Genomic DNA, 130,044 nt, shown 5'->3' on the forward strand with positions numbered 1-130,044 from the left:
TGTATATCTTGCAGAGTATAAGAACAGTGAGTTTCCTCCTTTCCCCCCCCCCCCCCTCTTCTGCTAGTTGCTGCCCTTGCAACGCGATTTCATGTTGCATTTTATTATTTTCCGTCTTACGAATGCTTTTTATTATTATTATTATTATTATTATTATTATAAACTTTGAATAAATTAATTTAAATACATATTAATCTTCTCAATGAAATGCAATGCATGAAAGTAGTTAATTTCTCTACTATCGTCTAAATCCAACGAGGTGGCAGTGCCAAGCTTGGAACCTGGGATATTTTGATGTTTCATCGAAAAAAAAATGTGGTGCAAGCTTTGGGTATACTCTTGTAGTGTTTACTTGCTATTCTCTAGTTTTGCACTGCGATAAGTATTTGGAGTTTGAAGCCCATGTAGTTAGAGCAATATTGATTGGCGCAGTAAAATTTTTCACAAATTTATGATCGAAGGTTGCCCATAGTTTTTAGGTTTTTTGACAAACGTCAGTTATATAATAAAGTTAGGTAAATCTTTTTAACAAACCAATTGATGATTCATACACTTATTTATTCATTTTAAAAATAGCTTCACTTTGAAGTAGTATTGTATGGAAAATATGCTTTAAAATGAGTTCATTAAGATGCGGGGATTGTTATTTTATATTTTGAAATATCAAAATTTGATTAATGGAAGTCACCCAAAAATTGCTAACATGATTCGTTTAAGCCTTGCTTTACCTTGAGGGGGTGTTTGTTTCAAGTTTTTGGAGAGGATTACCGGTAATCCTTCTTTGGTAAATGTAATTACCATGTTTGGTAGAAGGAATAAATTACGATTCCCGGATATCCAAGGATTACCGGTAATTTGATTTATAAAGAAAAGTCACTATTCAGATTACCAAAAATAATATGGTAATTCGGAATACCAATCAGAATACCAAGCAAAAGGAAAGCACAACAATAAATTTTGAGACAAAAATACCCCAATACACATAAAAATCTAGACCCAATCTATCAATTACAAAAGTAAAAATAGTTTGGGGTTATTTTTGTAAAATAACCTCATATTTCGTTCTAAATCAAATATGGAATCAGTAATTTTTACCTAATATTCCCGGTAATATTTTGGCGAACCAAACACCTCTTTCGTAAGATTCCAAGTAAACTCAATTTCTACTTAATTCCCATTAATCATGATTCCCGGTCACAAATTTTTTTACCAAACACACCCTGAAGCAATATGGAGCTGCCATTGGAGATTCACATGATTCTGGTCTTTCGAGAAAAGCAAAAGAAGAGGATTTGAAGTGGGTCGTGTTCCTCGCCAAGTTGGGTCAAACTAAAAGTAGGCTGTGGCATGCTATATTGACGAGTGTGTTTGAACCGTAGGAATTCAGCCTAAGTTCCTTTCATGGTGTGAAAAATATGGAGTTCAACATAGTAGATATAGTTGCACATGATTTGTGATTCTCATGGCATTTAGAAAGATGAAAGCAACTTAGGACTGCCTTCATTTTATTTTTTGTTTTTCTAATTTGTACTAAATTAAGTGAATTTATATTAAATGCATTGTTAGTGTAAAATTATTTTACATTACTAGCTTATGACGTGTTAGATACACCATTTGATATCTTATATATTATGAAATTCATTAAATGATATGATACCATAATATTTAATTTTATTACTAATTTGATGCTGACGTGAATTTTTGATGGCATTGTAATACCGTTGGAAAATACTGTATTCTACTAAAAACGGCAAATAGAACAATTTATATGGCCTTTGTCCAAGTAGGTTGCTCTAAGGGATATAACAGTAATTATTGGTGATTCACAGTGAAGAAATTGAATTTTCCTGCCATGTTATGTGTACATAATTTTTTTTTTTTTAAAAAAAATCCTCCATATAACACCAATTAATACTTTTTTAGTGAAATAAAATAAAACTTATGTCTCATCCATCAATCTAATGCCAAGATTAGTTAATTAAAAATTATGCAAATAAGAGTTAAAAATAGAGATGTAAGTTACTCTAGTTAGTTCAACTCATACATATTAGATCATATTAATTTGTAAGGCTTAAATTTGGTTAATTCCTGGAAATTTAAGATATAATTTGAGTTTAAAATAGAATAAATTCTCATATAATTAAGTTTAACAATTTTGCGTTAACTGTACGGATGCAATAGAAAAAGATCTTATTGAGTATCTATATATATATATAAAGGAGAGTTCAATGTTGAAAACTTTGCTGATGTGTAACTCCCTGCTTAGTTCTGAAAATTGTGTTCACATTACATGGCATATAAGATTTTTCCTTCTTTGGTAAATTGGAAAAAGAATTTCTTTTAAAAATTAATTTTTTTAAATCGAAAAATAAATGACCATTTGCGGTGGCAGACAAGGCATTGAATGTCCCACTGGCCATCACATTGAAATTGGTCAGCTGATTTAATTGCTTTTTACATTAGAATTTTGAAATGGAATGACTCAGCTGTTTTAATTGTTCATCTGATCTAAAAATTTCAAATTTTGAAATGTAATGACTCAGCTGTTTTAATTGCTTTTTACATTGAAATTGCTCGTCTGATCTAAAATTCAAATTTTGAAATGGTTTCAAATTTTGAATTTGAAATATGGATGGTGGGAAAAGATTTGGAGAGTTTTGAGTGGAATTCATTTTGTATAAATAGAGAAGTTGTGTTTCTTATTTTTTTTTAACTTGCCTACGATTTCTTTCTTCATTTCTGTTTGTAGGGGTTGTTGTGTTAGTATTATTTTTTGTTTTCTTTGACTTTCTCCGATTCGTTTCATATTTTAATGGAAGGTCCTTCTTCTGCAAACGTGCCAGGATTGAGGAAAGTGTTTGTTGATCTTTGCAATGCTATCTTCTTATAAACAAGACGTAAATAATCTTTACGATTCGTTTTTTTTTTATACTAATTATCTTTTTTTTTTCATTTTGTAGGGCGGAAGTTTTCATCGTATTTCATTCTGTGTGGTTCTTGCCTCCGTTTTTTTCCTTCGTTCGTATGTGTAGCGGATGTTGTATGATTATTATTTTTGTTTACCTTATAAACAAGTTGCTATGAATTTGTGTTCTGTTTTTTGTATACTAATTCTCTTTTTTTCATTTTGTAGGGCGGAAGGTTTCGTCGTATTTCATGTTGTGTGGTTCTTGCCTACATTTTTTTTCTTCGTTCATATGTGTAGCTAATGTTATATTATTATTATTTTTGTTTACTTTATAAACAAGTTGCTATGAATTAGTTTTCATTTTTTGTATACTAATTCTCTTTTTTTCGTTTTTTAGGGCAAAAGGTTTCGTTGTATTTCATGCTATATGGTTCTTGCCTACATTTTTTTTTCTTCGTTCATATGTGTAACTAATGTTATATTATTATTATTTTTGTTTACTTTACAAGGAAGTTGCTATGAATTAGTTTTCATTTTTTGTATACTAATTCCTTTTTTTTTCGTTTTCCAGGGCTGAAGGTTTCATACTACTGTGATTAGTTATTTACGTAGTAAACGCCCTCAATGCTGCGTAGTGCTTTCCTACGTTTTTGCTACCCGATACAAAAATTGAATGGTAATCAATGGAATAAAATGTCAACGGGTGAAGAGTTTAAAATTTATCTGCATCGAGGGTCCTTTAAACAAAAATAATAAAATTTGTTAGAGGTGAAAAATTGGGCTCGGCCTGGAGGGCCGGCCCGCTAATATATTTTTATAATTCAATTGAATTTTGATTTTTCTTCTTTTATAATTAAATTACTAAATCTGATTTCAATTTTTGTAAATACAAATTTTTGAAATTCCAAAGACTAACAACACTAATCCTTGCAAAAAAAATTATTTATATAAAATGCTGACAGTTAGAGGTGAAAAACTGGGCTCAGCCCGGAGGGCCGGCCCGCTAATATATTTTTATAATTCAACTGAAATTTTATCCTTCTTCTTTTATAATTAAATTACTAAATCTGATTTCAATTTTTGTAAATACAAATTTGTCAAATTTCAAAGACTAACGACACTAATCCTTGCAAAAAAAAAAATATTTTATAAAATGCTGACAGTTAGAGGTAGAAAACTGGGCTCGGCCCGGAGGGCTGGCCCGCTAATATATTTTTGTAATTCAACTAAAATTTTATCCTTCTTCTTTTATAACTAAATTACTAAATCTGATTTCAATTTTTGTAAATATAAATTTGTGAAATTTCAAAGACTAACGACACAAATTTTTGCAAAAAAATAATTATTTTTTATTTTTTTATAAATCTGATTGTAGTAAATGAAAATTCATCTCTGAGATAAAATAGAAAAACCTAGACACAACTATAAAAATCTTTTTTTGTGGATAACTATAAAAACCTTTTACATGCTGATAGTTAGAGGTGGAAAACTGGACTCGGCTCGGAGGGCCGACCCACAAACACATTTTTATAATTAAATTAATATTGCATTCTTCTTCTTTTATAATTAAATTCCTAAATCTGATTTTTATTTTTGTAAATACAAATTTGTAAAATTTCAAATACTAACGACACAAATCCTTGCAAATAATAATTAATTATTATTATTTTTAAATGTGATTGCAATAAATGAAAGTCTATATCAAAGATTAGTGTAATTGCTTTTATTTTGTTCATATGCATTTGTTGCAATGTAAGCAAAAAATATGACTTATATATGTTTATTTGATTAAGTTGCATTCAAATCCCGTTCAGACAACATTTTTTTGGTCCTTAAAAAAATTTAATCCAATCTTTTTTTTTTTTTTTGCTGATACTATGACTTTTGAGTGTTAACATATTAATGTTACTTATTTAATGAGTTTTTATCTTCTGTATCGTAGGCATAAGGAACGAAAATCACACAAGAAATGACATATTTAGTAAATGTGGAACTCATCCCTCCAATGATTGCTAAGAAATGACACTGAATGAATAGCGTTTTCATATTATAGGTAAAAGCTGATATTTTAAATCCATATTTGCTAGGTGTTATTGTTACATTGATTTTGTTGATGAATGTTATAGTTAGCAATAATTTGTACGCATTTTTTTTATATCCCTTTCTCATGTTAACATGGTGTATTATAACGTATTATGGTGTATTATGATGTAGTTGTATGCAAAATTAATTATCCCTCTGAATAACAGATTTTTGTTTGTGGTTGATATTTGCAAAACTCTGTGTCAATGCGATAATTTTTTTCACCTGAAATATAGAACAAAATAACAACATAGTTTTTTGTAAATATAAGATTTGCAGTGCAATTAACCAACCACGACGGACGACAAAATTTTTGATCTTTTTTTTCTGTGCATCGCACGGGTAATATACTAGTTTAGTTAGATTTGAAGCTTACACTGTTCACTCAACCTCTCCGATAACTGCTTGATATTTCCTTATGTTACGAAAAATATTTTAATAAGCATTGCCAATTTACCATGATACTTCATTCAACGTTAAAAAATTTTAGTGATGCATTTCTTTTTTTAATTTTGGACCTACATGACTAAAAATTTCTCCATCACAATCAAGCAAGAGCATTTTCCAACCATTCGCAACTGTCGGTTGTTTATCAGCATTTACTGTAGATGACCAAAAATTATTAAAATTCAGATGGCCTTATGAGATATAAAGAACTTTTACATATAAGATTTTAATGTTGATAAAATATCTATATTCGTTCCTAAAATATTTTTTTTGTTGAAAAATTATAAAATTATAATAAAAAAGATAATTATAACTCTGAAATAAATTATAATTATAAAAATACCTTAATTTTCACCTCAAAATAATATTGTTTTGGGCTTAATATAAATAAATTATCTATCATTGATTGTAGAAAAAGAAAAAACGAACCCTACATATAATATGTTAAAAGGTGTTGGCTATATATGTTGATACGCGTTTAACTTCAATATTAGTTTTAATTTTTAAGTTTATGTCTAATAAAAAAAATTAAGAGTGTTTTTGCTTTTTGTTACTCTCTCACAAAAAATTAATATTTTATATAAAGGTTAAAAGTTTTTAAAATTATTTAAATAACTTTATTTAATATTCATCAAAATATATAAAAGTTTATGGGGTCTTTGTTTTTTTTCTCTCCCTTATCTTTACATAGATCTAATATATTTTTTTGTATGTATTTTTATGAACATTAGATAAATTTATTTAAAGTAATTTTAGAAACTTTAAATTCTTTATACAATCACAAAAATACTATCAGAAAAAGAAATCTTGGGATCCTGCTAATGAAAAGAAGAGGCTCAGAGCCAGTCTTAGATGAGAAAAAGTTTGCAAATCGAGAGAACTAAAAGGAAACACATATAATTAGTAAAGAAATGCTGAAAACAAAAGGGGATATTTTCCAAATAGTTGATTAACGAAAGCGTCTACATTTTTTGATAAAAGAAGGACTAATTGAAGGACTAGGAACTGAGTGGGAAGTGTAGCCATTATTATATCTCCAATTCGAGTATCCTTCGGCAGCTTTGGCTTTTGGCACTTCCTTAACTCCAACAAAAGAATCATTCTGGGTAAGATTCGAAGTGTTAAGTTGTGATTGTGGTACCCACGCTTGCATTGGAAACGAACACATGCTAACTTGAAAATCTTGGTCTTGAAACGCTGATTGGTAATCATAATCCTGAAACAACAACAACAAACCAACCAATTCAATTTTGTTACATATCAGATGAAAAATAAGACTTTCTCTGTCTCCCAACTTAGTATGTTCTACCAACAAGTCTAGGTTCAAGTTGTAAGGAGCATGTTTATCTCAATTAAATATTTCGAGTTCGAGTAACAAAAAAAAAAAGGAAAAATGTTTCTGCAGGCAGATAAGTTATCTGTATTTATTCCCAAAACGACGTCGTTTTGATATTGAAATCTTAAAAAATTATAAATATAAAGACTATTATAATCTAAAATAAATTAAAATTATAAAAATACCACAATTTCCGTCCCAAAACGACGTATTAGGCGACTTACTGCCGATAACTTATCTGAACTGCACAAAAAGTGAACTCAAAAGAATGGTCTTAGTAGAATATCCGTACGACAATACTCAAATCGAACTAATAGAGTAAATAATAAAAAAAAGAAAGAAAAGAAAAGTAAGGAGTGCTATGGCCAACCTTGTAGAAACCATTAAGTGCAAATGAAGCATCAAGAAGGTCTTCCATGCAGTAACCGGGAATTGTGTCAATCAAGTATTCAGAAATGCTGTTTGTTGAAACTGAATTACCCGAGTCGCAACCCATGTTGACTTCAACCATGCGAGAAGAACTAATATTTTCATTTGAAAATGAACTTGGTCTGTTTTCTTTTGAACGAGAAGTTGTTACTTCAGAGCCAGTGAATGATAATGATTTTGTGTCTGAAAGCTTTACGGCAGTGAGAAAAAACCTATTGTGCTTCTGGGTATGTTCATTGGCTCCATGGATACGAATGTCACATTCTCTACAAAGTATTGTTCTGTCTTCTTGGCAAAATAGATATGCATGCCTCTCCTGCAACAAAATTACTATTAGTTTTTGTCTCGAGTTCGGACAGTGTTAAAATTTGATAGTTAGTGCTCGAATCAAATCAGACTAATAGAGTAATTGATGAATTAGTGAATAATATAAAAAAAAATACTACTAGTTTTTTTAGTCAATCAATTTAAACTAACAAATGAAAGACCACATTTTTGAATCGTATATATGGTTTGGGAATAGGTAAGGAAAAGAGGAGGAGTGAGTGAGTACATGGCAGATATCACAAAGAGGGGTGTCTTTGGATGTGGGGGGGTGCAGAGAGAAACGTTTGTGTTTGCCTGCGAGCTTGTTGGCATGGTGGATAGTGTGATCACAACCATGGCAGAGAGCTGCTTCATCTGAAGGACAGAACACAGAGGCTTCCTCTTTGTGACACACATCACACTGTATCTTCATCTCTTGCTTTTGCTTTGTTTGTGTCTTGGTAGTTGAATTTGGTTCATGAATGTTGGAGAAGTTGGTTTTGAAGGCAAGGGGAAGAGGACAAAAGAATTATGGGCGTATAAGCATCATGGTCCAGGGAAAACAGCTAAGGTCAGGGGTATTAAAGTGTATTTTATGGATGAATATTGCCATAGCTATCTCTTTTCTCTCTCCACATGTATTTTCTTATTTTATTTTTTTTAAATATTCCGATCGGTTCATTGCTTCGCAACTAATTCGATTTGGGACGGGTCCAGGATTAAGACTTTAAATCTCTCCCAAAGATAATATTAGAGAGATTCAAACACATACTCTCACCCCACCTGCTTAGTTCCCATGCTCCAACTGAGCTACTACCATTTGGTGTATTTTCTTACTTTGAGTGAAGAGGGAGTGAGCAAGTTGGCTTTTTTATTTTTTTGGCTATTATTCTATTTGGATGCGGCATGGCTTGCATTGATCTTCCTCCTTTATTGATTCAAACGCTACAGTTTTTTTTATCTTGGGCTTGAACATTAATAATCACTATAGAGAGAGGGAAGGGAGGGGGAAGAAATGCAATAATTTTTTGAGACCCAAGCTTCCTTCTCATAGCCTCTATACTTATGTCAACAATAACTTCAATGCCTAATTTTCAAAAACTTTTAATGCAAATATCTGTAAGTTCTTTTGAGATTTAGGTATATTTTTATTTTATTTTATTTTAATTATTTTCTCCTTGATCAATTTGTTATCAGTTATAATTATTTTAATTTTTTCTTATTTTTAAAATTTTAAATTAATCTATAAAAAATGTTTAAAATTCATATTGCAAGAGTTAAATAATTATTTTTTTACAATTATAATTGAGAAATTGAATTTCTTCTGCTTAGGTCACTTATATTCTTATAAATATATATACATGAACATGGAAAGAATGAAGTTTTCGAAGATATATTTATATATATATATATGGGTTTCTCGAATGTCCTGTTGCATGACATTTTGTAAAAAAAATTACTATGTATTATGAATAATACATAGTTATAATATTAAAAAAAAATTATACCTTTTATAACTATGTACTACCTATAATACATTAATTATTTTTTTGTTTCAGGAATTCATGCAACATGATTCTTATATATATATATATATATATATATATATGGATTTAATGTTTCTACAGCGAATATAGATAAGTTATTTACATTCGCTCTCAAAACGACGTTATTTTGGTTTATAAAATTAAAAAATTATAATAAAAAAGATTATTATAATCTTAAAATAAATTATAATTACAAAAATACTTTGATTTTCGCCTCAAAACGACGTCGTTTTGGGCTCAATGTAGATAATTAATGTAAATAAGTTATCTACATTGATTCTAGAAAAACTAAACCATATATATATAGGGTTTTATAAGAGTTATGTCGTAGGAAAAATGATTATGTAATGTTATAGAGATTCGTTTTACGTGCCGTAATTTCTTTTTTTTTCTTCAAAAAGTGTGAGCCCCACAAAATGTTGTGTGTGTAGGAAAGTTTGTTGTGTCATGTTAAATAATAAATGTAAACCCCGTATATATATATATATATATATATATATATATATATATATATATATATATATATATAGAGGTAGGATCTTTTGACACCGGTGTCAAATTTTAATTTTGACACCTCATCTCAGAGCTGTTAGATCAAAAAAGATCAATGGTATCACATGTTTGCAAATCAGAGTCATTGATTTTGTTTGATCTAACAGTTCTGAGATGAGGTGTCAAAATTGAAATTTGACACCGGTGTCAAAAGATCTTACCTCATATATATATATATATATATATATATATATATATATATATATATATATATATATATATATAACGGAAACTTTATTTCTTTCTTTTCATGTTCATGCATATTTTTGGAAGAGGGACAAACTGAAGAAACATAAGCCGTCAACCGATTGACCTTAAATTTTATAAAAGAGGAAAATGATGTTTCACATGATTTTTAAGAATAGTTAGTTAAATAGGTATTTTTATTTTTAAAAAAAAATTAAAATTCAAAATACAAAATAAAAATAACTCAGATATATTCTATAAATTTGATTTTAAAAATAAAAAAGTAGTTATAATTTTTTTTTCACGAAACAGATCTTATTAAGCATTTTTTTATTTATATTTTTTTTCTGAAGATAAAAAAAAAAAACCCTTTTTCGCGACAGATTTCAAATAGGACATAATGTCTGAAAGGTGTATTGAAAATGTTCTAACGTAAAGCTCACGTTTTTCTTAATCATATTGTAACATTCTAAACCAGCAATTATGGTTAGGGGTGTTAACGGACCGAGCCGAACTGGATTTTGGTTTTAAAAAGCTAAGTTTATATTTAAATGTGTCAGTCTGACCAAACCATTTATCTGTTATGAATATAATTATCGGCATGTGGTTTGATTTATTTATAAAAAATAAAAGTCTTATTTAGCCTGTTAAAAAAAAATAAGATAACAAATTTTTTTCCAGCACTAGTAATTCCATAAATATTCTTATATTCAATGTATATCCAATCATCATAATATAAAACAAAATTATTCGAAAAGTCTATTTAACCAATAAAATAAGGTGAAATGGATTGAGGAGAAAGTAAAGGTTATTACAAGTAGTATAAAAAATATAAAATAAAAATAAATATACTAGGCTAGCCTTAGAGGCTCTGAGGTCGAACTTTTAAATTGGAGTATGAACCTTTTTATTAAACGAGTTTTTATACAAGTCCAAGCCTAATTTCAATAACCAATTTTAGTCATATAAACTCATGCTTTCACGAATCAAGCCAAAGACCCCTGATTTGTTTAACACCCCTAATTATGGTGATGCACCTTACCTAGGGCTGGCAATATGGGCCAGCCCGCCCCGGCCCGCCCCGGCCCGCCGCTAGCCCGCCCAAAATGGGCTGGCCCGTCCCGGCCCGTTTTGAAAAAATGGGTTGAATTGAGTAACCCGGCCCGTTTTATGAGTGGGCTGGCGGGCTACGGGCCAGCCCGCCTAAAATAAAAAAATAAAAAAATAAAATACAAAAAATTAAATTCTGCATAAAATCACATAAAAAAATCTGCATAAAAGCATAAAAATCTGTATAAAATCCTAATGTGCTTATGAAACCAAGAAGATCAGTGTTTAATAATCTGCATATAAATATGCATCTTTCAATCCAAAAATAATAATAAAAAAATAAAATCATATCAGGATAAAATAGAATAACAAAACAAGTAACAAAGTGTTGTATGAGCAGTCCACAACAATTCAAAAAAGCCACTTGCAAGCAGAGAAATCTAAGATACGGAGCTACATAACAATTGGGTAACCTAAAAAAAAAAAAAATGACTTGGCGGGCTGACCCATATGGGCTGGCGGGTTTGGCGGGGCGGGTTTGGCGGGCTGGTGGGTTGAAAGACTCAACCCAGCCCGCCCCATTTGGCAGGCGGGGCGGGCCAGCCCGGCGGGCTCAGCCCATTTTGCCGGCCTAACCTTACCTCAAAAAGGACCTTTATCAATGTAAAGAAAGCTGCTTTTGTCAAAATATCAGCCCCCACTCTCAAACTCTTCTCATATTTTTCCTTCATAAAATATGTAAAAGCATCAGTCAATTTCCACGAAGTTATATTTGTAACGGTCAAACTCTTTCATTATATAGTTAGTAGTTGTCATGAGTCTAGACTAATTCACTACTGTTATATATGCGGGTAGTGTTTATGAAGCTTCCTTGTTACATTTCTGAGGGAAGACATAAAAGTGAACAATATGATGATGATGCTTGTCCTGAGCAGTGATCATCGACCTTACTTTCTGTTTTAATTTCAACTTTTTCGTCGTGGATTTCATTCTTTATTAAAAACAAATTTCTAAACGTGGTTGGTGCAGACTTTGCTCTTCGCTTTGATCATATAATAATTGACCAAATGAGAACGCACTCAATCAAAATTGGAAAGTGCAAGAACCAAAATGGGAACTGATTAGTCGGCCAAACTAGACGACAAAAAACACTTTTTTCATACTGCATACACGTGATCTAGCTAGTTTGAGAATCTTTCAAACACGATATTGTAAAAGATAAATAGGTTACCAAATTATAATAGTTTAGTTGACATACGAGAGTTAGGGAGATAGAAGTGATAGTATGTATTTAATCTTCTTCAGTATTATCTTTGAAGAGTTTAAAGTCTTAATCATACATCCATCCCGAATTCCGAATTAGTTCATAAAAAACATATGAGATTATAAGAGGTTAAAAAAAAATTATGCAAATTAAGGTAATAGAAGATAATAAAACATTGTACTTTTAATCATGACGAATTTTAGTGAACTTCCTCACATGGATGAGGTTTTGATACAAGTAGTATTTATGGAGTGTGATCGCACTAATAATTTTACAAGCATATAATTAGATCCTGCATTTACTAATTATCGTTAAGCTAAAAATTATAGTTATTAATAGGGCACAACTTTATCTTTTCAGTGTAGCAGAATTCTTAAGCACCAATAACGAAAGCATTGTGTTCATAAGGGTGATAAACGTATGGAAAGAGTCCAAGTAAGCATTTTCTATGTTCAAATAGGAGCAGAACATTTAGTTAGTTTCCAACTGGATGTGAGATGGAAAAGAGAACGGGAGTCAGCACTAAAAAAAAATGAAAATGTTAAATATTTACTTAATATGTAGAACTATATATATCATTAATGACTCGTTTTTTCTACGATTAATGTAGATAATTTATTTATATTGAATCCAAAACGACATCATTTTGAGGCGAAAATTAAGTTATTTTTGTAATTCTAATTTATTTCAGGGTTATAATAATCTTTCTTATTATAATTTTTTAAACTAAAACGACGTCATTTTGCGAGTGAAAATAGATAACTTATTTACATTCATTATAAAATATTAAAGTCGTCATTAATTATATTTTAAGTTGTTTTCAGAAGTAGCTTTACTAAGTGATCTTAGATAAATTAAGTTATTCGGATGAATGAATTTTGGAATTTGTAATGTAAATTTTACAATTCTTATTTCTAATTTTATGGTGGGGCCCAAAATAGAAAAAAGAAAAGTTAAAAAGTCATTATTCTTTAACTCAAAAGTCATTACTTTTTAAGAAAGGGCACATAATAAACTCAAACGTATTACTCAAGAATTTATGAGTTCCTCCATCAGATTCTCTATTGATTCGGCCACGTTTTCACTCTATTCATTCTATTTATAATTTAGAGTAAATATCTTTTGGTTCCTAACAAAAAATATGGTCCTATTTTAATCCCTTACAAAAAATAATTAATCTCGAGGTCCCTAAGAAATTCAAAATGAATCCATTTAGTTGAAATTGTGATCCCTCACAAATTCAAAAAAGACCCACATTATACTCTCAAGAGGATTAAGATGAGTCCACTTTAAATTTCATAGGGACCAGATAACTATTTTTTTTTTGTAAGAAAATAAAGTGGGGATTGTAATTTTTGTTAGGGATCTAAAAGAATATTTACTCTATAATTTAATTCCAAAATTTTGATGTCTTCCTTGAATTTCTAACACAAAAAAGTTTTATACTACTTTTCTCGAATTAGTTTTTGTTAATCTCATTAACCCAATCTATTTGTCCAACGTTTAATATAACATCTCGAATGACGACGAAATTCAACCGGTGGCGTTAAGTCTGGGCCGGAGTTTAAGCTTCGTAAGGATATGAGAGGCAAGATATAGTGACATTAAAAATCACGCACGAATTGCTGCAAATAAGTTAGTTGACTTTAGCAGATTTGAATAATTTAGAGTCAGATTAACTTACAGTTATTGTAGTAGTGGATAATGTAAAAAAAAAAAAAAAGTTGTAGTTCTTTTATAAATATCTTAGGTTTGCAAGATAAAAGATATGGTCAACTCCAATATTAATATATATAGATGGAATAGAATCAGTTTACAATAATGTAAGATATATTTTCAATTTTTGTCCATTGATATCATTCATATGTAAGGATTTCAATTTATTAATGGTGTGAGTCATTGAATATGTGGATAAATAACTAAAAATTAATGTAAAACTTTGTATTTTACATGGATATAATAAGTTGATCTTATAGCTAGACACAAATGTTCCAACCATTACGCAGGAGAGGAGGCCATAGGGACTCAAGAATCATGTGTAGAATGTACATATATAGATGTGAGTTAAGTCTGCAAATTATAAAAGTTGAATAGGTTTTCATAGTCAGAAGCTTTGCTCCGCGAGTTGCATATTTCATGGGTACATGAGATGAGAGTATATGGAATATTTAGGGCTAGTTTGATGGACAAAATAGGATAAGAGTAGGATATGATATGGGGCTGATTAGGGTAGGAGATGATATGAGGCTGATAAGCCTATATCATGTCATGTACTTGATGAGCACCTGATTAGCAATCTTATAAGATTATGTAGAAGGAGAAAAGTGAAAGAAATTAAAAAACAAAATATAATGCAATAAATACAAATACATTGGGTAGCGTGTGGATATATTGGGTAGCGTGAGGATATATTGAGTATCCAATATTGATATCCTATTCTGTTGAATTCTAACCCAGCTCCCCCCATAGGATAAGAAATCATGTATTGAATATGATAAAATGAGATAATAAGATAAGCTAATCATATCCTATTGACCTACCAAACAAGAGATAAGAGTAGAATATGATAAATTATCATATCCTATCTTCTTTATCAGGTGCTCCAAACAGGACGAAGACATGATGGCTCGGCCTCGTAAATGTCATGACCCCACCGCCATCAATGTTTTCTTGTAGCTTCTTTTCGCCAGCCAAGCTACTGAATGTGCTCGATCAACTTGCCTTTTGTCTTTCTATATGTAGAATATTTATGTTTGGAAGAAGAAGAAAAAAAATGCGAAGGTAATTATTATTATTGTCTTAATTTAGGATGCATTTTACATTTCCAACTAGGCATGATATCGATTACTAGTGTTGGCTACAAATGTGAAAGTGAAGGCCACGCAGTGTTAATTATCGCTTTGGGCCTACGTCTAACCAGTTATGTCTGTCGGTTGTAGAAATAATTAGATAGCACAATTAAAAAGTCGAAACTTGTAAAGATATTGAAGAAGCTTACTCACATAAAAAATATAACTAAAGTTGGTGTAAAAAAGAAAATAATGAGCTTATTAATGTTGTTACTGTCTATGTAGGACCTATGGGTGTTCGCGGTATGGATTGGATCGGTTTTAAAAGGAAAAATTATCTGATCCAATCCTTCGGTTTGATCATATAATCATCCATTTGGTTTGGAATTTTTTTCAAATCCGATCCAATCCAATTTTTTTCGGTTTGGATTGGATCGGTTTTCGATTTTTTGGAAATCCTAAAATTTATTTCATGATTATTATACAAATAACATATTTTGTATATATTGGCTTTGTAATTTTTTTTTTGAAATACAAAAGCATTAGTAAACTATAAGATAGTTTATTTTTGGGGGGCAATGAAATACGAAGCTCTACAAAGATAAAATTTTGTTAATAAGATGTGACTAGATTTTTTCTTGGGCTTAGTTGATGGCTTAATAGGTTTTGGGTTTAGAAATTTTTGGCTATGATTGGGGAAAGACCCAAGTAGGTAGAGGGGAATTAATATATTGGATCAATTTGGATTGGAACGGTTTTCATCAACCCATCCAAAAACCGATCCAATCCAATTAAAATTTGCGATTTTTTTTCGGTTTTTAATTTTTCGATTTTCGGTTTATTCGGTTATCGGTTTTTTGGTTCGGTCACCGCGGTTTGGATCGGTTGATGAACACCCCTAGTAGCACTGATATCGACACGAGACACGATACAATACGACACTCTGACATGTTAATTCTAAAAAATGTTAGATTTCGACACGTTTTGATATTAAATAATATTTTTAATTTATGTAGTGAATATTATATTTAATATTCAATAATTTAACAAAAAAATAAATTTAATCTTATAATATTCATAAATTTTGCAAAAACACACAAGATATCCCAAATATTTATATTAAATTCAATACAATGGTAATCGGAATACAACGAATCTAATAGTTGAAACTAAAAACTCAACTTTTGAACTTTTTTTTGAATTTCTATAACATATGTTGGAGTGTCGATCCGAGAGTGTCGAAAAGTGTCAGACAAGACACGTCAGAATTTTTGAAGTGTCAGTACTTCGTAGGTTACTGTTATTAATATTGTTGCGTTGGGTTCCTAATTTTCCTTTCTTGGGCCTAGGCCCAAACATCTATTGCTATCAAAGCTGCTGCTTTTTGGGCCCTCAACTTATTTCTGTACGGTCAATAAAATATCTGTTCTAATATAATAAATTTTAGTTTTTATTTTAAAAATAAAATGATGTTCGCACATATTTTTTTTTTTCAGTAGTTACTTTTCTTTTTAATTTTAACAAATATTTTAAAAGTTGCTAATTTTTATTTTTAATTATTTTATTAAAAAATGTATTTATTTATTTAATTTTTTTTATCAATACTCTAATTTCTTCCATCAATATTATTTATGGTATTTTAAATCCACCCATTAACATAATATTTTAATAATTAAATCAAATTTTTAATATTTTTTCAAACCTGTATCAGTAGGGGTGAAATTGGGCCGGGCCGGCCTACAGGGACCTACGGCTCGGCCTACGCCATGCCAGACTTGACCTAGTATATTTCGTAAAATAGGTCAAGCTTGAGCCTTGAGAAAACTTGTTTAATAAAAACAAGGTCTGGCCTATAAGCCCACAGGCCGGCCTATATTGTACTATTTATTTTAAATAAAACAAAATAGAATAAGTATGCCTTGAAGAAAAAATAAAAGATATAAATTTAATCAATTGCAATTATTTATAACTTAATTATATTCGATTATATTTTAATAAAAATATGACTTTATTTCTTATGTAAGAGGAACCAAGATCTCAACATGTTAGATTGTGTATATGAATATATTAAAAAGTTTTCAGGAGAGGTTATACTTACTTCAAGCATCATGATGTGTTTGTTGGATTCATGTAGTTATTTTAATTTACATAGTATGAATTTGTTTGTTAGATCTGATGAAATATATGTTATTTAGTTTGAACATTTTGCTTTTGAAAGTGAATTAAATGCAGATTGTATGAGTTTTATTGTGATCATGATTATGTTTGGACGTTGAAATTATGATTTTTGGTTTAGCAACAGAATTTGAGTATTTTGTAAAGTTGATTCACGGTTCTGATTGGAAATTAAAAATTAACATGCTAACGGGTTACGCTATGCCATTTGTTTTTTTATAAACAGATGAAGTCAGACTAACAGTTAGACTCGTATGAAGTCAAATTAAAAGTTTTTGGCATATACTTGAGTTTTTTGGGGCAAAGCTTCGCTCAGTCCAGCCCACTTTCACCTTTACCTGTGCGTTATATTTTAATTATTTTCTAACTGCTGAAATAGTTTTCTCATTTTTTTATCATCCGTAAAATAATGTTCTACTAATTAAATTATTTTTTTAAATATTTTTACCTTAAATTATCTGTACGCATATCTAAAATATTATGCATGTTAACACACACAGAAAAAAGGAAGAGACACTTGGACAGGATAGTGATCAGTGAGGCATATGGCTGAGAATTGGATGCGTAAAACTAAAATATTTTTTTATCTATCACTCTGAGAATGAGAATGAGAATGAACGCGTTCTGTGTCTCCGCTTCTGCTCCTACTTATTCTCCATTTCCTAATCAACTTCCACATCCACTGGTTCTTTCTTCTCTTCTTTTGTTATGTATTTATAGTTTAGCCATTATCACGCTCGCTCACTCACTAATCATGTCTTCTCTATTCTGTAATCCAGGGTGCACTGCTGCCAAATTCGAAGTTTCAGATTCTGTGGAAGCACACGCTCACACCGTTTCCTTTGAATTCGAGGAGGTAGTATCCCATTCGTGCTCGCTGTCACTGATTATTATTATTCAAATAACTATCGTGTCATGTTTATGTGAAGGTTTATTTTCGCTTCTATTTTTCTATTCTAATTTTTAATGAACCTATCAAAAATAGTGAATTGGCGTGTTTGGATCTAAAAACAGGAGAACTTTCATATGTGCAGTCAATCAAGAAGCCGAGGAAGCTTTTAAGAAGACTGTTGAAATTGATAGGCTCATAGATATGCTCAGGGAAGCTAATCCTCACCAAGTAATAATTTCTATCATTTTCCAATTTTTTATTTATTTTTATTTTTTAAAAATTTTTGGGGTTCTATTTTACCCTTCCTTTTCATGTTGTCTCTCCTTTTGGCAATTTACTTTGAACTACATTTTGAAGCAGATACGGTTCATGATGTAGGACTCACATTTTTTTGAATTAATTGATTTATTTTGGATTAAGTCTTTCAATAACATTGGTATTGTTTTCCTTTGTAAACCAGCTTCAGAAACTTGTTGTTGAAAACATCCTCGCTTTCAATCCAAGCTTTTGGATACGACTTGCAGCAAGATCTGATACTTGCAAGTCTGAGGATGATAAAGTACACTTTTAAATTTCCGACAATGTTTCTTTGGTCTGTCTATGTATATATAGTTCTTTCATTGCACTATTTGCTTTTGTACTTTGTTAATGTGCAGAAGGATTATGAAGAATTGGCTACAATGGTTATGAGTGTGGTTGATCGCGTGGTTCATAAGACTAATGTACCCCTCCCTCCCTCTTCACGCCACTGACCATTGTTCATGGGTTACTTGATTTTCTTTATTGTTTCTTTTGACAAAAAATCTTCTTCTTATGTACTTGCTTTGCAGGAAAAGATAGAGTCTGCTACAGATGTCCTGAAGGGAGTACTGAAACCTGTGATTGATGATGTAGGAGAGATTCCCTGGCCTCCCAGAGATCCTCAGGTACTCACATTGATGGAAAAGGTGAGTTTTGTTTCTCAAAGATTTTAGCAAGAGTGGCCTGTTTCATTGGAATGGCTTTCTTATACATTTAACCACGTTGTTTTTCTGAACTTCCATATATAGTGAAGAGGGCAATAATATACTAATTGTGCCAACCTGTTAACATTAAGCTAAATTTACATACTATTTGATTTTCAGTCACAAGGATTACCTTTGTGCTAAAACTCAACATTAGATATATGCTTCAGTCTTCAATCACCACGAACTGTAATGTACATATCATCTCCAGAGGGTCTATGATTCACCTTCAGGTTTTGTGAAAAATGAATTATTTAAGATTTAAGAGACCATATAAGTGAATAACTATCGACAATAATAAACAATAAGGTTAATGCAAGCTTGATTGAAGCGAGCATCTACAGTCATTTGTGAAGGAAAAAATAAACTTGTCTGCAGAATCACAGATGTTTATATTTTTTTGGAGTGGTTTTCTTCTCTTCTAAATGAAGAGATTCCATTTTGGTAAGATATTCTTATTGCCATTGGGTTGTTTTGGTTATTCATGTATATTTTCAGCAAGCCTTATCTATCTATTTAAATTTTAAGTCATAATCATTAGGAAATAAGTCAAAGGGAGCAAGAAGGGCAGCTGGATGAAGGGTTCCTTGCCGAAGTTAATGCACAACTACGACAAGTGAGTCTGTTTTTTCGCTTTGGCTGCTTTTTATTTAACCTACAATAGTTTTCAATTGTCAGTAGAAACTATACTGGATTAGTTACTATTCTCGATTCTTAATTACTTAGGATTCCCTTTTCAGTTCCATTACAATAACATAAAGTTGACCAACTTTGAATTTCTATGTTCATTTCTTATGATTAATGGTCTAATATGACTTGACATAATTAATTGAATCATTTTATTAATAAATAAATCCCTATTTCAGTCCTCTAAATAAAGTTGTCATTATTTTGGTCCTCCTAAGAATTTTGCATCAATTTAGTTCCCCAATCATAAAAGACATCAAGTGATTCTGTTTTTCTCCTTTATTTGAAGTACGACAATTTTCAATTGTCAATTGTTAGTAGACAATATATAATTTGGTAACAGAAAACATTGCCCGCTATTTATATTATCCTTGAAATTCATGTTGGTTACCTATATGGCTATATGTCAAAAGGATACCAAGTGTGTGAGGTATAAGAAACTTGGATAATTTATAAGGCTTATTAATTTTGGACATTCAACTACTTCTATTTCAGAACAATTTTTGTCTTGTATGTATTCATTTTTGGTATAGCTGAAATTTCTAATTAAATCCCAGTTCTAGTGGGATATATTTTGGGATATTGCATAAAGGCTGCTATTTTGGTTTGGTTTGTATTTTATATATGATACACTTTTCTCTTTTTCTATTGTAATTACGTTGCATATGACTTATTTAAGACTCAACAGTATCTTGCCTATAATGAGCAGGCAAAGGAAGATGGTGATAAGCCTGGGCTTGAGGCCATGTTGCAAAAGGTTTTGCAGCTCTATGCTTCCAACATTCTCTCAAAACGTAGTTATGCCATGAAAGGTATGTTTGTAGTTAACGTACCTTATACATGAAATTTATGTTTAAATAGACGAGTACCTTATACAGTAGTCGTTGAGAGGGTTCGGTTAGCTGTTTAATTTTATTTAGTTCTTTTTTTCTTTCTTTCGAGTTATGTGTATATTTACTTCATTGAACAGAAGAAAAATAGGGAAATCGGAAATGTGGAAATAAATTTGACAAAATTAAGTTGAATTCAGGGATTTTCATTATACTTGCTATGGTCAAACTATAAAAAAAATTTTCTTTCTAATATCTTTGGTTAAGGTTGACGGCGAGCATTGAAGCAATGGTAAGGTTGCTCCTTTGTGGCCGGATGGTCTTGGGTTCAAGTTTAGGAAACAACCTCTTTGTAAAAATGCAAAGTTAAGGCTACATACAATTGACCTAATCTCTACCGACGTAAAGTTGAGGAACCTTGTGTACCGGATTTTGCTCTTTGCCCTTTGTATCTTTGGTTAAGGTTTACATGTAATTTTATCTCATTTTCTTTCTTTCACTCTTTGTATATGATATTTTTATAGGCAACAAATCTTGTTCCTTTTAGATGTAAATGGCCTTTCTAAAAACTTAGTTTTTGAAAAAACAAATGGTGTCATTTGATTCATGTAGGCAACCCTACCTACTGGGATTTTATTTTATTTTTTGTAGGCACTGAGCTTCTATTTCATACGCTGGTTGGAAATTATAATAACTACACGAGTAGTCTAAATGTCATGATATTTTCATGAAGAAATCAAAGTTCTATTATCAGTGCTCTTAAAATAGTTTATTTTATATAAAATCACAACAACAGACATAAAATTGAACCGTCATGATTGATAACAAATAGTGCCTTTAGTTAGTTGGTTTTAATCACACTATTTTTTTTTTTTGTAATATTAATCACACTATTTAACATTGATTACAGAGCTATGCTTATCAGAAAAATATATGAAATAAAGTTGCTTATGTAAAACATCAATTTATAGTGCTGGTGTATAGAAAACAAAAGAGGGCGAACCTTGGAGCAGCGGTAAAGTTGTTTCTTGTGATCGGAAGGTCATGGGCCTGAGTTTGAGAAATAGTCTCTTTGCAAAAATATTAAGTTATGGCTGCATATAATTGTCCCTCGCAAGTTGGAGAGCCTCGTGCGCCAGAGGTTTGCCCTTTGGTGTATAGAAAACAAAGTCTTAAACATTAAGCTTTTCATCTTATCATTGTCTTCTTGGCTTCTTGCTAGTCAACATATCCTTGTCGGATGGCACAAATATTGAATTTTTGTTTTTAATTTGGAAGATTACTCCATTCTTATTGCAGGAAAGGAAGTTTTGAAGGATGAGCAATTACTTGAAACCGTAATCCAAGGTGCCTTTATCATCCTAATCTTTTATGTCATAGAAAAGCATCTAGTTGTAAATTTGATATAAGAATTATATCACTGGTTCTTGAGAAAGAATTACTTCCGAATTTTCAAATTTGGGTTTAACTTCTCTTGTTTTATTTTCATCCTCTTTATTAATGTAATAGTGGTGCTCTTGTGAAGGGTACCAAGTAGGGGTGAGCAAGGGTGGACATAGGGGAGGGGCAATGAAGAAGAATGAAAAGGAATTTCTGATATTTCATTGAATGTATTTGTAGTAGTCAACTCCTCCCATTAATCTTAATAACACTTGTAACTTTGATGTTTTATTTTTGCCACTCATCATAAAAAATCCTAGGTCCACCATTGGTGGTGAGCAAGGTTCGGTTCGGTTTTCTTGCTGAACCGGTTTAAACCCAACGCAAGGTTTCATTTTTCTAGATATATCTTTTTATGGATTGTTCATTTCAATTGGTTTGATAAATTTGAAAGTTAAAACAAGTTGAATCGGTGTGTAAATAATGAAAAATGTCAGTCATAGTTGTACATATAATTTCTGATTAGATGAACAATAACCTCCTGAAAACTAATAGGACTTCTGATTAGGAGTCACTAGAGACTAGTCTATATGAAAGGGATTTTAGCAAACCAAATCGGTAAAACTACTATTTCCAATATTACAGCTTTTGGTTATGGTCCCTGGGCCCTGGACAAATGTAACACTCTGCTACATACCCTGAAGTTTCAATGCAGGGGCGGTTTATCTTTTTTGTGTTTATCTAATCTAGATTAATAGTGTGCCACCTTTTATCTGCAACTGTCGTCGCATAACTTGCATCAGTGATAAACCCTTTTTGGTCCCTTGCAGCTCCTGAAGAAGAATGGAACAATATTTTGATCAATGGATTGACAATTGGTGCTGGGGATATTTCACCAGAGGAGCTCTATGCTGTCTTGAAGAAACGAATTGAGCGCACTTTGATTAGAACTGTGAGACAAAACCATGCTTTTATTCATTTGGTTATTGTTTTTAATTCTTCTTAACTGATGTTGTTCCTTTGATTTGTCCATGCTCTTTCTCCTCACTAACCGCGGCTGAAAAACAAAGGAGGGAGGTTCTTACCAACAGCGGATTCTGACAGAGTACCTGAAAGGCATCGAAACTAGAGCAGAGGAGATTGTTCAAGTGCTTCAGGGGAAACCCCAATAGCATTTCTTCATACCAGAAGATGGGCTTGGCAGTTGCAATGTCATAAGCCATAGCAATATTCTGCATGATGCTAGAAGTGATTTATTATTTGTAGAGCAGATCAAGCTACTACACAGTGAGATGGAGATATGTAGATGATCATATCTTCGAGCAGGTAGCAATTACCGCACGGATTCGGCGATTGGCCTTCAGAACTGCATCTGGCTACCTTCAGCTAGTTTTGTGCAGCCGGTTTTAGTTTAAGTAATATCTTCTGTAGCCAAAAATTGAATGTGTGTGTGTGTGTATATATATATATATATTGTTTATTGTATATATTGTAATTCCTAGAAAATGGCAATAAACTATTCCTTTTTTTTGTTATTAACATATGAATATGGACCTGCAAATGAATTGCAATTCCTTTGAGTTGGTGACAACAAAGAGTAGCTGATCTATTATTCCACTCGGAAAGGGATCATTTGCAGTTTTGTTTGAACAGTATGAAATTTGAACCAAAACATAACAGAATATTAATGAAAAATATATCTGAAGAACTTTCACGTGAAGTTTTTTTTTTTATAAATAAAATTGCGGAGGATCCAATTCCAGTTCACATATACATTATACAACTCATAGGAAAGTGTTGTAGCTTAAGTATATGGCTGTTAGATCTATAATACCGTGTAAATTTAATATCCGATCACAAGAAATCCTTTTCTTTATTCTTTATTCTTTTTTTCTTTTTTCTTTTTTGGAGATAGCAAGTACTCCAACAGCTAGTAATAAATTTATTTTATGAGAAAGTTTAGCGTTAGCGTAACATCACAATTTCTTCTAATCAATGGAACACCTCTCTAGTTCTGGTTTTTCCCTGCCTGGAATGATTCCACCATATTAACACCTTTCTTGTTTGTACCATGCTTAAAATCTAAGCTAAAATTTAACCACCGTGTTGATGTCCAAGTCCCAATAGGTCATGATGTGACTGAGAACTATCAGTCAAAAAACAATTTAACACGTTAATTACAGCTAAGAATTAAATTACTATTCTGAGTAATTATATATAATATATTTATAAAAAATAATTATTAGGCTCTAATGTAACTGAAAATTTATCTAAATCTACCCATGGGGGTGGTACTAATGTAATTCACAATGCACGGCAGCTAGCAAATAAAAGCATAGCAAACTTTTCATCACTACGCTTCTATTATAGAAATCCCATTCGGTTCTCTCTCTCTCTCTCCCACTCTCTTTCTCCCTCCCCTTATTCTCTGTCTTCCAAAATTAACGTACACTGTAACCATAACCAGATCTCATCTGAAAAGAGAAGTGAATATTCTCGTTCTCTCTATACATACATACATATCAGCACACCGTGAAGTTGATTGTGGATGCGTTAACGAGGTCTTGTTGATTTCATTATTTTAATCAGATCTGAGGTAAATCCTCTCTATTTCCGGTACCACGTAGTGTTCAAAATCGATCGAGCAATGATCCCATGCGATGCGATTCGATTTTCGTTCTAATTAGTCAGAATCTGTTGGAAAATGTCGAACAATGTTGGTTCTTTGATATGCCGAAATTTCTTGTCTCATGATTTCATTTTACTTTCCTTGGTTCAATTCTGATGCATAATAAACGTTTTTTTTTCTGTGTGTGTGTGTGTGTTTTGGCATGGGGATTATAATTTGAGTTTAGTTTCTGATAATTTGATTGGATCGTGCAGAGACAGTGCCTGTGATTGAGTGAAGATGCTGACCAAGTTCGAGACCAAAAGTAATAGAGTAAAGGGACTCAGTTTCCACAGTAAGAGACCCTGGATCCTTGCGAGTCTTCACAGTGGTGTGATCCAGCTATGGGACTACCGGATGGGAACCCTGATTGACAGATTCGACGAGCATGATGGCCCCGTCAGAGGCGTTCATTTCCACAATTCTCAGCCTCTGTTTGTCTCTGGAGGTACCTTATTCACAACCCTCCTTGCTTTTCTGTATCTATCATTTACAATTATCTCTTCAAAATTTCTATTCCATATATCGTTTAATCCTCTGATCTGTTAATTGTGCATCCTTTCTTGTTGTTTATCTTTGATTGATCTCCTTATGTTTAAATGAGGGCACTTATTTATGTACACCACTTCAACGTTTGCACCCATGGCAAAATATGAGTTACATTGTACTCATCTAAACACTACTAGGATCCACTTAAACTTTTTGGGTATACTTAAATTTCTGTGTGTAAAAAGCATTTCTCTATATAGATGTACCGTACGAAACAAATGAAACGGGAATGTTGTAGGTTTAGAAGAATTATGTGTGTGATGCCTCATATTCTCGTGTTCAATGTTGTACCGTACTAAACAATGGAATAATTTGCTGCATTAATATAAAATATTTAATGCTTCTCTTAGATCTGCTAATTTTATTCTCTTCACCTTTGTTCTTTGTTTGTCCCAGTGTGGTGAAAGAAGATTGTGCCATGAGCTGTAAGAATGGTGGATACTCTTTATATAATTATATGATTTCAAGGTTTATTTGTGCTGTATTTTATTGAAAAGGAAAAAATATTTATTTAGTGTAATTGAAATGCTCTGGATCTGGACAGCAGTAACTTAATATCAATCTTTTTTTTTAAAAAAAAAAAAAACAAAGTGGTGCTGCATCGCCTCTAGTTCTAATGATTGTGTTTTAATGTGATTTTACAACAATTGCATTTGTCAGTGGAGGAGATTTTGATGTGTTACGTTCGTTAATAAAATAAATTTTTGTCACATGTGGAAGGGGTGGGGTTTACTTTGTACAATTTACAGCTTATTGATTAATATTTTTTTTTTCTCGGGACAGGGGATGATTACAAGATTAAGGTTTGGAACTATAAGATGCATAGGTGTTTGTTTACTCTTCTAGGACACCTTGATTATATTCGTACAGTGCAATTTCATCATGAGAACCCATGGATTGTGAGTGCCAGTGATGATCAGACCATTCGCATCTGGAACTGGCAGTCACGTACCTGTATATCTGTTTTAACTGGGCACAACCATTATGTTATGTGTGCTTCCTTCCATCCAAAGGAGGACATTGTTGTGTCTGCCTCCCTGGACCAAACTGTTCGTGTTTGGGATATTGGTTCTCTCAAAAGGAAGGCTGGGCCTCCTTCAGATGACATTCTGCGATTGAGTCAGATGAACACAGACCTTTTTGGTGGTGTTGATGCAGTTGTTAAGTACGTGTTGGAAGGTCATGACCGGGGCGTCAACTGGGCTGCCTTTCATCCTACCCTGCCTCTCATTGTCTCAGGAGCTGATGACCGACAAGTAAAACTTTGGAGGATGAATGGTAAATATGAAACCCAGATATTTACTGTATGTTGTCCTGAATAATAACTACCCGGGAATATCCATGGCTTTGCATTTCATTTTCTAAATGTTTATCTGACTGGGCTTTTATATGTAGTCTTGATGCTGTTATGATTATCACGGATATTAACAAAACAGTGTTTGGCTGAGTTTACATGCATTGTTGGCAGCAAAACCTTTCAACGAGACAGTTAATTTTTTTTCAGTATTTAGTTGACCTAAAAGAAGAAGTTTAGTATTTGAAGTGACATTCCCTATGTCCCTAATAAATTTTATTTTCTGTTTTCAGACACTAAGGCATGGGAAGTGGATACTTTGAGAGGGCACACGAACAATGTTTCATGTGTTATGTTCCATGCCAAACAGGACATCATTGTGTCAAATTCTGAGGATAAAAGTATTCGAGTATGGGATGCAACAAAGCGGACTGGAATTCAAACCTTCCGCAGAGAGCATGATCGGTTTTGGATTCTTGCTACCCATCCTGAAATGAATCTGTTAGCAGCTGGTCATGACAGTGGCATGATAGTCTTTAAGCTGGAGAGAGAAAGGCCGGCTTTTGCAGTTAGTGGTGATTCCTTGTTCTACGCAAAAGACCGGTTTTTGCGTTTCTATGAATTTTCAACCCAGAGAGAGACTCAAGTACTTACAATTCGACGACCTGGTTCATTAAGTCTAAATCAAAGTCCAAAGACTCTTTCTTACAGCCCTACTGAAAATGCAATTCTTCTCTGTTCAGATGTGGATGGTGGATCTTATGAGTTGTATTGCATATCCAAGGATAGCACAATTAAGGACAGTTTTGGTAGGGGTGATATGCAAGATCCAAAGAAAGGTCTTGGAGGATCAGCAGTCTTTGTGGCTCGGAATAGATTTGCCGTGCTTGACAAAACCAGCAACCAAGTCTTAGTAAAAAATCTGAAGAATGAGCTTGTTAAAAAGAGTGTGCTCCCGATTGCCACTGATGCTATATTCTATGCAGGAACAGGCAACTTGTTATGTAGGTCAGAGGACAGGGTTTTTATATTTGATCTTCAACAGAGGATTGTTCTTGGTGATCTTCAGACTCCTTTTATCAAGTATGTTGCCTGGTCTAATGACATGGAAAGTGTTGCTTTGCTAAGCAAACATGCGATTGTCATTGCTAGCAAGAAGCTTGTGCACCAATGCACCCTCCATGAGACAATTCGTGTAAAAAGTGGAGCCTGGGATGACAATGGCATTTTTATTTACACGACGTTAAATCATATCAAATACTGCCTCCCCAATGGAGATAGCGGGATAATAAAAACACTGGACGTCCCAATTTATATTACAAAGGTTGTTGGAAACACCATCTTCTGCTTGGGTCGGGATGGGAAAAACAGAGCTATAACTATTGATGCAACAGAATATATCTTTAAGCTTTCCCTGTTGAAGAAAAGATATGACCATGTTATGAAAATGATACGGAACTCACAGCTTTGTGGGCAGGCTATGATTGCTTATCTACAACAGAAAGGATTTCCTGAGGTTGCCCTCCATTTTGTGAAAGATGAGAGAATTCGGTTCAATTTAGCTTTAGAGAGTGGGAACATTCAAATAGCAGTTGCGTCAGCTACTGCAATTGATGAGAAAGATCACTGGTACCGTTTAGGGGTTGAGGCTCTTCGCCAAGGCAATGCTGGTATAGTAGAGTATGCATACCAGAGGACAAAAAATTTTGAGAGATTGTCTTTTCTTTATCTCATTACTGGTAATGTGGAGAAACTTTCAAAGATGCTGAAAATTGCTGAAGTGAAGAATGATGTGATGGGGCAGTTTCACAATGCCTTATATATGGGCGATATCCGAGAGCGTGTTAAGATCTTGGAGAACGTGGGCCATTTGCCTCTTGCGTACATAACTGCTTCAGTCCATGGACTGCATGATGTTGCTGAAAGGCTTGCAGCTGAACTGGGGGATAATGTTCCATCTTTGCCTGAGGGAAAGGTACCATCTCTCTTGATGCCGCCATCACCTGTATTGTGTAGTGGTGATTGGCCCCTTCTTAGGGTAATGCGAGGCATATTTGAAGGTGGGTTTAACAATACAGATCGAGAGGCTGATGATGAAGAGTACGAGGCTGCTGATGCTGATTGGGGTGAGCAGCTTAACATGGTTGATGTGGATGCATTGCAAAATGGAGATGTTGCTGCAATTTTGGATGATGGAGAGGTGGCTGAAGAGGAGGATGATGAAGAGGTTGGATGGGAGCTGGAAGATTTAGAACTACCCCCTGAAGCCGACACTCCAAAAGTTTCTGTCAGTTCACGATCTGCAGTTTTCGTGGCCCCAACACCTGGGATGGCTGTCAGCCAGATATGGATTCAGAGGTCATCTCTTGCAGCTGATCATGCAGCTGCTGGCAATTTTGATACTGCAATGAGATTACTGAACAGGCAACTTGGGATAAAAAACTTTGCCCCCTTGAGATCCATTTTCCTAGATCTTCATACTGGCAGTCATTCCTATCTGCGTGCCTTTTCATCCGCTCCAGTTGTCTCACTTGCTGTTGAAAGAGGTTGGAGTGAATCATCTAGTCCAAATGTGAGAGGCCCACCTGCACTTCCTTTCAAATTGTCTCAACTAGATGAAAAGCTCAAAGCTGGTTATAAGGCAACAACTGGTGGGAAATTTACTGAGGCTCTTCGCACATTTGTCAATATTCTTCATACAATTCCTTTGATTGTGGTTGAGTCAAGGAGGGAAGTGGATGATGTGAAGGAATTGATTATCATAGTCAAGGAGTATGTTTTGGGTCTGCAGATGGAGCTGAAGAGAAGGGAAATTAAGGATGACCCAGCACGCCAGCAGGAGCTTGCAGCATATTTCACCCACTGCAATCTTCAGTCGCCTCACATGAGGCTAGCTTTGCTGAATGCAATGACTGTCTGCTACAAGGCAAAGAACCTTGCCACAGCTGGTAACTTTGCCAGGAGGCTACTTGAGACCAATCCTACCATTGAAAACCAAGCTAAGACAGCAAGGCAAGTGCTGGCCGCTGCAGAAAAGAATATGACTGATGCCACACAGTTGAACTATGATTTCCGAAACCCATTTGTAATTTGTGGAGCAACCTATGTGCCCATTTATCGTGGACAGAAGGATGTCTCTTGCCCATACTGTACTTCCCGTTTTGTGCCAAGCCAAGAGGGGCAGCTATGTGCTGTGTGTGATCTTGCAGTGGTAGGGGCGGATGCTTCTGGGTTGCTCTGTTCTCCTTCCCAGATTCGTTGATGGAACTGCTATAAAATCAGGAGTAGTTAATGAACTTTTATTGCAGGTCAATTTTCAACAGCAGATAAGAGTCCTTCTTTTGATCAATTAGTATATTTTCTGTACGAGCTAGAAATAGTTAAAGAGTTACTGTTTTTGAGTGAGTTTCGTTGTTTTCTTTTTTAATGGTTTCCCTTTTTAATTCTTTTCGCCCCTTTGCTACTTATAAGAGGAAGGGGGGAAGCCTATGAATATTTCGTGCATGTGAAGTTTTCATGTTTCTGTTGAATTGATTTTATTAATTTGAGTTAGAAATCGCTACATTTTGAGGCTTTGAATAAACTATTTATACATCAATTCATGATTACTTCAATTTTTTCAATGACGGCGGCTGTGTATTATAAACTATTATTTCATTATTAACATTTTTTTTCGATGGAGTTATTAATTTTATGTTATTGGAGATAATATTTTCATGTGGGTGATACAAAATATGTGTAGTCCATAATGTAAAAAAAAAAAAAAAAATTAGCATAATTTTTTTTAGATGTATAACATAAAATAATTTTTTTATGCAACATAGATTTATATTTTCGACTTTTTTTTTAATTTCACTAGTGTTCGTATGCTATATGTGTACTGTGCTTAGAGTTGGCAAAACGGACTCGGCTCGACGGATCAACTCGTCCAACCCGTCAAACGGGGCGGGGCGAGCTAAGTTTTTCAACTCATCCCAAAAGCAGGGTGGGTTCATTTTTTGACGAGTTGATGGCGGGCATAGGCGAGCCGAGATGGGTCAGTGTAAAATAAGCTCGGGCTAGCGGGTCAACCCGCCAAACGGAGCGGGGCGGGCAGAGTTTTTCAGCCCACTTTCAAAAACAGGACAGGGCAGGCTGACTCATTTTTTAGCGAGTTGATGACGGAGTGGGCCGTCCACTTTGACACCTCTAACTCTCCATCGAGAAAATAGAAATGTTATTCACACATTTTAAAGTCGCTGGGCCTTTAAAGTGCCAAAGCTATCTTAAAGTGGCTCCATTATTTTCTGAATTCTGATTTGATGAAGTTATTATATTTATAGGAAAAATTACTCTTATGCAACATAAAAATAGTTTTATCTTTTACACACTCATTGAAAATCGTGACACTTTTTTTTTTTCTTTAAATGGCGGACTCATCATATGTATCTCTACAATATGAGAGAAAATCTCTCACGTAACGTAAGATTAAATGAACTCTATATTTATAGTCATTGTAATATATTTTCAAATATTTTTTTATTTTACATATTCTAATGTCCGGAGATTAGAGACGTGACTGCTTTTCATTGATTAGTGTACAACATTAACAATGATGAAAATCTTAAGACATGACGGGCCACTGAATATATACTTATTAGGTTAGTGCTTGGCGCAGTAAAGAGAACCTGAATCACATTGTCACAGTGGTGAATTTATGGAAACACGCTTAATAATATAGTGTTTATCTTTTTAAATGACATAATTTATATCATTTTATTCTCACAAAGAGGCAGGATCATAGTAGTTAAAATCTCAATTTAAATATGCGATTTTATGATTTTACGATTTTTTTTCAATCAAAACGATTTCATCAAAAATTCAAACACTTTTATGATTATTAACGATTTTTGTTACGTTAAGATTTTACGATTTACGATTTTTTATCCTCTTTTCGATTTTAGGTAAAATCCTGATTTTAACTACCATGGTGGGAGTCACACTTTTACTTTTTTTTGTCTCTCTCTCCTTCTTTATCTATCTCTTTCTCTCTCTTAAAATGACATAACTTTACATCTTTTAAAATGATACACACTTTTCCATAACATATAGGGAAAAGTTCACCAATATTTATGTGATTTATTTCAGAATCACTTATATTCTTATGATTTTTTTTATCACATATGTTCCTGTGATTTGCAAAAGGTATGTTTTTTTATCACATATATGTTCATGTGGTTTTTTATTTTTTACAAAGCACAGGGGCATATGTGATAAAAAAGACTACAAGAGCAGAGGTGATTCTGAAGCAAATCATGAGGGTATTGATGGACTTTTCCCTAAAATATAATATTGTTTTATCACAAGGGTTCGTTTTAAAAAAAATTATTTTAGAAAAATATGTGTTATATTTACTGAAATGACGTTATTTTAGAATTTAATTTATTCTAAGGTTATAATAGTTTTTATCATTCTGATTTTGTTTCGGTGAATATTAGATAAAAAAATTTAAAGTAATTTTAAAAAAATTATTCCCTTATTACAATTAATTCCACTATTATACGTTATAAACATCATACGCCCCCTGTTTTGATGACCATTTTCTTTTCAGATAGAGTTCTTCATCTTCTTCAATCTGTGTTTCAGTTCAACTTTCTGCTGCGAAAATCGACCGTGCACTCTCACTAGTAAAAAAGTCAATTTTTTCGACAGAAAAATCCTGTTGAAAATGGTATAAATTCCGTCGAAAATTCATTTTTGACGGAATTCAAGTCGTCGAATTTTCCTTGGTTGATAACCAATTTTTTGACGGAATTAAAGATTCCGTTAAAAAATTTTGACGGAATTTATTTCCGTGAAAAATTTTCGACAAAAATTAATGGAATTCCGTCGAAAATTGATGTGATGGTTTTCGACGGAAAATGGATCTCGTTGAAAATTTTTAACGGAAAATCAATGAAATTTCGTCAAAAACTGATGTAAAAATTTTTGACGGAAAACAAATTTCGTCAAAAATTTGCAACGGAAAATCAATGGAATTCCGTGGAAAATTTTTAGGATGATTTTCGACGGAAAATAGATTCCGTCGAAAAGTTTCAACGAAAAATCAATGAATTTCCGTCGAAAAACAAATTTCGTCAAAAAAATTTAGAATTTTTTTTAAAAAATTTAGAATTTTTTTTAAAAAATTTAGAATTTTTTTTAAAAAATTCTCTCTACAAAATTAATATCAATTTTCTATTATGCACTTGAAAAAAAATATAATCAAATTAAACAACATATCAAAATAAATCTCCTTAATCATCACATTAAATGAACAAAAGTTCATATCATGATATTATGCTACGTATTAAAAAAAGACTTATACAATTAGCGAGTGGTGTACAATAAGTATACATTGTAACCTTAAAAAATTAATAAATAAAAATTAACAAATCAATACTCAATGCAAAACTGACTTCAGAATTCTTGGACATGTGTAATATGAATTAAAATTGGCACTGATTTATTTGTGGTGCAGTCTTCCAATTGCTCATCCAAAGAAACCAAAATTGAATTATGTATCAGCCTCCTTGACAATAAGCACATTCTCCAATCTTATCCCAAAATTTCCATCCCCGTAGTTCCGAAAAATTCCGTCGATAAAAAAGACTTTTCTAGTGGTGTCTAGCCTTAATGATTTTTTTTTATACATTGAAGTAAAGACATAAAGCAAAAAAAAAAAATGAAAACATAGAACCTTAATGATAATTTAATATAAGAGAAATGATCCCTGCTCATGAATTTTTTTGTTTCTACATATTCTTATGAGTATCATCACCATTGATGTTGATGAATGAGAGAAAGAAATAAAATAAAAATGGATGGTGATAATTTGGGAACATGGACCAAAATGCTACTGTTTACCAACTTTTTTATCCAAATGTCACGCGAACAATGTTATTTTTCAATATGCCACGCGGGCAAGTTCGCTACAGTGCCCAGCGAACTAGGTGACAATTAATATCTTTTTGCTATGATAAAAGCAAACACATGGCAGTGTCATAGAAGTTCGTTAGAAGTGATAGCGAACTAAGTAAAAATAGTCTGACACACATAAGTTCGCTACACTAAGTAGCGAACTATGTGTGTTCTAATAATAAATGAAAGTAAGTTTCCTCGGTTTGGTTATTTATAAGGCCTAATCGCTTTCCAACATCATCTTTTTCTCGCTTTCCAAAGCAAAGGTAAATGACTAACTAAGCAAAGCACTAGCAACGGTCAACCTTAGTCAGCTTTTTATGGGCACATAGTTCGCTACTTAGTGTAGCGAACTTATGTGTATCTGACATATATTTCAACAGTTATTTTTACTTAGTTTGCTATTATCCTAGCGAACTTCTATGATACTGCCACGTGTTTTGTTTTTGTCAGAACCGAGCGGTATTAATTGTCACCTAGTTCGCTACACGCAGTAGCGAACTAGATGGCAACAAGAAACACACCACATCAACAAGGGTCCACTTTGAATTTCTTAGGAACCTCGAGACTATTTTTTTTTTGTAAGGGACTAAAGTGAGGACCGTATTTTTTGTTATGGACCTAAAAGGGTATTTTCTCTTAAAAGATAAAAGTCACCTAACTATATCAGACATAAGTCCAAAAACACAAAAAGAGTTTAACAACTTATATAGTCAAGTTCCACAATATTAAAAAAAAATAAAGTGTAACATCTCTTAAATGGAAATACAGAGGCCTTGCATGAGGATTTTTTTTTTTTTGGGTTTTATAAAAGTTATGTTATAGGAAAAGTGATTGTTTAATGTTATAGAGATTCGTTTTGTGTGCTGTAATTATTATTTTTTTATTCAAAAAGTGTGGCCCCACAAAATGTTGTGTGTGTATGAAACTTTCTTGTGTCATGTTAAATGATAAATGCATACCCTTTTTTTTTTCAAATAGCTAGAAGAAGATATTGTGCATTTGATTTGAGAGAAATGGAAATAGGATTTTTTATTTTATTTCATTTTTAAAAAAACCAGTTCATGGGTTAAAAGTTGATCTGGTTCGATTTTTTGTTTTAAGTAAAAACGTAAAAACTTATATTTCTACCTTTTTTATATTTTTACACTTAGTTTTTATCAGTTTTTACTGATAAGAGCTTTTACTTGCGTTTTAACACGTATCATCTTAGTAAAAACGTAATTTTTACATTTTTATACTAGTTTTTAACAACAATGATCCTGGATGTGTTTGGTGTTGCATTTTTTCCAGTTAAAATAAAAATAAAAACGAAAAAAATGCTTCCTCACTACGTTTCGTTTTGTTTTTTTCTTTTCTTTGTTGCCCTTTAAATTCTTTTTACTATTTTGCTTTATCATTATATAATGTATGTTGCTTTTATGTTTGATTTTTTTTTTTAATTTCCTTTCATACTTATCTGTAATGGTAAAATATGAGAGAAAACAACTTATGTTTCCTTTTTCTCCTTCTCGAATTTTTAAATAAAAAAAATTAAGTGTGAAAATAATATTTATGAAACTATAGAAAGAAGGAAGGAAAAAACAAGCCAATAATAAATAAAAAAACGAAGGAAACAATGGCCAATAAAACTAAGGCAAGTTCATAAATATTTCCGCTGGAAATTTTTAATAAAAAATATATTATGTTAAGGAAAAAAAAATTACACATACATACATACATATTATCTCACACCTCCATAATTTTCATCATATAATTTATAATTAAATTTATCTTTGTTTTACACTTATAATTCAATTTTATCATTAAACTTTGTTGTGAAATACATATATATTTGGGAAATTCTTTTCAGCAGTTGAAGGAGGGAAGCTATATTGAGATGAAGCACATCACTTAATATAAAAAAAAAATTGGTGCAAAGTCCCATGGATACGTAAGAATGAGGAATAATGTTGTTGTATCATAAGAAAAATAAATTCCTATATATTAATGGGAATAATATTTTTTATAGAAATTAAATTTTATCTCTTATATATACATAAAATTATGTGATATTATATGAAGAGAAGAGTGAAAAAAATATTAACTTTACATATTTTTATATAAATAAAATAAAATTATCTCTTATATTATAAGAAATATTAATTCCTATATTTATATGTACATCAATGAGAAAATACGATTGCGGGGGAAGCAATTTCCTTAAACCGTTAATAAAGAAATAAAAATGTGTCAAAACGTAAATAAAGAAACAAAAATGTGCCTAAAGAGATGTTTAATGCATACTTGTAGTAATTTCAGACTTTACCACATATTTATTTTAAAAAATAATAAAAATCTGGGGTATGCGTAAGCAGCAAGTATCCACCCGTACGGACATAATGATTTACACGTGTAAGTTGCGTATTGGATTAAGCACGTAAGCAAAAATGTTATCGTTTTGTCTCGTAGCGACACGTGTCGTGCATCGCAAGCAACGCATTTTATAAAGACATACACCCCGAAGCACGCACCAAAGCCAGTAACAGAAACAAAACAAAGCAAAACAAATCCAAAGAGGTAAAAAAAAAAAGAGAAGAAAAAGAGAAGTTAGTTTGTTAGGGTAACAATGGAAAACCAATCCACAACCCCATCGATGCAGTTCCTCCTCCTCGAACAAGTTCAATTCTTGAAGGTCAAGGACGATTCTCTGTTGCAATGGGAACTCGTCAACGTGTTTGACACTGAAGAAGAAGAAGAAGATGATGATGATGGGGTTAGCAATGGCATTGTGGATGGTTTCGGTTCTTGGGATTCTTCGAATTCTTGGTCCGTTTCTTCTCCCAACGATACCCCAATTGAAGAAATTCGCCATTTCCTTCTTCATCCTGATGCGGATGTGGAAGACCACCGTGATGACGTTGGTGATCGTATTCTTGTTGATGGTGACGCAGATGGGTATCGTAAGGGACAAGTTGACGATGATGATGATGATGACGATGACGATGACGATGATTTGGATGATGAGCTCGTTCCTTGGAATGTCAACAACAAGTTGGGGAGACAGAGAATGAGGAAATTGGGGAAAAGGGCATTTTCGAAGATGCACAATTCCAAGAGATCTCCTCATCTGTTTGTGAGTCCTGGGTGTGTACGTGGCAAGCATGGTCTGGGCCTTAAGCACAATTATTAATTCTTAATTGGCAAGGTAAAAATCACTAATTGGAGGGTCTTCAAGAAAGGGTCTTGAATTGGGTTAGTTTAGTTGCTTTAACTATTAGATTTGGTTGAACTTGAATGTAATTTGTATTTGAATATGTCGTAGCTGGATCGTTGGGATATGTAAAATCGTGACTTTCTTTTATGTGGATACCGTGTACTGAATGTATATATCTGAAGGGGGGGGAAAAAAAAAAACTTCCTTTGTTGGGAGAATGATTTTAGTTGTCTGCTTTTGTATATATGTTAGTTAGGCCAATTTTATGCTTTCGGTGGATAATTTACTATGTTCTGATGATAGCAAATGGTTCAGATTTGATTGTGGGAAGATAGAAAATTCGGATTTTCCTTGATTTGGATTGGGATCAAAGATTAAGGAGGTTGAATTGAAATCCAATTCTGCAGGCAATAACACCTTGTTTTGCTGTTCTTGTGTTCCCAACTGTGTGGGAAAAATGGAGGGGAGTGAAAATGAAGCGAGACTATTGTTTGAGTGTCATCATCATTGGTGAAAAATCGCATTTAACCTCTCTTTTTTCTGGGAGTGGAAAAATTTGTGAGGGGAAAGTTATCCAGTCTTTACGTATTTTTGTTGTAGCAAGCAAAGTTTGGAATGGTTTTCATTGGAAAATTGTCGCATCCTCAATTTTTACCTATTCAAACAAAACAACCATACTTTAAATTGAAACGGATAAAGAAGTTGGATTTGAGACAAAAGATAACTTTGTGAAGAATAGTTGTAATCAAATGCTCTGTTTAGTCTAGAAGGAAATATTTGAAAGGAAGGGTTGAAAGGAAGGGTTTGAAGTTTACTTGTTGAGATTGAGATGGATTTTCATGGAGATAATATGTTGTCAATAATGAAGAATTTGTTTGGTAAAAATCTGGGAAGAAAGAAGGGTTTGAAGTTTACATGTTGAGATTGAGATGGAATTTCATGGATAGAATAGGCCCGTCAAAAGTCAATATTTGTTGGCGTTGATTATTATAATTGCTGGTAAAGGGTGAGCTAAACTGTCAGCAGCTCAAACCTTTTTCAAATTCTTTTCTTCTCCCACAAAGTTTTTCTAAGACACTCCATTTACCTCGATGGTTTAACTGACCCTCAGTTTTTCCAACAATTTACATATATACGGAATTGTATATGATAATAGCCGAAGACGACGTACTCAATGAAATGCTTAATATACATGTCAATTATGTTTTTAAGAAAAATAGATATAAATAATTGCCGAACTTTAATTAATTTAACAATCACCCAAAAAATGGGTCCCAAAAACAATTGAAAGAAGCAACTTTAACCACGAGTGTGGAGATCTTTCGTGTTCTAAATTAATTTAAGTAAGAAAGTTCAGCATGCATAATATTTATATCTTTTAGTCTTTACCATATGTTTTGTCCAAGTCCTGACTCCATATAATTAACAAGTTTCAGTCAAAAAGAGGGGTAATGGAAGCAGTATGTCTCGCCCTAGCAATACAGAACGCGAAAAGAAAAATAGGCTAAAAGTATTTCAGAGTTTGCCAAAGTTAAAAAGTTTGAATTTTTAGGTGACGCCACACGATTTTGACTAAAATAATTTGTGAAGAATTTGAAAGGGATAATAATTGAAGGTCTAGTACATATTGAGGGGCTGGCGATATATGAACCAATTTCCTTTTCTTTCCAGCACCTACTAGAGTTTTGTTTTCTTATATAACTAGCACTTTAATTACAAAATTGATTCATAATCATAATTTCTTATAATCAAGTTCAGGAGTGACGCCTAATAATTAGGTTTACTTAAAATTAGGGCTTTTGTCTCTACAACATGACTTCCTTTCACTTGTAAAGTAAACGTAGGTCAAAGTCTAAACCATCAAATTGTTATCAAGTTCCTGATGCAAAGGACGAATCTAACAAAACCAAGTTGCAAACTAATTTTGTCACACTTACAATTGATAAAGAGATGCAAAATTGACACAATTAAACCTAAATTGTTGAGAAGCTCATATATAAATTACATGATTTAATTTGTTCAAAACCACCCTATAAAATCAATCATTTTGATGTGAATATATGATATCCTTATTACTTTTTTTTTTTCCCAGTAAAATTTTACTATTGGTTCATATACAATTGTGGGTTTTACTTCTATCTAGAATTGATTTGATTCTCTGCTATTATATATGACAGCTTTGCCATGGCGTAAATTTATTTTTTTGAACTTGTGTGAAGTACTTATATATATATATATATAGGAAATTATTACTTTGTTCGATACCCATCACTGAGAGTACTAATCTTGAAGCAGATCGTAGGGAAAGGCCAAAAGGTAGTAGAGTGTGATTTTTCAGTTAAAAGGAGATGTCAAGAACGCAAGGCAAAGAAGTAGTAAAGGATTCAAAGTGTGAAGACTGTGGGAATCAAGCAAAGAAGGATTGTGCATACTCAAGGTGCAGAACTTGCTGCAAGAACAAAGGGTTTCAGTGCAAAACCCATATTAGAAGCACATGGATTCCTGTCGATAGAAGGCGCCAGAGATTGGAGCAGCCATCTCCTACCACTAATCCACACCAAAGCCACAAGCACAACCCATATTCAAGTACTGTACATTAATTTCTCCATTAGAACCAAAGTAAAGATCCATATATATATAATAGAGCCCTAACAGTTTCCTTTTCCTCAATTTTGCTGTTATTATTCTATGTCTGGAAATCATCATCATATATACTCATAAAAACAGATACTTATTAAGCCTATTTTCATCTTCCAGCTCAAACTTCAATCTGGTTTCAATATTACTTCTCCTTTTTTTCCTTTGTTCTTTTTCCATCCCCCTCATTTTTCGTTATCTAACTAATATAGTGTCTAACTGTCTATATCAGGTTTAGAGGAGTTCAAATTTCCAGCTGCTATGAATTCCATGACTGTATTCAACTGTGTTCAGGTGCGGTCTATGGATGATAGTGTTAATGAAATGGCCTATCAAACATCTGTGAATATTGGAGGGCATGTATTTAGTGGTGTTCTTTATGATCAAGGCCCTGAACAAAGCTTCAATGATGCTAGGGGAGACAGCACCATACACCAGCACAATCTCAATCTTACCAGTGCTGCAATCCACACACGTGATGGTGCAACTATGGCTCCACTATCAGCCACTCCTGCTCATGAGCTTTATTTTCCTCAACCGCATCCGTTTCCCTTATCTTCCTTCAGGCCTGGTATGCCATATTTTTCACACCCAAAACCTTAATTTCTTTCTTTCTTTTCTTTTTTCTTTTGAGATTTCCCTACTGGTTTATCGATTAATTGACTAATTAAATCGAGTCGGACAAAACCACATGAGTGACAGAACTCTTCCTGCCAGGTTTTTCACACCCAAAGCCTTAATTTCTTTCTGGATCATGAAAAACATGACAAGGCATTTAGATGTGATCATGGAACATTAAATGATGATATATAAGGGAGACTATCTCAGTAATCAATGTAGACTGACTAATATTTTACATTTGTTTTGGTTGAAATAACAATGACTCAATTATAAATATTATACATTTGTTACTTACACTTTGATATTTTATTTAGCATGTTGCAATAAGCCCCTACATATAGGTTTGGCAGTTTTGTCTTCTTGTTTTGTCGTGATTCGCTTTTTAGGTCTTTGTTAATCATAATGTTCTTACTTCGAGTCCCTAATTTTGTCGCCATTCTACTATTCCTTGCCAGCCTGAAGCAAAGTTGGAACAAATTACAAGTTTTCAATGCCATCAATATTTAATATTACATAAATACAATTTGTATAGTGCCATCTTTAGGCCGCATCAAACCCAAAGTTTCTAGATAGGAACAAGAACACATGATAATATAACTAATGAGTATAATCGACTTTGGCAAGCCAAGGATTTTTCGAAGTGGTAGACGCTTTTGTTTGTTTCAATGGCATGAAACTGAACACAAAACCAGACGTCCATTCTTTTTTTCTTTTGCCTCTCCAAAACGACAATATTAAGTGTACCTAATTAAGTTGCAACATGAGTATGCATTTTTGCATTTGTTTTTTTCTTGCCTTGCTCGAAATGAATTTTGAGATCAATTATATGTATGACTTTTCGAATGGTATATATATGTGTGAAACCTCTTATATATATATTTTGTAGAAACGCACTTACATATAGATCACGGACAAAAAATTATATATATAGACGTACATAATTACATTTATACTAAGGAAGCTTACGGACTTGGGAAGAATCACTCTCCGTAACCCTAAATAATTTAACTTGTTACATTTTTATTATCAATGTTGTACGTATATAGCTAGAAGAGGTTATGAAAGGTCAGGCATCTTGTAGAACTCAGTTTCAAGTTAGCTTTTGCAGTAAAGTACTAGTTAAACCGAGTGCGCTTAAACTTTTTATGAAAAAGAGGAAGTCACACTAGCTATATGAGAAAACTGTGAGCTACGCAACATAAGGAATATATCCTCTCGAATTGCATCCTCTCGTGTTTAAAAAAAAACATGACATGGTGATGTGAGACAATCATAATCATACAAAGGTGAATCAACGATTATGATTTAATAATTATCTATTTTAATATATTTTTCTCTCTCCTCTCTTATCACCATTGATCCACTTTTAATTGTATGGTTATGATTAACCACATGACCATGTCATGTCTTTTTAAACATGCGAGGATCCACACTCATATCCTTTATATAACTTGAAATATATATAGAGCCACATACCAAACTAGGTCTAATAATACGTGTATTCTCCATAATCACACTACTACAAACGGCTTATAGATGATTTGCTCATTCTAGTCATGATATTAAAATCCTATTTTCTGATCATGGATAAACAAATTTCACATGGAGGACGTTGTTTAGCATTTAATGTGGGAAAGAAATATAGAACGGGAAAATCACCTTTAAATTAAAGTAGGTAAGCAATTAATTCTAAAACTTATTTTGGCAAAGCTTCTAAATTAAGAAAACATATGGGATTATGTACGACCTTCAAACAATTAATCCCCTCTTTTTTTTTGTGCACAGTAAACTGTGAAGTACAATTGTATTTTTCTATTATAATAGCCTTTGAAATCAATTAAGATAAATATAAAACCATTAATTTAACTATTGGGTTGAATTGGTCGGTTGCTTTAGCCACTCTATAATATATAATGGTCTTGTCGTGCTCCCCCGTTTATAGTTGTTCTTGTTTTGATTTAAAATCACTTCTTTCACATTTCACTAATATTTAGATGTCAGTTCCAACTTCCAAACATGATCATAATTTGTCCGTAGCTGGATGTCATGAGAATGCACACACATCAACATATTGCTCATATGATTCTTGTCTATAATATATTATGTTAAAAGCAGCATAGCAAGTATATTTTGATGCTTTACTTAATGTAATTAACTGGCCATTAGATGCTGATCTAATCATCACTAATATTATATTATGTAAAATGTCATTATCATCAGAAAGAAGCTTAAAGCCTAAAACCAAAGTGTTTTAAAAATGATGAATATTACTTTGTGCTTGTTAAAGGAATCATGTGTTCTTGAAAAGATTTTTGAAAATGCACCACATTAGAAAATTAAAGTAACCAAGTTTCATTGAGCTCTTATTGAAATCTTATTCTTAATTATCATCGGGTTCCAAACCGTTTTTGTCCACGTTATATTTTAGCTTAAATTAATTATCTAGTACAATAAATCAATAAATTTTATTCTTGTTTTGCCTCTTCTTCCCTTCGAAATCTTTAGGCTTAAAATTCCATTCAGCGTTACCATTATTGGTTAATAAATAACAAGTTTTTTTTTATAAGTGTCATTTTAACCAAAACCTTAAGAGTAAGGTGAGATTTATATCTTTCTAACACAACCCCTTATGCAAGAGTTTTTTGAACTTGAAGCGTGTGTATGATACAAGTCCATTTTTTTAGTTTACCTTGTGTTTTTCTCAATTCCACATGAAAGTGAGGTTGTAAGGATCGAAATCATGACCTACTAATCACTCTAACTCTAATACCATGACATAAGCGCCAATTTTTTTAATACTATGATAAATGTCATTTCGATACAAAATCTTAAGGCGCTAGGTGATACTTTATTAATTCTTTTGTATCTCTCTAACATTTTATTTTTTTTTAAAAAGGGAAGATAAAGTTATTTCTAGTAACCAAAAAATTACGTCGTTTCGGGAATTGGGATAACTAATGAAGGATATTTAAATAAAATTGTGTGTTTCTTAATTTGTTATATGAATTTTACCAAATTATCATTCATTTATTCCCTCAACCCTCAAAACATCATAACTTTTGGGTTACTGGAGGTAACTTTATCTCCTGTTGCAGCAGGAGAAAAGATAAACCCTTAAAAAATCCAAAATTTATTTTCGTAGTTGTTTTACATTTTGGTTAAGCATTCTTGGTAGTTCCTTTCCTTTTTTTCTGTTTTCTTTTGTCCTTGATCCCATATATGCCAAGACTACAATATAAGGGATGTAAATGGGTCGAGAGGCTTGTTAAAAGCCTACAACTTGGCTTGACCTATTTTAAAAATAATATAGGCTTAAATTCATTAAAGTGCCTCTTTAAAAATCAAGTCATAAGCCTATTTTAACAGGCCTAACCTTTAATCTTTCGGACTCAGTTCGTATTTTTTAATAAATAATATCTTATTTTTTTATAAAATAATATCTTATTATTTTTTGATAAACTGATATATTGTTATTTTTTATAAATTAATATATTGTTATTTTTCAATAAAATAATATTGGTTATTTTTCAATAAAATAATTTCTTCTTATTTTTCAATAAAATAATTTCTTATTATTTTTTAATAAAATAATATCTTCTAATTTTTTTATTTATAATTTTTCACAATCTTTCTTATTCTTACTTGCCAAATACATTTTTTTCTTAACTTTATTTTCTATAGTGGCGGACTCAAAACTTTTATTTATGTCTGCACACTTAGTGGCAAGAATTTACGGGCTGTGCTCCCAATTTTTTTTTTTTAAAAAAAAAATCTTTAAATGCATTAAAAAAAAGAATATAAACAATAAAAGAAATAAAAATTTCAACTTAAGATAAAATAATAGTAATCAAGAGTTATATAAAGTTATAAGTTCAAACCTTAACGTCATATTGATCAAAAAAATAATACAAGTTATAATAAGTGAAAATATCATTTGTTTTATATGAGTTTCTTAATTTAATAATATATATCTATTTTTAAAGTGAAGAAATGGATTATATCACCTTTAAGGGTGCATTTGATTTGCTCTTATTGTCATTGTTAAATAATAATATTTTTATTAGTAATTATAATAATGTTACATTATTTTATTATGTTTCTTATATTTAAAAATTTGCAAAAAAATATTGTAGTTAATATAATATTTGTTTTCGTTATTTCCTTTGTAAATTATTAAAACAAGAAACAAAATAAAAAAAATAATGTAACATTTTATAATTATTAATAAAACATATCATTTTAATAATGACATAAGAACAAATCAAATGAATTACCCTAACTATTTATACGTAGGACTAGTTATCTATGTATATATATGACATGGTAGGTTCAGAAACACTTACTGTCGTTGATTATACATAATATACTCCGATCCATTCCCAAAATCCCACTTGTTGTCACCAAGTAACCAACTAGTGGAAACACAAAAAATAAAAAAAAATAGAAAAAAATAAAAAAAAATTCCCCGAAAATTTTGTTTCAGCACTTGCCTACACTTGCACAAGTGTGGGTTCACCACCACCGCTTTTCTCTCGTCCGCCAAATTTTGTTGCTCTTTTTTGCTCCCTTCTCAACTTTTAATTCTTTCAAAATCATCGCTCACCATCAACTCTTAAGACTTTTGCAGCTGATAGTAAGTTTTCATTTTTTGTACTTTTTACTCGTTTTGTGTCCCATTGATAAAATTGTCTGTTTCCAAAATTTCCATTAAAAAATATATATTATTTAACTTATGAGTGTTGTATATATCTACATATCTTGTTCTTATTTGTTGGACATGTATTTATGTATGTGATTTATTTTTTTATTTTTTTATTTATTTATTTGTTTGGGAAATTCTCATATAAGTTAGTTGGTATCTTTGTATAAGTTGGGTGTTTTAAAAAATACAATACTTGGTAGTTTTGAAGATCAGCCTAAGCTTTGTATTTTTTAAAAACAAGGCAAACCAAATTTATAATTTATCTTGTATCAAGTTAATAAGTCAAGTCAAATTTAAAATATTTTATATAAACCTAACTCCTTTAAGTTAAAGTTTGACTTAACCTAAGTCATATACATCCCAACGAGGTTAATTGATTCATTTATAAGCAATTTTCATACTTATCAAGTGAGGGATGAAATCGATATTTTTGTTACTTAAATGATTGAGCTAAAAATAAAAGATTTCAGTGTATATGTAATATTTTTTTCTTTTCAATTATGCACGGATAGGAATTGTAATATGATAAAACCTTGCCTTCTCAGATTTGAAGTTCTATCTTCCTTATCAATCATCATACATATCAAACATGGTGCCTCCAATCCAAAAAGTCTAGCTCCATCCATGACCCTATCAAAAGCAATCACCTAAAATTGACATGTCACCATAAATTTTACATTAAAGCCCAATGGGCCAATACAATATTTTTTGTTGCCTTTTATATTTTTTTCAAATGCATCAATTCTCACTTGCCCACGTTATTTATCAAGTGGGCCTTTCAAAGCCCATATGTAAGCCCATAAATATCTGGCGGGAAAATCATGACTCTCTTCGCGCCATTTGTTGAAGGTGGGTATTGTGTATTCATCGCTACTCACTAATCAACTACACACTCTTCTCTTGCTGATTTTCTCTCGGTGTGTGTGTTCACTTCTCTCTAATTAGGCACTAAGCCATGGCTTCCGATTCTTCTCCAACTAATTTCAACAACGGTTCGTATCTCTCTCCTTCTACCTTCTTCTTGTGATTTCCATTTTCAGTTTTCTTAGTGATTTCGAATTTGTATAAATCCCTTTTCAGGACCTTCATCCCCTGACGATTCCCTTTCGAGCCCCATCGGAAACACGTTCTCCTCTCCCGGCGGGAGACGCCGCCGCCGATCTTCCACCCCGTCCGCATTCGGAACGCCGACGAATCGATCTCGATTCGCCCCCGCCGATGCCACCCCAACTCCGTCACGCTCCAGGCAAAGAGGCAGCGGCGGCGGAGGAGGAGGAGGGCGCGTTCCTGCCACGCCCACCTCCACCACCGACGACGTGCCTGTGTCGTCCGATGGCGGCGACAGCTACGACATGTACGACGCCAGGCCTACCTTCGTGTGGGGTACGAATATTAGCGTAGAAGATGTGAATGACGCGATTCAGAGGTTTCTGAGGGACTTCAGAGAACCTTCTTCGACGCAGGGTGATGTTGACGGTTTGCATTTGCATACCGAAGGGAAGTATGAGAAATTAATCAAAGATGTGATTGAAATTGAAAGAGATTATCTCGACGTCGATGCACGTGACGTGTTTGATCATGACCCTGATTTGTACACCAAGATGGTTAGGTATCCCATCGAGGTGCTTGCAATTTTTGACTTGGTTTTGATGAATATGGTTGGCCGAATGAAACCCATGTTCGAGAAGCACATTCAAACTCGGATTTTCAATCTCAAAACCTCAACTTCAATGAGAAATTTGAACCCGTCTGGTGAGTTTATAGTATCTTCCCCATTATCATTCAAAATTCTCTGCTTTATTGTAAGCATTCGGACTTATATAGTTGTATAGTTAGTTATGTGAGGTCGCTTTTTTGTTTTTCAGATGTTGAGAGGATGGTTTCATTGAAGGGAATGATCATACGATGTAGCTCTATCATACCGGAAATTAGGGAAGCTATATTTAGGTGTCTTGTGTGTGGATACTGCTCTGACCCAGTTACTGTGGAGAGAGGTAATTCCATGGGACATTTCTGCTCATTCATATAGTGACTTATCAATGTCATTTTTACATCTGTAGTGTTTAGCTGACTATTGTGATTTTTAGGACGAATTACCGAACCTACTATATGCTTGAGGGAAGAGTGTAAGTCCAGGAACTCCATGACACTGGTTCACAACCGATGCAGGTAATGCACACCTATGGTTTATTTGTGAATGTAAGCACCTGATTTTAAATATTTGATGTTGTGGCATGATCTTGAGGGAGCTACATTTTGAAGCAAGCTTCCTTTGATTTCTTTTTTTTTCCCTTCTTTTATTGACATACTATATATGAACAGTATTCCGTTCGTTTTGGTTTTTGCTTTGAGCAGTCAGTGGTAGAACTAAAAATTTTCTGCCAAGGTAGAAGATAGATAAATAATTGGCAACGGGAGTTAAGCTTCTGAACCGTTTGACATTCTCCTATAAAGTCACCAACTGCTACCTCAAAATGCCTTGCGAAACTAAGAGCTAATTAGAATCCTTACACTGCCTTTGAAATTATTCTTGAAAAATTAACAGTGACTCTTTCTATGTTAACAAGTAACATTAACCTGCTGTCAATTTAGATTAAACTTAACCTTCTGTTAAGCTCAGCGTGGTAAGTCAATTCAAGCTCAGCCTAAAATCAGGTAACATTTGACAAAGGTTAATTGAGTTCAATCTAGAAGGTTAGGAACTCTGCTTCTTTTGTGAAGAGGTTAAGAGTGGTTTAAAAATTCATATAATTGAAGTATACTGGATAGACTTTAGTGACACATAATAAATGGGATGATGGCTATAGGTAGTAGCGTCTGCTTTAAATAATTTTTCTTGATTATGTGACTATTCTGCTTTTCAGTTGAAAACTTGAATTTCAGATCCAGTAACCATGAAACTGTGATTAACTTATATTTGTTCTAAAACCAGGTTTAATGATAAGCAAATTGTGAGGCTCCAGGAGACCCCGGACGAGATACCTGAAGGTGGAACACCTCACACAGTTAGCTTGCTGTTGCATGACAAGCTCGTAGATACTGGAAAGCCTGGTGACAGAGTTGAGGTGAGGCCATACTATGACATACTTTGACAAATAAATGCCCATATGCTTGTTTAATCATTCCATCAACTGTTTTCTTGTTCATTAGGTGACTGGTATTTATAGGGCTATGAGTGTCAGGGTTGGACCAACTCAGAGAACTGTTAAGTCATTGTTCAAGGTATTCATTATGTTCGTAACTCAATTAAATTTAGAGCTCCAATATCACATTTTTTATCTAATCTAATTGATGTTTTTTTTTTGACCCTTCATGTTGTAGACATATATTGATTGTCTTCACATAAAAAAGGCTGATAAGTCCAGGATGCTGGTAGAGGACGCTATGGAGGTTGATAATGGCAACCGCAAAAACGAAGAAGTTTTCTTTGATGAAGAAAAAGTACCTTTTGTATCTATTTTCTATGAAATCCACTGCTTGCTTTTTCCACTTGCTAATTGCATGCTTGTCTGAGTTGCAGGTGGCTCAACTGAAGGAGCTCTCAAAGCAGCCAGATATATATGAAAAACTGACAAAGTCATTGGCGCCAAACATCTGGGAGCTTGACGATGTGAAGAGAGGTCTTCTTTGTCAGGTTACGTATCTTTCTTGCTCTGCATTCATTGATTGTTTGACCGATCTTCTGAGGATGCTAATCTGCATTTTGTTGCAGCTTTTTGGTGGCAATGCTTTGAAGTTGGCATCAGGTGCTAGCTTCCGAGGTGATATAAATATTCTTCTTGTTGGTGACCCTGGGACGAGCAAGTCCCAGCTACTTCAATACATACACAAACTATCTCCACGTGGCATTTACACAAGTGGAAGGGGGAGTTCTGCCGTCGGATTGACTGCTTACGTTACCAAGGATCCTGAAACAGGCGAAACTGTAGGAACCATGAGTACATAATTTTTTATTGTCTTCCGTACAAGAAACAAAGTGGAACCTAATTACTTCTGCTCAATCTTCAGGTTCTAGAGAGTGGTGCCCTAGTTTTGAGTGACCGAGGTATCTGCTGCATAGATGAATTCGACAAAATGTCTGACAATGCAAGGAGCATGTTACATGAGGTTGATTACGTTCTTTTTCTATATATATTTTCTCAGGAAGTGTTTCTGCAGTCATATCTGTATGGTTTGAAATGTATACTACGACAAATCCTGCAAGACAAAGCCTTTTAAGTTCTTTTTGAATAACTAATGCACTTGTCTCGGTTTATTCTAGGTGATGGAACAACAAACCGTTTCAATTGCTAAGGCAGGTATTATTGCTTCCCTCAATGCTAGGACTTCAGTGTTGGCTTGTGCAAATCCAAGTGGGTCACGATATAATCCTCGCTTGTCTGTCATTGACAACATACACCTTCCTCCCACTCTTCTGTCCAGGTTAGACATTGGACATAAGCTGTGATAACTAGATTATGTGTCTGGCAGTATATGTATACAACTTCCGATCCCCAGGCAGCTTAATAGCTATTTTGTACCTTGACCTTGCCTCGTTAATTTTTGTGATTCTTTGTCAAGCAAGAGAGATATTAATCATGTCATTGAGTCGGTTGTCTCTTTATCAAACCAGTGCGAGTAGGGGTTAAAATAAAGCTTGTTAATGCCTTGACAAAAATAAATTGAAGCTGCCGAACAATTTTGCTGTCGTTACTAATGAATCCAGTTGATCTTTGTTCTTGCAGGTTCGATTTAATTTACTTAATTCTTGACAAAGCTGATGAACAGACTGACAGACGACTTGCCAAACATATTGTTTCCCTACACTTTGAGAATCCCGAGGTCTAGTATAATCTTATCATCTCATTCAAGGTTAAGATCCAAACTTCGTTGCTTTTACTTACTCACTTGCAATGTTTTGTCTCTGCAATTACAGAACATGGAGCAGGACGTGCTGGATATTTCTATACTAACTGATTATGTGAGCTATGCCCGAAAGCACATAAACCCACAGCTGTCTGACGAAGCTGCTGAAGAATTGATTAGAGGTTACGTGAAAATAAGGGAAAAGGGAAATTTTCCTGGGAGTAGCAAGAAGGTGATACCTTTCGCCTCTTCAAAATGATTGCATTCTCTGTATGTTTGCTTTGTTGGATGCAAATAAAACGTTACTGTTTCTTAGTATATTGTTCGATTGCTCAGCAATCTGTTTAGATCACGAATTCACCATGTGTGCTGCAATGAGTTGAGTAATTTCCACACAACTAAGAATGATGTGCATGATAGGTCAGCATTATTGTTTATATTTCTCATTGATGTCTGCGAAATGAGTGAATTCCTAATACTGGAATTACAATGATATTAAATTTTTTATGCATGTTTCTTTGCTGTGTTTGCTAATCTTGCTAATCAATTAAGCAGGTGATAACAGCAACACCGAGGCAGATTGAGAGTCTGATACGCCTTAGTGAAGCATTGGCACGGATTCGCTTCTCAGAATGGGTTAGTTAAGCTTGCTTAGTTTCCTTGTGATGTGAAGATATGGAATAGCATGCTGAATTATCAAATAACCTGATGCACACAGGTTGAATTGAGTGACGTAACGGAGGCATTTCGGCTGCTGGAAGTTGCGATGCAACAGTCTGCGACGGATCCCTATACAGGTAGCTTTCCAAACAAGCCTGATTTTCTCTTATCCTCCACCCAGAGAAACTAGATCAAAATGAGTTTACTTTTGGTTTCCTTTTCCCTCACAGGAGCTATTGACTTGGATCTTATTACTACTGGGGTTTCGGCAAGTGAAAGGATGAGACGTGAAAGTCTGTTAAAAGCAACCCGCATCATAATCATGGAGAAGATGCCAATTGGGGGACCATCCATGCGGTTATTGGAGGTATGCTAGCTTGCTCTATGTGAAAGTATACGACATACAGATTATGTCAAGTTTGAGATGACGTTCTAATATATTTAAAATGATCATGTAGTTATTGGAAGAATTGAAGAAACAAAACACTGGCGGTGAAGTTCATCTCACTGATGTAAGTGTGCCCTTCCCTTACAAAATAAACTTTTTAACCTGTGTTTATGTGTGCGCCCCATCTCTAAGGATGAGTGAACTAATGGGCTAACTCATGTTAATACAGCTAAGGACTGCAATTGATACTCTCGTCAGCGAAGGATTTGTTACCATGCATGGTGACAGCGTAAAAAGATCATGATTATATGAGGCAGGGTCATCAGTGGTCAATGTGGACTATGATATTTAAGGTGGCTACTAGTTCCCTGTATTAATTGTGTAACATTTTTAGCTAATAGTTCTGGACCCGACGCTAAATGTTTCATAGGTGCCCTGTAAATGCATTTATTGGTGGCTATCTCATTTCTTTTCCTTTCCTTTATTTTTAAGTAGATACTAGTTAGCCCTTCCATGTTGAAATTGAACATACGGCTTTCTTAACGTAACTGAATTGCAGCGTGTTGTCTCCTAATATTATATGAACATTAAATTTGATGGCTCTGGTTCTAAGAATATAAAATAGCAGAATAGTATCATATTTTCAGTATAAAGAAATGCAGATAGCTGCATATATTTTATGTTATGCATAAAGAATTTGGCGGTCTTTTCACCCATAAAAAGGAAAATATTACTAATATAATGCGAGAAGTCGCGCCACATATGGGTACGAGTTAAGATTTAAGTGTCATAAATTTGTTAGGCATGACGTACTTTCCCCACATGCGCGTTTTATCCGGTGTCAGATACCTTACCAATTGAGGGTCTGCGTCAACCATAATAACACACAATAATAACAATAATAACACAGACCTTATTCCAATTAGAATTACCCTTTAAAGAAGTCACATCGCACTGGCCTGTAACCCATTACTGGTATCGCATTCTTTTTACTCTGTTTCCGGCTCTGTCCCTCTTTGCCTAATTGCTCTGCACTAAAGCAGCGGCACAGTTTAAAAAAAAAAAAAAAAAAACCCTAAATAGCGAACAGGTAATAGATTAGACCCCCAATTTTATATATATAGATATATATATATATAGATTAGACCCCCAATTTTATATATATAGATATATATATATATATATATATATATATATATATATATATATAACTTGTATTTGTTAATGAAAGTTATGTGTAACAAAAAGCAAATGATTGTTATCATAAAATGGCATTGTGATTAATAAAACTTGAGCTGGCTATTTCTATTTCTTTTTTTCAAATCACGTTCATTGATTATACGGGAAAAAAAAATGATTGATATGTTACAAATGCCTTCTAGGGGAGTAAGTGAGAATGATAACAAAATTAGTTTTCTATCCGGTTCATCAATTATTTTTACCAAATTAAAAAGGACAACACAACTTTTGTTCAATAATTTATGTAACCTCGGTGAAAAGCTATTAACTTTTGTTCAATAATTTATGTGACCACGGTGAAAAGCTATGACTTCAGATGAAACGAGAAGTTTCTGAGTTCGGATCTGACAGGATTAAATTCATTTAATAACAGAAATATGTTTTGCAGAAAGATCTTGGTGTAATCATTAAATCCAATTACGTTCTAGCCATATGCCACGCTTACCATTTGAGTGTTTTAGCTTTCCCATGCTTGTAATACTTTGAATACCGCAATAAAGAAAAGACCAAGAGAAATGAAATGAACTTGAGTGACTGTTTTTTCAAGATATTCTGGCCAGATTATGGGGCTAGTTTGAGCGTGTTGTTCTGTAGCCTTAAATGTTTACCTGGAAGAGAAATTCTAACAAGATTGTTAACCAGATGTTAAGTGATGACGAGGGCTTTTTGACCATTATAGTTTTTTTTTAATAATTAATTACCAAATTAATCTTATTTATAAATTATTTCAAAAATTTAACCTCTTCAGAAAACATAACACCAATCTGCTCCTGTTTGACCGTTGACCATGAAGCCTACCCGGGTACACCCCTACCTACCCAGGTATATTTTGAAATTTTTTACCTACCCGGGTACACTCCTCCCTACCCGGGTATATTTCTTGAATCTGAAATTTTTTTGAATTATGTACCCGGGTAGATAGGGGTGTACCCGGGTAAATAATCATAACATGTTGAGTGGTAAAGTACAACACAGATGCTTTATTGCATTCAGTTTCCGGGTTAATTTCTTTTTGCAATTTCGTGAATCTTCTGCGGTTCACTTGACGAAACGGCGTCCTTGAAACTGGGTTTCTCTTTCTCTTACGTGTTTCGTGTTCCAGAAAGCCATGAGAGAGAGTGAGAGAAGGAAAGAGAGAAAAGAGGTTACTGAAATCTGAATTGTATATTGCAAAAATGAATATAGGATGATTAACTGATAGCTAAATTATCTTTTGCAGAAAGATCTTGGTGTGTAATCATTAAATCCAATAACGTTCTTTAACAAATACAAGGAAAATTTTAAATTAGTCCATTATGAATGATTAAATTTAAACATTTTATTTATATAATAAATACAAAAAAAATTATGCATATAAATATGCACTCGTAAGTCATAAGTTATTAAGTCATAACTTTCATGTCCTTATCAAAAACCTCAATGGGTATAATAATTAATGGATTGGTGTAAAAGATAACTTGAAAATTTTAATATCAGTATGTCTTATTGAATGAAATTAATTGAGAAAGGAAGAATAACCCGATTAATATTAATGGAATTGGATCATGTTTTAAAAAAATAATATGATATTGTTATATGAGACAATTATAACCATCATTAATCCACCTTTGAATGTTTATAATTATCCATGTTATGTCTTTTTTAAGATGAGAAGATCAACTTGCAATATTAATACAATAGTCTTTACTAACATATTAAGTAGAAATTAATGGATAAATTATATATATATAAGGATAAATTAGCAACTGTAATCCTTAAAATTATTCATGACTTACATTTCAATTTTTAAATTTAATTATTGTACAAATTAACCTTTATAAAACTCGTATCAAGTTAATCTATTGCAGACACAAAAGTGAAGGTAATTTAAGTTTTACAAATTCACACTAACGCGAACATATATTTATAATAACTAAATTGCTAATTTACTTTATTTTTCTAATTTTTTTTAAAATTAACTCGGTTAAATTTTCGTTCATATCCTATTTTCTTAAAGGGAAAAATTAATGCTGTCTAAAAGTATCAACCAACACCACGGACACAAAAAGCAGAATGTGAAAAGTAGCCCCGACTCTGATGGATGATTTCCCAAACCTTGTATCAACAAAACAATAGCCGCAATACTTAGGCTGCGTGATGACCTTGAAGGCGACAAGGTAGAAAAAAAATCACCTGTTTAACTTCATGCCACTTTAAATCACTTGTAGTTTTTCACCTTTTGTTCTCTGCTTTAATACAATTTTTCCTCAATTTGGTCAATAGCTCTTTGACCTGCATAAATCATTACAGATATTTTTTTGTAGTGGATGTTTCTGCCAGCTAAAATGAGAGTAAGTGTACCTGTAATGTGAAAGCAGTGGCTATTATTGCCAAAGCAAGAGAACATGTCTCTGGTAGGTTGAAGTTGAGGTCCATTTAGATATCCAGAATCCAAGCAACAATCACACATAGGGGAATCTACATTGTAATAAAAAATATATATAATAACTGCAGGCCAATATTTTTTCCTTGCTCGCAGACAAAAGGTACTGTACCATGGTAGAAAGAAAACAATATATCAACTACAGAACTATCTTTCTCTCCAATTCGTAGAACAAGTTTGCTAGGTACAGACGGCTAAAATTTCCAAATTATACTGCAGAAAAGAAAAACTACAAAACCATGGAATCTCAAATTTAAATTAACAATTCGCTATTGAGCATCTTAGAAAATTTCGGACGAGGTCAAACATGGAAACAGGTAGTACAAAGAGAATCAATTGGGAACGTTGGATAAACATCACAAATTCGAGATAACTTTACAATCTTATCAAGGTAATGTTATAAGAGCTACCAAACCAAATACAACTCCTAACAGCAAATTAAGGGACTCACAATCTTATCGAGATAGCTCTATATGTTTGTTTGCATTCTTCTCGCTAAGTTCAATCGTTCAACTCAATCAACTATCTCTTTAATTAAAGCAACTCTCCCACCACCTCCATCTTCAAACTCTTATCTTTTTATTCTTTTCAACCTACAAAACCAAAAAAATCATATCAAAACACCAAGTAACCAGAGAAATGATTCAATATATTTTGAAACCTGCGATTGCCCAAGATTCACACCGATTGTAATTCCGATAGCTTGCAAAGACGATGGTGGAGGGAGAGGTTGCAGTTCAAAGACGAATGTTAGGGGCATCTCCTTGGCACGGAAGACGAATAAAAGCATCAATCTCGGCAATGACGACGTCGCCAGAAAATCGTCAGAGTGAAATCTCGCGGGGAACGACGAGCGAGGTGTGAATTTTTTTGGCAAGGTTTAAAACACGAAAAATAAAGATGAAAATTCTTTAAAAAAATTAATATAAAGAAAATTTGCGGTGGTGCAAAAATGCAAAATGAATAGGAAACAAAATTAGCTTTTCCAGTAAATGTTACATAAAATAGTTTTATGTAGCGTATTAGCCCGCCATTAAATTACTTGAGTTGAGAGAACAAAATTTAAACTAGATGGTGCTCGATATTATCTTAGAATTTAGGTGGTCTTTGGTTGCAGGATTTTTGTAAGATGCACGGGGAAGTGAGGGTGGATATTCAATTTTACGATGTTTGGTAGCACTTAAAAAAAAAATGGGAAAATTGTATTGATGGGGAAATTTTTTGTGTGTAATCTTAAATCAAATTCTCAAAGAAAAATCTCATCCAGCGGGTGATATTGTGATTTTGCAGGATAAATAAAAAAGTTGATGCTAAAATTGTGTCAATATTTCCGGTAAAAATTTGATCTACCAAACAATTTTTTTTAACTTTTCTATCAAACTCATTTTTCTACCACTTCCCTAATAATTACATTTCCTCAGTATTCAAAAAAAATTCCCCCCAACCAAACGCCCCCTTAAAGTATTAATTCTAAACTCACCTTGAAATCGGACTAATGTGAATGAATGAACCGATTAAAATACTTTTTTTAAAAAAATAATATTGAAATAATAATTTTAATTTCTTTTTATCCTTTATCTCTATTTCTTTGCTATAATCTGCAAGGTATTTCTTATTCAACCCCTCGTTGAAATAACAGAAATTTTGTTTGGGACAGGATTTGAACCTCTGATCAAATTTAATATCATAACAAATATAATATCATAAGAAAGAAACCACAATTTAATATAATAAAACACTTGCTAGATTTAATATAATAAACGTTTCTTAAATTTATTGCTACAAAACGCTTGCCAACTTTAATATGCTTAAAGTTCTAGCCAAATTTAATGTTAAGAAAACGGTTGCCAAATTTGATCTCAGGAAATGTATTAGGTGCACAAAATTTAATAACATTTAAATATTAACAATTATTTCATTATAATATTTTATATTAATGTTATATTGAAAAGAAAAAAAAAAGTTAAGGTCCGTTTGGAGGGAATTTTTTTTCTCCAAAAGCTGCTTTTTTTCTTAAAAAAAACACTTCTCAGTTTTAGTTCATTTGGATATCTGCTTTTAAAAAAAGCAGAAGTCACAAAAAAAGCCAAAAACCTACTTTTTCCAGAAGCTAAAAATTTTAACTTCTGAAAAAATCAGAAGTCAAAAGTCAAATATTTTTTTCAAAAATTAAATATTTTTATTCCGTTTGTTTTCACTTTTGAAAAAGTAATTTTTATCTCTTCCTTATTTTAGAAGTCATTTTTACAAAAGTTTAAGTTATTTATATTTTTATAACAATATTTAGTTTTTGAAAAAAATATTTGGCTTTTGACTTCTGCTTTTTTTAGAAGTTAAAATTTTTAGCTTCTGAAAAAAGTAGATTTTTAGTTTTTTTTGTGACTTCTGCTTTTTTTAAAAGCAAATATCCAAATGAACTAAAACTGATAAGTGCTTTTTTTCAAGAAAAAAATTAGCTTTAGGAGAGAAAAAAGCCCATCCAAATAGGCCCTAAATCTATCATGTTGCAAGCAAGGAAGCACAGACACTTGTAAAAACGGGAAGAGTCGGATCTGACACGGCGACTCGCTCCGACACGGTGTCGGACACGCGGTTGACTTTTTCTGACACGTTAACCATTCCGACACGCGAATTTGACCGTGTCCGACACGGTCAAATGGCATTTTCGTAATTTTTTTTAAAATTTTTTTTTTTAAGTTAAAATATATTAATAAAGCTTCCACCTGATCATATCAATTTTATCTTTTGTCTTTTTTCCCCTTAAGTAGATAAGAGATCATCTCAGCATCATTGTTGTCAATTCCTATCACGTTCTTGTTGTATCTTCTTCTCTCTGATCTCTCTCTAATATGATTTGATCTCTCTATCTGATATTATATATCTCTCATCTCAGTTCTTATTTTTTTTATTAAAGCTTCCATCTTTATAACGTGTTGATGGGTATTATTAATTTAGTTTCATTTTTTGTTAGATTATTAAATATTAAATGAAATATACACTATATAAATTAAAAATATTATTTAATATTAAAATGTGTCCCAACGTGTCGAAATTCATAATTTTTTAAAATTGACGTGTCGGAGTATCGTGTCGTGTCATATCTCGTGTCGCGTGTCGTATCGGTGCTACATAAGTTGCAAGGTAAGAGATAGGTAATGCTATAGAAACATGCTGGTGAGGCCCACCATATATAAAATAAAATAATAAAAAAAGATGCACATTGTTCGGAGGGTTAGCAGGAAAAAGAAAAAGTTTTCGTCGACTAACATGGTTCTTATATTTTTATAAATTGAAATGGTAAAAAGAAAAGGTAATAAAAGTAGATTGTGGACCCCAAGATATAGTATGTTGAATTTATGGATTTTATAAAAGTTAAGTTGTAGAAAAAGTAACTGTGTTATTCATTTTTCGTGTTGTAGTTTTTTTTTTTTGCTTAATGCGGGCCACACAAAATATTGCGCGTGTAGAAAATTTTATGTTGTCATGTTGCATGATGAATGCAAATCCCTGAATTTATTTACAAGAATGAATCTTTTCATGTTCAAATTTTACATGATTTGATTATATTAAATTTTTGTTTCATATCTTTCTTTATTAATGATAATTGAACTTCATTTATTTAATGCATTTGAAAGGAGAGATAGACACAAAAGTTTTATTCAAATTTTAATATGAAAAGATCCACTTTATATATATGGGTTCGCTTTTTCTACAGTTACTGTAGTTAAGTTATCTGCAGTAAGCCTAATACGACGTCGTTTTGGAGCGAAAATCATGGTGTTTTTATAATTTTAATTTATTTTAAGGTTATTTTTAGTTTTTATAATTATAATTATTTATTCTTCAATCCCAAAACGACGTCGTTTTGGGAATAAATGCAGATAACTTATCTGCAGTAACTGCAAAAATATTATTCTATATATATGTGTGTGTGTGTGGAAAAAAGATTTCTCCAACCACTTGAGACAAACTTATCTCAAGTCACACCCTTATAATTCTGTTCAATGAATAACACATAGTTATAATATTAAAGTTATTTTTTTCTCTCTCCACGTCCCCTGACAATCTCTGAAAGGTATAGAAAGATAAAAAAAATCACTTTAATATTATAATTATAAGGGGTGGCTAAAGATAAGCTTATCTCAAGTGACTAGAGAAATGCTAACCGTTGGATGAACGGAAATCAAGGGCTGGGATGAGGAGTAAGACTTTTAAATCTTACTCTGGAGTCAAATGATCCCTCCCCTATATATATATATATATATATATATATATATATATATATATATATATATATATATATATGGGCTTTTCGTTTCTCAAGCTGCTTGAGATAATCTTATCTCCGACTACTAAATCATAATCGTTCAAAGATGTTTTTTTATACCAGCGTAAGACTAACAAGCCTTACACCACATCTCAATTGTTGATGGATGAAAATCATCGGTTGGTATTTGTAGTGTAATTAATGATTAATTAATATTAATTAATTCGTATGACTTTCTAAATTATAATCATTGGATGCACGAAAATCAACGGTTGAGATGTAGTGTAAGACTTATTAATTTACACCGGTGTAAAATAATCATGATCCATATATATATGGGGCAGGATATTTTTACACTGGTGTAAGAGTTAGAAGTCTTACACTCAATCTTGACCATTGATCCACTTGTATCCAATGGCTCACATTATTAAAAAAGTTGAGCCCTTAGATATAAATGGGATCAGTGGACAAGATTAAGAGTGTAACTTACACTGGTGTAAAATGATCCTAACCTTATATATATATATATATATATATATATATAAGTTCATTTTTTCTGCAGAGCACACACATAAGTTATCTGCATTGAGACTAAAACGATATCATATTGGAGCGAAAATCAAGGTGTTTTTATTTTAAGGTTATAATAGTCTTTATCATTATAATTTCTTAATATTTCAACCCAAGACGACGTCATTTTGAGAGTGAATGAAGATAATTTATCTGCATTCAGTGTAGAAATATTAAAGAGCGCGCACACACTCACATATATATGTGTGTGAGTTTAGCATTTATCCACTGTATGGAGATAAGTTATATAAAATGAACTCAAAACGAAGTCATTTTGAGGTTGAGAAAAATGTATTTTTATAATTTCAATTTATTTATGGGTTATATTAATCTTTATTATTATAATTTCTTAATCTTACAACCTAAAACGACGTCATTTTGGGTTCACTGGATATAACTTTATCTATAGAGACGGTAGAAATGTTTTTCCATATGTATATATATGTGTGTGTGCAGTGACGGACCTAAAATTTTTTATTTATGTCCACACTCTTAGTCCGCACATTTAGTGCTTTAAAAAAAATTAAACAAAAAATTAAATGTATTAAAAAATAAAAGAATATAAACAAGAAGGGATTTATATCCCTCATGTTACATGAACCAATCTTTTTTGTCATATTAAGAAAAAGACAATACTAATTTATTGAATAATGTGCCCTCTCACTTTCTTTAATATTATATAACTTATCTTTTTTCTTAACATGACAAAAATGTCGTTCATATAACATGAAGGATGTAATCCCCCAAACAAGAAAAGAAAGAAAATTTTAACTTAACAAAAAAAGTAATCAATTTAATGATATAAAAACACAAAAACATAAGCGGTAGATAATAAGTGTTTCTTTCTTAGTACATGTGCTTGCATTCCTGGCAATGCAGCTAGGGGTGTAAATAGGTTAGGCTAGGCTAGACTTTGACTTAAATAGGCTTGTGTAAAAAACATTAAGTATGGCTTGACCTGTTAGTTTGTGTAGACCCTAAATTACAAATCTGGCCTGATCTATATATAAAAAGTAAAAGCTTTTGCCTAGTCCTGTTAGCCTGATTAAGCTTATTAAATATTCAACAATTAAAAGAATAACTAAAATAATATTACTTTATTATTTAAAATTATTAAAATAATATGTTATAGGCCGGCCTGTAAACTTATAGGCTCGACATGTATAAAAATGTCTATGAACTGTTTTCTAGTTCTATTTTACTATTTATAATGGACCAAGTCTGACCTAATATAAGCTAGGCCGTAGGCCCCTGTAGGCCGGCCTAGTCCATTTACACCAGTAATTGCAGCCACTAAAATTGTTCCCTGAGCGACATTCATAATTAATTAAAAAATGTATCTCGAGATTTATGTCTACACTTGCATACATTGGCAACTGAGTAGGTTCGCCAATGTGGGTGTATATAATAATTTATTAAGTTAAAACTTACCTTTTTGTTAGGGTTTTATTACTGTTCTTTCATATAAGATAGTTATCTTATATTGTACAGAAAAAAATGAGTAGGTCCCACCATTTATTCAGCTGCTTAACATTTATTATTTGAACGATATTTTTTGTCATGTTAAGAAAAAAACAAGTTATATAATATTAAAGAAAGTCAGAGGGCACATTATTCAATAAATTAGTCTTGTCATTTTTTTAACATGACAAATTTTTATTTTTATTTTTTTGTAATAACATGACAAAATTTTTGGTTCATGTAACATTAGGGATATAAATCCCTTCTTGTTTATATTCTTTTATTTTTTAATACATTTAAATTTTTAAAGGGGGCAATGCCACTAAATATGCGGACATAAATAAAATTTCTTAGATTTGCCACTGCACACACACACATGTATATATGGAAAAATATTTATTCGGTCTCTAGAGATAAAGTTATATCCAGTGAGCCCAGAATGACGTCGTTTTGGGTTTTAAAATTAATAAACTACAATAATAAAGAATAATATAACTACAAATAAATTGGAATTATAAACATACATTTTTCTCAACCTCAAAATTACGTCACTTTGAGCTCATCGGAGATATCTTGTCTTCATATACTAGAGAAATACTAAACTCACACACATATATGTGTGTGTGCGCGCGCGCTTTAATATTTTTACAATGAATACAGATAAATTATATACATTAACTTCCAAAATGACGTCATCTTGAGTTGAAATATTAAGAAATTACAATGATAAAAGACTATTACAACATTGAAATAAATTATAACTACAGAAACACCTTTATTTTTTCCCAAAATGTTGTCATTTTGGGCTCAATGCAGATAACTTATATGCGTTAACTGCAGAAAAAATAAACTCATATATATATATATAGGCAAAATTATTTCTTCAGTCACTTGACGTCAAAAAATGACAGGTGTATGGTTATGATTCTCCATATTTAATGTTGTTACCTATACATGGTAAATAATTATATATATATATATAGGAAAAATTATTTCTTCAGTCACTTGACGTCAAAAAATGACAGGTGTATGGTTATGATTCTCCACATTTAATGTTGTTACCTATACATGGTAAATAATTCACTGCTAGATGTTATGCAGTTGAATAAATGTTAAACCCCATATATATATATATATGGGTTCATTTAATCTTATGTTGAAGGAGAGATCTTCTCTCATGTTGTGACACATATGTGGTGGGACCCACCATTTAAAGAAAAAAGAAAACAGAATGTCACGATTTTCGATGAGTGTGTAGAAGATAAAACTACTCTTATGCAACATAAGAGTAATTTTTATATATATATATATATATATATATATATATATATATATATATATATATATATATATATAAACATGAAGTATGTAATCCCCAAACAAGAAAAGAAAGAAAACTTCAACTTAACATAAAAAAAGTAGTAATCAATTTAATGATATAAAAACAACAAAATTTAAGTAGTAAATAATATGTGTTTCTTTCTTAATACATGTGCTTGCATTCCTGGCAATGCAGCCACTAAAATTGTTCCCAGAGCGACATTCATAATTAATTAGAAAATGTATCTCCAGATTTGTGTCTACACTTGCGGACATTGCCAACTGAGTACGTTCGCCAATGTGTGTATATAATAATTTATTAAGTTAAAACTTACCTTTTTTTAGGGTTTTATTACTTTTCTTTTACATAAGATAGTTATCTTATGTTGTTGAGAGCATGGTAGTTAAAATCTGGATTTAAATCTTAAAATCCTGATTTTAACGATTTATTTTTTGCTAAAACGATTTAGATTTCACTTAAAATCCTTTCCAATATAAAATCCCGATTTAGACATTTACTTAAGTCCCGATTTTAAGATTTAAATCCCGATTTTAAGATTTAAATCCCGATTTTAACTATTGGAATGATGTTAAGCAAGTTAGAAAAATTGTTGAATATAACATTGCTGATGTTTCATCCGAAGATGAATGGATTGTGGAAAATGAAGGAACTTTATCTCATGATGACAGTTTAGATGAAGACAATTTTGAATGATGTAGTTGAAGATCACGTTGAACAGAATGTCTTCGATGATAATAACTTGAATGATTTATTAGCTTAGACCATTAGAGTGTGACAATTGTATGCAAATGTATAAGGATGGTGGCAAGTAGTCTATTTTTCTTAATTTTTTTTATACATAAGCATATGTATATAAAAATTTAATTTTAGAGCGCATGTAAAATCTACGATTTGTATTACGATTTTACGATTTACGATTTTTTATTCCCTTTCCGATTTTAGGTAAAATCCCGATTTTGACTATCTTGGTTGAGAGAAAATGGGTGGGTCCCCCATTTATTTAGCCACTTAACATTTATTATATGAACGACATTTTTTGTAATGTTAAGAAAAAAACAAGTTATATAATATTAAAGAAAACGAAAGGGCACATTATTTAATAAACTAGTCTTTTCATTTTCTTAACATGACAAAAAAATTGGCTCATGTAACGTGAGGGATATAAATCCCCTCTTGTTTATATTCTTTTATTTTTTTAATACATTTAAAATTCTGTTTAATTTTTTTAATGAGGTGTTGCCCCCAAACTTCGCCATTAAATTTGCGGACATAAACAAAATTTCCTAGATCCACCACTGCACACACACACATATAAATATATGGAAAAATATTTATTCGGTCTCTAGAGATAAAGTTATATCCAGTGAGCCCAAAATGATGTCGTTTTGGGTAGTAAGATGAAGAAATTATAATAATAAAGACAAATATAACCATAAATAAATTGAAATTATAAAAATACATTTTTCTCAACCTCAAAACGATGTCGTTTTGAGCTCATCAGAGATAACTTATCTCTATATACTGGAGAAATGCTAAACTCACATATATATGTGTGTGTGTGTGTGTGCTTTAATATTTCTGCAATGAAGGCAGATAAATTATCTACGTTCACTCTCAAAACGACGTCATCTTGGGTTGAAATATTAAGAAATTATAATGATAAAGATTGTTATAACCTTTGAATAAATTATAACTACAAAAATAACTTGATTTTCGTTTCAAAACGATGTCAATTTAGGCTCAGTGCAGGTAACTTATTTGCGTTCACAGCAGAAAAAATAAACTCACACACACACACACACACACACAAATATATATATATATATAGGCAAAATTATTTCTTCAGTCACTTGACGTCAAAAAATGACAGGTGTATGGTTATGATTTTTCACATTTTGTATGGTTACGACTCCCTACATTTAATGCTGCCACCTATACATGGTAAATAATTCACTGGTGGACGTTAAGCGGCTGAATAAATTTTAAACTCTCTCTCTCTCTCTCTCTCTATATATATATATATATAAACATGAAGGTTATAATCCCCAAACAAGAAGAGAAAGAAAACTTTAACTTAACATAAAAAAATAGTAATCAATTTAATGATATAAAAACACAAAAATATAAGCAGTAAATAATATGTGTTTCTTTCTTAGTACTTGTACTTGCATTCCTGGCATGCAGCCACTAAAATTGTTCCCCGAGGGACATTCCTAATTAATTAAAAAATGTATCTCCAAATTTATGTTTATAGTTGCGGACATTGGCAAGTGAGTAGGTTCGCCAATGTGTGTGTATATAATAATTTATTAAGTTAAAACTTACCTTTTTTTAGGGTTTTGCTACTCTTCTTTCAGATAAGATAGTTATCTTATGTTGTAGAGAGAAAATGTGTAGGGCTCACCATTACAAGAAAAAAAGGTGGGGCGCGAAAATCAAAATGAGAGATCATGAGAGAAGTTATCTTATGTAAAAGGAGAGTAATATTTATTTATCCTTTTTTAATGCATTAATATTTAAATAAGTAAAAAATACATATAATTTATTATATAAGGATCTTAAATGGAGGAAAATAAAAATATATTGATATAATAATATATTCATAAATTATTTATTATAATAATATTTTGTTAATTTTAAATAAAATAATATTTTCATAACATTTATCTATTTAATTTTTGTATGAATTTTTTATAATAATATTTTAATTTGAATTATGTTATTAATTAGGGGTGTTCGCGGTCTGGATTGGATCAGTTTTGGAAGAAAAATCATCTGATCCAATCACTTCGGTTTGTTCATGTAATCATCCATTCGGTTTGGATTTTTTGCAAATCCGATCCGATCCAATTTTTTTCGGTTTGGATTGGATCGGTTTTCGGTTTTTTGAAAATCCTAAAATTTGTTTCATGATTATTGTGCAAATAACATCTTTTTTATATATTGATTTGTAAATTTATTTATTTTTTGAAATACAAAAGCATCGATAGACGATAATGTAGGTTTTTTTTTTGGCAATGAGATATGAAGCATCAATAGACGATAATATAGTTTTTTTTTTGAAATATTATTGATGAGATGTGACTAGGTTTTTTTTCTTGGGTTTAGTTGATAGGTTAATAGGTATTGGGTTTAGAAATTTTTGGGTTATAATTAGGAAAAGGCCCAAGTAAGTAGAAGGGAATTAATATATTGGATCGATTTGGATTGGATCGGTTTTCATCAACCCATCCGAAAACCGACCCAATCCAATTAAAATTTGCGGTTTTTTTTTCGATTTTCCGTTTTTCAATTTTCGGTTTGTTCGGTTTTCGATTTGGTCACCGCGGTTTAGATCGGTTGATGAACACCCTTATTATTAATATTGATACCATGTACTTCTAAATTTTTTTAAATATGTACATAAGATAACAAGGTAAATATAAATCATACCTAATATATGATGAGATAATTTTTATTTAAATTTTTATTTTTTTATTAAAAGTTAACTTATTTTATTAAATGAAATAATATTTTTTAAGAAATAACTAGAAAGTAATTAAATTAATAGTAGATGTTTTTACCAAAAACAAAAAATAAAAAATAAATAGTAGATGTTTCAATTTTTTTAGCCCAAAGTTTAGAAACAACTAGTTGTTTGGAATTACAGATAAATCGAATTGATTTAAAAATAAAATTATATTTGTTTTATTCGGATTGAAATCAGGTTTACATATATAGATAGAGATTGTGAGATCCATATTTTTTTATTATTTTAAAATAAGTGTGAATTATTAAGAAACTTCATAAGACTTAATTAATTATTAATTAAATGGGGGAGAGGATCGAACCTGTGACACGGAGGCTTTGATATCATGTAAAGAATCAATTCAAACTAAAAGCTTAAGCTAACGGGCGAGGTTACATTAATGATTTTATATATCTTTGATAATAACATAATCTAACAATTTTCCTATAACATTATAATTTTTTCACACACACACACACATATATATATATATATATGGGCTTAACATTTCTGCAGCAGCCGTAGATAGTGTTATCTACAGCTGACACAGAAAAGTGGACCCCACGACTTTAAAAAAAAAAAAAAAAACTCAGGATCCGTTACCGTATCCTAGGATCCGGACGCGGATCCTTACTTGCTGTAGGTACAACAGCTGCAGAAATTATTTTGCCTATATATATATATATATATATATAAACTTTAAAAAACATACTCTATTATTAATGCAAATAAATAAGAATGGAATGGACACGAATTTTTTGCACTTACAAGAAACGGCCATTTTCATATATTTAAGTGGAGATATCATTTTCATCTTTATTTTTTAGTGGTTGTGACATCATTTTCGTCTTTAATGATATACAATTTATATGAAAAAATAGAATCCTCGTGTATCAAAGGCGTTCCGAATTATTTGAAAAAAAAATATATTTGTTGGGAGCATAGCAATATGGATAACAATCGAGAAGTAATACTTCAACGGGTGTTATTAAATTTGATCCGGGTATAGATTTAGAGGTGGTAATATTGGTTGAGCTCGGCGAGTAAACCCGCCAACCCGTCAACGCACTAAAACGAGATGGGTTGGGTTGAGGTTTTTAACCCACTAATCCACTTTAACCCGTCCTGCCTAGAAGTGGGTCAAAACGGGTTCAACCCGTCGGGTTATAATTTTTGTTTACAATTAGATAATATTTCATTTGTCATTAAAGTTTTGTGATAACCAATTTTTTTTATCTTAGTACTTTTTAGAAAAAATAAAGAATAATAATTTCATTTATGACAAATGTTATCTATATATGGAGATAAATGAGTTCCTAACGAATGTTTGACAAATATTAGTATACATTTAAGATTCAAATTGAAAAAAGTTAAGAGAAGAGTGAAATAAAATAAAATAATATTAAAAAATTTATAAAATATAATTTATTTTTGAATTTTAATTAATTTTTTTAATTGACGGGTTGGTGGGTTGACCCGTCAACTCACCATAAAACGGGATGAGTTCATTTTCCCAGCCTATATTTAATGGCGGGCCAACCCGCCCGTCCTGTTTTTGGCGGGTCGGGACAGGCCAACCCAAATTGCCACCCCTATTAATAGACCCGGTTGAGATATTGAGTTACTGGTTAGATTGGTGGGTTATTGATCAGACCAGTTGATCTGGATATATATATATAAATATATATAAATACGAACATATAAATTTAATTATATTCTCTACATATATCCAATCACACTTTTACAAGTTCATAAAGTATAAATAAATGAAAATGCATACTATTACTATATCAATTTAAATTATAACTGAGAGCCCCCCTAAGCATACTCTAATTGACATTCAAAATGTTAGATGTTGTGAACTCATATTTTTCAAATTTATTTATATTAAAATGACATATGTTACATTCTCTTAATTTATTGTTCCACAAATTGTTTAAGTATTAGAAAGTGAATTTTGATGTGATGAGTATATTAATAACAAATAAAATTACAAACTTTTTAAAATGAGTTTTACATTTTTTTTGACAATATGAAAAGTTTTGATTTTTGGTAATTTTTTTATTATAAAAAATGCATGACCCTACTAGATCACCGAGTCACTTGGTCATCGGTTTGATCGGTTTTGGCAAGTTTTGATCGGATCTGATAGATGACCGATCTAATTCTTGACTTAAACCGGTCTGATGATCGTTTCTCGACCCAGATCCGTAGATAAGATTTCTTACAACAGACAGTGAAATCCACTCAATTTTTATTTTTAAAAATCAGGATCCATTTACGTATTATGTTTTACATCTCCCTTTATTATACAGGTGAAAATAAGAAGAACATTTGTATTAAAAAATAAAATAAAAAATAAGAAGAACATTTATTATTAGGAATATGATATTATCGTTATGGCTATTTTTACCTTAAAATATAAGGGGTGTTGTTACATTTGGTGCCAGGTAAAAAAAGCTGGAAAAGTGAATATGAAATTAACCTGATTAACAAGGAAAGAAACGTGGTCGTGATTAGAGAAGATATTGTACAAGAGAGAGAAAGGGTGAGAAGAAGGGGAAAGTCTCTCTGAGGTTGTATTTCCCTTGATCCACTGTCTTGTCTCAATCAATCGAATTCGCAGCAGAGAGAGAATGGGAGAGGTAGCGCGTGGAGGTTGTTGCCCTCCGATGGATCTGTTCCGTTCGGAGCCGATGCAACTGGTTCAGCTCATCATCCCTATTGAATCAGCTCATGTCACTGTCTCCTACCTCGGCGACCTTGGCCTCGTTCAGTTCAAAGATGTCTGTACTCTTCAATTCCTCTATTTCCCCCTGCGATAAACCCTTGCTCACTTTCGATTTTTTTCGTAACTAGTTTTAATTAGGTTTTCTCCTTTCGATTCCTCACCTGATGTGTTTTCTCTGCTTATTGATCTAAAGAAGCTCCAATTTTTTTTTTTGTCGTACTTAATTGGCGTTTTTCTGAGTAGATGCCTAAACTTATTATTATGATAATTTTTCATTAGAGTAAATTAGTTAATTGGACATTATCGCGGTGCTTCTCTCATCTTTGGTAATTGAATGGTGAAAGTGTTATTTGATAATATAATTTTGACACTAGAACGCGGCGGCAGCTGGAATGATTTTATTCATCATAATATCGCGAACAGTTTTATTTATTTTAATTCTTGAAATTTTGGTTTGTGTTCGTGTTTAATCGAGTTAAAAAGGACTTTGGAGATTGGATGGAGGAAAATTGATTATCCTAACAACGAATTAAGCAAGCCTGTTTCTTAGTTTCTCTAAATTGAAGCATGATGATGTGCTGCCTTGAGAGGTCTTTCTAAGCATAATGTGTTCTTCCCCATGTTATTTTCAGCTCAATGCAGAGAAGAGCCCTTTTCAACGGACTTATGCATCTCAGGTGCGTTTGTTTTCTGCTATCATAAACCACTGCTTCTGGAATCTGGACATAATGCTGCTGTTGTAGTCAAGTTTTATGTAAAAGTTTTGCATTGGAAATGATTGTTTTGAATGATAATAATTAAGGCCTATCAATTATTGCTGGCCTTGTCTGCACTATATGCCATCTAGCTGCTCCAAAAAATCTTTTGGAAATAAATTAGTAATCAGCTGACTCAAGCCAACCATTTCTGCAGAATTTTTTTAAATTTCTCTTTATCAGCTCTTGCTTTTGGGCATGATTTTTTTATTTGAAAAAGCATACTGTTTGGTCTTTTTGTTGCACAATTTTTATCATATCACTTTGATTACGGGGCAAAGAATTGTACATAGGGATGGCTAAGGTAACAGAGAAGTGAGGGAGGGAAGAGGAGGGGGGGAGAGATCTTACCTGGATGGTGGATTGTGGACAATTTTAAGATTTTTCCTTTGGAGTTATTTTTTCTTGCACAGCTTTTGCTGCTTTTATTGATAGTATGGTTGGAGCATAACTTGTATATTTAAAAGGAGGTTTCTTTTGCATGACAGCTGATTTGGGGTAAGAGTGTGTGGCATCTATTTGGTGTAAAGTACATGGTCTTTTTAAGGAGGTTTCAACAGATATGTTGAGGGGTTGGGCAGCTTTTCTCCCTTGGTGTTTTCTTTCTTCTCTGTTGTTTGGTGTTTTGCTCTCACGTTAAAGATTTGTTTTCTTCAAACTTTTTGTTTTAATGAATTTCTCCTTTTATCAAAAATATTGATATTATGCTGTTGGATTTATTTGGGAATAAATATTGGTCCTTATGAAGATAAAAAGATGCGGAGAGATGGCTCGTAAATTGCGTTTTTTCAAGGAGCAAATGTTGAAGGCAGGTGTTTCACCAAAATATTCCACAACACCGGCTGATGTGAACTTTGATGACCTTGAGGTACGTGAATATGTTTGTGGACAAAGTTGCTTTCCCCCTTTTTTTAATTGATTTTATTAGTTAACATTGGCCTTTCTTGTAATAGGTAAAACTTACAGAAATTGAGTCAGAATTAACTGAGATGAATGCAAACAGTGAAAAGTTGCAACGCGCGTACAATGAACTTGTGGAGTATAAGCTTGTTGTGCAGAAGGTGCAGTCTATTCTCTACTTAAGTCATGAACAATTATGTGTCTTTCATTCAAATATTATGCATAATCAAGAGAGAACAATGATAAGTATGTATTGCTACATGCATTTAGCCTGCTTGTTCTTCTAAGTGACCTGTGATGGTTAATAGCCCTTAGAAGATCTAATAGTTATTGAAAATAACCAAAGAAGGAGTATATTGATGACTTTTCGTTAATTTTTCTGGAAAAATGAAAATGGAAAATGTTTATGGTTGGTTCCAATCCATGTTGAACTAGAATATATGAAAGTTTCACTTTTACCCATTGTGTGTCTGAATTATTTTATTTTGTGTTCAGAAAAACTTATAACCAAAAGGCCCTAGACAGAGTTTTTAGCTGAAAAGCTGTTTTGTGTAAAAATTAAACAATACCAAATATGTGAAGTTGTGTCACGTGTGAACTTCTATTTTCTACCATTTGTAATCCTAAACCAAGCTCAATTTATTTCCGCTTGTTTGGTTTGGCTCTCCTTGACTTAGGATAGTCCAAAATCTTGTTCAATTGATGTATTGAAGATAAATTTTGCATAAGTAATTGCTGCATGGTGGTCTGAAACGTACAACATGCTTGATAAAAAGAAAAATCGAATTGACAATGTGCCAAAAAGGCATGCATTTCTGCTAGTTAAAGAGATACAGATACAGATTTGTAAAATGCTTATAACATAATGCAGTTCTACCTGACTTCTATTTGTGTATATTGATTGGGGCGCTTTCAAATCACTCTTAAATTAGTAAACATTCTTAATACTTTTCTGATTGCTAAAGTTCAATATTCTAAAAATGCTGATGTTCTGATATGAGAGAACTTCTCATTGATCTTGTATTCTTGTTATTTTATAGGATTGAAATTTTAGATGCATAAATCTTAAGATATGACAGCCAATCAATAAATAATTATTCCCCTTTTCAGGCTGGTGATTTTTTTCACTCAGCTCAAAGCCGTGCCATAGAGCAGCAGAGAGAATTGGAATCACGCCATCTTAGTGGTGAATCAATGGAAACACCTTTACTACAGGACCGAGTAGATTTCTTACCTGCTCATATCTAAATATTTCCTCTTATAATGTTGACAATAAGCTTTTTATAAAGAATTGGTTCCTGCTGTTTGTTTTGTTGTAAAGGAATTGCCAGGTGATTCATCGAAGCAAGTTAAGTTGGGGTTTTTAGCAGGTCTTGTTCCCAGGGAAAAGTCCATTTCATTTGAGAGAATTTTATTTCGTGCTACTAGAGGCAATGTGTTTTTGAGGCAGACTGTTATTGAGGATCCCATCACAGACCCTGTTTCTGGAGAAAAGGTGTTTACCTATTGTTTCCCCATCTACATAAAATAAATAATGAGTTGTGCCATTGCAGGCTATTGTTAATGTTCATATATTGTTGCTTTCATTTAAGCTGATAGATAGACCATATTGAAATCATGTCCTGAGGCATGTAAGTCTGGATGCATCCCATGGTTTATTTTCTTGACTTTGTATTCATTACGAGTGACATCATGCGTCATACATAAAATGTGCTGGGTAGAGGGAGTTTGTTGGTCTAACTACTTAGTTTTGTTCCCTGTTGTTTCTTGTCAATGGTATATGATGCGCAGACATCTCACATTGAAGTTGTATTGACAGTGTCCTCTTTTGATAGTGAAGTTTCATTTGAAATATGAATAGGAGATCAAGTTCTTTAATTGTATTGTTTGGATTTTCCAACTGTATTTGACCTTTCTGTTAGTATTATACCTATGTGTTGGGCCTGATCATTGAGTGATAAACTTTAGAATCTCCAATTTTTATACGAAGATTTGCTATATGCTTCTTTGTTGTCAACTGTACCAATGAATCTATGGTTGCTATTGAAAATATAATAGGTGAGTTTCTGTATTTTTGGTTGAAATAAGTTCTTGTCTGTTGCAATATATTCTTCTGCTTTATATTCTATTCTATGGTGACTTATGGATGTTTACCTGCAGACTGAGAAAAATGTGTTTGTGGTCTTCTATGCCGGCGAAAAAGCAAAAGCTAAGATTCTGAAAATATGTGATGCCTTTGGTGCTAATCGTTACCCTTTTGCTGAGGAACTTGGAAAACAAGCTCAAATGATTACAGAGGTTTGTATATTGGTTCTTATTTCTCTTGAGGAAAAGCTTACTGTACCCCACCCCCGAGTTTTTTTGTCAAGCTTCTTCTGTACTGCTTTACAGCTGTACATGTGAATTTTAATTGATTGCCCAGAAACAATTAGATGTTAAGTTCCTAGGTAAAGTATTATCAAACCTGTCTTTGCATTTAACTGCGGGAGCGGGAGACATGATTTAGTAGTATTGACCTTGACACCCGAGTTAGGTGGTCTTCCCTTGCTCAAATTTCATGAAAATGAAGTGGATCACCCTTCATCAAAATGTAAGTTTGTAGTACTGAACACTAACCTTTATTGTGGTCCTAGAGTGGTCAAGAGAGGATTGGCTTAGTTTCTTATTTTTTCTGAGATGTCTTCCGTAACCATTGGGCATTGAGTGAGTGCGTGTACCATAAGCAAAGGTTGTCAAGAATTATTTCTTCAAAGATGTCTTCCAATACCATACTTGCTTACAGTGACTACTGAGTACTTGTAATGTGTTGTTGATTCTGATGTTTATACCGGCTAATTTTTCTATTCACAAGCATAGTCATGTTATTTGATGTGCAGATTAGTCACAGAAGTTTATGATGGACTGGTGGTGAAACTTAGATATTCTTCCTTCATAGTTGCAATGCTTTGACTTTGTGCACTTTAAATGATTCTTACTTGTGATTAGTGAAGGAAATTATTGAAGAATAAAATTAATCAATATAGTTGCTTGCAGATAGCATAATCTTTTTCATTTTATGTGCAACGATGGCATTTATCTTGCTATGTAGTTTTTTTTTTTAGGTATGTTTTATTTCTATGAAGCCTCATCCTCTATCTGTTTGTGCAACTTATTAGGTTAGTTACAATTTTTTGGTTGTATGTCTAAACAACTTTAACACACTCCCCTGCAGGTTTCTGGAAAACTTTCAGAGTTGAAGACCACTATAGATGCTGGACTCATGCACCGTGGTAACCTGCTACATACTATTGGAGCTCAATTTGAGCAATGGAATATTTTGGTATGTCAAAAAATTAAATCTAACCATGTTCTGTATAATGCGTATAACAAACATGAACATATATACCTGACCACCTACTTTCTTTATCATGCTTTTGATTAAGTGTAAATTTTCATTCTCCAATATACAAATTACTTGTAGATTAATATTTTTCTTCCGTTGCATCAATGATTAATTTCTCAACAATATTTCTTTCAACTCATGAAGGTGAGGAAGGAGAAATCTATTTACCATATCCTGAACATGTTAAGCCTTGATGTGACAAAAAAATGTCTTGTGGCTGAGGGGTGGAGTCCTGTTTTTGCAACAAAGCAGGTATTTATTGTTCCTGTGGTCCTTTCTTTTGTAATGGGTTTTCATTTTGTCTAGCCAAAGTTATTGGTTACTATAAAAGTGATTTTATGAAAAGTGTAACCTTGAATTTTCAGATCCAAGATGCATTGCAGCGAGCAACATTTGACGCCAATTCTCAAGTCGGTGCCATTTTCCAAGTTTTGAATACTAGAGAGATGCCACCTACCTATTTTCGCACAAACAAATTCACTTCTCCATTTCAAGAAATTATTGATTCATATGGGTGAGTATCATACTGATTTCTTTTTCCTTCTTTATCCCTTTATTTGTAGTTGTGTGTGTGGAGAGGGGAGGTAATACTTATTGATAATATGTGCAGAATAATCGCAATATACATATTGTTTGTATGATCATGTGTTTGTAATATGTTTGCACTGCAAGTGTAATGTTAAATATACCATTAGAGTTTGGGTATACAAAAGCAATGATGTTTATAGTTTCAGGTCATGATCAACGTATAAGTAGATCAGTTATTTTCGCAATTTGTGAAATTTTTGTTGTTCTCCTACAAGAAGATACTGTGGGACTCTTATACTAGCACTACCGATGTTGGTTATCCTACTTTTTTTTTTTTTTTTTAATATACCATCTCCAATTGGAGATTCATTAGATGTGGTTTTTGGGTCCACTCTCAAATGAGTTCATTTAACTTGAAATGTTAATGGATATTTCATATCTTGAATAAAACCATCAATTTTTCCATCACATTTAGACAAAGTTGAAAGCATATTTCTCCCCACCAAAAAAAAAAAGAAAGCATATTCTTTACTCCAATTTGTATTTGTCCTGCACTATATAGCAACAAAGTACTAGGTTGAGTTCATTATGTCAGAAGCAAATTGAAATAATTAGATTAGCTGCCACATAGTAATATTTCTTATAGACAGGGAGACAGTATGGTATTCACCTGAACCAGATTTGAAACCTTTATGGAAATTCATTGATTTTTTATGTAGAAATGTGAATTGTAAAGTTGATGTCATCTAAACAAATAAAATGAAAAGTTAAATTCAATAGATTTTTTCCCCAGTAAAGTGCTTTAATTTCTAAACATTTTGATCAAAACTTTAGATTTGAATGTAAAAGAGAGACTGCTGCACCTTGGGGTCTACACCTGTTATAATACCGAGCTAGTGGATGGTGCAATCATCTCAATAGTTTTAGAACTTTATTCCTTTTTCGGTCTTGCTTTTATTTTCGCTAGATATCAATCTTATACTTTGAATTTTTATACTAATATTTCAGGGTTGCTAAGTATCAGGAGGCAAATCCTACTTTGTTTACTGTAGTTACCTTTCCATTTCTTTTTGCCGTAATGTTTGGTGATTGGGGGCATGGAATATGTTTACTACTGGCAGCTCTATATTTCATAATCAGGGAGAAGAAACTTTCTAGCCAGGTAAACTTTTAGTTTTCCCTAGAAATTCTTCCTTTTAAAAATTATAAAAGGCAAGATTTTATGTTTTAATGGGAGAAAATAAGTAGACATTCTCCTCGTGCTATGCATGGTGAGTGTATGTGCTGAAACATTACCTTTTTGGTAATTAATGTTAACATCGTGACAAGGTTAAGAATCCTTATGGATAATGAAAACCTTTGGCACTCTGCTTTGTGTTAACATTGTCTTCATTAACTGTTTTTTCTGTAACTACACGAGACTCTTCTATAGTGTATTCAGTAATTTAATAATTTTCAAGGGTTTATAGTACTGCTTGATGACTGAGAGAATGTTTGGGTCATAGTTATCAAATGCGGGTGGCGGCCAACCCCCAAAAACGCTAGCAAAATCCGATACATGAACCTGTTATATATAGATATACTACACATATAAATGCTAAAAATACAGACATTCATCCATAATTAGAAAGTTTGTGGATTTCACCAAACCACAAGAAGAAACAGACTCTTAGTTGGGTCTTGTAGTTGTATAGTCGTTGGCTGCCATGATCGATGAAGAAAGGCTGAATGAGGTTGCTAGAACAGTTCCAAGCTCTGTATCATCGCTGGAGAAATTTTGGCTGGAAGAGCTTGCTGTCTCAATAGTGCAGACAGGACTAATTGAGTGGTTGCTGCCACTTGCCAGAAAACCAAACAGAAAAAACTGAGTGAGTTGCCCGAAAAGAAGTTGATGGGTTTGCTGTTAAAGGGGTGAGGGGGCAGAAGACCAGTCTGAGATAGTGCTCACGATGTGGTGAGGGACAGGAAACGATACCAGTCGAAGAGTCCAGATTGTGTTTTAAATTAAAAATGGTTGAAAAGTCCATTACACCCCTTCAGTGGTTGGGACATCATTTGTACGGGCAAATATGAGATTTTCCCTTCATTTCCCTCCAGTAAATCCTAGCGTTGCATAACAAAAATTATGGTGACCCTCCACTATGCAACCCGGGTGCTATAGCCCCGCAATAGCACGCTGTTAATAACTATTGTTTGGGTGCTTTTTTCTTTCAAAATCATGCATTAAGAGTGCTTAAAATCATTCAAATTAGTGGTTATTTTTAAAGACCATAATATATATATTTTTTGGTCTATTAGTGTTAAGTAGCCCTCTCCCTTCCTAGTGAAGGTGGATTCGACTGCTGGTCCTTGGAGTCATTGCAAAGGACTTTGCCAATTAAGCCAACAAACATCTTTGACCACAATTTCATTTTTTCTATTGACCCGATGATGAAAAATCTTTAAATTTGTTGATTAACAGTGAAAACCTTTCAGATTGACATTGTAATTTGCCATTGATTTCTGCTTGGTGGTGTGTTACTTTCCTTCCTCTTGCATAAACATATTTCAAGTGTATGTGTGTGTGTGTGTTTTATTTTTTATAAAACCAGTATTTAATATTGAATCTTTGGGTAAAAAACAGAAGCTCGATGACATAACGGAGATGACTTTTGGAGGTCGTTATGTTATTATATTGATGGCACTCTTCTCAATCTACACTGGTTTTATCTATAATGAGTTCTTTTCTGTCCCATTTGAAATCTTCGGTCCCTCTGCATATGAATGTCGTGACCTTTCTTGCAGGTATATCAAATCCTTTGATTTATAACATTTAACATTGTGCTTTATGCTTTTAGAGTTACCGTCTTTCATTCTCTTTTATTTACCCTCTTTTTGATGCAGGGATGCTACGACAGTGGGCCTGATAAAAGTGCGTCGCACTTACCCTTTTGGAGTGGATCCTGTATGGCATGGTTCACGAAGTGAATTACCATTCCTTAACTCATTGAAAATGAAAATGTCAATTCTTCTCGGGGTTGCTCAAATGAACCTTGGAATTATAATGAGCTATTGCAATGCCAAATTCTTTAGGAACAACGTAAATGTATGGTAAGTTCAAATGTATTTGAACGGTAACATTTATTATGGGAAAATCCTACTTAAATCTTTTTTTCTGCCTTGAGGGAAGAATTTTTTTTTTTTTGGTTTGTTCGGTTATTCACATCTGCAATCAAATCTCTGATTCTTTTGAATTTTGATCACTAGGAACTTGCTTACTAATTTAAAATTAATGTAATTTTTCATTTCAATATTTCACCTCTTTCAGGTTCCAATTCATTCCCCAGATGATATTTCTCAATAGTCTATTTGGCTACCTGTCCCTTCTTATTATTTGGAAGTGGGTCACTGGTTCTCAAGCTGATTTGTACCATGTAATGATCTACATGTTCCTGAGCCCGACAGATGATTTGGGTGAAAACCAACTCTTTGTTGGTCAGAAAAACCTGCAGGTTGGTTAACTCCCAACACCCCCCCCCCCACCTTTTGGTGTATTTCCATAAGAATAATACTTACGCGCTTTGTTCTGTTCGTACCAGCTTGTGCTTTTGCTTCTAGCTGTTGTCGCTGTGCCGTGGATGCTTTTGCCAAAACCTTTTATTTTGAAGAAGCAACATCAAGATGTATGCTTCCTTTTGTACTTCAAGTTCTCTTTTTGTTCTAATATGGAACTTTTACCTATGTTCTGGTTCTAATAGTTATGTTACTTCAGAGGCATGGAGTTGAATCCTATATACCACTCGAAAGCACAGAGGAGAGCTTGCAAGTGGAGGCAAGTCATGATTCCCATGGTCATGAGGAATTTGATTTCAGTGAAATCTTTGTACATCAACTCATTCACACCATAGAATTTGTACTTGGAGCAGTCTCCAATACAGCTTCTTACCTTCGTCTGTGGGCCCTTAGGTATGTCTTTAAGTGGCGCAAGTGTTCTATTCTAATATAAATGCTTGAGTACAAGAGATACAAGGTTGGAACCTCACATCATTTAGGTTATTAGTTTTGTATTTCTATTTATCTGTAGGTATGTTATATGTATGTATTAATTACAGTTATGCATTTACTGATGTTTTCCCTTTTTTATACCCAGTCTTGCTCATTCAGAGTTATCAAGTGTATTCTACGAGAAGGTTCTGATGATGGCATGGGGGTATGTTAAGTTTATGAATTTCTGTTACATTTTCTTACTTGAGACTCTTGATGTGGATTGTGGAGGGTAAAAGTGGTGAGCGTTCACCAAGTGGAAATTATTCAGCACATTTGTGCTACTGCACGATATCTATAAGTGGAAACTCACTAACTGTTAAAATGCCGTTGTTTGATTTTTGAAATATGTGTTCTTAAAAATGTAGGATTTATGAAAATGGTGTACACTAGGCGTACTGAATTATCTCTCATGAGGCTGTGGTTCTTGTTGCTCTTAGTTCATTCTCTACAATCTATATGTTTCCCTCTCAACTTCAACAATAGTTTATCCGGATAATTAATGTGGGGATTGACTGGTAATTTCTCTGGCTGATGTCACAGGTACAATAATGTGATTATCCTGATAGTGGGTATCGTCGTCTTCGTTTTTGCTACTGTTGGTGTGTTACTTGTCATGGAAACTCTGAGCGCTTTCTTGCATGCTTTACGACTTCACTGGGTGGAGTACCAAAACAAGTTTTATGAGGGCGACGGTTACAAGTTCAACCCTTTCTCGTTTTCATTGCTAGACGAAGAGGATGACTGATGCTTTAAAATCATATTGATAAGAATGTGGGGTTTAGATTTGGACCTGTGTTCATTCTTTCATTTGCTGTGTGACAAGTCAGTGATTGGTATCTGCGGCATTGTATATGCTAGTATCCTGGGAGCTTCTTCTTCCTACACCTTGCCGTATCTTGTTTATTTATCCGTTGAGGGAATAAATACCCCAATTAGGGGTGTAACTTTGTCTGAGCCAGGCAGGCATAGCCGTAGTGTAATAATTAGAACTTAACAAGACAATTTATTATTGATATCTTTATTTATTTTATTTACAAAAAATAGCTTTATATTTATATCGTAATTTGCATAATTTTGAAAATGATTTAGTAGTATATTTGTTGGGTATCAATGTGAACTTGTGCCCAGATCATGGCATTATGAATGAATTATAATAAATGTACATGTACAGGAACGAAAAACGATCTAACTCACCTATCTATTAATACATAATTGTATTTTATTTTTACATCATAGATTTATCTTTAAATCAAGGGTCTTATTATGTGTTCAGAGTATCGATGTGAACTCGTGCCCAGATCATGGCATTATGAATGAATTATATAATAAATGTACATGTACAGGAACGAAAAACGATCTAACTCACCTATCTATTAATACATAATTGTATTTTATTTTTACATCATAGATTTATCTTTAAATCAAGGGTCTTATTATGTGTTCAGAGAACAAAATAAGCTGAAATAAAGCAGTTTTTTTTTTTACGAGATTGCAGTTTAATCCGATTCATTAACTTGGCCACGTACGTTTAAGATCTGAATTTAAATAGAGTTTAGGATAATTACTCGCGCTCAACATTAAATCAGTAATGATAGTTTGCAAATGAAGAGCAATTCAATTCAAACATTGAAAAACAATTTCAACGTTCATAAAGTTGGTCTACAAACTGTTTTCAAGATTGCATACATAGATTAACAGCTTTGACACCACTTTAAAATGTGGGCAATGATTGATGTTTTACGGTAAAAAGATACATAGACATTTGACAAGGTCAACTACGTTAACATCCTACTGAGTAGTGGTGGTATGAACGGCGGCGACAGTTGAAACCATGGAGTCCACACCGCATATATTTCGTCCCTGGCATATCTTGTAGTATCCATTTTCTCCCCAGGTCTCTCCCCAGGAATTTTTAATGATCCAATATGGCTTATCCTTCATCCGGATGGGTGAATAGCCTCCAGAACCATATCCCACCAGCAAGACCCCGTGATCCAGCCGCCTTGAACATATGTATGGGCATGATACTCCACCTATATATGTCTGCATAAATACTGCATTGATGGCCACTGTGTTTGTTCCCATTGTAAGTTACAAGATATCAGCCATCAATATCCGCAGTTGAATGTCAAATTAATAATTGAATAAAAAAGTACTCCAAAAAACGAAAATTACTCACCTGCAAGAGGGCCATTTTTCACAAGATTCGCAGCAATCTGGTCTTCATCAAGGGAGACGACACTGAAGTTTGCCACTGATGCTGCAATCTTTGCTTTGTCAAATTTGCAGGTTCCGCGATCGGTACCAGAATAAGGGTAGTCTTCCTCCCGCATGACCCCACCAGATTTAAGGATGTATTCAAAAGCACTATTCATCAATCCACCATTGCAACCAGAGTCGCAGGAACCTGGTTCATCTGGATCACACTGCACATAGGAACAAGTCCAATTCAGCAAGGATCAATTGCTAATTAATAATTTTTCTCCCTTCCTGCGTTTGAAATCTTTTTAAGTTAAAAGAATTCATGTCACTTGTATGAAACTAGTTTGTAGTGATTAATTTAAGAATTTAATTTATTTCCAAATTATTTTGTGGTGTTATAATACTATCTCTTAAGATAGAATTTGTAAACTATTTTATTTCAATTTTTTTTTGTTAATTCTTAAACAAAAGTGTTCCAACCTTAGGATAAGGAATCTGCATTGGCGGACCTTAATAACAACATCAATTGGACAAAGGAGGTGTGCAAGTTCGACTAACTACAACTTTCTTTAATAAGTGCAGGACAAAATGAATTAAATTACATCAGACAACATCATCCCACATAATAATGGTTTCCAAAACATCCCTGGAGATCAGATGATCGGTATGATTAACCGTAATATTTTCATCCATTAGCTCACCAAAGTTGACGCACAAGGATTAATAGTATCAATCCTTGATCATATGTTACCTTAGAAATGTTTAACACCCACTTCTACAAGGTAAACGTTGTTATAAAATGATTTCTGAATTATATGAACATTTAGTTTTTAACACATCTATATTACCTAACAAAATTGTTGGCAGTTAAGAAAAAATCAGAACCAATATGACTTCCAAAAAAAGCAACAATGTAGACTAAGAATATGCCGCCCACAAGTATAAGAGGATAATTTAACCTAATAACTAAAGCCAAATTATATTACCATCGGTCAATAACAATCTCCAAAAAGTAGCTCAAACTTCTGATATTGAAAACCACAACCCGAACCCAATCTTACAGTATAAGCCTATATGATTCATCTTCATGTGCTAAACGTTACCTAATTATCCAGAACCATTCATGTCAAACACATAGAGGACAAGCATCAAACCCAGTGGCAGAGCCATGTTGAGACCATGCCTCAGCACTCACTATTTTCAAAAAATGGTATTGTTTTATTGAAATATTATGGTACAGTCTTGACATCAGCTGAGTTTTCAAAAATGTTCTACCAACGAAAACCAAGTCTTTTAACACATACAACAATTACATCATAATAAGAAGCCAAAAAGGAAAAGAAAGAAAGAAACAAACCTCGTGATCACAATCGACGAGCTGCTGCTCGCTAAGACTAACAAGTTCCCCGGTAGCGAGGAAGTGAGCACCTTCGAGGGCCCCAGTAGTGCTGAAGCTCCAACACGATCCACACGAACCCTAATTTCCAAAACAATGCAAATAAAAAATCAAACATTTAAATGAATGAGAAATTGAGAATCATACCTGATTTTTGACAGGGGTAACTGCTCCGTTATCTCTCCAATCAAAATCGGCGGGAAGATTATCTGTTGGGAGAATGGGAGCCTTGTTTGCATCGGAAGGCAACCTCAGACCTCTGAGTCCCAAAACATTCTTTCGAAACTCCGAAGGTGTAAGATCCGAGAAACGAGTCACACCGTGAACCGCGGAAGGATCAAGGTTCTGGTGACGACGAGCTCGGCGCAAGTTAGCCTCGAATACCTTGAACCTGTAATCGTGCTCTTCCCTGGAAGAATACGCCTTCCCGAACCTACGCTTGAACTCAGAAAAGTGATGCTCTGCTCCCAACCGCACGCCGTCGACCACCTGCCGGATCAACAAATCTCCGTCGTCAACCGTCTCCTCCGACGAGATCGACGAGACGAAGAGGAGAGAGGAAACAACGAAGAGAATAAGAGCCCGATGATCCATTTCGAAAAAATGGCGGTGGTGGCGAGTTGGGGTGTTAGTTTTTATAACAGAAAGCCCCAAACAAAATAAACATGATGACAGTTACGTTATTAAAACAGTAGCTACGCCTACGATTACTTAGGAGGAAGGTAAGGTATAATAGCCAATTGCTACACGACAAATGGCTTTGCTTGGAGTTGAATGGCAGTTACAAACTTAGTTGGTTTGGTGATAAGAAATGCCCAAGCCCAATAAGTTGCGAGAAATGGGCCAAATGAATTTTTTAAGTTGGGCCTTTTTATTATTTTTGGTCCAAAAACTAAACAAAACCAATCACACCTGAAAATCAGTAAATCACCAACAGCGACGGCGAAAGGTTCTTCTTCTTAACCAGAAGTAGAGATTTCTTCTTCTTCTTCTTCTTCTTCTCTTAATTCTTCTTCTCTTCTGATTTCTTCTTGCTTCAACTAGTTCTTCTTCTTCTTTACAAAGGTACGGTTTCCGTTCACAAGTTTTTTTTCTCCTCAATGGCTTCATATGTTTTTCTTAGGATTTTTCTGCTTGCTTCATATGTTATCATGGGGTGTTTGTCCTTTAACTTTGAAATTTCATCTGGGTCTTTTTTTTTTCTTTTTTTTTTTCAATTTAAATTGTGCTATCGAGTAACTTTAAGGCTTCTTGTTTGAATTTTTCTTTGATTTTGTGGATTTGTTTGCAGAGCTTGATATACCAGCTTTGCAAGGGTGTTGTTTTCTGCCACTGTCATCGAATTTTGCACAGGTATAGCTGAATTTCCTTCCTTCTTCATTTATCTCTCAAGTAATCATATATCATTTTAATGAAAATTTATCTAGTGAAGATTTGCTTGAAAATATCCCACGGTAGTTCCTGATAACCACAAATGTTAGTCATAATTTTTAGGCATTAAATACATTAGTTCTACACAAATATTGGGTATTTGTTGTCTTTGGTGTGAACTATGATTCTATTTTTTGAACGAACTGAACATAAAAGAAGAGAAAAAAAAAATGAAGATGAATTTAGTTGACTTGGACTTTGAAGACATGAGAAGAAAAAAAAGTATAAATTGAAAGTTTTGAGTTTGGGCAGCCAAATGCGTTTTTTCTTTTTGGTTCCATAAGGCAACGATGATTTCTGAGTTTAGGACTTGATAGCAGATAAGCGAATTGGTTTCCCTTGTTTCTGTGCTTTCTGGTGGCAAATGTGTATCCTACTTTTTTCCCATTTGCTTCGTTAAATTGGTATGCCAGAGTAATATGTGTAAATATTTACACATATCTTTTGTTTTATTTTTTGTACATTTCTCTTTCTTTTCATTAAAGGTTAGTAAAGAATTCACTTTAAGTACTCCTGGTTAAAGCTACTTCTATTTAGGTTTATTAGTTGAAACATCGATAAGAAAGCCATTGAAATTATTATCTGGAAAATTCTGATGAGCTCAACCTAATAGGAATAGTGATAGCAGAATGCCAGAATGAACATGGACTTTTAAACCTTGTTCAATCTGGGACGATCATGGTTAATGTAGGATTTATATATTCGCAGAGTATATGGAAGAGACAGCCAACTGATCATTGTGCTCCAAGAGGCTTGAAGCTAAAAGGGTGGTGTTTGTGTACAGTGTCAATTAAGAAGAGCAAGGATTAGAAGGTGTGTATGAGGATTAACTCTTTAGTTATAGAAGAGATTTACATGAAGGTGTGAGAATTTGAATGAGAGTCAAACTCTTGGAAGATGAGAAAATGGACGAGATCCTTTTGTATTTGAAGTAGGATTGGGCCTATGAGATGGGTCTAGAACACACCTATTCAGATAGTTTAGTACTAGTGGTTGTTTATTTAAAATATATTAGAAAAAGGAAACATTACATTGATGGTTTAAAATGTTGAGAGGAACATTGATTTATACATCAAATCACTTAGATGAATTCTGGATCCAACTCTGTTTACACAAACATTAACCCAATGAAAATAAAAATTAAAGCATTTAACAGTATACTCTTTCAGCATCCGGACAACATACCTTTTTTATTGACTTAAAATTTTTGTACAGATTAAGACTTGCAACTAAAATTGATTGACTTAAAAAATTTCATAGTAAAGCTTCATAAATGTTATCTCATATTTATGTCTGAAATTGTTTTGCTCTGTTGAACTCCTTTTTGCTGGCAGTATGAAAAATATTTAGCTTTGAAATCCTCTAACTCAGTGACCAACTAGGTGACATCTTGTCACATTTTTGAAATCCTCTAACTCAGTGAAATCCTCTAACTCAGTGGCTTACTTGAGTTCAGCACAAATCTTTCTGGTCTATATTCTATGCTGCATTTCCCCGTCCTATGATCATTTCTATTAGTTCCTAATGGACATCACGTGCCATTACCGTTCCAGCAGGATATACCATGGGCTTTCTGATCCAGTAGGATACAGAAAAAGCATCATTTTAACTAGAAAAAAAAACATAAAGGAAAAGAACCCTTTGGATAGAAAGATGTTTCTTTCTCTTGAAATCACCGGCTTCTTAAATATTCTGGTTTCTTGTCTAAGAATAGCAATATTGCTTTTCAAATTGTATAATATTCTCATGAATTTGGCCAAAAATTCTGCAGAGATATTTACAATATTTATTGATTGCTTTTAGCACTCATTAATGTTATGATGGACTGGTGGTGCAATATTCTTCCTTCATAGTTGCAATGCTTTGATTTTGTGCTCTTTAAATGATTCCTACTAGTGATTAGTGAAATAAATTATTTATGGACAAGGAGAAATTTTGTTGCAATTTGAAAAATGAGATGTCTTTTTCACTATGTCTGGGCTAACTTGGTTAACTAGAATACTTGAGTTAGCTTATTTCTGATAATTTATCTGCGTTGCAGATGGAGGGTGGGTTTGCTGAAGAACTTTATGATGAAAGTTTACAACTGTCAAAATTAAAACTAAGACCAACCAGTGCCGAGGATCAAGAAAATAAGTTAAACGGTAAGATTCAGTATGGGTGAATAATATGGAAAGTCTATTACTAAAGGACCACACTCTGGAAGTTCTAGTATTATTTACGTTATTGAAGTTTTTTTACTAGTTAAGTTATTGTTCTGAGTTTTTCAGTCTCCTGCTTTAAGGCATATAGTTGTATATTATGCTTTCAGATTGTGATGGTGATGATTTGAGCCTTGATGGTTTTGATGACAAGTTGGATAACTCATCAGATTTGGACAGGGAGTGGCAGAGGAGGCATGACCAATTCCATACGGTATTTTCACAATTTAGAATTAATTTTCCTTATTTTTAATTTCTAATTTCTAATTTCTTACTTCTATAAAATGATTAGCTTCCAGTTTTCATTCTCTGTCATATTTTAGATTGGGTATCGAGATGGTCTCATAGCAGGGAAGGAAGCTTCTTCACAGGAGGGGTTCAATATTGGTTTTAAACAATCAGTTCATGCTGGTTATAGCTGGGGTGTTGTAAGAGGTGTTGCCAGGTATTCTGAGAGGGAAGACAGAGATAATTATGCAGTGTATTTGAATTTTAATATTGTTACTGGTTCACTTATATATTTTCTAAAATTTTCTGTTTGGCTGTTTGCTTCCTGTGTAGTGCTTTTGCTTATCTTCCAGATCAGTTAAAAGAGAGGTTGGTTGAAACAATAGAAAAAAGAAACGAATTCCAAGGTCTGCATGAATCAGTGCATTCTTTGTCAACAACAGATGCCCTTAGGTTGTTTAATGAAGACATCAAAGCAAAAGAAGCTTTGGAACAGAGTGAACTCGTAGAGGTAGAGGTTAGCCCCCATACAGCACGTTTGCAGGAGCAAACTTCACATGGCTCTCAGCTGAGAAATTTTCGTGCACAACTTGAATCTCTGATTCGTGGTTCTCCTGCTATTGACATTCATTTGCCTGAACGGAAATAGGTGGTGATCTACTTGTGTGTAAAACAGTTTAGCCTAAAACGATAAGAGCTTCCCAGCTTCCTGTGGTAAATATCTTCCATGTGCATGATTGCAAACAAAACAAATGATGTAATTGAGTTTAACTAAACTATTTTAGGTAATGAGAACTATTTATAGTTTTATTTGGTGTTACTTTACCTTTTTCTTGGCCTTAGTTGTAATCGTATGCTAGGCAATTAAACAAAATGGTAGGAGCAGAATTTGTCTTGTTAGCTCTTTCTTTTTTCCAAATCCACCATTGTTAATAAATAGATAGATAATGTTGTACTTACTTCTGCTTAATTTAAACACAGTTGAACTCAACAAAGAAGTTGAAATGCAGTTGTAATTTGCTTACAGAACGTTAGTTAATATTAAAAAATAAATGAAAAATTCTGTGTAATTTGCTTTATGAATCAATATAGAGAAATATTTAGGTTAAGTTGCCCCTAATTGCGTTCTATTTGTATAGATTTATGGTCCTTTGTTCATTGTTGTAATATAATCTTATGATATTGTTTCTGTTGTTTACTTTATATCATCGTGTAACGCTTTCTCATGAATAAACATTTTAACTACGCTTCTGCATGATACAAAGAAAGAGAATAAATCAACAGATCTGGGGCACCAGTGCCCCTTATTACATATAAGTACTAGTGCATCAAACACAACTTAAAGAAAGTAAACACCAAAGTACACTGAACAAATTTGTAGATCAAATCCATAGATAGAGCTTAGTGGGAACCACAAAATCCGATTCTTGTGCTTCAGTTTCCATGTAAAAGTCACACGTCCCTCCCTTAATGTTGCCTCCATGCTTCAGAAAGGAGGTACTTAACAAGTTACTCGTTGTAATAGGCTTGCAAATTACTTCTGGAGATTCTTTCTCCTGTTGTCTTAATCCTCTGTTTCCTGTGCAAGATAGCACTTGCTGATATGAATAAGAGAAGGGAGAAGGCCTCTGTTTTTTCCTCAGCAGCATACATCAGCTACAAGCTTGAATAGGTCTGGCATGAGCAAAGGGTGAGTCGTTTCTTATATGGGTTTCACATTTGGGCATTGACATTACTGTTTCAAAAGCTCCAACCAGCAATGCCACCTTCCTTTTCCCAGCTGGAGCAAGTTTTGTGACAGCTTGTCTGAGTGCAAAATCAACCATCCATTCCTCTGCACTTTTTCTTTCATCTATCATTTGGTGCTTCAGGTCAACCTTTTCTGGTTCTGGATCAGGAACCGAGGGCAGGAAATTTGGCTTTCGCGAGTTGATCTTTCTCATTTCCTCCTCGTCTTGCATAGGTCTCTTGCACCTAGTTGCCCATTGCCAATTCTTGCTTGTGTTCTGCTCTTCACCACCTTTGCTGCTTGTGCTGTGTAACTTACTGGCTTTAACTTGATTTTCCTCCAATAATTCCTGGTCCTGGACAATAATGGTGCTTTCTTCTGGCATATCAGTCCATTGAATTTGGTTCTCCTGTCTAATTCCTTCATCATCATTCTCTAGGCTTGTGTTGCTGCCTTCATGGCTTTCATCAATGTCGCAAGTTTCACTGATCTTGTGACCTTCACTATTTTCAACCGTCTCTTCATCAAGTGCCATTAAGACACAACTGGCCTCATCATCCACATGTTTTTCATTTTCTCTATTATCATCTTCTGCATTTATCGGATGCTGAAATACTACCTCTGTCAAAGAAGATTGGTCATAATCATAACTTTTTCTGTTGGACGAATAATCAGTTTCTTGAGTCTCGAACTCGATGTTTTCACTTGTGCCTTCCAGGACAGAATTAGTGCCATGAGGTTGTGCTTCAAAACAGGTGCTTTTTACTTCTTTGGCTTCTGAGAGTGCTTCTTCAACCAGAATGTCTGAATAATGTCTGCTAAGGGTGTCATCTAACCACATTTCAGATATATCATGCAAACCCTCTGATAAGGACTCAAATTTTGAGTCAGTCTCCTCCTGTATGATGACAGAAGAACCAATATCTTCTTCATTGTTGAATGCACAGAATTGTTCCTCCTCCCACTCCATATCAGTCTGATCTTTGGAATCAGAATCATCCAATTCAATATTCTCCATGTGTTCCCCATCATGGCTACTCTCACTGCAGTAGCTTCCCATACATATTTCTTCATGAAACCAGGTAGGTAGGTTTTCTTCTGCATCTTCAACATGTTGCTCTGGATGAAAGCTCCCCTTGGTATCTGCTTCGATTGCAGCATCATCATCAAAGTAGTTTTTGAAATCCTCCTCGAAATCAAACTCAGACTTGGGGAGATTATAAGTCACGCTTGGGTTAACTTGCTTGACACCATCCTCTTCTGTTGCAATGCCATTCTCCTTAACTGTTGACTTGATATCTTCTTGATCTGCAAGGTTTTTGATTGAGTCGAGTCTTCCCATTTTGCCACCTCCTCCCTTTTCCTTGGCATAGATTTCGATAAAGAAATCCATACCAATTTCTTGTGCCAAGGGAATGATTATTGGATTACCTGTATCAGCTTCATCACATGCAGGTTTTCCTTCAATGACAATCTGCTCAATATCAGAGTCCTCCTTTGTCTCACAGGGAACCTTCAATCTTCGAGGGCTCAGAGCTTCCAGCTTTATACTCTTCTGAGTCTTCAAAAAACGCCTCCTTGTTGACATGAAGTTCTTTAATGGAGGCACAGGAGCATGGCGATGGCAATTAAGAGAACAATATATATATGGGCAAACCTTCATGACTGAAGCTCCCTCAGATTCAATACCCCCAGGATTAAGCATGAGGTATGCAGGAAATTTAGAGTCTTTCAGAGTTGAAGAGCAGGTAGCTCTCTCTGGTGCAGTCATATCTGCACTCAGAACTCCTGTGATTGATTTTCTCGGACAAACTCTACAAGGCTTAAAAGTAGGAGCCTTTGTTAATGTTCTCGCCACATTCAAACTAGAGGATATTGACAAATCTTTTGCAGGTTTCTTACTAGAAACACAACTAGTGTTTGAATCACTTGAAAATTTTCGTGGTAGATTCTTACCATCTGAACCAGATTGGGTATTCCGAAGACTCACTGGCAAAAGCTCCTTTTTTGCATCTGAACTGCTGGTGGGCTTCATGTAATTAGGGGACTTTCTCACCAAAGGCTTCTCCTTTTGTGTTAATGCTGCAGTAGTTGGAACATGAAGACGTGGTGACTTTCTTTGTTGGGATAAGCTCCTCCTTGAAGATGGTGATTGAAGGCCCTCCAAATCAGAAAGCTTAACTGTCCTTGACTTCTTCATTTTCTTCATCCTATCAGTTCCTCCTTGAACATGATCAGCTTGGATACCAAGCTTGTTGGGAACCTTTCTTTGGACCATATTCAAAAGAAAACCACATGCATAATAAGTGGGAATATGGAATCAAAATTAGTTTTCATTTCCTTTGCTATGTAGAGTTCAAGCACAAGAAACCTTCTTGTGCTTTTCTTTTCCTCGAAAGGAAGTTCACATGGCAAAAAAAAGAAAAAACATGGAGGTATTGAAATCCAAACAACCAGAAAGATTCTGCCCTTTTGGTTTAGTTTGCTTTGTTTGCAGAAGGTTTTCTTGTGACTTATTCTCTGTTGTTGTTGATAGGCAGACGATGAAATTTGAATAAGGCTGGTATAATTGTTTCATGCTGACTCTTACTAACAGGTGGTTTAGGGACCCTTTCTGTTTGAGCATTATTTGTATTTGTAACATGGGAATTCTCCATTTGCTAGGGACCTGTTTCTTATAGTTAAAGCATTAACATTGTTTCTGTAAACAAAACCAAAAAATAAAATAAAAAATGCTCAAAATTTGTTGCTGATTTGATTCTCAACTTTTCCATTTCAAAATGACTAAATTACCCTCTCTTGATTTGGATAAGGAATACCTTGACGCCTTCTCTAGGTGATAGATGAAGACGTCGTACTTTTTCCACTTACTTTGGCATACTCTTGATTAATGGCAATAAAGCTCTATTAAGGCAACCCTTTGGTTCACGAAATAACCTCAACGTTTTTTGCTTTCTAGTCAATGGATTAATAATGGTGATAAATAAATATATTTATAATTACTATGTTATTGAAATGGTAGGTTTTATCGAACAGAATAAATGGAAAATGAATAGCTCTAAAGGATAATCCATGAATAGCAATTGGGTTTGTCTTTTACTTGGGTAAATAGCAGTTGGAAGTTTCTAGGTAGCTAAGTTAGCTCAATAAAAATAACTCTCTGTTCAAAGACTTCAATGTTCATAAATTGCAGAAGTTTTTGGCATGTGTGTGTATCTTGCTATGTATTTTCCTTATTAATTTGTCATCTTCAATTTAGGTGTAGGTGTTGGACACCCTTATTAATTTTTTTTTTTTAAAAAATGTGTAATTTAGAGGTAATATTAGCAGTTAATAATAACTGAACGAGTTGTTTTAGTAATTTATATAATTCTAAAATTGATTTAATAAAATTTAAATTTTGTGATAACTATAATAATTGTTTCAAAGTTTAGTAGTGTCTATATTCTACAATTGCTTTTATTAAATGAACCCAAGCAATTTTCTACGTTTAATGAGCATATTTGGAAGCATTGGAAATGAGGGGGGGAGGCAGGGTGCATGGAAGTTTTTGTCTTTTTTGGAGTCAAAAAGACAAGTCTGTGGTTGGCGAAAATGGGCTGCCTGTGGGCCCTACATGGGCCTTGGGTCCATATCAATCTTCAGAGGCTCCTCTCCTCTCATGATTGAAAGAAAGCTAAGGTGGTAAAGTGTAGATGATCAACGTAAACTTAAAAGAGTAATGCCTCATTCATTCTGATATGGTCATTTTACGATCATATATGAGGCAATGAAGCACCATAGACTAATGTTTGCTTGATAGGGGTGAAAAGGATTTCTTAACCAATTGATAATGATCTTCTCTAATTAAAAAGGAGTGATTTCAAATAAGGTCAATGAATCCTTCACGTTACTGATTATTGGTAGGTATGAAAATTCTCGTGAGACAACGTGCTACGCTATTATTAATTATTCATGGTGCAATACTCAATAACTGTTGAATATTTTACCCATTTGTGTTGGCTTTATATATAGTTCCATAAATATTTGTTAGGTATATTATGATATATAATTGCTATTTATGATAATGATGTAGTTGAGAGATGGTTGAGCTGAGCACCACACAACAAAAATCACGTGGTTTATTTAAAATAAACTTGTCTGTAAAGTAAACAAATAAGAAGTGTATCTATTATTGATTTATTTTAAAATGTATTACAATCTTAACTTATTAAAACTTTAGAATAACATAATCTTATTTGTTTACATTAAGATAAACTAACTTCAAATAAGTTATTATTATTATTATTAATTGTTAGAATAACAAATTACTCAACCTGCAAACAAATTGAGATTGAAGTTATGGATAAGGCCTTACTTATTTTTTATTTTTTAAAAAGGATAAGGTCTTAACAATGGGGAGAAACACATAAGTCTTCGTCATTGTGGAACGAAATGGTATACGTGTAAGATATTTTTTGGTGCTCCATCTCATCCATTCCTTTTAGATGTAATTTAAGAAATTCTGCAGGTCTATTATTTTTTATATTTTTTGAATTGTTAAAATTTTATATAAAATATCAGTTAAAAAATTATTTCACATAAAAGTTTGCATCAATAATCATTCTCTTGAACATAATATTTAGTTTGATATATTATTTGTTTTAAATATTTAAAGAGATTTTTCTATTTTTGAAAAATCATCAACACTTATCATCAATAAGCATCTAAGTAAATTAAATAAACTGAAAATACCTTGAAGTCAAGTTCCTTCCTTATAAAATTGTATTCCAATTAATTGTTGGGTTCGCTTTTTCTGACGTTACTATAAATAAGTTATCAATACGATATCGTTTTGGGTCAAAAATCATGATATTTTTATAATTTTAATTTATTTCAGGGTTATAATAGTCTTTACATTTATAATTTTTTAAGATTTCAATATAAAAACGACGTCATTTTGAGAATAAATGTAGATAACTTATCTGCAGTAACTGCATAAATATTTTTCTCATTAATTGTTATACTTATTTTATACGTAAAATCAACCATTAATGTTGATTTAATATATGTGGTACCATAAAATCTAAACAGTATACATGGTACCACTCTCGTAAAATTTGAATTTAAAAGAGACAGGTCTTTAATTGAATATTGAAGTTTATCTTTTAGTCATTATAGAAATAAGCCCTCTACCAGACTACCACTTCCAGCCTAGAAGTTAATTTTAAAGTTTTGAGTCAACTGTGACAGCGAAAAGACAATCCTTCCTTCCAGATACCTTCTAAAATTTTCATTTATTTAATTTAAAACTCAATCAGTCAAAAAAAAATCCTTTATATAATAATAAAGAATGTTTAAAATTAATTATAATTGTATACCAAAAAAGTTGTTTAAGCGAAATTATAGCAAAAAGTAACAAAGTATTTTAAGATAATATATTATACTTGAATAGCAATGGGTTTATACTTTTTCAAATTTTAATTATTAAATATCGTTTAATGATTGTAATTCTAAAAAAAAAAAACAGAAATTGCATACTGAAATAGAAAATTTCCTTTATAATATAGTTCAAAAATAAATAAATTATTATAGGTATAATTTAACCATCCCAATAAATTAGATATGATTAAGTGATAATCTTGGAGGCAAAACATGTACCTTTTGGTGGTTAGAATGTGCTAAATTTCTAAACCGCTGACAGTTCCTTATTCTTTTTGTCATTTTCCCTCAATAAAAAAAAAATTATAGTAGTCTGGCAAAAAAGTTCTCTGGATAAGACCAAGAGTATCAGGATCCTAACAATTTTTTTTTTTTTTTAAATGAGTATATTCACGATTCTTATATTTACAATCCTATAACTATACAAAAGTTGTCCAAACTGGAAGAATTCTCTTCTGTTCAAAGGACTTGAACATTGAAATATGAAATAAAAGGAATTGTTTGCAGGTGGACGTATATACAAACAAAGAGATTTATATTCTCTTCTGCACAGCAATAAGTAGGACAACAAAAATAGGAGAAACAAGAAAAAGAATATACGGCCAAATTTGATTCATTGCACTTTCTTGAAACACACCATCTTCTAGAGGGTAGTTAGATTTATTTTCTATAAATGCATCAAAATAATTCTGGTAGCCTGTGTTCTTTAAATAAAATGGAGATCCTGTGGTCACCTTCAACATTTCCATAGCCTGAAAGAGTTTGTAACCGACCATGAATGCAAGTCTAAAAATCTATGAATACTACACATTGCTAATAATCCTACATGCATGGGAAACATAATAGATTAGAGGGTTTAAATACTAGACAAAGATAGTCATAGTTTAAATTTTCAATTCAGGTTGCACTGTTATCTAGCAAATCACTTTTGCAGAAAAACCAAAACACAATGCCACCAGGAATTACCTGAAAACTGTACATTAATTGTCTTGCTTTCTTGCTTACTTTAGGAGTTGGGTGAGATTGAAGCTTCTCATACATACTTCGAGCCTCACTTTGCCTGTCAATCATCAAAATATGTTTGGAAATATTGAAAAATAAAACAGATCAATTAATAATAAGCACCTCCCCTTTCAAGTCAAGAGGCTATAGTTGTTTATGAACGAAGTCCAAGTTGTTGCAGACTCACACACACTTGGAATCTATATCGTTTACTGAGACTACCGGAAACATACAATTCATTTTCAAGAGAAAACAAGGCTTCCTGATCAAAACTAGCTGAGTTTCAGCATACTGCAGTGACAAGGATATCAACATATCATTCCAATTTTCCCCTATAGATTGCAATATCAGCACTTTAGGAACAGTTAAATTAGTGAAAGCCCAACGAATTCATTGATGAAGGTGTTATTTCCCTATGAACTAGTTATATCTTGTCCCTTGCATCAGGCAAAAAATATTGACAATGGCACCCTAACTGCAGATCAAATTTGACCTCTTCAGTGGCAAAGATCCCTGTCTCCAGAATGAACATCAACAAAGCCCGAGCCAGCTTAGCCAGAGGGCACCAATGCCCTAATTGGAGTTGAATTCTGGAGTCAGATCCCTGTTTTCGCAACAAAGTTTTTTTTGGGGTTGGTGTTTTTGGGGGGATACTCTTACATCAAACGGCACCAATGTCATCATTTTACATCAAAAGCCTAGATTATACAATAAGATTTGGTGATAGCACCAAGAAAAGAAAATAAACTTTTGTTAAGGGCTCAAATTTCTGAATTGACCCCGATAGGGATAACAATATTGGACACAGCAAAACAATGCAAGATAAACCTATTTGAACTGAACATAACACACAATAATATGACATGTTTTCAAAACTACTAAATTGTTTATCCTTCTAAGTTAAACGAAAGGCATTATACATAATTTAGAATTTAAAAACATATACAGATATACCTAAATTAACAACCTAGAATATGCATATTGGGGAATTCCATGAGAAGTTCAGATGTCATGAAGTTCTGAACATACCTATTGAGGGAGTCTTGACAAATCGACCACTGTAAAGCAGCTAATCCATGGAGCTCACTCTGCACAGACATGATTAATCTCATGCATATATTCCTCCAAACATTTTTTCCCTAGTTTCCCTGCTAGAGTATACGTCATTAAATTTAAAATTACAAAACCTAGATCTGATGCTATGCTCAGAAAAAAAGGGCAGTTAAAATATTCTTTTGGTTTCAAGAAAATAGGTTCATCTCATTGACTTCAGTTGGCATTGAGAGATTATATTAGCTACTCAGAGAAATGATAGTTATGCTTCTTCTTTTTTCCATATCTGGTAAGTAGTTTAAAATAAAAACATTTACCTTGAAGGTTAATATATCCATAACCTTCTCATAATAGGGCAATGCTTCCGTCAGTTTTCCCGCATTCATTAACAAGTCACCATCCTTCAATGCCTATAAATATTATGTAAAATTTAGAAATTATATTATGCTGGGATTACTAGGCAACAGGTAAACAACAAAAGAAGAGGATTAAATTAGGAAGAACACCCTAAAGAAATTCAATGAAGCATTTGGAAGTTAAGAATATCCTAGCTAATTCTCATTCTCATCACATTTTCTCTAGCTCTTCTCCCAGCCCCAATCTGTCAATCAGAATCAATGTTCTGAACTGGAAGCTTTATTGCTATAACCAATTAAGAGTGAACACATTAACCATTAATACAGAATTAGGGGAATTGAAGTTCAATTAAGAATCCAAGACTATTAGTGTATCCATCAAGTTTAAGGATACATCAATTCAAACCCAAAAGACACATATATTTCCAAATTGGCAATTTGAAATTGCTCGATCTGATATGGCCAAAGGAATAAAAATCTGTTTTCTTAAAAGCATCAGTTTTAAAATTATTACTCTTTTAGTTTTCTGATAAATATAATTGCTTTGACTTGAACATCGTTAAAATTTTGTCAATTTTCATGAACACTTAACGCATTTTGAGCATTTTCGGAAGAATAGAGAAGTTGAATGTATCAATCTATCATATTCTAAGGAACCAAGTCTATGCCTTCACTTCAATAAGCCAAGAAACATTAGCAGCTTGAGTCATTAAGTTTTTTTTTTTTTTATCTATCGGCCATTGCTAGCAATTAATGATACTTAACTATCAATAACTATGAAATAAAAAATACCCAAAGATATTCATACAAATATTACCAAAAAGGAAACTCATGCTTAAAAGAAGAAAAGAATGGCAGTAATATATGGGTTACCACTAGATATTCTCACCTCCTCGCCCTCATATTTTAGCTTTGGATCAATATTTAATCCAATTTCCTCCTTGTAGGCAGCAAGTAGCTGCTTTGTGCGTGCTTCTTTAAGAGCTTTTTCTTCTTCAGTCTCTAGAACCTCTCCAGGACGTATAACTCTTCCACCACCAAACTGAAAATGCCAAAAAGTAAAAAACAGGGGTAAATGAGAAAGAAGAAAAATCATGAACAAGTAGACTAAGTTGGTTTATTTGGCAAATACAAAATACCATACTGTTTTTGAAATATTGCTAGGTCTGGGAAAGACACCCCATGTAGAAACTTTAGGCTTGTAAAATTCTGACTCATCTTCCTTAGTCTGTTCAGGTTTCGGAGCTGTTGCAGCATCAAACATGCTTGTGTCTCCAACAATAAGCTCCACCTCAGGTAAGTCACCATCAGAGAAAGAGTCCGAAAGAGGAACAAGTCCAGGTGGCAATCCCCTAGTCATCTTCTTATCCGCAAAGTCAAGCCCCACAAAATCAATCTTTGAAACCGATAATTTTCCCTTCTTACCAACACTATTATTGTCCATAACATCTTTTTCTGAAGTCCTCTCACTCCCTCCTGGGGATCCTAAAAATGAATTCAGATACCCATTTTAGCACGAACTGCGTATTAAAAAACACATACCTTTTTCATTATATATTACTTAACAAACATAAATGCAAGTTCAAATTTGTAATCAGCTTAGACATTCAAGTGAAATCAAAGATATCAACTAACACCCCATCAGACAAGACTCTTTTGTGTTTAGTTTTCAACTTTTTTATTTAATATAATGGAAGTAGCAAGTGGCAAGAATCGAACTTTAGATAATGTTAGGGGCACTAATATCACATTTAATGAACTAACGTCAATTGTTTTATATCCAATAACTGTTACCTTGAGTCGTTTCACTAACGGCAACCCCTTTATTCTTCTTGTACTTTTTTGCCTTCTCCATAGCAATCTTCACAGAGAGTGGCAAATCCTTTTGTCCCTCATCAACAAACTTCACCTGTTTAACCGAATTCTCATCTTCAGCATCCCCTTCCTCAATTCCCAAACTGGAGTTCGATTTTATAGATTCCTTATACGCATTTGCCTTCCTAAACGCGAGCTTCACGGGATCAATAGGATCCGCTTGAGCTTCGGATGCAGCTTCGGGCGAGTTTGGGGATGTGGGTTCAGAAGATTCAGCATTGTCAGGGCTCACAGCACAAGGAAGCTTCAAAGGCTTAAACGATGTTGAAGGCAAAGGCATGCCCACATTTGTGGAGTAAAAAATTGAGGGTTTTGAAGGGGATATAATGCTCATCAAAGAGAACCACAAAGGTTGCAAAGAAGCCATTAAAGAAAATAATCACCAAGCTTGTAACTTTGTTCTTATTAGATAAGGCAATTGAGTAAAGTGACGTTGGCCTCTGCTTCATTCGTTTCCAATTCTGTTCCTGCAATGGGCTTTTTCTTATTGGGCCTGAATACTAAATCTTATTGACCCAATAGGGTTTTTATTCAAAACAAAATAATTGAAAATAGACTAGGGTTTTTCAGGCTTGTTGATATAAAAAGGATTCCTTATCTTCTCGCATTTTTTAGGTCTTCTTAGTGAGGGTTACCCTGTGTTCCAAATCACTGAGCTTAAATAAGCTTCTCAAAGGTACCTTCTTAACTACTCTGCTATTTCACCTCGCCAATTTTTCATTTCCCTTTCGTTGTACCTTGTTACAGGTTTATGTTAATTCTTAGTGTCATCGGTTTTCCGACCATCGGGGTTTACCTTCGTGTAGTGCTTATGTCATGATTTTGAGTTGTGTTTGATGTTACCCCAAAATGGCCCTTGTTTTTCCGGATTAATTAAAAGTTTTTTTTTCTGGGATTTTGGAAATGATCGATTTTTCATCAATTTGGTTCTTGGGTTTCTGTTTGTCCGAATCATACTTTTTCTAATTGCAAAGTGAACCTTGGTGAAAAGTATTGGAGATAGAATTATAATTGTTGCTTTGGATTATTTTCTTATGTAAAAGTGAATTGTTGATGTGATGAGCGTTGTGAGTTACTGATTCAACTGAAGGGTTATAATGTGTCGCACTGAGTATTTTCAGTTAAGGGTGGTAGCGGGTATATTGTCTCCGAGGATGAACAAATCGAAAACACTTTCGTTCTTCTGAGTTGTTTCCATGCTGAAAAATTTTGGAGACCTGAACTGAGGAGGCTGTATGCTTGTTCGTGTATTCTATATGAGATGACTTTGTCATTGTTTCTTCAGATTGTATGCTGTGGTTTTTTATGCCGAGCGCATCTAGTATTGTTGCACCATGTAAGGGGGGATAAACAAAACGTAAAATTGTAATGAAAAAAATAAAAAATAGTAAAAAATCAAAAGTGCTTGGAATTTTGATGTGCATGATGTAAGATGTTGTAGTTATGTTTTCTGGAATATGGGTTTAGGGCAGCATGCATGTACGAGCTGAATTGGGCTTTATTTAAATTGGATTTGTCAACCTGATATGATATGTGCTTTAGTTGAATTCACACTGCGCCCTGCCTGAGAGTTGAGTCAAGAAATGTTTGTTCCTGTTTTGATGGGTAGTACAACATCTTTTAAAATCTTATTGTTTGGTTTAAATATGGAAATAGGAAAAATCTACTTTAAACTTCTCTGTTATGAATTTGGATGTCATATAAGTTTTTGTCGTCCATTCTGAAAGTAAAATGTCTTCTGCTGTGCTGTTGGAATTTGTGTCGTGTACATTTGCATTATATAATGTAGCCTGTTTATACTTTTTTCATAGCATGTAAATGCATTTTAATAATTATAAATTTATAATTGAGTTTGGTGATCGATCTTTTTTGTTTTAAATTATTCTCTTTAGTTTTTTTACAATTCATTTTTGCATCTTAATCTACCCCTTGTTTCTTGGGATGAATTTGTTATTTTCTTTGCCTTTACCTAGATGAATCGGGAAAAGTTGATGAAGATGGCCGGTTCAGTTCGAACCGGTGGAAAGGGTACCGTCAGAAGGTATATTTTATTATTTTATCTATGAAACTCATATTTTTTTCCATTCTAATGAAATCAGTTTTCTTAGTAAGGGCAATATTAGATTTTAACATGTTTCGATGGATGTAACATGAGCTGTATATTGACATGAATTCTTGAGCTTATTTTTGTGTTTTTTTCCCTCCTTAGTACACCCATATATTGAGGGCGTACAACCAACACTTTGGCTATTTCTTTCTCTCTCTTTTTCTTTTGAATTAAACATTATTGATTCTGCTGTTGGTGTGTCCTTTGCCTCAAGAATATTTCTTTGACACAGAATGCATCCGTTGAGTTGAATGCTCTCTTGTTGTTTTGCCTTCTGTTTATTTTAGAAAGAAGAAGGCTGTCCACAAGACAACCACCACAGATGACAAAAGGCTTCAGAGTACCCTGAAGAGAATAGGGGTGAATGCTATCCCTGCAATTGAGGAGGTCAACATCTTTAAGGATGATGTAGTTATCCAGTTTCTAAACCCCAAAGGTAATTTGAGTTCATAATATCTGGAACATTTATATTTTTGATATTATAGGCTATATATTTTGTTTTAAGTATAAAGTTTACTGACTGTGAAGTTGGATTTTTTTTTTTTTTTACCTTTCCAGTTCAAGCATCCATTGCTGCTAATACTTGGGTTGTTAGTGGTTCTCCGCAAACAAAGAGTAAGCAGCCATGTCTTTTTCCTTCATTTTCGAGTGCCATATTATTAAATTGACCTTGGGTCAGTTGCTATAGTGTATCCTATGAGAGAGCTTTGCCAACTTATTTATACATGTCGCAAAAGAGTGTGTAAAAATGATAACTTTTGCTGCGTTAATCTTCAAGCGTTCCTTTAACGACATGAGCACCTTTTGTTTAATCTGTGTCACATTGGAATATTTGGGCTTTTCTTACTTGGAGTATATCAGACTCACTGTAATGTGATGTTTGATTTTTTACTGATCTATGACTGGATTTGGCATTAAAAATTGACATATTTTCCCGTTTTACAGAGTTGCAAGATATACTCCCTAGCATTATCCACCAATTAGGTATGCGAGTTGGATTTTCTCATAGTTGTGTTTGGTGTTTCTTGTTCCTCCCAACTTAACATGTTGGTCATTGAAATGCAGGACCAGATAACTTGGAAAACTTGAAGAAATTAGCCGAGCAGTTCCAGAAGCAGGCTCCTGAATCAGGTGCTGGTGCAACCTCAGCACAAGAGGAGAATGATGATGACGTCCCAGAGCTTGTTCCAGGGGAGACTTTTGAGACAGCTGCTGAGGAGACCCAGGCTTCGTAGAGTGCTATTGTGCCATGTCATATATCTCCTTCTCCTGTGTTTTCAAATTTTTTCTTGATTTTCAACTTTTAAGTATTTCAGGTGTTCAGTTCTCCTGTCATATACTTTAAAACAGTTCGAATACTCTTTTTAATTGAATCTGCTTTCCTTCATCCAACTCGAAGCATTTTACTACTTGTCTGCCCCTGACTCTACCTAACTCTTAGTTCATCACCATTGACCTATAAGTTGCACGTGGCTTGGCCTTGTCCTTATCCAGTTCCATATTAACCCGGCATGTTGTGACAATAAAACCATATAAGTTCATCATAAATCGTCGAGAAATATAACGATAGTTGTTGATTAAGGTTTTCATATCAATTTAGTAAGAGAAAACTTCAAAAATTCCCCTATAAATTTTTTCTAGTATCACTTATTCTCCTCTTGTAAATTTTTTGAATCATTTGTATTTTTATTTAATTTTTTTTATCACTTATTCTCATGACTTAAAGTTTTTTATTACTTATCCTTCTAAATGAGGGAGATAAATGATAAAAAAAATTTAAGTGAAGAGGGTAAATAATTCAAAATTTTGGAAAGGAAATAAATGATTATAAGAGAAGTTATAAGGGATTTTTTGAAGTTTTCCGGAGTGGCATGAGATGTAAGGACATTGCGATCCTAATGGAGGAGGATTGATAGGGTTAGAAATGGACGCACATTCATCTGTTTTGGGCAATGCTAAATCTGTTCTGAAGACGGAGAATGTGCTTCCGAACTATTATGATTAACGTGCCGCACTATCTGTGATCAGGTCAAATTTTTACAAATGGGTCGATCATGTGATCTTTCTTGATGTACCTTAGTGTTGATACATGTATTTATAGTAGAGTGATGTGTGCTTGAAAGATGCCTTTCTTCATGGTGAAGGCAAAGGTTCCTTAGTGCCAAAGTAGTATGACTGTCCTGATTAAATGTTGAGGAGCTTGCTGTCATGGTGTCTTTAAGGTTGATGAGCTTGCTGGTTGTCATGAGTTTGCTGCTATAGAGGTGTCTTTGCTGTCACAAATATTGTGCAGCTTGGAGAAGTGAGTTGTGCAGCCTTCATTGACTATGAGCTTTCTTAATAATAAAGGCTTTTAGTTTGAACCTTGTATTTGTATAATATTTATTCAGGTGAGTTTGGAATAAGAATAAACTGAGGAACTGCTGCACAACTTTACTCATTACTATATGGCAGCTGTATAAACAACTGAACTAAAATTTAACAATAAACGAAATTCTCGGTAAATACTCATTCAGAGGCGGTGACATGAACTTTAGAGATGGTTCTTTATTCATTAAAAACAACAAGTTCTCTATGAAAGGTTCTCATCTATTCCTAAATACTGAAATCTATTTGTGTTACTATCTAACAAGTTTATCTATTTCTTGAGAATCCTTGAAAAAATACATTGTTATATCCTTGAAGGATAACTTTCAACCATCATCTGCTTAGCCCAGATTTCCTAAGCTGATTATTATAGAACAATTCTTCGTTTAATCGGTATAATATGGTTAACCATCCAATAAATTGTTTTAACTAATTGTTTTTCAACTAACTAACATGCATTTTTTAACATCCCTCCTTCAAATTCATGGTTAATCTACCATTACATGATAAAATAGAATTTTCAAAGTGAGATGGTATCTTATTATTCTGTCTTGGTTGTTAAGAAACGTGGCTTTACCATTTTTTATTTTTCCTGAAAAAAAATTAAATTATTAATTATTTTCCAATTTTATTTTGAAACAAACTTTATTTTCATTCCTTGTGGTTATTTTATTTATCAACTAAGTTTAATGGTTTCCACTTTCCAACTTATCACTTAAATCCATTATGATTTCAAAGCATATAATTTCATTTCGTGAATGCCAAAATATCTTTATTATATAAAATGTTTAAAATATCCATAATAATTAAAGCAATAAATTATACCAAAATGTAAAAAAAAAAACAATTAGTTAAAAATAAAATCCTAAAATATTATATAAAACAGATATGATCTTATCTTTAATAATAACAAATTAAGTGAACTATGCATTATAAATCTGTGAAAAAAGCAACATAAGTTAGAATGGTCATGTAATTAATAAATCAATTCATATTAATTATTGAAAGAGCTATAAAACCCAGATCAAACATATGTTTGGAATTTCAACATAACAATCAAATTAAAACAATCTGATAGGATACCAAAAAAAAATATTAAAACAATCTGATAATTCATATAAATCAAACTCGTTTTCAATATTTATTAAACAAACAAAATAAATAAATAAATTATTACTATTAAAAAAAGAAAATATTGTAGAATTCTAATCAATAATAACTATTTTTACAATAAAATAAAAGTTTTATTCACATCGAGTTTTAACTTAGAACATAATAATATATATTTACAACATTTTACTGTTAAATTATCTTAAGATTTTATCATTTTAATTTATCAAATATCCTTATATTATTTCCCTTTCAAAAAAATTCATATGTATTATATTATTTAACTTACTTTCTAAATAATAGATTATGTGAATATTAATTTTTTTTTCAATATTATGACATAAAAAATATTTACACTATTATTAATTTTTTAAAATTATTCAATTTTTTTTTTTTTGAAATATTCAAATGATTAAATATATTAATATTTTGGTTTTATGTTTATGAAATAAGATTAATAACAATTAAATATAATATTTTTATATTTAAATATTTTAGTAGTATGTTGATTAAAAAATTGGCCGATATTATAATTTCATATGTGACGTGTATTTTTCATATTTTGCAATTAAATAATATATATATATATATATATATATTTTATTTGGCATATATTACTTTGTACTCATTGATGATATACAAAATATGATTTATTGAATTTTTTTGTTAAATAGGATACACTTAATTTTAATAATTAGATATTTTGTTTAAAAACTTGTTTTAAATCCATTATTTGTCAAAATCATAAAAAAAATTGGATTTGAATTTTTTTATTGATTGGAAAGAAATGAATAATACCTTGAAAGTGGCAAAATTTATTCTTATAAAAAATTCATATACTAAAGGAAAAACTCAAGCATGTTATTTGAGATTTTTACATAATACCCATCATTTCATTCTTTTATAAATGAATTATTTTTTAATACTGAATTTATATAATATTTTAATTTTTAATTAAGGGTATTTTTAACATTAAATTTAATTTAATGTTTCGTTTATTAAGAATATTTTTAAGTTTTATGTAATAAGAGCATTTTTGACATTCAATTAGTTGAATGATATAGGTTATAATCACAATAGTTTTTAAGTGATAAATTTAAAACCATACCGAGTTAAGTAATACACATTAATAAAATCACAAGGGATAAAAATGAAGTTTCCTTTATTTTTTAAGTTAAAATTTATTCTCTCTTTTAAAATCTCAACTGTTTTTATTCTTAAAATATTTTTTTAATTTTATTTTCATGTTAAAGTTTATTTTCTTTTCCGAATTTCAACTATTTATATCATCAAATTAATTTCTTCTTTCATTTTTTACATTAAAACTATATTCTTTCTTCCTAAATTTTAATTGTTCCACTCCTACGTATTAAATTAGAATAAACTATCTTCAGAGTGGATTTTTTAATCTAATTTCTCTTTAAAAGTGAAACATATCATTCTAAACTTTTCTTTTAAATTAGTTATACATATTTTCGTTATTAATCTATATTTATTTATATTCTACCTGAATTAATTATTTACACATATTTTATAATTTTAATATTTTGTAAATATATTTTATTTTATACTTTTAAAATTTTACCTAAATTTAAAATGATACTTTCTAGTTATAGATAAATTATCAATTAAATAAGGTTATCGAATGATTTACTATATGTACGCCAATAAGTAAAAGTTGAAATATGAGCACTTCTATAGGGGCGCAAATAAGTTGGTTTTTTGACCTTTTTACCTTTCACTAATTAAGTAATAACTATTTTGTCCCTTATTCAAAACTATCCACCAATCTGTCCCTCTTTAATCGATTAACTTGAATATTTAATCGATTAAATGGTCAAAACAGGCAAAAATGATTGACTCGAGATTTAATCGATTAAATCTTCCTCTTTAATCGATTAACTTGAATATTTAATCGATTAAAACTTATATTTAATCGATTAAATATCCCAAATGAGCGTGAAAGCATTGATTGAATGAAACAAACAAGGGAAACTCGTTGGTTCACTGCGTAGCGAGAACCAATCTTGATTCATTAACGCATTTGAGTTGTTCCTGAATCCAAATTTTCACATAATACTCGCCAAGTGACCTTTGGCTCCCAACTCAGACATGTCCCTAGTTTAAGAACATCCTGAACTATGATTGATTCACCTTTAATCCAATGCTGTTGGAAGAGAAATAGCTTTTCTTCTGACAAGTCACTTGACACTGGACAATATATGTTATTATCATTCGTGTCATCTCTAAAAGCAGCTCTTATAATAGATTTGCTGCTTAATATTGCTTCTTTTTGAAGAGTTTTGTGCTCAACTTTATAAAAATCCTTCAGCATGTCACGAGTTTGGCTTTCAACTTAGAAATCCATCCATTTGGAAGTATGGACTTCAGCTCCAACACATAGTCACCACAACCCTTCATTTCTTTTGGAGCACGTCTAATACTTTCATCAATGTTAACATTCCAATCAGTATATATCTCAATAGTACCCTCTGAAGTCCCTAAATCACAATATACTGGTTGAGGATGACCACCATGCATGTACTCACTGCCCTTATTAACATATTCAAACTTCAGTTCAGGCCGGGGTGAAATACTTCCATTTCGTATTTCTTCACAGCAAGTAAGACAGATTTCAAACGAACACTTGGGGCAGCCAAAACTTAATCATTATAGTAAACTAAACCTTAATCATCCCCTTTGAACGTAGCGAGTTTTCCTTGTTTGTCTCATTCAATCAATGCTTCCACGTTCATTTGGGATATTTAATCGATTAAATATAAGTTTTAATCGATTAAATATTCAAGTTAATCGATTAAAGAGAGAGATTTAATCGATTAAATCTCGAGTCAATCATTTTTGCCTATTTTGACCATTTAATTGGTTAAATATTCAAGCTAATCGATTAAATAGGGGCAGGTTGGTAGATAGTTCTGGGTATGGGGCAAAATGATTATTAATTAATTAATGAGGGGGAAAAAAGGTCAAAAAGCCCAAATAAATTACATATTTACGGCATGTTTGGCAACCTTTTTTTTTAAGATAAAAGTTACTTTTAAGTTAAAGCTACAAAAAAAACTTTAAAAATAAAGCTAAAACTTGTTTGATGATTATAAATAAAATTGTTAATTTAAAAATTACTTAAAAGCTTAAATTAAAAATAAGATGATACAACTTAAAAAAAAGGTACTCGGCTTTTTGACCCTTTTACCCTTCATGAATTAATTAATAACCATTTTGCCCCTTATTCAAAACTATCCACCAATCTATCCTTCTTTAATCAATTAACTTGAATATTTAATCGATTAAATGGTCAAAACAGGCAAAAATTGTTGACTCGAGATTTAATCGATTAAATCTCCCTCTTTAATCGATTAACTTGAATATTTAATCGATTAAAACTTATATTTAATCGATTAAATATCCCAAATGAGCGTCAAAGCATTGATTGAATGAGACAAACAAGGAAAACTCGTTGGACCACTGCGCAACGAGAACCAATCTTGATTCATTAACGCATTTGCGTTGTTCCCTGAATCCAAATTTTCACATAATACTCGGCAAGTGACCTTTGGCTCCCAACTCAAACCTGTCCCTAGTTTAAGAACATCCCGAACTATAATTGGTTCACATTTAATCCAATGTTGTTGGAAGAGAAATAACCCTTCTTCTGACAAGTCACTTGACACTGAAAAATATATGTTATTATCATTCGTGTCATCTCTAAAAGCAGCTCTTATAATAGATTTCCTGCTTAATATTGCTTCTTTCTGAAGAGTTTTGTACTCAATTTTGCAAGAATTCTTTGCATGTCACGAGTTTTGACTTCCAACTTAGAAATCCATCCATTTGGAACTATGGACTTAAGCTCCAATACATAGTCACCACAACCCCTCATTTCTTTTCGAGCACATCTAATACTTCCATCACTGTTAGCATTTCAATCAATATATATCTCAATAGTATCCTCTGAAGTCCCTAAATCATAATATACTGGTTGAGGATGACCAACATGCATGTACTCACTGCCCTTATTAACATATTCAAACGAACACTTGGGGCAGCCAAAACTTAATCATTATAGTAAACTAAACCTTAATCATCCCCTTTGAACGTAGTGAGTTTTTCTTGTTTGTCTCATTCAATCAATGCTTTCACATTCATTTGAGATATTTAATCGATTAAATATAAGTTTTAATCGATTAAATATTCAAGTTAATCGATTAAAGAGGAAGATTTAATCGATTAAATCTCGAGTCAACCATTTTTGCCTATTTTGACCATTTAATCGATTAAATATTCAAGTTAATTGATTAAAGAGGGGCATGTTGGTAGATAGTTCTAGGTAAAGGGCAAAATGGTTATTAATTAATTAATGAAGGGCAAAATGGTCAAAAGCCAGCTTTTAGCTTATGGCTTTTTTTTCATTATAAAAAAAATTATTTTTATTATAAGAGTTTTTGTAAAAAATTGTTTGGCCTAACTTCTATAAGAAGAATAGAAGCTAAAAAAAAAACCCTCCCAAACAAACACTTAATACATTGAAAAAAATTTATTGTAGCTGCAACCTATGTTGCACCGACACTGACACGGGACACGACATGCCAACATGTTAATTTTAAAATTTGTCATATTTTGACACGTTGGGACATGTTTTGATTTTAAATAATATTTTTAATATATATAATATAATTTATATTTAATACATATAACAGCCTATAATAAGCCATATAACCAATTGAATATGCAAATTTCATAACAAAAATATAAACAAAAATATTTTTTCGTACCTTGTTAATTTTTCATGTCAAATTTCATAATAGAAAGAAATTGATTTATAAATTATTGTTTTTATGTTTAGTTAATAAAATAAAATAAAGACCTAAAAAAATGTGTTAGATGCGTGCGAAAAAGTTGACTGTGTGTCAAAAAAATGTGTCAGAACATTAACCATGTATTCGCATGTCAAAACATGTCCGACAGCATTTTTTTTAAAAATTTGCGTGTCCGTGCTTCGTTGGTTCCAACTACAACCGTAGAACAATTTTCCATGTAGGAGGTGCAACTCCCTTCTCACGTGGATAACGTATAGGTCCCCTAATCAAGTTTAAAATATTTGTAAGATGCTGTCTTCTTCTTTTTCTAATCATTCTCCCATTTAATTTTTCAATTTAAACGAGAGTTGGGTACACTATCACCGAATCATATAAGTGACTAATTTTCCCCCATCCTAACTAGTTAATCTTTGACTGCATATGATGAGAATTTCAAATAAGGACAAAAATAATCATTCAAATTCCAAAAACACTTCCATATGTTGTAGGACCTATAAGTCCACTCGTGGACTTAGCGACAAGCAATATCTTTATAACCATTAATGTTGGCTTTGTATGAGCCCCACTTTGGAATCAACAGAAGTTGATATGTATATGTGGATGCCTTCGTGGACTTACTTGGATAATAGAGAACCGTACAAGTTGTTCCCCACAAAAAGGAAAAGCATCAATTCTCTTGAGTTTTTCTCAACGATCTTCCACTACAAATTGCCCAACATATTCGTATTCTGCATATTAAAGAGTATATATTCTGCATCGATAAAGTTTTAAAGTAAATTTTTATTTTAACTACAGGTGATTGGGGTTTTATATTCCTAAAAAAATTGTTTTTGTTTTTTAAAAAATCCTTTTGAAAAATTTTAGATGTTTGGATAACAACTTTTTCAAAAAGCAAAGTTTAAAATAAAAGTTAAAATGTTATTTTTTTTAGCCAATAGTTAATTGTTTTTGAAAAAAAATTAAAATTAAAAGATATATATATATATATATATATATATATATATATATATATATATATATATATTGGAAAAAAGATAATATAAATTTTTAAATTACAATTTTATCTTCATCCTATCATACCTATTTTATCTCTCTTTATCCCACGATCATGCTATTTTATCTCTCTTTTATTATAATTATATATATAAAAAGTGCTTTTTTTTAACATTCAAATAACTTTTTTATGTAAAAGTGATTTTCAGATCATATATCCAAATGTAAAATAAAAAACCTTTTAAAAAAAATTCTTTTAAAAAAACAATGCATAAAAAGTTATTTTTGTAAAAGTTCATCCAAACGTGCCCTAATTCGGACCCAAACGTTTAAAATCACATCGATTTTTGGATAAATGAAAATTTTCACATTTTACATTACGCCACTTTTATATTTTCCAATATCAATTAAGTTTATTTTGCTAGTACTATATTGTGATAACATATTTTCGACATTATTTGAAATGAAGAAAACTAACACGTTTTGAAATTTAACACATAAGAGTAAATTACGAATAAGAAAAAACATGTTACCATATATTAAAAAAAGTATAAAAAAAAATGATAAGAGTGGCAGTTTGCTTCACTCTTGGTAGAGTCTATAAAGATAGTCTTAGGAGTTAAAATAGGACTGAATAATTATGTAATTACCGCAAAAATGTATTAGTGAAAAAAAAAATCACAATCTAAACTTAAGGGAACATATTGTTTTGTTTTTTTCTTTTTCATTACATTCATATAATGATTGCAAAATATCCATGTCCGTTAAAAGGATGTTGTTACTAAAGTTCAACCACCCTGTAATGTTATAGTGTTCAACAAGTTATTGTGACTAATGACACCTAGTAACTGACAGACATTTTTACTTCTAACTTTCATTTTCCGTGATGTACTCATAAAATCTTCCATTATTGGCCCATTTTGTTTTCATTCTCTTTTAAGTGGCAGACAGTTTAAATTCTCTAAGCATAACTTTTATTGTTCCCTGGATGAATATCGGACTACACTACTTTCGTCTTGTAGGCTAATATAACAGCAAATATAAAAATTTTATAAGAATAATACGACTAATACTTTAATGAATATAAAACTATAAAGATTAAAACTTGAAAAATAAAAAGTATAAGAATTACTGTATTAATAGTAGAAATCAAAATTCAAAAAATAACAAAATATATATAGGGATCAATATCTAAATCAAGTGTGAAATTATATGGACTATATTATGGAGTAACTATTCAGCTTTACCAACTTTGAATCTCCTTTTTTCGTAAAAGATAATGCCGAATAATATGGATATGAAATGAACAAATATTGCCACACAAGATTGGTATAACTTTATTTACGCTTTCTCTTTTGGGTATTTAATAAGAGGAATTATTTTATATTAAAACTAAGAGTTCGCTTTTTCTGCCGTTACTGCAGATAAGTTATCTGCAGTAAACCTAATACGACGTCGTTTTGAGATGAAAATCATGGTGTTTTTGTAATTTTAATTTATTTCAGGGTTATTATAGTTTTTATAATTATAATTTTTTAATTTTTCAATCTCAAAACGACGACATCATATTAGAAATAAATGCAGATAATTTATTTGCATTAATTACAGAAATATTTTTCTGTAAAACTAAACATGTATACACTCTGTAGATATTTTTTAAAAACCTTTTTATTTATATTAAATTAAAAAAAAGTAACGATATGTTCATTGAAAAAGCTCGTGCACGTCTTTATGCTAATAGGTTCGTCTCTCTCGCACACGAAGGTCATAATGGTGGAAACATCTTTAAAATGGGAATCAAGTATTAGCACAAAATTCTTATATTCCATAAAGATAGTGCTCCGTAATCTCTGAACTTTGGAAAATGAGAAATTTATATTTTATTGTAGATCTTTTTCCGTCTGGTAAAGCCGCGCAATAAATATGTATATTCAACTTCAACCGCGACAAAAATTAGGTTATGTATCACATATTGAAGATGTACAATTAATCATAGATTAATTATTTTCGACGAAACTTTTTGAAACACAATCAATTGAGTAAAAGCCTTTAAATTACAAAATTCAAACCTATTTTACATTTGATAGTACAACGCATGCATTTGACTTGTTGTTTCACTTCTCACAATTCACAAACTATAGACGAAAGTTATTTGCACAGTTTTACTTCTGTGTTGATTTATTTTCAAAGAAGCGAACCTCTAATCAGCAAATAACTTAGGCTACCTAGAGATTAATTAGATTATGAACAGTAGTAGACTGAGGAGGGTTAGTGAGCATATGGACGACATCCCTCATGTTAGGCCTGGCGGGCCCCATTTCTTTAACACACATCATAGCTACGTTGAACATGTGGATGACACTTGTCAATGGATATCCATTGAGTCTTTGGTCCACCACTGCCAACACTAATGCTGTATCGGACGGCTGAGACAGTTCTAATTTCGTATTATTCACCCATCCAACGATGTCCACACCATCTCCAAACTCACCCACCGGCTTTCTTCCTACTATCAGCTCCAACAGCACAACGCCAAAGCTATACACATCGCTTTTCTCATCCACTTTCAGTGTGTAAGCATACTCTGCTCAACCATTCAATAAGTCCATCAATTAGAAAACAAGTCCAATTTCTAAGGCATAACCTAATTGCCATATCCAAATTAAGTAAATGTGACTAATTAATAATCAAATTAATTTTTTTAAAGAGTCTAGTTAATTATTATACCTGGAGCAATGTAACCATAGGAACCAGCGATAGCAGACATGGATTGGGAGGCACCTGGGTCGTGCAAGAACTTTGCAAGTCCAAAATCAGCTACATGGGCCTCAAAGTTTCCATCGAGCAATATATTATTGGATTTGACGTCCCTGTGAATGATAAGAGGAGAACAATCATGGTGCAAGTAGCAGAGTCCCTTAGCTGCTTCAACCGCAATCTTGTACCTCATTTCCCACCTCAAGTGTCCACCTTTTGGACCATGCAGCCACTCTCCTAAGCTCCCATTTGGCATGTATTCATACAGCAACAAGTTTGAGTCCTTTTTCGAAACGTAACCAAGAAGCCTCATGATATTCCGGTGCCTTATCTTCCCAAGTGTCTCTATCTCCGCTTTGAATCCATAATCGTTTCGTCCACTTCCTGCACCAACCAAACGCTTTATGGCTATGTCCGTTCCGTTTGGCATGGACCCTCTGTACACGATCCCCGCTCCTCCTTTTCCTATTATGTTCTCCTCCTTCAGGCACTTCTCCACGTCTTCTGCTTTGAAGTCGAGTCTCTGGAACGCCGTGAGCTTCCACGCCATTGCTCTGTGGAGCTTTCTCTTCCTCGTCATGTACACCGTGACCAGAACCAGGAGCGTGGCGGTGGCTAGTGCAATCACAATGATGATCACCCTCGTGATTGATTTGGTATGTTGTTTCCTCAACTCGACGTCGTATGGGCAAGAGGCCTGGTGGGGGGAACAGAGGTTGGGGTTCCCCGAAAATGACTTGTCGTTGAAGACTAAGAACTGTCCCCCGATGGGGACCCTTCCAATGAAATTGTTGTTGGAGATATCAAGCGTGGTGAGGCTCGTCATGAATCGAATCTCATCAGGGATTGGCCCTGATATATGGTTCCTTGATAGATTCAAGATGCTCAAGTCCATGAGGTTCTTTATCCCCTTCGGAACCTCGTCGGACAGCACATTCCGGCTCAGATCAACGGCCGTTAGTGAAACGCAGTGGATCATCGACGTTGGGATTTTACCGGTGAGATTGTTGCCGCTTATGTTGATCTTCGTCAACGTTGGTAGTTCAAAAATCTCCCCTGGGATTTCGCCAACGAACTGGTTAGCGTCGAGGGACAGAGTCTGTAATTTTCTGAGGTTTTTCAACGCAGGCGGAATACTCCCCGTGAGTAAATTGTTGGAAAGAGTGAGGATCCCGAGATTATCGCCTGAAATCTCGGAAGGTAGTTGGCCGTTGAAACGGTTATTGCCGAGCTCGATTAGTGTAACGGAAGGTAGTTTTAAAATCCCCGGAGGAACCGGCCCGTCCAAGAAGTTATTGGCGAGTCGAATCTTGACAAGAGACTTGCAATCGCCAATTTCCTCGGGGATTGGACCGTAGAAGAAGTTATCGGTGAGCATAAACGTTTGCAACCTCCCTCCTTTGCACAAATCACGAGGAATCAATCCTGTGAGGTGGTTCCTGGTGACGTCGAAGAACTTGAGCTTTCCGTTTTGGCCTAGTTTCTGTGGCAGAACGAAGGAGAAATTGTTCTCCCAAACCTGAATCGTTTCCAGATTGGGAAGCTCGGCGATGAAGTTGGGGAGGGAGCCACGGAGCTTATTCTGGAAGAAGTTGATGAGAGTAAGGTTTCTGAGCTGAGAGAAACTCTCCGGAATCTCACCGGTGAGGTCGTTGATGGAGAGGTCCAGTGACATGAGGCTCATCATGGAAGAGAGCTCCGGCGGAATGGTTCCGGTGAGATTGTTTATTTGCAAGAACAAGGTGTTCAGGTTTGTCAAGTTGCTCAGGCTCGGTGGAATCTCGCCGCTCAGGTTACAACTAGACAAGTCAAGAAGTTGAAGAGATTTCATGGAACCAAGTTCTGCTGGGATTCCACCTTCGTAAGCATTGTTGTACCCGAGATATAGTTTCTTCAGCGTCTTCAGCCGACTCAAGCTTTTTGGAATCTTGCCACTTAGACTGTTGGTGCTTAAGCTCAAATACTCCAAGCTTTGAAACTCCGAATAACTCTCCGGTATATTGCCGGAAAAATAGTTACCGGAGAGCATGAGGTACTTGAGTTTCTCCAGTTTGACGATTTCCTCGGGAAGTGGTCCCGTGAAGTTGTTGTCGTAAGCATCGAGGAACTCCAGTTTGGTCATGGAGAGAGTGATTTTGCCAGGGAATTGGCCGGAGAAGCCGTTGTGGGAAATGTTGAGGAACTTGAGAGAAGTGAGATTGGCGAGCTCCTTCGGAAGCTGGCCGGTGAGTTTGTCCTGAGCGATGGTGAGATTCTCCAGCTTGTCCAAGAATCCGATCTCAGGAGGAACATACCCGAAGAGTGGAACAAAGGACACATTGAGAGCAATCACTCGCAGGTTTTGGTCGCATGTTACACCTGAAAATGAACAGTGCGCCGAAACTGACGTAGAAAACTTCCAGTCTTGAAGCGCATCGTTTTTGGCTCTCTTTCCCTTCATGGATTCCTTCAGCTTCAGCAGCGCATCCATATCACTTAATGAAGAGCACACCGTTACGCCGAACCAAATCAAGGAAACACACAACAGCATATAACACACACCGCTTCTCATGTCTATGTTTGTTCACTCTCGCTCTGTTGCTTCGTCTCATATAACTACGGCTGTGTATGCACTTGGCGTCCTTATTTGGGTACCACACAACACTACATGCACTAGTCTATTATTTATATACGTCGTTATACTCATATATGTATAATACTAATATTCCTATGCATTAATGAACAAAAACGTGGATGGCAATATATATATATATATATATATATATATATATATAGGGAAATATTACTCTCCTTTTGCATAAGATTACTTCTCTCCTACTCTCTCACTTCGATTTCCGCACCTCACTTTTTTCTTTTTTTTCTTTTTTCTTGTAATGGTGGGACCCACCCATTTTATCTCTACAACATAAGATACCTATCTTATGTTGAAGGAGAATAATAAAACCCATATATATATATATATATATATATATATATATATATATATATTATTGGAAATAATCAAGTATGAGTTGTAAAGAAGTACCATGTAGACTAGACATAAATCAAGTGAAGACCATATAAGTGTGAAAGACCCATAAACCTACAGCCTTAAGGTTTTGGGTTGAGATGTGATGTCGGTCCACTTATTATGGTTTGTCATTTGGCCCATTTGTGGATGTACCCTTTGCAAAGGGTTTTGGGCTCCCCCGTACCATTCTTAACAGTGGTATCAGTGCCAAAGGTTTGGCTGGGCCGGGTATTTAGAGATGGTGATGTTTCAAGGCCTCCGCAGAAGGCTAGTGTGACTCCAATAGTTCAAAGAAAAAAGACTTCCGCAGAAGGTGCCCTTAAGGGGGAGCATGATGTTGGGTCTTATATTTGAGGAGAAGATGTTGGAAATAATCAAGTATGAGTTGTAAAGAAGTACCACATAGACTAGACATAGATCAAGTGATGACCATATAAGTGTGAAAGACCCATAAACCTACAGCCTTAAGGTTTTGAGTTGAGATGTGGTGTCAGCCCACTTATTATGGTTTGTCATTTGGCCCATTTGTATCCTTTGCAAAGGGTTTTGGGCTCCCCGTACCATTCTTAACATATATATATATATATATATATATATATATATATATATATATGTTTGTTTTTCTCATGTTGCATGAGAAAACAAACCCTTCTTACACACAAATATTTTATTCAATAATTAATATCTATACATTATTCTTTAGATATAATTCCTGAAATTTTAATATATATAACTAGATCTTTAATATTGAATGGAATGTTAGTAAACTGTGACTTCTTAAAAAATGCTTAAGTCACAAATATTGGTCTATTGATAAGAGATTGTAATAGTTCTTGAATTTATAGATTAAAATGTTCCCATTATATAAAAAAAAAAAAAATGCTCGTTTAAAAATTTGGGTAGACTGATTGTCATATATACATGCACTCTATTAAATAAAAATTAGGATAAACGCATCTAATTGGTTAACAGGTGATGCCGCATAATCGCATAATGTAATATCCTTGCCACTTCTTGTTAAGTCCACTCCTACGTGGACTTGGCTTTTGTGAAGACAAAGATGCAATCTCTTTGTAACCATTAAAAGAGGTTTTAGCTTTGCACAAGCCTCCTCACTTTGGAATGAAACAAAAGTTGTTTTTCGTGTTTCATCAAACTATTAAAAAAAAAAAGTTGTTTTTTTACGTGGAAGCTTTCCTACCGTGCTTTGGTATGTTACTGGGATGGTTCAGAATCGAAAAGATGTTGCGCATGAAAAGGCAAAGCATCAATTCTCTGCTTTTAATTCTTTCAACAATCATCCACTAGATATTGCGGAATCGTATTCTATATGTGATTAAAGGGTAATAAGGTTCGTATTACGCGCGCTCGTAATTGGTTCTGTCCCAAACATTTCTAACTTAAATGTAAATTACCATTTTGGCATTTTTAGAAGATGTTATATTCTCTTCCTGTGTGTCGCCGTCGCCACTAGTCCAAGTGCAGGAATGGTCTATTGCAAAAGAATATTTATATAAGATATTCTGAATATTAATTCAGGATTTGTCTTAACAATTTTCACAGTAAACAAAGAAAATGTACCATAACGATATTATGTTGACATGTATCTATAGGAAATAAGTGATTTCCTATACTCGTTATATAAGGCCTCACCTTAAATATTTAGGCCAAATGTCTGGCCTCTAATATCTCAGACGAAGATTTCACCTTAATTACAACACGAGAATTTCAATTGTCATTTACTTACTTTAAATAGAGAATTATTCGTATGTTCTTTTCACTTTTACACTGTCACTCTGTCAAAATCCTAGTCGTACTCTAACAATCTCAATAGTGAAGCTGACAAAAACAAAAGAACAACCAAAACAATTATCAATATATAGATCGATTGTAGAAAATTATTAGTATACCGATTCACATAATTAATCCATGCAACTGATAATCAGCAATGTAATAATATAAAGGGAATGTGTTAGAATTAATTAAATTGAGTGTATTTAAGAATCTTCCCACATGTACGAACATTGCTAAAAGAAAGCTAAAGACACGATTTTTCTTTTATTTCTTTTGTACGGTGTTTGTTTGTTTGTTTGTTTTTTTTAAATTTAAAAGTTTAAAAAAGTATTAAGAGGTCAAGATTCTCATAGAGAAATGCTTCTAGAATAGATTAATGCTATTCGTTCAACATTTCTTTCATAGTTTTGGGAATTGGGATCCATTGCTAAATGGATGTGTGATACATGTTTCTCAGTTAAATATTGTCATTAGTCAACCCCTGTAATGATGGTGACAACGAGTTAGTGTCCGTGAAGTGCCCATATAAATCTTCTATCATTGGCCCTTTTATTTTTTTCGTCTTTTACATGGCAGACAGTTTTAATTCTCCAAGCCAAACTTCTATGTTTCCATAGATGGGTACTTAATTATAATCTGATTAAGCTGATAGCAAGTTGACAACCAACACATTGAGAGAATCTAGCTAGTTATAGATATAATCCACACAAGTTATGTAAATTTTAAGCTTCTAAAAAAAAATCACATGATATTTATAATAGCTCCAAAATGTTAATTGCACATATATCTGTATATATATAATTTTTTTTTCCCTCACATATAATTAATTAAATATCCTATAAAAACCGGATATATCCCATTGAAAGTTAAGTGCTTTTATAATGTTTTTTTTTTTTTTTTTGGAAATAATGTTTCAAATGAGAGTTGTATGAGTGTATGGCTTTTTGACCACGGTAGCCCTTTATTAATAATTATTTACCAAATTACCCTCGATTAGAAACTATTTCGAAAAACATAATACTAATCTACCCCTGTTTGACCGTTGACCACGAAACCTACTCGGGTACCTCACTCCATACTCGGGTATTTTTTTAAAAATCAACCCTATCCGGATATGGAGGTTGGATACCCGGGTATTATTCTTAAATCTGGAAAAATCTTGAATTATTTACCCGGATAGATATGGGGGTACCTGGTAGATTGTGACAATATCTACACTGCCGATATCTACAGCTCCTCCTCCTCCTCCTCCACAGGCAGTGCCTGTAACCCCTCCTCCTTCCCCATCCCTCTCTCCTCCGCCATCACCTACACTGCCGCCAACTAAGTCCCCTCCTCCGCCATCATCCCCGCATCTGCCAACTAAAAGGAAAAGCAAATTCACAATGGGAAAAAGAAACCCAACTCACAGAAACAAAACCTTTTTTTGCAGCAGAAGAGAAATCAAGGAGCATCCAGCATTTCATGACCCAGATTTGTTACTGGCCTAATCCACTGTAGAAGCTGAAGGCAAGGCCAAAATGCAGCATACCCAGATTTCCAAAACTGGCACAAGCTAGAACCCATAAACTAAAAATGAAATCTTTAACAATATCTGAAAGGAGGGTCTATCTATGTAGGAAACTATAGGAAGCTTCAAAACTCCAAAGGAAAAAAAGCTTATTTTGCAGAATATGACAATAGTGGCATACATAGCACACCCCACAAGATGTCTGGCTGATATCTACCCGGGTACCCCCGTACCTACCCGGGTAAATAATTCAAGATTTTTCCAGATTTAAGAAAAATACCTTAGTATCCACCTCCATACTCGGGTAGGGTTGATTTTTAAAAAAAAAAATACCCGGGTATGGAGTGGGGTACCCGGGTAGGTTTCGTGGTCAACGGTCAAACAGGGACAGATTGATGTTATGTTTTTTTGAAAGGTTAATTTTTTGAAATAATTTCTAATCGAGAGCAATTTGGTAAATAATTATTAATAAAGAGCTACAGTGGTCAAAAAGTCACGAGAGTATATATATAAGAGGTGAAACATGAATCTCAACCATCCATGTGAAATTAAATAGTCAATATTCTCACATTCTCATATTCATCTCTTTCTGTGTTGAAGTGTGTTTAGACGGAAAATTCTTTGAATGTGGCAAGTGTAATTAAATACACAATAATTGATAAAATGGTGGTGTACTAACTAACCACTATATTAGTTTTTATTAAATTAATTTCTCAAAGATTGGCATATCACAGAATTAGTCTTTTAAATATTTTAATCACTAAATCAGTATCTCAAAGATCTACAAGGTCATCATATATATTTATTCTCGTGAAAAGAATAAAATAGTGACATAAATGATGAATTTTATAACTATTTTTTATCTTTGAAGGACTAATTTTATGGGGGGAAATTCAAAGAATTAATATGGTGACAAAGTAATTTTCAATGAATTGACAAAAACTTCAAAAAATTTCTAACACAACGATACGCTAATATTAGAGGATCAAGTTAAATATTTACTTTTCATTTTTTTATTGGGGCCTGAGCGTGAAGCACGTACGTTCTACCTTTTTCATAAACTTTTGCTTAGGATGACGCAACATTTGTTATATCACCCGCAAGGAAGCAGGTAATGCAAGCAACTTGCAAATGGATTTTAAATTTTGACAATAATAATAATCATGTATGCTTGTTAATTAGTCTAATTACTGAGTACTCATATTAGTGGTCAACTACCGGAATGACCATGATCCACACTTTAAAGGTGTTTTCACCATGTGTCCATGTCAACATATTAAATGAGACTATTTTATGATTTATTTTTTAAAATTATTAAGGAGAACGCGTGTTATTAAGATGATCAAGAATGACAGTTATTTGACTTAGGTTTTATTTTAATTGAGTTAATGTTATGAGAACGCGTGTTATCTAAAGATTATTAATTGGACATTTAACTCTCAAGTTTTGTCTCACATAAAATTAGTATTCAGTACACCAATTTTATTGTCTAATCGTTCTTTTTAAATAAAACAAGTATTATTAATTAGAAACGGACATATTCACAATTTTTATGATGATTAGATAATTTTTTTTTTTAAAAAAATAGATTCAATATTTTTTATAATAAGAATATAGGAAAAAGGGTCAATTCTAAAAAAAAAATACATACTATACTTTTTTTTAAAAATTATCCAAACATATCCTTAAATTCTAAAAAGTTTGAAAATACTAACTTAAACTTTTAAACTATTTAAAGAATTGAAAATAATCTTTATTAAAATTTAGTTAATTTTCCAATATATATATAGGGGCAGGATCCTTTGATACCGGTGTCAAACTTTGAAATTTGACATCAAATCCTAAATTTTCGCCAATCAACAGTTATCATTTATTGGGAATCAAACTTATTAATTAATTATTATTCTCAATACATGATAACCGTTGATTGGCAGAAATCAATGGTTAGGATTTGGTGTCAAATTTTAAAATTTGACATTGGTGTCAAAAGATCCTATCTCATATATATATATATATATATATATATATATATATATATATATATATATATATATATCACGCCCCACACAGTATAAGTAAATTATTATACTTAAAGTCGCTACACATAAAATAATTGATAAATTTTTTATTTTAATCATAATTTTTCCATAAAATGGTAGCAAAAATAAGTTATTCTAACACCCCCAATTAAGCATCAATAAATAACTTGCTTAAAATCATGAAAACAATCAAGTACTCTCTCAAAAGTATTATCTCAAATGTATTCACCTAAAGAAACTCGTCGCGTCTAGCCTTTGCGTAATCACCAAAATGGATTACTACACAAGAAAAACTTGAACATGTACACTTAAAAGTTACATGACCTTATCCAAATTTCTTGAACCGATTAACTTGCATCTTGTATAACTTAAAAATGGTGATATTTATTGAATTTTGTTTCGTAATTAGGAACTAGTTATGATTTGATATCAGTCATATCAGTATATCACTAGATTGATTAGAGTCCTCTCTGCCTAATAGTGCAAAGCTTTCATATATAGCTGTACCTTTTCTGTTTTTTTGGGTTAACTGTGGGCTCAACTATAGCTTTGATAATGTAGTTTCTTTTGGGCCTGAAGCGATACAAGATAAGGCAAGAGGCCCAAAACCTATGCTAATACCTCCACAAAACAGGCTTGCATGTCTGAAAAAATAAAAACAAAGCTACAGGCCGAGGTTAAACAATGGGATTCATTTAATTTCGTATCACACACACATTCGTGACCCATGAGTTTTTTTGTTTTTTTTTTGTTATTATTATTAGAGTAAAGACCCAAATTGGTCCTTGGCAAAAAATGCGGTGGCCAATTTAGTCCCTAAGAAAAATAAACTCAAAAAATAGTCCCCAACAATGTCAAACAGAACCCACGTTAGTCCTTCTGTCAAATGAAAATTGACGGAGTGAGTGACGGTGCTGATGTGTCACGTTAAGTGACATGCGATTGCCCACGTGGAGTGCTTGGACGACGTCGTTTGTTGAAGCTCAGCCACGTTGGACACAAAGTTCTCTTTCATCGAAGAAACATCGTCGTTTGTTTGTTAGGGTTCAACTAAAACCAGAAAGCATGGCATCGAATAGAAGGTTGAACACATGATTTTGGGGAAAATTAATGTTCGGTTTAGGGAAAGTGGGTGTATACTGTTCGATTTAGGGTTGATCTTTAGGTTTATGCCATGATTATGTCTTCTGGAAGGGGGAGCTGAGGTAGTTCGTTTAGGTCCAGAAGTGGAAGAAGGAGAGCTGCTCCAAGACACCTAGAAACCCTAATTGAAGACATGGCAATGTTCATTTTTAGTAGGGTGGAGTGAAATGTTCATTTTTAATCTGTATTTGCTTATCTGCAGTATGTACGTTACAGATTAAAAAGTCTGTATTTGCTTAAAAGTCTTAACTTACAGAGAAGCATGTATGAGTCTCTTTAAAGTGGTTAATATAGAGTATGAAGTTCTCTGTAATCTGTATTTGCTTATCTGTAATGGAATGTAGATAAGCACATTCCAATATGTATTTGCTTACCTAGAAACCCTAATTGAAATGTACACTTTTAAAATGGTTAATGTCCTTGAACGTTCATAAAGCACAACCTGTTAAGTATTAAGTTATCTTGAAATGCCAATTAAAAGGTCAAAAGACTGTATGAGCTTCTGTGGATTGAGGGAATGCCAGTAACAACAAGGATTGAGCTTCTGTGGTAACAGCTTTTGGTGCCCCTTTGGTGTTTACTGTCATGTCATGCAGGGACTAATTTGGGCCCCGATGAATTTGTTAAGGACCTATTTGTGCAAGTATAAATAATAACAGGGACTAAAATAGTCCTCGATAACAGTTGTGGGGGACTTATAAGGTATAAATAGGACCAATTTGCCAAGCAATTTGGTAATGACCCCAAAATTCAGGTATGTCTACACATGACCCCAAAATGACACAACATACAAAATATAAACACGACAAGCAATTTGCCAAAGAGATGGGAATGACAGAAACAAAAATTAGTATTGCCTGACAGTATAGAAAACAATCATGACAGTGAATATAGATAGTAAACCAAACTGACATAATCTTCCATTCATTTCACATCAATGACAGCAATGAAAACTAGTAATGACATAAGAGATTTAGTAATCCAAAAAACATATTCCATTGATATCATGACTGTGTACTTACAATTGGCACTGACATAATAAACCATTAAGTAGGAACACTCTGTCTTCCCAAAAAACAAAGTGTTCATACTTAATATGGCCATAACCAGAGGCATACCAAAAAAAGCCATAGGTGAATAATCTAAGCAGGGCAAAAACCAAAGTAAACCAAAAAACTGGCCTAATTACAATTCCAAGCTACTGGCCTAATAACAAAAAAATGCCAACTGAGACATTCGAATTGGCCTAATGTCAGTGATTGCAATTCCAATTCAGTTATGTGGGGCTGGCCTAGGTGGCCTGAATCCTGGTGTAGTCATGAAGCTCATGAATCTTGCTCTGGTGCCACTGCTAGCTGCAGCTGCTGTCTCACTGGTCACTGTCTCAGCAGGATTGCATGGTGGTGGGCTGCTGCCTCTTGGTTCAGCTGCATTTGGTGCATGCTGGCTGCTTGTCTCTGGTGGAGGGCAGCCATGACTCATGCTCATGAGGATCTCTTCAACTGTCCTTGACTGGCCAACTTCAACATCAACTTCAACTGTCAATGTCCATCTCTGGCAATGAGTCCACCCTTCCATATAAATAGTTCATAACTTCATCTTCATCTCTGACAAACATACCACCGTGATGATAAACAATCACTATGTATTCGGACATCTGTCAAAAACAAAAAACCAATCATATCATTAAACCATGAAGCCACAAACTTTGAAAGTGTTAAAAAATAGTTAGCAAAAAAAAACAATATTTTTTATGGATGGTGACATGTATTCCAACGAGTAACATAGGGTTTTTAAATGGGTCAACCATGACAGGGACCACACCACTCGGTTGTTACTTTGTTTTAAAACAAAACCGTATATGGAAACATGAACCACAATGTTCCACTTCGTGCATTAAACAAAGGGGAACAACATAGGGACCACAAGCATTAAACAAAGGATGACAAACAACAATATAAAAAGGTTTCAACATTTAAATACTCATACCTTTTCAACGGAATGCTCAGCCTCACAAAGTTCCCAAATTTGGCCCTTCTTTCTTCCACTGGTTCCCTTCGATTCTAGAAAAAGTTGGCAATATTCTAAACGCAAGCACCAGGGTTTACTCGACGGTCTTCTTCCTTCCTTCTCAACAATGAAGTGTCGATGTTAGAAGAGGGGGAAAAGATAAAGTGTCCAACGATTAGGTGAGGGGCAAAATTGGGTTTTACAAAAGAGGGTTGTCCAGGTGGCTGAGTTTGGAACAAAACGACGTCGTCCTTCATCTCCACGTGGGCAACCGCATGTCACTTAACGTGACACATAAGCACCGTCACTCACACCGTCAATTTTGAGTTGACAGAAGGACTAACGTGGGTTCTGCTTGACATTGTTGGGGACTATTTTTTGAGTTTATTTTTCTTAGGGACTAAATTGGCCACCGCATTTTTTGTCAGGGACCAATTTGGGTCTTTACTCTTATTATTATTATTATGGGGAAGTAGAATATTTGAATTTTGAACTTGTACATGAGGCTCGTGGAGAAGGTGACGGTTCTGGCAAGCCCTTTTAGGCCTAGTCTATTGGGTCTAATATCACATGTCCATATCTAGAATTTTTTAGAGGACACCCTATGATGAGCCACGGAGCTTAATCACATAGAATACCTTTTTTTTTCCTGCACTGTTGCCATTGTATACTGACAGAGAAGGCCGGATAGGTCTTTACTCCCCAGTATGCAATAAAGACCGAGAAGGTATCCACCCTCGGTAACTATCAAGACCAAGTCGATATACACGCTTGGTAACAATGGAAGCCTGAGCAAGTCACCACCCCCAGCAAAAACCAAAGAAGATCGGTCGAGAAAAGTAAATGAAAATACCAGGCGAGAAAAGTACCTCGAAGACTGGGCATGTCTCCACCACCTAGTAACACTTAATATTGGGGAAAAAGTACCCTCGAAGACTGGGCAAGTCTCCACCCCTAATACCAATGAAGACATGGATGCACAACCCCTCGACATAAGTCCTAGATGGCAATTCCCCATCTAGGCAACGAAGACCGGGATGCGCAACCCCCCCCCCCCCCCCAAACATGAGTCTTACATGGCAATTCTCCACCTAGGCAAAGAAGACCGAGATGAGCAATATAATGGCCATCATTATTAAGTTCTTAAAGAATAAGATGATTATGATGTTGATCAGTAAATTTTGCAAGTTCTAAGATAAGTAAGTTTCCGAGTTAAGTTTTGATGAGTTAATCATGTGATTAACATGATAGTAAGTATTTGGATACAATTCATGCCAAACAAATCAATTAGTACCCAAATGGTATTATTAGAAAAGTTTGTGGTTCAAAGAACAAATATGTGACAATTTAGGGACCATTTTGCAATTTGGCAAAACTTGGCCTAAACTATATTTTGATGATGTAATTAAATTCTTTAGTTAATTATATGAGTTATAAGTGGTTTTAATTTAAGTGAATTATGAGTAGAATAATTAAGAAAAATAAGTCAAGTTAACGGAAATTATTAGCCAATTAAATTTATTTTAATTCACAAAAGTCAATATTGAATTACTTAACTCCTAAGTCACCTATGTCTTGTCCTCCAAGTCGGCTTCCTCCCTATTTCTTCCTTTCCACGCAGCTCTTTCTTTCTCTCTTATTTATGCTTGGCCGAACCTATAACAACCCTCATTAGTAAAATACGAAAAAGAAATTAATTAGGTGTTTAATTAGATTAAATACTTATTTAATTAAATCATGAGAGATAAAATTATTTAATTAAGATTACAATTTATAAGATGTTTTAGGTTATGTTAAATATGTTAATAAGATTCAAAAATAATTATTAGATACCAATAAGAATATGAATAATTATGAAGCAAGTTTAGATTTATTTGATAATTAGGCCTAAATATGATCTAGGTTGAATAATTAATTAGTATTAGGAAAATTAGTAGACTCTAGTATCTTTTAATTAATTAATTGATGCTTGGGTTAATATGTATAATTAAAGAATATATAGATTTTAAGTTAATAAAAATATATTGGTAAAAAATTAAATACTTGGTTACCAAGTTTAACCAAATTAATATATAGGCTTGTTGATTATAAATTCCAAGTGGTTAGGCGTTGTTAAAGGAGTCTTTGTCATATTGTTCTTGCTTTGATTAGTCTTCTACGTAACTAGGAAGAAAAGAAAGAAATCATCCAATGCTTTGACCAAGTCTTAAAGAAAGGAGTCAATAAGAACTAATAAGAAAATTGATAACTTGTTGGACACATTCTTCTTATACCCTGATGTGATAATATTAGGAGACAAACATGTATTGAGAAAAGTTGACTTAGTCCAATAAAAAAGAAACCGATGAGATTTAAGCAAAGTTAAAAGTATGTCATAACTTTTAGAATAAAAGAACCATCCTTGTACGTACGGTTGTAGAAAATAAAAGCAAAGTGAAAAAGCTTTTCAATGAACTTACTCTCACCTTAGTTGTACGCTGGAAGCCAAAAGAAAATGGACTAAAGTAGTCAAAAGAAAAAGCAACTTACTTTATGAATAACCAATAGGAAAAAAAGTAGTTAAAACATAAGTTAAAAGGTAACTAAGTTAAGTATGCTTTAAGGGAAAACATTTTCTTATGTTGCATGAGAATTCAATTCTCATGTTGTGACCTTTCGATTTGCGTGTAAAATTTTTCTTTTCTTTTTCTTTTTTTAATAAATGTGGAACCCACCACTAGTTGAGTCACAACATAAGAATTCAATTCTTATGCGACATGAGAAAATCAAACCCCATGCTTTGAATACGCAAACTCCTCCATGCTTTTGAAAGAAAAGGAACGAGACATGAAGCTCTTGGCAAGAGTTTGAATAACACAAAGAAGTAAGGGCACAAACAAAAACAAAGGTAAGGTTCTAATGATAATTTTAATACATAACCTTCATGAAACTTGTAGGCTTTTAGGTAAGGATTTCATTTCTACCATTGTTTGTTTGTAAAGAAGCTAGAAAAGTCTTCTTTATTCTTCTTACAGCAGCGCTCTGCTTTTTAAATAAGGAAGAAAAAAAAATATTTTACATAGTTTGAAGTTAAAGAGTTGTTCTTTGTTAACTTGGCAAGTTAGTCATAGTAAATTATACTCATTTGATGTGTAGATTAAAAATTTCAAGTGGTTTTATATGGTTGTTTGGAGGGGGCTGTTTTGATGTTACGTACTTATAAAATGATGATGAGTTTATGAATCATGATTGATAATTGGTGGTTTGAAGTCTATGTAAGTTGGTGTGTTGGAAACAAAAATAAAGGGGATATATATATGCTAATAAAGTGCAGATTTTTGTATGATTAATGGTGCAATCTAAGTGTTTGATAAATTGTCAAAAAGAAACTTTGAATGATAAGTGAGTATTTGATATTGTTAAATTGAAGTAAGTGGTAAATTTAGGAAGAAAAGTGTGAAATCCTTATAGGATAAGTGAAATAATACATGTTGATTTATATGTTTATATGATTAAAATATATTGTAAGATAGTAAAATTTGTGATCACATTCTTAGTTGAGAAATTTTCAAGAAATTTTCAAGAAATGATTATAATGAAGACAACACTATTCTTTTAATTTGATTAAGTGGTTGTACAAAATAGTAAAGGATACTTATGTTTTAATAATTAAATGAGTGATGTAAAGATTAGATAAAGTTGTGAACTTTAACTTGGTTACTAAATTCCAAGTTATAATTTAAGTTGTTCGTTGAATAGGTCTCTTTATGGTTATTGGAGATTGAGAGTTTGATAAGGTGTAGGCTAAAATTAAGAGAATCTACACATGAAAAGGCTAAAAAGAAATATATGGAAATTTGATGGTATACGAAAGTTTTGGTTGTGTTTTATTGTAGGGTTTTTGTTTTATCCTTTAACATAACACAACAAACTTTCTTACCCTCACAACATTTTGTGGGGCCCACACTTTTTAAAACAAAAAAATAAATAAAAAATTATGGCACGCAAAACGAATCTCTATAACATTACACAATCCCTTTTCCTACAACATAACAATCATAAAACCCTTTATTGTATTGGTACTAAGTATGTGACTACATGAAATTATAAATTATAGGTAAATCGTGAATGATAAGTACGAGTAAGTTAAAAAGAAATTATTTGAATGTTATATATGGACTTGTGAAGTTTTAGAATTTTGTTATGATTATTTATGATTTTTCGTTAAGTATTATAAGTTGATGTGAATAGAAATTATTAAGAAAATGTACGAAAATTCATGATATTAGAAGGGATATAAGTCGAATTATAAAAGGTATAAGTATGGATCTTGGAATTATATTATTTAATGTTGATAAGTATGTATGGTATTTCCTTTATATGTTAAGTAAGTAAAATTGTGGGATATGTTTGTATGAATTAAGATTATGGAATTAAGCATGAAAATTAAAAAAGTTAATTTATATGTTTATATGAGCTTCGACCATATATGGTGAAAAGGTATAACATGTTTGTTTAATGGGAATGAATAATTAGTAGCAAATGCCAAGTGTGATTGAATATGATACAAGTATGTTTGGAGTATGATTATTGATATTTCATCTTCATGATGAATTTAGTGATTATATGTTCGATTGTTAAGAATTATGTAGACTATGAACATATGACAAGGTTGTCTATGTTTATGAAAGATAATTGCATTTGTTAAGCATTATGTATGGTAAAAATATTTATAAGAAGTTAGTGGTTTAAAGAATTAGTTTAAGGGTATATTATGACTTGTATTTTAAAAGGGAAGTATATATGGTATGTATTGTATTAATAAAGAATTGTTGGAATCACTAAGTTAATGAATATTTATAACCGAAAGAATGTTGGTTACTCTAAATAATATAATAAACTACCATTAACGGTACGTTAATTATGGTACCAGTGAAAAGCAAGAGGTGTGAATCCCGGAGATTCGAACCCTGCGAGACGGACTACACGTGGATAGCTAAATTCATAGACTTCGTGAAAAACCGGTTGTAGAAATGGAAAACATTCAGGTAAGTTTTCGGTTTAGGATTTTTCTTCGTCTTTTGCTATTCCGCCATTATCCGTGGTGATTATGGTTTCCGTAAGGATATAACTGTTGTTAATATTGATACTTTGCATAGTTGCATTCATATAGTGCATACATATGATGTTATTTATGATATGTTACGATATGATATGATAAGTTAATCTGATACGATCTTCAATGGGATACCGTCCTGGAAGTATAAGTTATGTTTTACGAACAGTGAAAACGTGTAAGGATATGATCACGGTGTACATAAGGTATGGCCGAGGAAACTTTAGTTTTCTGATCATTATAAGTATGTTAGTAGATATGATAAGATATATTGTAAGATGACACTACGAGAACAAGAGGAAAACCTAATGGGTAATAAGATATGCACATACTTAAGATTCAGGAGAAAATACGATATAAGAACAAGTAAGAATTATCAGAAAAGAAATACGATATGAAATTGTTAATATGGATTATATGGTGTATTCTATGTTTGGTACTTGATATTTTCTTGCAGGAAGTGGACTCTTGGGTGGAGACTGTTCCATAAACCCCAAGTTTATTGAGATTTATTCTCACCCCACGTTATGGGGACATTTTTCAGGTACCGCAGCTGTTGGCGACCGTTCTAAGGGCAAGATGCCCGTGGTTGATGAGTAAATCTGAGCATATATGTTATCTACTTACTTTGAGAGTTTGCTGTGTATAAATGTTACTATAGTTTGGCTGTATAATATTTTGATGAGGCATAGTTATCAGATAGTCTTTTTGAGGTTGTACTAGCCTACATGCAGATGTGTATATTTATGACAGTAGGGTGTATAATGTATATGTAGGCTAATGTAGGATTTTATAGTTATGGCATAGAGCCATCTTTTGATGTGATGTATCTATAGTTGTGGATTATGACTGTATGTAGTTTTCGATATGTTTTGGAATTGCTGTTTATCAGGTGTGTGTATTTGGTGGGATTGTAGTCCCTGGAAAGGTTCAATTTACAACCATCATGCTCTCCATTTTTCTGTCAGGAATAATACACATTTTCTAATTTATTTCAAAACTTAAATCATGAAAACAAACCATAGAAATAAAGATTTATTACCTCTAATCACTTATACAAAGCCTAGAGAACCATCTGCAAGCAAAGCTCCATCAAATTGGGGGTGAGGAAGAACTTTCTCCACAAGCAAAATCAGCCCAAATAGAGTGGTGGAATGGATTCCTTGGGTGATTTCCTATGAGTTTTGTGTAATGGACTTTGTGATTTGGTTGGAAATTGAAGGAGAAATCAAGCAAAATCAAGCAAAGCCCTAACCCCCCTTCCATGGATGAAGCTCGGCCAAGAGGAGAGAGAAGAGAGGTTTTTTTGTGTGAATAGTCATCCACTTAAGTGACTAGGATTTATAGGCACATGTGCTCTTTTTACCGGATGTTTTTCTTTCGCGTATTTTCACTTAAATTGACCTGGAACTAACTTAAAGCTACAGACATATTTTTATTTTTCTGAACTCATTTACATTAAGTTTTATTTCCTAAGGAACAATATTTATAATTCACAGTATGATTTCTACACCGTTTTTACGAAATGCACTGTGAATCACTAACTGTAAGTCGTTTGCTTACGAAACTTAAAACTAATACACTTATCATTCTTAGGCCTATTTTGACTTGTATGGCATATATTGGACTTTCTTATTCTTATTTCATTAATTATTTGTTTCTGGACTCTACCGGTTGCTTTGATAGCAGTACAAAATATCCGGTAGAAAATATTATTCACGAGATTTTCACGGAAAGTGCCAGACTATACAATTTTTCGTTCTGAACTCATATTTGGCGTCAGAATTGTCAAATTATGTCTCTAAAATCATTTTGCTCATTTAAGCTCTACCGATTAATTCCCAAGAACGCACTGTTCATAACCTACTCATGATTACAGTCAAAATACTCGAATTCACGCTCTGAGTTCAATTATGGCATTTAAATCCTTAAATTAAACCTTTATTTAAGATTTATCAGTTAGGGTCATTATAAGCCTCATATATTTAAGTTCCATAAGGTCACAAGTCTTTCTTTTTAAACATTCATTTTTACTTCTGTTCGCTCAGAATATCCAGATATTTGTCAGAGACATATCCGGATATTAGATCACCAATATCCGGATATTCCATGACAGTGGCGGGATGAAATATCTTTCTCTACAAGCTGGGGTTTAGCATTCAACCCCCTTGCCCCATATTACTTCATCTTATGCTTAGTTGTCCTTACCGAAGACACACCATCACGTAATCAGTTTAATTAAGCTATTTCATATCTTTCTAGGCATCTAAGTTGTCATATTTCATGGTGTTTAAACAACTATTACATGCATGAACGGTGACACCTAACAATCCTTTACTTAGGCCATCTCACATGCAAATCATATTACAAAAATAAGGACCAACATGATTATTACATAATCCCCAATAACAATACATCAAGCATATTACAATATGGCATAGACAATCCTTATGCTCACATCAAATGCACATAATAAATACTGTCAATATTAAGCATGCCTCAGCTACAAAATATCTTATAAACATAATGCATGCATATCATGCCAACAATACGACTCCGGCCTTTTGCCTCGAGATACACCAACAACAACAATCTTAGTACCTGAAAAATGTGCCCCAACACGGGGTGAGATTTCTAACAATAAATCTCAGTAAGACAAGGGGTCCTCAAGGATCTCTCCACCCCAAGCTCACTTACATGTGTAATATAAGTTCAAAACGATAATAATAGTAATATGGCAAATATCCATGCAATATAGCATATGTCTATGTCATGTGTGTATGCATCCTACTGGCCAAAGAATAAAAATGTAGGGATTACATACGTTTACAACCTACAGTACAAGGAACACCGCTTGTACCTCACCCATGGAATTGTCATCTTGTA

General features: G+C 33.0%; 14 protein-coding genes and 1 non-coding gene across 18 annotated transcripts; 9 read left to right on the top strand and 6 right to left on the bottom strand.

The window, feature by feature from the left end:
- Positions 1-6,386: 6,386 nt before the first annotated feature.
- Positions 6,387-7,941, bottom strand: LOC133287033 (B-box zinc finger protein 20-like). Its single transcript, XM_061484583.1, has 3 exons — positions 7,756-7,941; positions 7,144-7,518; positions 6,387-6,653 (listed from the first exon to the last, which is right to left on the bottom strand). Exons 1-3 carry the CDS (start codon positions 7,939-7,941, stop codon positions 6,387-6,389), a joined length of 828 nt encoding a protein of 275 aa, XP_061340567.1.
- Positions 7,942-17,592: 9,651 nt separating this feature from the next.
- LOC133287062 (uncharacterized) lies at positions 17,593-23,413 on the top strand. 2 transcript variants are annotated; one of them, XM_061484615.1, is made up of 11 exons: positions 17,593-17,756; positions 17,851-17,927; positions 18,086-18,191; positions 18,424-18,522; positions 18,620-18,685; positions 18,794-18,910; positions 19,509-19,583; positions 20,364-20,466; positions 21,784-21,831; positions 22,695-22,816; positions 22,935-23,413. In XM_061484615.1, the coding sequence occupies exons 1-11, from the start codon at positions 17,673-17,675 to the stop codon at positions 23,034-23,036; spliced, it is 999 nt and encodes a 332-aa protein (XP_061340599.1). In that variant the 5' UTR covers positions 17,593-17,672; the 3' UTR covers positions 23,037-23,413. The 2 variants fall into 2 exon arrangements, with proteins under 2 accessions (XP_061340599.1, XP_061340600.1); XM_061484616.1 differs by having other exon boundaries at positions 18,794-18,889.
- An 856-nt stretch (positions 23,414-24,269) lies between these two features.
- Positions 24,270-29,942, top strand: LOC133287028 (coatomer subunit alpha-2). The gene is made up of 4 exons (XM_061484576.1): positions 24,270-24,460; positions 24,748-24,980; positions 25,865-26,359; positions 26,669-29,942. The coding sequence occupies exons 2-4, from the start codon at positions 24,773-24,775 to the stop codon at positions 29,635-29,637; spliced, it is 3,672 nt and encodes a 1,223-aa protein (XP_061340560.1). The 5' UTR covers positions 24,270-24,460; positions 24,748-24,772; the 3' UTR covers positions 29,638-29,942.
- A 5,901-nt stretch (positions 29,943-35,843) lies between these two features.
- On the top strand, positions 35,844-36,871 carry LOC133287071 (nonsense-mediated mRNA decay protein 2-like). The gene has a single exon (XM_061484627.1). It carries the CDS (start codon positions 35,923-35,925, stop codon positions 36,484-36,486), a length of 564 nt encoding a protein of 187 aa, XP_061340611.1. The 5' UTR covers positions 35,844-35,922; the 3' UTR covers positions 36,487-36,871.
- A 1,987-nt stretch (positions 36,872-38,858) lies between these two features.
- On the top strand, positions 38,859-39,750 carry LOC133287034 (protein SHI RELATED SEQUENCE 3). The gene is made up of 2 exons (XM_061484584.1): positions 38,859-39,096; positions 39,380-39,750. The coding sequence occupies exons 1-2, from the start codon at positions 38,859-38,861 to the stop codon at positions 39,748-39,750; spliced, it is 609 nt and encodes a 202-aa protein (XP_061340568.1).
- Positions 39,751-45,425: 5,675 nt separating this feature from the next.
- LOC133287076 (DNA replication licensing factor MCM4) lies at positions 45,426-50,667 on the top strand. The gene is made up of 18 exons (XM_061484634.1): positions 45,426-45,462; positions 45,551-46,222; positions 46,336-46,464; positions 46,558-46,639; positions 47,403-47,535; positions 47,621-47,692; positions 47,792-47,911; positions 47,991-48,104; positions 48,183-48,395; positions 48,479-48,577; positions 48,732-48,892; positions 49,195-49,291; positions 49,386-49,547; positions 49,871-49,951; positions 50,034-50,112; positions 50,206-50,342; positions 50,434-50,487; positions 50,593-50,667. Exons 1-18 carry the CDS (start codon positions 45,426-45,428, stop codon positions 50,665-50,667), a joined length of 2,517 nt encoding a protein of 838 aa, XP_061340618.1.
- Positions 50,668-67,693: 17,026 nt separating this feature from the next.
- LOC133287021 (V-type proton ATPase subunit a3) lies at positions 67,694-78,549 on the top strand. Its single transcript, XM_061484566.1, has 18 exons — positions 67,694-67,958; positions 68,536-68,580; positions 69,407-69,526; positions 69,612-69,719; positions 70,669-70,779; positions 70,880-71,053; positions 71,719-71,856; positions 72,770-72,877; positions 73,085-73,192; positions 73,306-73,454; positions 74,477-74,630; positions 76,092-76,252; positions 76,352-76,558; positions 76,776-76,959; positions 77,047-77,130; positions 77,220-77,413; positions 77,598-77,657; positions 78,035-78,549. Exons 1-18 carry the CDS (start codon positions 67,809-67,811, stop codon positions 78,237-78,239), a joined length of 2,460 nt encoding a protein of 819 aa, XP_061340550.1. The 5' UTR covers positions 67,694-67,808; the 3' UTR covers positions 78,240-78,549.
- A 571-nt stretch (positions 78,550-79,120) lies between these two features.
- On the bottom strand, positions 79,121-81,765 carry LOC133287014 (cysteine protease RD19A). Its single transcript, XM_061484549.1, has 4 exons — positions 81,240-81,765; positions 81,054-81,173; positions 79,674-79,920; positions 79,121-79,563 (listed from the first exon to the last, which is right to left on the bottom strand). The coding sequence occupies exons 1-4, from the start codon at positions 81,684-81,686 to the stop codon at positions 79,283-79,285; spliced, it is 1,095 nt and encodes a 364-aa protein (XP_061340533.1). The 5' UTR covers positions 81,687-81,765; the 3' UTR covers positions 79,121-79,282.
- Positions 81,766-82,017: 252 nt separating this feature from the next.
- On the top strand, positions 82,018-85,866 carry LOC133287015 (uncharacterized). Of its 2 annotated transcripts, XM_061484550.1 has the most exons (6): positions 82,018-82,157; positions 82,384-82,445; positions 84,565-84,667; positions 84,835-84,938; positions 85,048-85,169; positions 85,286-85,864. In XM_061484550.1, the coding sequence occupies exons 3-6, from the start codon at positions 84,565-84,567 to the stop codon at positions 85,599-85,601; spliced, it is 645 nt and encodes a 214-aa protein (XP_061340534.1). In that variant the 5' UTR covers positions 82,018-82,157; positions 82,384-82,445; the 3' UTR covers positions 85,602-85,864. The 2 variants fall into 2 exon arrangements, with proteins under 2 accessions (XP_061340534.1, XP_061340535.1); XM_061484551.1 differs by lacking the exons at positions 82,018-82,157; positions 82,384-82,445 and adding an exon at positions 83,239-83,336 and having other exon boundaries at positions 85,286-85,866.
- A 662-nt stretch (positions 85,867-86,528) lies between these two features.
- On the bottom strand, positions 86,529-87,757 carry LOC133287077 (calmodulin binding protein PICBP-like). Its single transcript, XM_061484635.1, has one exon. The coding sequence runs from the start codon at positions 87,739-87,741 to the stop codon at positions 86,605-86,607; it is 1,137 nt and encodes a 378-aa protein (XP_061340619.1). The 5' UTR covers positions 87,742-87,757; the 3' UTR covers positions 86,529-86,604.
- A 30-nt stretch (positions 87,758-87,787) lies between these two features.
- On the bottom strand, positions 87,788-88,959 carry LOC133287036 (uncharacterized). The gene is made up of 2 exons (XM_061484586.1): positions 87,926-88,959; positions 87,788-87,824 (listed from the first exon to the last, which is right to left on the bottom strand). Exons 1-2 carry the CDS (start codon positions 88,957-88,959, stop codon positions 87,788-87,790), a joined length of 1,071 nt encoding a protein of 356 aa, XP_061340570.1.
- Positions 88,960-92,503: 3,544 nt separating this feature from the next.
- Positions 92,504-96,788, bottom strand: LOC133287053 (uncharacterized). Of its 2 annotated transcripts, none has more exons than XM_061484605.1 (7): positions 96,308-96,788; positions 95,658-95,989; positions 95,403-95,555; positions 94,475-94,567; positions 94,134-94,192; positions 93,069-93,162; positions 92,504-92,854 (listed from the first exon to the last, which is right to left on the bottom strand). In XM_061484605.1, exons 1-7 carry the CDS (start codon positions 96,753-96,755, stop codon positions 92,636-92,638), a joined length of 1,398 nt encoding a protein of 465 aa, XP_061340589.1. In that variant the 5' UTR covers positions 96,756-96,788; the 3' UTR covers positions 92,504-92,635. The 2 variants fall into 2 exon arrangements, with proteins under 2 accessions (XP_061340589.1, XP_061340588.1); XM_061484604.1 differs by having other exon boundaries at positions 95,658-95,998.
- Positions 96,789-96,944: 156 nt separating this feature from the next.
- LOC133287051 (basic transcription factor 3-like) lies at positions 96,945-99,882 on the top strand. Its single transcript, XM_061484602.1, has 6 exons — positions 96,945-97,064; positions 98,362-98,429; positions 98,783-98,931; positions 99,054-99,110; positions 99,441-99,479; positions 99,561-99,882. Exons 2-6 carry the CDS (start codon positions 98,362-98,364, stop codon positions 99,728-99,730), a joined length of 483 nt encoding a protein of 160 aa, XP_061340586.1. The 5' UTR covers positions 96,945-97,064; the 3' UTR covers positions 99,731-99,882.
- On the top strand, positions 97,533-97,620 carry LOC133287082 (small nucleolar RNA Z159/U59). The gene has a single exon (XR_009748194.1). It is a non-coding gene; the product is annotated as a small nucleolar RNA Z159/U59 (small nucleolar RNA).
- A 9,935-nt stretch (positions 99,883-109,817) lies between the features above and the next one.
- Positions 109,818-113,200, bottom strand: LOC133287054 (leucine-rich repeat receptor-like kinase protein CLV1B). Its single transcript, XM_061484606.1, has 2 exons — positions 110,528-113,200; positions 109,818-110,384 (listed from the first exon to the last, which is right to left on the bottom strand). Exons 1-2 carry the CDS (start codon positions 113,106-113,108, stop codon positions 110,026-110,028), a joined length of 2,940 nt encoding a protein of 979 aa, XP_061340590.1. The 5' UTR covers positions 113,109-113,200; the 3' UTR covers positions 109,818-110,025.
- Positions 113,201-130,044: the final 16,844 nt, after the last annotated feature.

This window comes from Gastrolobium bilobum, unplaced genomic scaffold, assembly GCF_033153095.1.
Source record: "Gastrolobium bilobum isolate Gb01-03AN ecotype WA unplaced genomic scaffold, APGP_CSIRO_Gbil_v1 utg1487, whole genome shotgun sequence".
NCBI classification, from domain to species: Eukaryota; Viridiplantae; Streptophyta; class Magnoliopsida; order Fabales; family Fabaceae; genus Gastrolobium; species Gastrolobium bilobum.

Excerpts from the sequence above, each read along its gene's own strand:
- LOC133287033 (XM_061484583.1), bottom strand. The coding sequence starts at position 7,941 with ATGAAGATACAGTGTGATGTGTGTCACAAAGAGGAAGCCTCTGTGTTC. Across the intron at positions 7,519-7,755 it reads CTCTTTGTGATATCTGCCAT|GAGAGGCATGCATATCTATT; the intron begins GTACTCACTCAC and ends ATTTTGTTGCAG. Across the intron at positions 6,654-7,143 it reads CACTTAATGGTTTCTACAAG|GATTATGATTACCAATCAGC; the intron begins GTTGGCCATAGC and ends TTGTTGTTTCAG.
- LOC133287062 (XM_061484615.1), top strand. The coding sequence starts at position 17,673 with ATGAGAATGAGAATGAACGCGTTCTGTGTCTCCGCTTCTGCTCCTACT. Across the intron at positions 18,192-18,423 it reads GGGAAGCTAATCCTCACCAA|CTTCAGAAACTTGTTGTTGA; the intron begins GTAATAATTTCT and ends TTTGTAAACCAG. Across the intron at positions 19,584-20,363 it reads TTAATGCACAACTACGACAA|GCAAAGGAAGATGGTGATAA; the intron begins GTGAGTCTGTTT and ends TATAATGAGCAG.
- LOC133287028 (XM_061484576.1), top strand. The coding sequence starts at position 24,773 with ATGCTGACCAAGTTCGAGACCAAAAGTAATAGAGTAAAGGGACTCAGT. Across the intron at positions 24,981-25,864 it reads GCCTCTGTTTGTCTCTGGAG|GGGATGATTACAAGATTAAG; the intron begins GTACCTTATTCA and ends TTCTCGGGACAG. Across the intron at positions 26,360-26,668 it reads AAAACTTTGGAGGATGAATG|ACACTAAGGCATGGGAAGTG; the intron begins GTAAATATGAAA and ends TTCTGTTTTCAG.
- LOC133287071 (XM_061484627.1), top strand. The coding sequence starts at position 35,923 with ATGGAAAACCAATCCACAACCCCATCGATGCAGTTCCTCCTCCTCGAA.
- LOC133287034 (XM_061484584.1), top strand. The coding sequence starts at position 38,859 with ATGTCAAGAACGCAAGGCAAAGAAGTAGTAAAGGATTCAAAGTGTGAA. Across the intron at positions 39,097-39,379 it reads CAAGCACAACCCATATTCAA|GTTTAGAGGAGTTCAAATTT; the intron begins GTACTGTACATT and ends TGTCTATATCAG.
- LOC133287076 (XM_061484634.1), top strand. The coding sequence starts at position 45,426 with ATGGCTTCCGATTCTTCTCCAACTAATTTCAACAACG. Across the intron at positions 48,396-48,478 it reads ATCCTGAAACAGGCGAAACT|GTTCTAGAGAGTGGTGCCCT; the intron begins GTAGGAACCATG and ends CTCAATCTTCAG. Across the intron at positions 49,548-49,870 it reads TTCCTGGGAGTAGCAAGAAG|GTGATAACAGCAACACCGAG; the intron begins GTGATACCTTTC and ends TCAATTAAGCAG.
- LOC133287021 (XM_061484566.1), top strand. The coding sequence starts at position 67,809 with ATGGGAGAGGTAGCGCGTGGAGGTTGTTGCCCTCCGATGGATCTGTTC. Across the intron at positions 69,720-70,668 it reads ATAAGCTTGTTGTGCAGAAG|GCTGGTGATTTTTTTCACTC; the intron begins GTGCAGTCTATT and ends TCCCCTTTTCAG. Across the intron at positions 76,253-76,351 it reads TGTCGTGACCTTTCTTGCAG|GGATGCTACGACAGTGGGCC; the intron begins GTATATCAAATC and ends TTTTTGATGCAG.
- LOC133287014 (XM_061484549.1), bottom strand. The coding sequence starts at position 81,686 with ATGGATCATCGGGCTCTTATTCTCTTCGTTGTTTCCTCTCTCCTCTTC. Across the intron at positions 81,174-81,239 it reads TTACCCCTGTCAAAAATCAG|GGTTCGTGTGGATCGTGTTG; the intron begins GTATGATTCTCA and ends TTTGGAAATTAG. Across the intron at positions 79,564-79,673 it reads GAAAAATGGCCCTCTTGCAG|TGGCCATCAATGCAGTATTT; the intron begins GTGAGTAATTTT and ends GAACAAACACAG.
- LOC133287015 (XM_061484550.1), top strand. The coding sequence starts at position 84,565 with ATGGAGGGTGGGTTTGCTGAAGAACTTTATGATGAAAGTTTACAACTG. Across the intron at positions 84,939-85,047 it reads GGCATGACCAATTCCATACG|ATTGGGTATCGAGATGGTCT; the intron begins GTATTTTCACAA and ends GTCATATTTTAG. Across the intron at positions 85,170-85,285 it reads GTTGTAAGAGGTGTTGCCAG|TGCTTTTGCTTATCTTCCAG; the intron begins GTATTCTGAGAG and ends CTTCCTGTGTAG.
- LOC133287077 (XM_061484635.1), bottom strand. The coding sequence starts at position 87,741 with ATGGGAAGCTACTGCAGTGAGAGTAGCCATGATGGGGAACACATGGAG.
- LOC133287036 (XM_061484586.1), bottom strand. The coding sequence starts at position 88,959 with ATGGTCCAAAGAAAGGTTCCCAACAAGCTTGGTATCCAAGCTGATCAT. Across the intron at positions 87,825-87,925 it reads ACAGAAGAGGATGGTGTCAA|ATACCAAGGGGAGCTTTCAT; the intron begins GCAAGTTAACCC and ends CAATCGAAGCAG.
- LOC133287053 (XM_061484604.1), bottom strand. The coding sequence starts at position 96,755 with ATGGCTTCTTTGCAACCTTTGTGGTTCTCTTTGATGAGCATTATATCC. Across the intron at positions 94,568-95,402 it reads TAAAATATGAGGGCGAGGAG|GCATTGAAGGATGGTGACTT; the intron begins GTGAGAATATCT and ends TAATATTTATAG. Across the intron at positions 92,855-93,068 it reads AATTAATGTACAGTTTTCAG|GCTATGGAAATGTTGAAGGT; the intron begins GTAATTCCTGGT and ends AAACTCTTTCAG.
- LOC133287051 (XM_061484602.1), top strand. The coding sequence starts at position 98,362 with ATGAATCGGGAAAAGTTGATGAAGATGGCCGGTTCAGTTCGAACCGGT. Across the intron at positions 98,932-99,053 it reads CCAGTTTCTAAACCCCAAAG|TTCAAGCATCCATTGCTGCT; the intron begins GTAATTTGAGTT and ends TTACCTTTCCAG. Across the intron at positions 99,480-99,560 it reads TAGCATTATCCACCAATTAG|GACCAGATAACTTGGAAAAC; the intron begins GTATGCGAGTTG and ends ATTGAAATGCAG.
- LOC133287054 (XM_061484606.1), bottom strand. The coding sequence starts at position 113,108 with ATGAGAAGCGGTGTGTGTTATATGCTGTTGTGTGTTTCCTTGATTTGG. Across the intron at positions 110,385-110,527 it reads CTATGGTTACATTGCTCCAG|AGTATGCTTACACACTGAAA; the intron begins GTATAATAATTA and ends ATGGTTGAGCAG.